Below are 126,013 nucleotides of genomic sequence, written 5' to 3'. Positions count from 1 at the left end.
GAAGCGGCCGAGGAATGAGCCAGAAGGTGCTCCATTCGCTGAATTAAGGCCACCTCCTGAAACCACTCATCCAACAGTGGAGGAGCTGCCGTTTTCCTCCTGCGGGGCATAACCGATATGGCAGCCTGCAGGAGGTGCCTAATTAGGGAGCGTTTGTAAATGGGTAGTGGCATAGGGTACATGAATAAAAGGGCTGCCTCTGGAGCATTAGGGACTGAGACCCCAGTAACTTCCAATATAATTTTTTGAATCGCCTCCCAAACACTCTGCAAGGAGGGGCAACTCCACCAAATATGAGACATGGATCCCCCGTCGCCCCACAGCACCAACACGTGTCAGGCACCGACGAGTACCATTTATGCAGGGCAGTGGGGACCCGATACCACCTAGAGATAATTTTGTAGCTAGTTTCTTGAGCTCGTATGGCTATCGAGGCTTTCTGGGAAAGGGAGAAACATCGTCTCCATGTGCATCAGAGAATGTTGTGTTCAAGTCTGTCTCCCAAGCCTTACAGAAGGACAGGAGAGGAGTAGTTTATAGAGTGCGGAGATTGCGTGCGTGGGGGACAAGGCAGGAACACAAACGCTCAAATTCAGTAAGCGGCCGGTGAAGGTGAGCCTGGCGCTTAGGAACACTATAGAAATGTTTTAACTGGGAGTATTCAAATATGTGACGTGGTGAAGGCGTATCAGCTGGGCAGATAGTAGCTAATGGGAGTAGAGCGGAATCAGATAGGACCTGAGTGAAGTACATGGGGTTGGCGGAAGACCTACCCAGGAAAGAGAGACGCGCATCCCCGGCAGGAAAGACAGGGTTGTCAGTAATAGGGGTCAGTGGACCCAGTGGCTCAACGAGTGAGCCCCCTATCCCAGAGGACATCAGTGCCAGAACGGTATGGAGGAGGCGGGAGTCCGTCTAATCCCAGGCAGGGTCCATGGTAGAGTAGATAGGGTACGAGTACAGAGATGTTGGGCTAGACGAAGCCAGAGTTTAGAATCATGATTATGAAAGAAGTCGAGGACACGAGCATGAGTCGACATCAGATAATAAAGACAGTCCGGCAGACCCACCCCACCTGCGTCCCTGGAGCGAGTAAGGATTGTCCTACTTAGGCATCGACGACCCGTTGGCCATATGAAGGATCCAAAACATTGCTAGATACGTAGCCAATAAGAGGATGGGATGGAGATAGGGATCGTCTGCAGGAGGTATAGCAATCTGGGGTGGAGTGATATTTTAATAATAATAATACGGCCAAACCAAGAGAATTCCCTTTTATGCCAAGAGGCGAGATCTGTGCGAAATTTACCTAATAAAGGGGCAAAATTATTAGTAAACAATTGTGAGAGATCAAAAGTTATACGTTATACTCCCAAATATGTTAAACCCCTATCAGGCCAGGAGAAGGGGTAATTACTTTTGAGGAGTAATAGTGTCGAGGGTGGAAGGGATACATTCAAAGCCTCAGGCTTGGAGAAGTTGATCTTAAAATTGGACCATGTACCAAAACGGGACAGCTAGGACATCAATGAGGGAAGAGATATATGCGGGTTCGTGAGATAAACCAATAGGTCATTAGCAAATGCAGAGCACTTAAATTCTGTCTCGCCTATGAGAATACCCTTAATATCCGTGTTGTTCCAAAGCTGAGGATCTTTGCCCGATTTAGGGATTACCGTAACATGAGCCAAGGTGGAGCCAGTGGGGAACAAGACTTCAGGGGAGATAGCGGCACTAAACAGTCAGTCAATGTTTTATAAAATTTGGCAGAGTACCCATCCAGTCCGGGACTCTTCCCCCCTCCCTGGCAGGTCCTTTATAACTGCAAGGATCTCCGGCGAGGTAAAATCAGCATCCATCTCCTCCGCCATCTCACTAAACAAAGGCATGAAAGGAGAGGGGAGAAAGGCCCGATTCGGGGAGGAAGGGCCGGTGAAGGGCCTAAGATTATAGAGGTCGGAATAAAATTTGTGAAAGCAATCCGCAATCATGGGGGTCATATGGGCCACATGACCAGAGGAAGATTTAATATTTAGTATATGGGATTGGGCCAACTGAGCCTTTAACACTCTGGCTAACATGCGTCCGCTTTTGTTACCAAATTCATAAAACTTGCTCCGACAAACTTGGAGGGTACGCTTTTGAGCCGAGTCTAACAGACGTCGGGCATCTTGTAGGGCACTCTGTAATTCCCGTAAGAGCGGAAGAGAAAGCGCACGCTTGTGAGCCAGTTCAAGGGAGCTAGTTTTTTGGAGAGCAAGCTTCAGGGAATGGGCCCTTTCTCTTTTAAGGTGCGATGTTTTATGAGGACACCTTGTAGCACACATTTAAAGAGGCTCTGTCACCAGATTATCAAATCTCTATCGCCTATTGCAGGTGATTGGCGCTGCAATGTAGATAACAGTAACGTTTTTTGTAAAAACGATCATTTTTGGCCAAGTTATGAGCAATTTTATATTTATGCAAATGAGCCTTTCTAATGGACAACTGGGCGTGTATTGTGTTTGTAACATCTGGGCGTGTTTACTTGTTTTACTAGCTGGGCGTTGTGAATAGAAGTGTATGATGCTGACGAATCAGCATCATACACTTCTCATCGTTATCACCCAGCTTCTGGCAGTGCACAGACACACAGCGTGTCCTCCCTCGTCCGACTCGATGAAGGACCTGTGGGAGGAAGTGACGTCACAGCGTGATCTCGCGAGAACACGCTGTGTGTCTGTGCACTGCCAGAAGCTGGGTAGTAACGATGAGAAGTGTATGATGCTGATTCGTCAGCATCATACACTTCTATTCACAACGCCCAGCTGGTAAAACAAGTAAACACGCCTAGATGTTACAAACACAATACACGCCCAGTTGGAAATAAGAGAAAACACGCCCAGTTGTCCATTAGAAAGGCTCATTTGCATAAATATAAAATTGCTCATAACTTGGCCAAAAACGATAGTCTTTCAAAAAAAACAAAAACGTTACTGTTATCTACATTGCAGCGCCAATCACATGCAATAGGAGATAGGGATTTGATAATCTGGTGACAGAGCCTCTTTAAGGGCCTCCCACTGCATCATAGGGGATGTGGTATCATGGGCGTGATCGGATGTCAAGTACTCAACCGTTTGCAGCAATTCAGCACTGCAAACCCCATCTAGGAGTAGAGACTCATTAAGTCTCCAGGACAAGGGACTTTTGGTGAGAAAAGGTGTAAGGTGCAATACACTGGGGCATGATCAGACCATAATATGTTGCCAATGGACATGGAAGCAGCCCAGGGAAGGGCATGATGCTATAGGAGGATGTAGTCCAAGCGACTGTAGGTGCCATGCGGATGAGAGTAAAAGCTATAATCTTTGTCAGAAGGGTGTTGAAGGCGCCAAACATCACATAATTGAAGCGGTTAAAGAGCGCGTTTCACCCGTTTGATAGCATTATATGCAATACTGGAGCGACCAGTCAAATTATCCAAAGTCGGATCTAAAGTAAGGTTAAAGTCGCCGCATAGCACCACAGTTCCCCGCACAACCGGAAGGGCAATATCTGTGAGATGAAGAAGGAAAGGGACCTGGCCGGTATTAGGGGCGTAGGCATTGATCACAGTGAACTCACGCCCACCAATGTTTAGAACTAGGATTATATATCTAGCTTCAGAGTCACTGACAACATTGACGACCTGATGAGTGAGGGATTTATGAAGAGCTATGGCAATTCCACAAGATCTGGAAAGCGAATAGGTACATAAATGCCAGTGTGTGTAAAATGTATGTCTAATAGCAGGGGAGTGACCCTCCTTAAAGTGTGTTTCCTGGAAACAAGCAATATTATGCTTAGGCCTTATTTACACAAGCGTGTTCAACATCCGCGGGACGGGCGTTGAAACAGCGGCCGTTCCACGGACCTATGTAATTCAATGTGGCCGTTCACACAGCCGGTGTTTCAATGGACCTTGTGAGGGGTCCGTGGGAATATAGGACATGTCCTATCTTTTCACGCATCCCTCCATAGACTCTCATCTATGGGGGATGCGAGATATCGCATCCCACAGCGCCGAGCACGGATGCACCTCGGCCATGAAAAACTAGTTTTTCATGTCCGAGGTGCACAACGCTCGTGTGAATTAGGCCTAATGAAGGTGGTGCAGGATTTGCGCTCTTTTCAGGCATATTCAACCCCTTCGCATTGAAGGAGGCTATATTGAGGTCAGCCATGAATGTATTCAGAACCGCTCACTGTAATGTTCCGGAAAAAGCCGGAAAGGCAGGAGTTCAGATCACCACAAGGAAGAGAAAGGGGGGGAGGGGGACAGCCTAGGGATAGAAATCACAGCATTAAAGAAAAACAAAAACAGCAACAGAATAGGCAGCAAAAAAGAGGCTGCCGCATAGGCTAAAACACAAAAATGTGAAAGACCAATAAGCGTCCACCGCGCTCCGGGTTGGTCCAGTACCTACAGGGGGAAGGTAACAGCGACGCATAAGAGCAACCCGCACTCCCCAGCATATAATAACAGAAATATAAATACAAACAGCTATTATTATAGACATATTGAAAATAGAGGGGAAGGCATGTTAGCACAACAGGAAGAGCAATACCTAAGGCAAAAAGCAAACTAGGCATCCCACATTAAGCCAAAACAAAAGAGGACTTCCAGGAGCTAAAAAATCAATGGCATGTAACGAAATAAGTCCTGGAGTAGACAAACAGGGCATTGTACTCCACAGACCCTCATGCTGAATGGGCAGTCTCCATAGGCGGTGTAGGGTCGCATTCCTGCCTGCGTCTAGACCGTCTTCTGGGGCCTCGTGGGAGGCGACCCCCATTAGGAGGCAGATGCACAGAGCCTCCCGTTTGAGATCCTACGACAGCAGAAGATCATAGCGAGGGCCACTCCGGTAGTGAAATGTGAGGGAGGCCTAAGTCTTGTAAGAAACCAAGTAGGTCGGTCGGGGATCGTATAGTATAGGTTCGACTATCTTGTCTGGCCATCAAGGCAAAAGGGAAGCCCTATCTATAGAGGATGCCTCGGTTCCATAGTACCTCCAAAAGGGGTTTGAGAGCAGATCTTTGTGCCAGGGTATGTCTAGACAAATCCGGTAAAATACGTAGCTGTGTACCTTGATGAAAAATGGTGGACTGATGTCAGGTTTTTTGTAGAATAGCGTCCTTAATGGCATAAAATTGGATTTGTCAAATAACATCTCTGGGCCGCTGATCATCCATACTCAATGGACGGAGGGCCTGATGCGCTCGGTCAATTTCTATATGGGTATTTGGCGGGCAACCCAATAAGGTATTGAAGATGGTAGACAGTGTAGAGAAAAGATCGGACGCAGGAATGGATTCGGGCAATCCCCGAACACATAGGTTGTTCCTCCGGTTACGATTCTCAATATCATCAAGATGTTGTTGCAGAACGAACAATTGAGCAGAGTGCTGTCGTATAGTGGATTGCATAGTTGCAATTGTTGTAGTATCAGCAACACGGTCTTGAGTAAGGGCATCCACCCTCGTAGAAAGTGAGGAAAGTTCAGCTCGAAACTGTGAAGACTCCAGCCTACATTCGTCCACAATCTGTTTGGCAAATTAAGTCATATCAGCCCTAGTGGGTAACATTTGAGCTAGCTGACGGATATCTGAAAGAGTGGCTGGTCTGTTTTCACAGGCAGACATAGATCAGGGGTCTGAATAACTTAATCTGAGAACAGCCGGAATAACATCCGGGATTAAAGCAAAGTCCGGGTCAGGATTACTAGAAGACGAGAGCATAGATCTTTGGCTGAGGGTAGTCAGTAAGGGTAAAGTCCACTGGTGTGGGGGAGACCCCTAAGGCAAAGACGGTGTAATGGTTGGCTGCGTATGAGAGGGACTGCCTCATGAGGAGTCAGAGGACCAGGATGGGGGAGACTCCCACCAGTGCAGGGCTCTGGGGAGGGCAGAGGAGTTCTGGGGCTTGCGGCCCAGAGGGTGCAACAGCAGACAAGGTGACATGAGGGCCAGGTCCTCTGTACTCATTGTGCAGCCGGGATGGAGCTTCCAGGAGTTCAACGGCCGGCACATGATGTAAGTCCGATGGACCAGAGACAGCTGGCCCAGTAGCCAACAATGCAGGCAGTCCCAGATCGGGCATGAGCAGCTGGCACGTAGAGGCCGGTGGAAGAGGGACCGCAGGCCGTAGATGTAATGCAGAAGGAGAGCAGAGTTCCGGCGTCCGCTTCCCTGCAGATGAGTGCCGGTGACCATTTTGGAAAGCCACGTGCGCGTCAGCAAGAAGAGCGCCGTCTTTAGAAGCAGCACCAGAGGCTTCCGGAGCAGGTAGGAGAACCGGCACCTCTGCGATCAAGGTTATCCCAACAGGGGAGGCTGCCCGCAGGCCATCAATCTCCGGAGTAGGCCCGAGATCAAGCACGGGGAAGATCCCAGGAGCCATCTTGGATGGCGGCAGGCTGTGGCGCTCGGGACTCGGCACCACGAGGGTAAGGCAGGGATTCAGGGGGCTTCCATCAGCGGTACCTGAGTAGGGACGGCGATATCCTCCGCGAGCATGATGTAAGTCCGATGGACCAGAGACAGCTGGCCCAGTAGCCAAAAATGCAGGCAGTCCCAGATCGGGCATGAGCAGCTGGCACGTAGAGGCCGGTGGAAGAGGGACCGCAGGCCGTAGATGGAATGCAGAAGGAGAGCAGAGTTCCGGCGTCCACTTCCCTGCAGATGAGTGCCGGTGACCATTTTGGAAAGCTACGTGCGCGTCAGCAAGAAGAGTGCCGTCTTTAGAAGCAGCACCAGAGGCTTCTGGAGCAGGTAGGAGAACCGGCACCTCTGCGATCAAGGTTACCCCAACAGGGGAGGCCGCCCGCAGGCCATCAATCTCCGGAGTAGGCCCGAGATCAAACACGGGAAGATCGCAGGAGCCATCTTGGATGGCGGCAGGCTGTGGCGCTCGGGACTCGGCACCACGAGGGTAAGGCAGGGATTCAGGGGGCTTCCATCAGCGTTACCTGAGTAGGGACGGCGATATCCTCCGCGAGCATCTCAGGGCCACCGGAGCAGTGGGATAATAAAGGTGGAGAGGCCGGGCGGCTATCTTGTCCTCGGTCTGGTGCAGGGCCCGCAGCTGCATCGCGGTCTGTCTCCCAAAATATGCCCCGATATCACTATGGGGGGGCGGGTAGAGGATGCAGCCTTAAGATTTTTAGATACCTTCCCCATTGTAGGAACGAGATGTTAGCTGATTGTACAAAAGCTGGTGGAGGAGCTGGAGAAAGCACGTCTTCACTCTCCCATAGCTGGCCATGCCCCCCCACCCCACAGGTTTTTTGCTGCATTTCGTGGAATTAGGTTGTGCAATTGAAAATCACATATTTTTCATATAAAAAGGTACACATTTTTAATTTTTACAAGGAATAAAGGAGAAAAAGCACCCCCACATTTGAAAAGCAATTTCTCCCGATTACGGCAATACCCCATATGTGGTCATAAACTGCTGGTTGGACAAACGGCAGAGCTCAGAAAGGCAGGAGCGCTATTTGGCATGTAGATTTTGCTGAATTGGTTTCTGGACGCCATGTCGCATTTGCAAAGCTTCTGAGGTACTAGTACAGGGGAAACCCCTTAAAAGTGACCCCATTTTGGAAACTAGACCCCTTGATGAATTCATTGTAATTTTCATGGGGTGCATGCAACTTTTTGATCAGTTTTTTTTATTTTTTTAGAAGCGTGGTGGCTAAAAAAAACAGCAATTCTACTATTGTTTTTTATTTCCTTTTTTTACAGCGTTCACAATAAATTACACATTCACTTTATTCTGAGGGGCGATACGATTACGGTGATACCATATGTATATAGTTTTTTGGCGTTCACACTATAAAATACTTTTTATAAAAAATTATTTACTGTGGTGCCATAATCTAAGAGCCATAGTTTTTCCATCAAGAAAGCGGTGTGAGGGCTTGTTTTTTTTTTTTTTGCGTAACAAACTGTAGTTCCAATCAGTACCACTTTTGGGTGCATGTAACTTTTTGATCTCTTTTTATTCAATTTTTTGGGAGGTGAAGTGACCAAAAAAAATGTGATTCTGGTATGGTTTATTATTATTTTCTTTTACGGTGTTCACCGCATGGGATCAATAACTAAATACTTTTGTAGTTCAGGCCGTTACGGACACGGTAATACCAATTATGTATAGTTTATTTATTTACATTTTTTTTAATAATAAAAGGACTGATAAGGGAAAAAGGGGGATTTTTACTTTTATTTCACTCTTATTTTTTTTTTTTTGCCACTAAGCTTCCATAGATAGCATAGCTGGAGGTCATTGTTAGGCCTTGGGGTTGCCATTGCAGCCATCAATGCCCGCCATCATGTTGCGAGACGTCGATGGTGTTTTAACCCCTAAGAAGCCGCGGTCGCTATTGTACGCAGCTCCTAAGGGGTTAATCGGAGGGGATGACCTTGATTGGTCCCTGCACACTGAGCTGTGATAGCATGCTGTCGGAAACCGCAGGTATCACAGCTCAAATACGCGCCGGGTAATAATGGAGCTGTGTGAAATCAGGCCAGTAGTAATACCGAGCCTAGCACGAACGATGCTCTCAGCCCGACGTAATAGTACTACACTATTATCGAACTTGGGGGTCCGGATGCGGAGACCCCCCCACAGTTGTTGAAACGATGGTGAGGAAGCGCTCAGCTGAGCGCTTTGCACCTTTGGATGAGATCAGCGCTTCTCGTCAGCCTGAAAATGGCTCTCATAGACGTTCTATATGAGCCGTCTTCAGCCTGACAGGGAGCGCCGATCACAGCTGAATGTACAAAGCACTCAGCTGAGCGCTTCTGCACCTTAGTCTCAGCACCCGGACCCCCACCAATTCAAACTTTTGTTATGTCTCTAATGACAAATAATACATTGATTAATAGAGTAACTGCACTTTCATCAAACTTTTGATATGTAACCAAAAATGAAACCATTAAAAAATACAACTCTTTCTGCAAAAAAACAAGCCCTCATGGAGCAATGTCAACGGCAAAATAAAAAAGTTATGGCTCATGGAATGCGTCGACGAAAAAACCCAAAAAAGAATGCCTGGTTATTAAGGTCAAAGTAGGCCTAGTGATTCATTGATCTTTCTCCCCTTGAGCAAAGAAGACAAATTTTTACATTCTAGTAGATCTCAGAAGTATAGGATTAGGTTACAGGTACATATGCAAGAAAATATAGGTGACTAAAAAACAAACGGATCAAATAGGAAAACCATTCTGACCAGAGATCACTGGCAGGATAATGGAGCTAAACTAATTATTTAATGCAGTTGTGCAACAGACGACATGATCAGTGTGATTATTTATGTAAAATCCTTATGTGGCAATGCATCGTGGTAAGCGCCCTTTTACACGGGGCAATTATCGGACAAACGAGCGTTCATAGAAAGCTGGTTTCCGATCATTGCCCTGTGTAAACAGGGCAACTGTCAGCCGATGCACGAGCAAATCGGCTGATAATATTTTACGCTGCCGAAACAATATGATCGTTATCGGCAGCACATCTCCCTGTGTAAACAGGGAGACGTGCTGCCGACATGATAGAAATGTATTGGGACGAGTGATGGTAGCAATGAGCGCTCGTCCCCATACATACAGTGAAGGAAATAAGTATTTGATCCCTTGCTGATTTTGTAAGTTTGCCCACTGTCAAATACATGAACAGTCTAGAATTTTTAGGCTAGGTTACTTTTACCAGTGAGAGATAGATTATCTAAAAAAAAACAGACAATCACAGTCAAAATTATATATATTTATTTGCATTGTGCACAGAGAAATAAGTATTTGATCCCCTACCAACCATTAAGAGTTCAGCCTCCTCCAGACCAGTTACACGCTCCAAATCAACTTGGTGCCTGCATTAAAGACAGCTGTCTTAAATGGTCACCTGTATAAAAGACTCCTGTCCAGACTCAATTAATCAGTCTGACTCTAACCTCTACAACATGGGCAAGACCAAAGAGCTTTCTAAGGATGTCAGGGACAAGATTATAGACCTGCACAAGGCTGGAATGGGCTACAAAACCGTAAGTAAGACGCTGGGTGAGAAGGAGACAACTGTTGGTGCAATAGTAAGAAAATGGAAGACATACAAAATGACTGTCAATCGACATCGATCTGGGGCTCCATGCAAAATCTCACCTCGTGGGGTATCCTTGATCCTGAGCAAGGTGACAGCTCAGCCGAAAACTACACGGGGGAACTTGTTAATGATCTCAAGGCAGCTGGGACCACAGTCACCAAGAAAACCATTGGTAACACATTACGCCGTAATGGATTAAAATCCTGCAGTGCCCGCAAGGTCCCCCTGCTCAAGAAGGCACATGTACAGGCCCGTCTGAAGTTTGCAAATTAACATCTGGATGATTCTGAGAGTGATTGGGCGAAGGTGCTGTGGTCAGATGAGACTAAAATTGAGCTCTTTGGCATTAACTCAACTCGCCGTGTTTGGAGGAAGAGAAATGCTGCCTATGACTCAAAGAACACCGTCCCCACTGTCAAGCATGGAGGTGGAAACATTATGTTTTGTGGGTGTTTCTCTGCTAAGGGCACAGGACTACTTCACCGCATCAATGGGAGAATGGATGGAGCCATGTACCGTCAAATCCTGAGTGACAACCTCCTTCCCTCCACCAGGACATTAAAAATAGCTCGTGGCTGGGTCTTCCAGCACGACAATGACCCGAAACATACAGCCAAGGCAACAAAGGAGTGGCTCAAAAAGAAGCACATTAAGGTCATGGAGTGGCCTAGCCAGTCTCCAGACCTTAATCCCATCGAAAACTTATGGAGGCAGCTGAAGATCCGAGTTGCCAAGCGACAGCCTCGAAATCTTAATGATTTACAGATGATCTGCAAAGAGGAGTGGGCAAAAATTCCATCTAACATGTGTGCAAACCTCATCATCAACTACAAAAAAGTCTGACTGCTGTGCTTGCCAACAAGGGTTTTGCCACCAAGTATTAAGTCTTGTTTGCCAAAGGGATCAAATACTTATTTCTCTGTGCACAATGCAAATAAATATAATTTAGACAGTGATTTTCTGTTTTTTTGCTTTTTTTTATATAATCTATCTCACACTAGTAAAATTAACCTAGCCTAAAAATTCTAGACTGTTCATGTCTTTGACAGTGGGCAAACTTACAAAATCAGCAAGGGATCAAATACTTATTTCCTTCACTGTAGCTCCTTGTGAAAGGAGCAAACGAGCACCGATCAACGAGCTGTCTGATTGATCGGCGCTTGTTGTTACTGCCAAAATGGGCCAGTGTAAAAGGACCTTAACTTTACCTCCTATATTATGAATCTATACTCTAAATTCAGTGCTACATAATATAAAAGCCAATAAACTTTTTTTTTTTTTTTAATCTTTAGTTCAGGTTACTAAGCAGTTATTCTAGTATCTGGAAGACCACCATTTGACTACAAATTGTCAAAGATATTTTAATTATCTTTATATGTGTGAACATAAAGTGCTTTAAATGGACAGTTGAGTTGTCACTAAAGCTCAAAGATCTGCTAACAACAGCCTACAGGGGGGATGAGTATTCTATTCTAAGGCTTCGGCCACATGACCTAATGACCTTGTAATCAGCTGATACAAGGGCTGACATGACAAAACCCAAAAACACTTGCAATCCATTTAAACTAAATATATATGTTAAGATAAGCTTGGAACTCTATGTTTTACCATATGTGGTATGTATATGTGTAAGCATGAGGGTAACACCTTCTCTCTCTTCATTATAAATAAAGATGCATCTGCCCCCCCATGGCAGAGACTGTTTGAACACTGACGCTGCGTGTCATGGTCTCTCTCCAGCCGGCCGGCCTCTCTCAGATCCACCATTGAGAGAGCATTCATTAATTTGGAGCTCATAGACAAATGCAGATAATGTCCAACGTTAATGGACAATGTAAATTCTGCAGCGACATTACTTGGGGGCTCGTCCGGGATTCTCAACACAGATCGAAGGCGACAATCGAAGGTGGATGACGGCTAAGATAATGGAGAACTGCACACAAAACCGGTGAGTAAGAAATGTTATTCTTACTGTGCACTTCTCTCTTGTTTTAGCTGCCGTCCAGGTATTGTCTCTTTTGACTATTTGGGAACATGAACACCATTTGTCTATGAGTTGTATGTATGAATTATAGGAATAGGTGTGTGAGTAGAAACGAATCTGTGAGTGTATCTGTGAGAGGCTGAGATAAGGGAGCGTTTGTTTTCTGATCCCAAAACATACAGAAACAACCAAATACCGAGATAACACTAAACGGCCTGTCCGAAGTGTTCCCTCCGGCCCCTGGGTTTAGTATGTATTAAGATCAGGTTGCAAATTGATCCTTGCAGAAGTGACGGGTAACCATCCCCGCCCAAGTGATTGTTAGGACTTTCGCGTATCCAGACTGTGACCCATAGGAGGCGCACCTGGCCGGAAGTAAGAGTATGTATGTGGGCTAATCCTTGGACGCCCAATCTGAATGAGTTGCTGATTATTAAGTAACATCTCTGTGACTAGAAAGTTTATAGAATATCCATGGGCGCCTGAGACAGTAAGATAGTTTGGCTGCTGTTTAGGAAACCGATCAGATATACGCGGTTGCCCTACTGATCAGCAGAAGTGCATAGGGAACCCCCATGACAGACTAAATGTAGGCTGAAGGGTTAAGTAGGCTAGGAAAATAGACTGAAGAGTTAGTACGGATGTGGCCAGGTTTGTCTGGACTCTGATAACTTGCTGCAGTGTGACATCACACAGCAAAAGAAAAAGTCGTCAAGATAAGGTTGGCTACATTAGTAAGTCTGGGATTTAGCAGAGGGCATGGGGAAATCTGGATCGAAGTATGCCCGAGGTAAAGTGCTGGCCAGCCGGGAATTGGGGCATAACACCCAAGGTACAGGGTGTGGTAAAACAGCAGCAGATATTGTTAAACGGTTTAGTAAATGAACCTGGAGAAAATAAAAAAAAATAAAAACGGAAATGCCCAAGTAGTGGAGTCCTCAGTTATACTAGATGGGATGATTTCTTGAGAGATGATGGGGCCTGGATTAATAAACAGAGTTGCAGAGAACAGATAGAAGTGATTGAATGCACCAGAAATAGAAAAAAAAACAAAAAAAAAAAACACAAGGAAACACAGTTGTCAGTTATCAGTAAGGACTAACCAGCGTCTAATTCTATAGATAGAGACATTCCAGTAGAAAAGAATGTGCCAACTATAATTCTTCTATGTACAGTTTTATAAACCAAAGGTTTCCAGAAACAAGATGTTTCCAGGGGTGACAGGCGATCAGTTATTAGCCAAACATAGCGAGAAAGGCGTCATCTCAATTCATAAAGGAATCAATTAATTCTTCACTTCCTAAAAAGGAAACATTGGGTGAAATGTTCAGGGATTGTTGATAGAGAGATAGATAGACGTGGATTAGGATTTGGCTAATAATATAAATAAAGCCAATAGGATAATTATAAGTGTAATGACCCCGGATTGTAGAAGTGAGATTGATAAAGTGAAGATTCTTATGTATTTCTATCCAGATCTGCTTGTTGGAATATTCTGTATATCATCTGTCCTAAATTGTCACTAATGAAATTTCCTCTCGTTATAGGAGTTTTTCCAAGACTTTTTAAACTTTACTGTAAATCTTTTTCCTTTTTGGTTTATTTAACAGTCATTTTAATAATTGCATGGAATGTCTAACAAGATTTATTGTTAATCTATAGTAACCGTGTTAGACTAATAGAACTAATGATAAGAGAATGTGTGTTACTTACAAGAGCATGCCTCAGATATCCATTGTGGGAAAAAAGAAAAAAACATGTGAAGAGGTTTTGTCATTGATTGACAGGAGCACATGGTGACATTTTTGACGTTGTAGCTCATAAGTTTTGGCTAGTAAGGGGTTAATGCTACATTCTCTGTTATCTGTAGTTTAACTGTGTCTACAGAAAGTGCACACGTAGTGCAAGATAAGATCTGTGACTTAAAGATTAAAGAAAGACAAAAAAAGCCTAATAAGAATACAGGATTGAGTATTATATGTTTTATGTTTATATGTTATATGTGTTTTATGTGTCGACCACAATGAAAAACTTCATTCATATTTAAATTTAATATGATGCGCATTACTAAATGATTATAGTTCATTGGATGAAGAATCCAAGATTAGGAGTTTATACACAGTCATTCTAGTTATATACTTGTTTTACATAAGGTCACACACAAAAGGTTTACACGTGTGAGATTGGATTCTCAGCACTGAGAGTGTCTGGGAACAGCCGGTATTGTGAGTGACTGGTGTGTGCGATTAACTATTTTTAAAGGGAAATGGTTTCTTTGAAATCACCACATGAGAAGTGAGTCAACAAGAAAGATTTTTATGTCATTGTTACATTTTAGTTTATGATTATTTGATATTAACAAGTTTCTATTGGCATATGATGACACATATAGTGCACGATATGTTTCATCATTTGTGTTAATGGATTGGTTTATTTAATATTGACATATACTAATTAAGGAAACAAGTATTTTGCTATTTTGCAAAGCTCTATTATTTAATTATAAGAGTATCCTTTCTGTTGAATGATGGTATATACATTACATATGCACATGACACACACACACACACACACACACACACACAGTAACATATTGGGAATATATTTTATGAAATGAAAATGCAAATAAGATGACAGCATTCACAGGAGCTGTTGTCACGGTTATGGTGTCAGATTCCTGTCCAGTCAATCTTATAGTTTCTGACATCCTTGCAGCAATTCAGGTTGTCATCCAATATAAGGCTGATGGACAGATTGAAGTTACTGATGATATGCAACATTTTATGTGTGCTGCACTCTATGGGGATTGCACTAAGAGGAGGACCTCACATCTCAGGCATTGAGGGCGGTCCTGTCCCTCTTCTGGGCACAGGGTAAACAGATGTAGGACGTATGTCTGTGGCCCCTGTGACTTAAAATTGTTTGCAAACATCCCCAAACCTCAGTTGAAGCCGTGCCCTCCGAGCCTCCCACAGTTGAAAAGTATTGATAACCAAATAAGACAAGTCTTTGGAGGCAGGGGTACTGAAGAAATGTGTATGTTCTTATAAGCCCCTCTCCCTAAGAATGCCAAAAACAACAACATTGTACCTTCCGTCTTGTATCTGTGTAGTAGCAGCAGCTGCTCTTCTCAAAGACAAGACAACAGACATAGTGCCAAGATTAGCTCCTAGTTCTCAGGGTGCGCCATGCTGTTAGTGAGATTCTTCATCAAGCACACACTAAGCACATGTCTACTAAGTATAAGACCAGTCTCATCACCCCATCTAAAACTAACCATACATTGATGTACAGTGTTAAACCCTACTACATTGCTTCCGCAGGGTTCAACAAAGGAGGAAGAGAAGGACATATGGTCAATGGGAGACTTGAGAGGGAATGGGATAAGTCGCAGGAAATAGTAGACAGTGAATTTCCAGCCTGGTGGGAAGTTGATTTCTCAGCACATTTGATTCCCCAGTACACAGATCACCAACATAATTGTCTTGAATGCCAATAGAGATAAAAACATTAAAAAAATGTAACAAAGGATCCAATATCTAATCTAGCTTTTGAGTTTCTTTTGTAGATGGTTCCAGGTACCACCATGAAGGATGCTACAAGACTGGGTATATACTGTCACCACCGAAACAGAGGTAATAAAGTAACAACCACTCCCATCCTCCGTGTCAGCACAGGAGGTGGAGGTGAAGGTACTCGCTAAGGTGTGTAGACTGGCTGAAGGTAAAACCGCAAATATATATACTGACTCTAGATATGCTTTTGGTATTGCACATGATTATGGCCTAATCTGGAGGAGCAGAGATTTTGCTGGATCCACGGGTAAACTCATAATGTTGAGAGAGTGAGAGAAATGTTTGAGGCTCTGACACTGCCAAAGCAGGTAAATATATGTAAAGTGCAAGCTCTTACTAAAATGCAAACTACCCCCGAAGCAAGGGGAAATAGACTAGTAGACAAGGCTGCGAAAGCTGCGGCTCTCATGTCCCTCATAGAGGAGGACGTAGTATTCTTGACCAGCATAGTATCTGGTCCCATAGACATGATAATATTAAGTAGACTACAAAGTCAAGCCATATGAGGAAAAAGGACATTGGCAGACAAAAGGTGCCAGTGAAGGGGAGGATGGAATATGGAAGGTGGGTAACAGGATGTGCCTACCCAGAGTCCTCTTCCCCATGATAACCCAACTAATGCACGGACCAACGCAGGTGTCAAGAGAATGAATGAGTGCAATGGTGACCAAATGGTGGGTACCCCCGGGGTTTCAGCAAGTGCTGTTGCCAGATTTGTTCAGAGGTGCATGATAGGTGTCTGCCATAACATAGGCAAAACTGTGCAGGTTGCAAAAAGGCATATGGTAAAGGCGGCCCACCCATATCAGCGATTGCAGATTGACTCAGTTACCAAAAGTGGGACAGTATGAACATGTACCGGTCTGTGTAGATCTGTTCTCTGGTGGCCTGAGGCGTGGCCAGTAACGAGGGCCACAGCAAAAGTAAAAGATGGCTCTCAGAAGTGGTATGTAGATATGGGGTCCCTGAGACAATAGAAAGTGATAGAGGAATTCCCTTTACTGGAGAGGAACTCCGAGACATCCTGGGTATAGAGCAGCTTTTCACACCCTGTATCCCAAGAGCAATGGGAAGGTAGAAAGGTGGAATGGGACTTTTAAGTTAAAAATCCAGAAGGTCATGGCTGAAACCCATAAACCCTGGACTGAGTGCCTGCCCATTGCCCTCTGACCTCACCCGTTATGTGGGAGCTCTGAAGAAACAGATCACGCAGATGTATAAATATGTTTATGATTCCATTCCAGAACCTAAGCGAAAGGAGGACATTGTATACAGCCGGGGACTGGGCGTGTGTAAAGAGACACCGTAAAGCACCACAGCCGCACTGTGACGTCCGCACCAAGTCCAGCTCACAACTTCCACATCCGTTAAATTGGAAGGAAAGAACTTGGACACGCCGGTCACTGCTGACAGGTCCTCAATCACGAGGCTGAACTGTGATTCTCGTCAAGCTCCGGCTGACCACCATCTTCTCTGTCATCTCTACTTTACCTATTGTCTAAATGATGAGCTAGAAGAAGAGTTTAATGACACGTTTATCAAACATCAAGCGATATCAGTATTGACTACATTGCTGGACTGTTGTATATGTCTCCATTCAAAAACGATGCCATATCTGAAGATAGATGAGGTTATTGCTTGGCCTTGCGGTCCCATCTCTTTTCCCTAGTGCTTAACCCTTACTCTCCTGGAGTTGTCCTCTTGTAATAGCAGCGGGGGTATTGGTCCCCTGTCTGTTTACACCGTGTAAGGTATTGAAAGAGGGAAGCGCTGCGGAAAACAGATCTCAGGCCAGGAATACGGCCGTCCATGATTAGATGTTACCCCAATGACAGTGTGTGATGTGTAAACATGGGTCAGGTTAATAAAAATGACATGTTGTTTGATGCTGTAAACCTCACCGGCTGTGAGGGAAGAGACACAGAATATGTATAGTCTGGGGATAAGAGCAACTGGCAGCTCCCAGTGCTCAGAGACAGCTAGAAAATGGATGACGCAGGGTCTAGAGGGTGTAACACGAGGTAATCTAACTAATAAAGGGGATGGCATCGATGAATGCCACCGGACGGGACATGATCTTGTTCTCCTGGATTGCAGGAGTGTTAAATCACTCCAGGGATGTGCTTCAACCCAACATGTATGTCATATATGTGGGTACGAGGCATATAAGTGGTTGCCACCCAGGAGACCAGGAGTATGTACCTTAGCTAGACTACAACCAGCTACTTAGATAGAGATATATTATGTAACATGTTTGATCGCAAAAGTATCAGCAGTTAAGAAAACAACACAGGATATTAAAATTCATGTGGTCCAGACCACCCACCACCCTAAGAACCGAGGTGGGAGGAAACATTCAGAGCCACCTGTTTATGTGACACTAAATGCTTCTACACCTGATAAAGTGATCTGTCAAGTCGTAGAAAACCACCAAGATAGATGGGTTTGCCCGAATTGTGAAACCTGTAATTCCCTAAATCTTCAGGTGTGTACAGTATGTAACGCTGTGCACTCACCTATTGCTAGACACGTATCCTGAGTATTCGTCTCGCGGTGAATGGCATTAAAAAAATGCCCTGGTCTAGGGGATCTAGCCAGAACGTAATCTCGGACGAATATTCGAATACATGGCTAAGCAATTTTATGTTCAAAAGAAGGGAATTGTCAAAGATATTTTAATTATCTTTATATGTGTGAACATAAAGTGCTTTAAATGGACAGTTGAGTTGTCACTAAAGCTCAAAGATCTGCTAACAACAGCCTACAGGGGGGATGAGTATTCTATTCTAAGGCTTCGGCCACATGACCTAATGACCTTGTAATCAGCTGATACAAGGGCTGACATGACAAAACCCAAAAACACTTGCAATCCATTTAAACTAAATATATATGTTAAGATAAGCTTGGAACTCTATGTTTTACCATATGTGGTATGTATATGTGTAAGCATGAGGGTAACACCTTCTCTCTCTTCATTATAAATAAAGATGCATCTGCCCCCCCATGGCAGAGACTGTTTGAACACTGACGCTGCGTGTCATGGTCTCTCTCCAGCCGGCCGGCCTCTCTCAGATCCACCAGTGAGAGAGCATTCATTAATTTGGAGCTCATAGACAAATGCAGATAATGTCCAACGTTAATGGACAATGTAAATTCTGCAGCGACAATGTCTAGAAAAGGTAATCTGAAGTTCTCTCCGCTATACACTACCTGGTCATGCTACACAGGCCTGTTTAGCGCGCACTATTTTCAGACTGAAATGACACAGCACATAACTTGCAATTTTTGTTCCTATTTGTATAATGACAGAATGGAAGTCAATGTATATAAAATAGCTTTAAAGCCAAACTCCACTGAAAGCCTAAAATAAAGGTTTCACTTGCTACTTGTCACACACACAAGGGTCCAGGCAGCTGAGATACGAGGGGTTGTTTGTTGGGATCCCCATAATGTAGAGCAGTTTCTAGCTGTAACGGAGGAAACAATGTAGTCAGTTTTTTTTTGTTTTTTTTAACGGGGTAACAAAATAGTGGCTCGGAGGGTAGAAAAACGCTAAAAAAAAAATAACCAACCACAAACCATTATTCCCTTTGGAAAAGAAAATCACCTGCCTCCATGTAACAGGCAAGTATGGGGACCCCAAACTTCTCTTCATATCTCAGCTTCCTAAGAGGCTAAGGCTTTGGTCACACTACTGTTTGGGGGTTCTGTCAAGCTGTTTTGTATTTTTTTGGCAATATTCTTACCTTCAAAATATACCAGAACCCTGCTGGACCCTATAAAAGTCAATGGAGTCCATCAGTGTGCATTTGGATCTGTTGGAAAATGGATCCATCACAGCAGTCATGGCTCCGTTATGAATGTTAGCCATGACACAAGTGTGAACAGAGCCTACATAACAGCATTTGCCATTAGCCAATGGGGCCATTAATGAAAGCTTGACTATTATTTTCTGTAACAATATAAAATAAATGAAAGGGGTTTTCTAGTTTAGAAAACCCGTGTCTATACACCCTTTTTAAGTGTTCATCTCTTGGCCAGAGTGGAGAGCGGTTACAAAGAGCAGGAGAGGCCCTCCAGTACAGGGGGTCTGCACTGGAGGACCTCTCCTGTATTACAGACAAACCATTTAGATGAATGAGCAATGCCTTATTTCCCCAGTGGTGGCGCTGCAGGAAAATGGAACTCTCAGGCCAGGTTTTCCCACAGATTACAGCTGATCGCTGAGGGAGACACTGATCAGCTTATTGTCAAGTAGAGATTGTCCATGGTAGAGAGCCTCTTTAAGAAGGATCTAAAGGCCCTTCTACACGGGCCAATGATTGGATAAACAATTGTCTATACAAACGCTCGTCCCGATCATTGTCCTGTATAAAAACGCTCGTTCATCGGCTAATCGCATCTATTATGCCGCAAAAAAAATGGTCGCCAGTCGGTAGCACACCTCTATGTGTAAACAGGGAGAACGTGCGGTCGACATGATGTAAATGCATGGGGATGAATGATCATAGTAAAGTCATTTGTTGCCATACTGAACGATAATTCCTCCATTTGATGGGAGCAACGAGCACCGATCAAAAGCTGTATTGTCAATCAGCGCTTGTTTTAAAGGTGGTAAACACGGGCAATATCTGCCCATGTAAAATCACCTTAAGTCATGGTCAGCTGTCTAACCACTTTGACTGCGCTTACCCAATGTTTCACTTGGCATACAAGTTTATTGTTAGTTTCTATGTGGTATGAAGGTGATGTAATTCTTTACAATGTACAATTTTTAGGGTCATTTAAACAAATAAAGAATTTCAGCCATGAAAACAAAAATAGGTTTACTGAGAGATAAACATTTAGTATGTTACACAATTTCTTGGAAAGATAAATGAGCATTTACAGCATTAAATACAATTAACAAACAGGTCACCTATAGGACATTGGCAACTCCTTGCGTATGCCTGGCAGAAAAGGCATAATGGCATCATTCTGTCACACACTGGCCATATAAAAACTAGCGAAAACATCACACTGGCGCCGAGATAAATATATCAAACAAGCAGAACTTTGTATGATCCATATTATAGCTTGCATGGTCCAGCACAGATCTAACGTTACGTTCACCGGGGAGGGATAAAATATGGCATCCTGGCAGCTGGAGGATACAGGAGTAGAAGACCTGCAACACTCCGATATAGTATACGGGCAGCCTTAAAGGGGTTGTCCAGGATTAGAAAAAAGGATTTGCTATTTTTCCAGAAACAGCGCCACTTCTTTCCCTCCTTTCAGCCCTATTTACTTAAATTGGAACGAGCTGCAATCCCAGACAGTGCCCATGAGCAAGAGTGGCGATGATTGCGCCAATAGCACAGAGTGACATTTCAGCTCAAACATCCTCGCTCATCAGCTGGTGGGCATATTACAAGTGGAGACATTTCTATTGCTTCCTGTGGTTGTGTTGGTTCGAGGAAACTATTATTTACATTACTTAAACTAACACTGTACAAATGGCTAAACTTTTTGGGTTGGCGTTATCGCTCCAGCGCCATAGCACAGCAGAGAGCCCTCCAAATTGTGCTTACTTTTAGATTTGGATATTACATTTTAGATTATCTTGTCGAACCCAGGACAACCCACTGAAAGAGATCTTACAGCAGCTTAGTAAACTGTCCTGTCTCATATAACCGGTTGTGAATTTCGAAAGGATAGTTTGAACAATTAAAATGTTTTTTTTTACCATCAATACATATAGCTCAAAGGGGTATTTCAGTTTTTAGCAAATAAAATGTAATCCTTTGTAGAATGAAAACTTACACAATTTTTTAATATACTTTTTGTATAAATTCCTCACAGTTTTCAAGATCTCTGTTTGCAGTCATTTAATAGGAACCTACAAAAAAAATGCTGATTGCTAAACCAGATCAGCTGTTCAACGGCGACTGTTTTTAGAGAAGAGGTTGTCTTCATGAGAGAATCCCTTTAAATGTAAAAAAGGTAGCACGCTATGATTTATGGAATTATATTATTGGGGGGAAAAAACAAGTATGCAATTCTTGAGACAAAAGTGTGGCACCATGTCAGCAATACACAGTGCTATAGGCAGCCATTTTTACTGACAATTTTTCTAACACGTTAGGCAAATCATGTGGATCACATCAGTTAGGGACCAGGAGCTAAGACTGTCACCTATGTCAAGAGTATAAGGGCCCTATAGGTGAATTTAGAGGACTGTGCGGATTCAGGTTTATTCTCAATGACAGTGGGGGATTGGGGGTCCCTGTTTCCAAACTCCCACCAATGTAATGGAGATGTTAGAAAAGTATCACTCCTTTTAGTACTTATGATGGGGACATTCGTATTGTAGGAAAACATACAACAGAGATGGCAAGAAAATGTTTTAAAGTGGATTTGTCATCATACTATACTGTTCTGTTTAAGGGCAGTATAGTATGGGCACAGGTTCGCTCTACTATTAGCCCAAATGGCACAACATTTTTTTTTATATATATATATATATATATATATATATATATATATATTGTGCCCTTTAGCGAATAGCGGCTAGCGAAGAATGAGGGGGACTCAAAGTTAGGAGTCCGCTGTATTCTTCCCCCATTAATTGACGAACTGCCATGAATCTGGCTGTATACACGGCAGCCAACACAGAAGAGAGGGGTGCAGGGAGCGCTCCGCAGAGGAATACAAGCAGACTCCTTACTAGGAGTACCCCTCATTCTTTGCTTGCTGCTATTAACCAAAGAGCACAATATATATATTTATTTTTGTGCCATTTTGGCTAATAGTAGAGCGGACCGGTCTCCATTCTATGGTGCCCTTAAAGGCAGCATCGTATGGTGACATAACTCCTTTAAAATCGATTACCTTTCTATACCTCAAAGCGGAACAGCAGATTTTCTTTGTACTGTAAAATCGAATAAAAACTTGCAAAAATTTCTGTGACATTTATTGACATGATCCTATTGGGTTACCACGGAATACTCTTATCTATATGACAAAGCCGAGAATTGCCATCACTACCTCCATTTTGGTGCAAAATGCAGTATAAACAGTGGGTTTCCATGCACAATCAAGACAAGTTAGTAGTAAAGACCTCAACAGGACTCTGCTTTTACAGTAGATTTTCATGTGTTCTTTTAACTCTGCATTTGTCTTTACTTTTCTTTTCTTTTTTTAATGTTAAACATACTGAGAAAAAGGGCATCAACATTCCGCCCACCATCTGTACAAGGAGATGGAGCCATTATGCCAGCTGAATAATAGTTTATAGTAATCACCTGACTAGAGGCCAGCCACATTATTGCAGCATAATGACATCACAGAGGCATGATGACATCATAGAGGCACGAGGCAAGTAATAACAGCAAAAAATGCTGAGAAATGACAGTAGCTAACAGTAATGGGCAACTCCTATATTTTTTTTGCTGCCTAATCTTCAAAAATCTTCCTCATTGTATCTATGATGGCAGATAATTGAACGATACATTGTAGAAGCACCACACATGACTTTATGACCAGGCATCCACTTGGGCTCTCAACACTAAAGTCTACAGACAGATTCTCTATCAGTTCGTCTTAACTTTGGCCATATATGAAAATACAAAATACGTGAAAGAAATGACATGGAATAATGAATGAAGGAGAGTTAGGCTGGGTTCACGCTAGCATTTCATTCCTTTTTCTATTTGTCCAACTGATCCATAAAATGTCAATTTGTATTATAGACATTACATGCTGTGATCATTGGATCCTTTTATTAAAAATGGTGAAGAATAAAACATGCATTTTAGCATTATCCTTCCCATAGAAATAAATGGGATCCATCACCATTTCCGACAGAATACATGTTAAGATAACATTAACAAGAGCGCTAATGTGAACCCAGCCTTAATAGCAGCATTCCATTTTCCTTTACAAAAAAAAAAATCCTCATGAAAAAAAATAAATACAAATGTATGCATGTTTGGTTATCTGCAGACAAGTCACTGTGACATCTCAGAGATGAGCATGGATGGGGGTCCGAGAGCTGAAGCGAGGGACCAAAGTGGTTTGTAGTGCATCCAAATGGTCAGAGACTTCAGTAAAGGTGGTCATACACCTTCAATAGCTATCGGCCGAATGCTTGTTTGGCTGACAACTATTACTCCCGACCTCCCCATACACATGAATGCTCGTCTCGGCTGAGAATGCATGTTTTCTCATTGGGGAAAGGGGACTAAACCGCTGCCAGACAGCTCTGATGGCAGCTTATCTCCCTTGAGAACAAAGGAACGGCCATATTGAAATTCAACATACCCAATCCTTAATTTTCCCATCATCTGCCGAACAAACATCGGCCAAACATCTAATGCACATTAGATGGTCCCGGTGGGTTCGGCCGACGCAAATCTAAGGTGCATTGCCATCTAAGCTTGGAACCTCCAACAAAGCACGTTTTTGGAAGAGCCAGAGTCATTCCAATCTTATTAGGCATCTGTGTTAAGACACCAATGCAAATAATGACACTTCCAAAGAAGAGCGGTGTTGCAATGACATGACAGAAGATCAACTGGGCAACCAGAATGGACACTTAAGAGGGTAGTAGAGGATATTTTAGGAATAAATATATATGCTATAAAGCGGCTATTTTCATTAAGAATTCAGCTCCGATCCTTGAGGATGCTTCATTCGAGATGATTGACAAAAATCTCACAGGCACTGGAGTTCATGAAAAAGATAAGCAGCAGTCATGGGTGAAAAATTGTACACCATATAACAAACGTAACTAGAATCCAGTGCCATCTTAAGCATACAGCCTCCGGAAATACAACAATGTATTGGGAAATACAACAATGTATTTTTTTCCCAAAAAATTATACTACCACTTTAACAGTCTTTTATAGGGTGAGACCATTTTCGGTTATGAGTACGAATTTAAATTGGTAGAGAAGACTGAACATTGTGGGTTACATTTTAACTCTTGAGATGTGTATTATTTGGTAATAGGTCAGAATCTGAAGTCCACGCAGGATTCTAGTCCTTTCCCACATACAGTGGAGGTGGCCACATTTGTGGACTTAACCAACATTAACTAGTCCAATTCACCATTGACCTGGGAAACCCACAAAAAAAGCCCCTGTTACTATGTACAGGAACAAGAATTTCTGTGCATTTCACAAAAAAAGCGAAGGGCACCCAGGATGCGGCATTAGATCATACGTTGCATTTGTTATAAAAAGAAAGATTTGTTGTCTTGTTCTGATTTTATGCGTTAAAAAAAAAAAAAAATAAATGGCCATGACGTGTAATAGAAAAAAAAAATTCTGACAGAATTCTTCATCAGTGTTCCCTTTTTCTCTACGGATGGCGCTAAAAAATTCTCTGTGTACAAGACAGGCTCTGTTATAGAAAGAAATATCCTCTGATTTTCTCAATAACTGCAGCAATCAGAACATAGCAGCATCTTTCCCACAGATTGTTGGCAGGCATCGCTTCTAGCTTAGCTGGGTGTTCTGTGTTACTGAAGTGGCTTCAAGCTTAAGATAGGAATTTACAAAAGATGCATTATTATCCAAAGGCAGTGAAGTGACTACTCCGACAGTCTGCAGGTAAAGGAGCGTTCACTCTTCTAGGTCCTCTATCATACCCTGTGCATAATCCTTGCAAACACAGTGTCTAAAAGCCCAACAATCCAAACCAAACAGCATTATTGGAGCAAATCTAGTCACCTCTCAGCTGGCAAGACGCCATCTTGAAATAGGACAGTGTCCACAGCGAGTTCTCATTTTGAAAAAAGGGGAAAAAAAAATCTTTGTTGATCCCGATGTGATCTCCCGTCGAAACTGCGTTGGAAGACTAAACTATGCTCTTTCCACAAACATTCTGACGTGTCCACTGCCGTTTTATTCCAGAGAGGAGGAATCGTCTTCATCATCTTCGTCATCATCGAATGAACATGGGGTTTCTCCTCGAGATTCTGTGTAGTGGGATGTTCCAGAGCTGGAGTGGTGACTGCTGTTAGTCAAAGACACGTCAGTGTCAAAAAACAATCCTGGGTTCACACTGCGGGGACAATAACAAAAAATAAAAGTTACAGACTGTAGTAATATCAGAGTCTAAGTTCAGTAACTCAAAGAATAAATCCATTTGGATTACATCCAAGCAGTCCAAATCATCTTGACCTAGTCGTACCTGGATTGGGAGTAAGTAGTGCCCACAGAGTGCGCTGCAGAGGCGGTCTGAGATGTATTAAAATGAAGTCCTTGGTCTGTCCAAGAAGTCCCCGAGGCCATGTCTAGCAGATAGAAAATACCAATATTTCAGCCTTATTCAGTTTGTGATCCCACAAAAATAATGGAATATTAGGTGCACATCTATTTATTGCTTATTCATCCCTGGTTCAACTAAACCCAACCCAATAACTTAATAGCAGTACTTTGTAATACACAGTCATATCGAATATACACTCCCCTGATATTATGTAGTGCCTGGTATGTCTGGGTAAGCCATTGGCACCATATCACACAAGTACTTTTGCTGTTCTCGCTCATGTCATTGATACAAAGCGCATGAGGACAGATCATTTATTCCCTCCTGACACCAATGATTTAAGATCTGATTAGCAAATCCTTCAGAATAAGGGAGTGAAGAACACTATGTCATGACCCTCGGGAATGAGCTGCTTACAATGGCAGCTACACATCCCGGTAGGTGGCAACTGGTAGTTCTCATGTAGTTAAACTGTTGTGAGAAGTGCCCGGCCGTGGCCTTGTTTGTGCCATGTGCATGCTGAACATCTGCTGATAACATCCACTTGGCTCCAGTTGCTTTCAATGCTGCTACAATATCTCTAGCTCACCCTCTGACTTGGAAGCCTTTATACTACACAGCACAAGTGTTCAGCCAGTATTTTTAGATTGACCTCTTTAGCTGCTTAACTTGTCCAATTTGAGACATTTATGGCATATTCATATGTCTGAGGTGGGGTCCACCGTTGGGACCCCTCTCATTCAGCAAACCAAGGCGGCCGCATATAGAAGGCCTTATAGTCACTGCTGTTTTCACTTAAGACTATAGGACTTCAAAGAAACCGCTAAATGCGCTAGGAGACCCCCATTCTCCCGACAGGTGTGGATATGCCATAAAATGTCTGAAGTGGGAATACCCCTTTAAAAAAAAAACGCTTATTTCAATTTAAATAAAACTTTTCTTTGGGCCAGGCAGTGGCGCTATTTCTGATCTTACACAACTCTATTAACACGAACAGCTAGCAATTGAGAAAAAGTTTGAAGCATATATAATAAGCTTTCTTATTGACGTAACATATTTCTGTTGGTCTCTTATAATCCCTTGTCCCATCAAGATAACCCTGTCCATATGCCCTATTCGGGTATATGGATGACATACAGATGCCGCCGCTTGGGTTCCCCTCACTCAGCGGCGCTCTGTACTGGCTTATTATAGACTCCTGTTCAAGATAGACTTGACCTGTTCATGTATTACAATGATGGCCATTCCAACGAATGGCTGCCATGTAATACATCACTGTGGCCGCTAAAGTGGAAATGTATGGCTGGCGGCAACTTCCCCCAGTGACAGCTCATCGCCAGAGGTTTTAACCATTAACTCATCACCCGAGGTGGCCAGCTTCATTTTCAGAAGGGGTTGTCATGGTAAGTCAATTATGAATACAGGTGCTAAATATTGTTCAGTCCAAATTTTTGTTCAATAGTTAACCCCTTCAAGCCTCTAATATGTAAAATTCATGTCCTAGCCACATATGCCTCGTGCAGCCAGGGCGTGAATCTACACTCCAGTGTATGTGCCTGCATAGCTCTGAGGAGACTGCTTTGACACCGGCACTTTCATTGTTCCCGGCACCCCAGCAACCTGCTCACTGAACCAATTGGTTCGGCTTCTGATTAACCAATTATGGTGATCTCTGAAAAGTTTGTTTGTAAACTCCTCCACTCGGTCACAGTGTTTCAGACTGACAAACTGTGTGTGTGTGTGTCTGTGTGTGTGTGTGTGTCTGTGTGTGTATGTATGTATGTATGTATGTATGTATGTATGTATGTATGTGTGTATGTGTGTGTGTGTATGTGTGTATGTGTGTATGTGTGTATGTGTGTGTGTGGTGTGTGTGTGTGTGTGTATGTATGTACAGTGAAGGAAATAAGTATTTGATCCCTTGCTGATTTTGTAAGTTTGTCCACTGTCAAAGACATGAACAGTCTAGAATTTTTAGGCTAGGTTAATTTTACCAGTGAGAGATAGATTATATAAAAAAAATTAAAAAAAATAACATTGTCACAATTATATATATTTATTTGCATTGTGCACAGAGAAATAAGTATTTGATCCCTTTGGCAAACAAGACTTAATACTTGGTGGCAAAACCCTTGTTGGCAAGCACAGCAGTCAGACGTTTTTTGTAGTTGGTGATGAGGTTTGCACACGTTAGATGGAATTTTGGCCCACTCCTCTTTGCAGATCATCTGTAAATGATTAAGATTTCGAGGCTGTCGCTTGGCAACTCGGATCTTCAGCTCCCTCCATAAGTTTTCAATGGGCTTAAGGTCTAGAGACTGGCTAGGCCACTCCATGACCTTAATGTGCTTCTTATTGAGCCACTCCTTTGTTGCCTTGGCTGTATGTTTCGGGTCATTGTCGTGCTGGAAGACCCAGCCACGAGCCATTTTTAATGTCCTGGTGGAGGGAAGGAGGTTGTCACTCAGGATTTGACGGTACATGGCTCCATCCATTCTCCCATTGATGCGGTGAAGTAGTCCTGTGCCCTTAGCAGAGAAACACCCCCAAAACATAATGTTTCCACCTCCATGCTTGACAGTGGGGACGGTGTTCTTTGGGTCATAGGCAGCATTTCTCTTCCTCCAAACACGGCGAGTTGAGTTAATGCCAAAGAGCTCAATTTTAGTCTCATCTGACCACAGCACCTTCTCCCAATCACTCTCAGAATCATCCAGATGTTCATTTGCAAACTTCAGACGGGCCTGTACATGTGCCTTCTTGAGCAGGGGGACCTTGCGGGCACTGCAGGATTTTAATCCATTACGGCATAATGTGTTACCAATGGTTTTCTTGGTGACTGTGGTCCCAGCTGCCTTGAGATCATTAACAAGTTCCCCCCTGTGAAGTTTTCGGCTGAGCTCTCACCTTCCTCAGGATCAAGGATACCCCACGAGGTGAGATTTTGCATGGAGCCCCAGATCTATGTCGATTGACAGTCATTTTGTATGTCTTCCATTTTCTTACTATTGCACCAACAGTTGTCTCCTCACCCAGCGTCTTACTTATGGTTTTGTAGCCCATTCCAGCCTTGTGCAGGTCTATGATCTTGTCCCTGACATCCTTAGAAAGCTCTTTGGTCTTGCCCATGTTGTAGAGGTTAGAGTCAGACTGATTCATTGAGTCTGTGGACAGGAGTCTTTTATACAGGTGACCATGTAAGACAGCTGTCTTTAATGCAGGCACCAAGTTGATTTGGAGCGTGTAACTGGTCTGGAGGAGGCTGAACTCTTAATGGTTGGTAGGGGATCAAATACTTATTTCTCTGTGCACAATGCAAATAAATATATAGAATTTTGACAATGTGATTTTCTTTTTTTTTTTTTTTATATAATCTATCTGTCACTGGTCAAATTAACCTAGCCTAAAAATTCTAGACTGTTCATGTCTTTGACAGTGGGCAAACTTACAAAATCAGCAAGGGATCAAATACTTATTTCCGTCACTGTATGTATGTATATATATATATATATATATAGGCAGGAATGGTAGGTTAGTTAGCTAAAAAAAAAAAACTAAGAAAAATGGTTAAAGTTATCTAAAGTAGTTCAAAAGTTACGACTGTGTAAAAGAATGTATGCCAAAATTTGAAATTTAGGCCTGCTCATTGAGGCATCGATGACCCTTGGTCCTGAAAGGGTTTATCTAGTATTTTGTTCCAAAGTTCCCACAGCCCCACTATGAGAACATTCAGAGCTGGATTGGTAGACATCATGACCAAGACATTACAACATAGATGAATTTCTCTTTCACGGGAGGTGCATAGCGGGACATAATGTATAAGGAGAACTAAACTGACTGTAGGATTACACTGATTTTATAGGAGTTTTGACGGCATGCATATTAATAATATCGGTGTATCAGGCATTGCGTGGCAGCGCTGTACATTTAGCAGTTAATACATTAGTACTCTGTCCAGTAAATGTGAATGGGATTTCCCCGCAGTGAACAGACTGTTCCTAGTGATCAACAGGAAAAGCCCTTTCATTAAGCAGAGATGGCACCAAGGAGGAAATGAATAGCCCAGGCCCTGTTAATATGCACAGCAAGTCTGCAGCTTGCTCTGCCCCATTCTACAGACAATGCCTTAGACTAAGGAACCCCCACCATTTAGTGGCTTTGTATTCTGCACCCGTGCACCTAAATCCTGCCCAAGTCCATTTAACTCTTTCTACATTTGCAAAGCGATGGACCAGCTCGACTGAGACCATCACAAACCTGATGCCTGAAAAAAGTATTAAATGATGTTTAGCGACCACTAATCCTGGAGCCAGAAGTTTGAACAAGCGTATCTGGAGGTTCTCAATAGTGGAGATACTATCTGGGCCGATAACAGGAAACAATAGCATATATTCAACTGCAAGCAAATAGAGACAGACTAAAGCTGGCCCAACCCGTCGATTTCAGTGGGACCAGTCGACTATCTAAAATGTATGGCACCGTCCCAACTCTCCCCAAAAAGCAGATGTCGGGTGAGTGAGGGATCGAACATGATGAATTTCAACATGCCCGTTTTGTTTATTAGATAAGCAGCTGAAAGAGAAGTCTGGCAGCGGCTTTCTCCCTGAGAACCATGCACCATCGGCTGAGCCGAGCGTGACTGTGTATGGGGGTGTAGGGAGGAATCGCTGTCGGCCAAACGAGCGTTCGGCCAACAGCTATCTAAAATGTATGACCAGCCTAAGTTTAGTGTCCCTTTAAATGAGATTGGGCTTCTATGATTACCTTTACACTTGGAGAATTACAAACAAAAATACAGAGCTTTGTTTTTTACGTTTTTCTTGTTTGTACTTACAATATGATTTTATGGATTAAAGAAGTTTAATTGTACCTACCCTTCCCCCCCTCCCCCCACCTGTCACAACAGCAGGGGTCCACTATCTGAGACAGACCCTACTTTGAAATACTCGTATCCCACCCCATTCAGTATAAGTACAGTCACTGCTTTTACTTGCAGGTTGCAATATAATGTATAAATTCCTGCTTCACTTAACTGCAAACGTATTCACACGAACAAGAATAAAATCAAATCAAAAGACCCTGATTTTTATATATGTACTCTGCCCCCTGCTGTTAGCAAGTGTGTAATGACATAACAAAAAGTGTGATAATAAACGTCAGAATTTGAGTACCAATATAAATAGTTTTATAACCATATCACTTACCTGTCACATATCCTTCCAGAGCTCTGGGTACAAAGGATTTGGCAAGTTTTAGGTTTTCGGATGTGCATTTTCCAGATTCCAGCCCAAATGACATCCCCATCCTCTTCAGAACCTCAATGTCATCGTGTATCTCAAAAGCATTGTCAAAATTGAAGAGATATTCAAACCTGTAAAAAAACACCACACGTAAATGGATAAAATCACAAAAAAAGATGCACAATGAAAGGAGTATGACTTAGTGTGATAGTTATTAAAATGGAGTAAAGGCCTCTGTAAATTGTGGGGCACAGATAGTATATTCATGGAATACTTTGATATTAGAATAAGATAAAAACACACATTTGTCTAAAAGTCATACAGCACTAAACGGAACAGTGGGGGGGGGGGGGGGGGGGGGCTGGCACTGAACGGTTTCCTCTGCTTGCCATGACACAATCATAGTGGCTGTCTACGGCCTTCACTACAGGGAGCGCACAACATACAGATTTATAAGTCTCTCATTGCGTTTAATACTGGTTGTATAATTAGTTATACAGTTAGCGCCCGCTAGTGGTGACTGCATTTGACTACAATTATATAAATTCATCAAGTCAGAAAAAAAAGAGCTTTTAAATCAGCACAAATTTTTGCACCTGGATTTTAGATTTAAAGGGAACCTGTCACCAGCATTTCACCTATTAAATCAGTAATACCTGGTGGAAGTGGGTGAAAAATTATTTTTATGTAACCCACAATTCTCTTCTAAATAGGCTCTGGACCTTTAGTATTCCATTTTTTAGTGTTCCCGTGCCGTGTGCTAATGACCATTAAAGAGTCATATCTTCATTCCTCAAGCTTTTCCAAATTAACCCTGCCTCCTTAATTTGGATGGACAGCTCCTCGCCTCCCCCCAGCACACACTAAATCCCGCGCATCGATGTCCTGGTGCGTGCGCACAACGGGACACTATATCGGCGCATGCGCAGTAACTAGATTTGAGGCCCGGACAAAGCAGGGAAGGGCGTCGGACCATACACGACGGGCGCGCCATCTCAGACGAGATTTCAGCATTCAAGGAGGGCCAGTTTTTGGTGGTGCGGGGGCATAAGAGGAACGAACGAACGAACGAACGAACGAACGAACGAACGAGATTGCCGGATTATTACCATAAAAAGGCGCAAAATGTTTGCAGACCGTTATTTATGGCTGGAGGAATAGGTGAAATGCGAGCGACAGGTTCTCTTTGATAAAGGCCTAGTACTGTACATTTGGCAAAGTACTCATTGGGGAGTGGGATCCATTCTGAGTTTTCCTAGGAGGCCCTTGTTTTCTGAATACACTATACACATATACTCACTTGTCGCTAGAAATACTGCAGTCTATGACGGTTTTCTTGCTTGTGTTTACAATGATAAATGGCAGCTTGATGGTGGAGTTTACAGCAGGAGCGGTTTCAGTCAGTTGTTCGCTTTGCCGGTTTCTCTGAACAAGGTGCTTGAAAGCAATTTGCTGTATTAGGAGGGTAAAAAGAAAAAAAAAAGTCAACAGATAACACCTATGTGGTGAATCTTCTTATAAGCTGAGAGGGAAGCGGCGGGCATATGAATAGTCTGGATTTCCTACTCTTTTATTGGGATATTCCCACTGGTAAAAGAAGTAGGTCCGTCATTGGGAATAACCATAAATGCAGTTTCCTATTAAATACTAATATAGGTTCATCAATGTGACTCCTTGTAACATTTCATTACAATTACAGATGAACAAACACTAATTATTCAGAGAACCACCATACATGTTCATGTCAAGACCTGATAAAAGGAGTTCCTTTGATTTGCAATGCGTTTACACAGCAGATATAAACTTGTCTCAACCGGCTAGAGTCGCTAAATGGAGGACAAACCATTAATGAGGAAATCTGGTATCTGATGAGACTTAAATACTCCTATTGTCACAGGCCTCATTGTTTCTTTGCAGCAAAAATTGTACGGGTGGCCCTGTGACCAGCGGCTCACATGATGCACGCTTAAATTAACAAACACACACAGGACCCTCAGTGTAAAAATATGGCAGCTAGGGAGAGGAATCTTTTTGTTTTTAATGCAAAATAGGAACAAAACTAGCAGATGAAAAGCATACGATAGACGCATACTTCAAGAAAGTGAGTGCAAGAAAAAAAAACAAAATAAACAAAGTCATTCTCTGTAGCTAGAAGGCTCCTTGCCCAGGGAATAAGGAGGATCATTCTTGTATGGGTTACAAACAGGCTATTATGAAGTCATTGGACGGCAGTATGGCACACATTCATTAAGAAATGTGATATTGCTATAGCATAGCATTAGTAGAACTGATATTGGTAGAACAATGAACTCACTTTATTGCATTTGATCTATTTTAGACTAAAAAACATTTTAGCAATTGTAGTTTTTTTTTTATATATAAAAAAAAATTGGTCAGCGCTTCTTTTCTGCAGCTTGCAGGTGTTCCAATACATAGCAAGCTGCTCAGTGCCGTTCAGTGACGGTTTAGTCAGACGGGATCGGTCAGCTCACTCTTTAGCCTCTCCTGAACGATCAATCATCTAAGGTCAATTCTGATCAAATCAAAGTTGATCAACTCTGATCAGAAGTGAACTTAGATGAGCTTTCAGAAGACAGGAGAGGCTTTCAGAAGACATTGAGCCGACAGAGCCCATCTGACAGAAGCGACACTAAACGGCACTGAGCAGCTTGCTATGTATATGTATTTGCACTTTGACTACCAGGGGCCAAATTTAAAGGGGAAAAAGCACAAGTTACTTTAGTTATAGCAGCTGGATAAGAGGTTATGGTAAGGGACACGGCTTCTTTAATATGATAGGGCGGACCGTGATATCACCCTTGTGTACTACCATCATACAGTATGGTATATATAGATCGTATACAGGCAGTATACCTGCAACAGCAGTTCCTGAAGCTGAGCACTCTTCCGTTTGATGCTCTCTATCCTCGTCTGCTTCTCCTTCTACAATGCCAAAAACAAACATCACAGTAAATGACCTCATCATTTATTACGTATTAATTGATGTACATTGTTTTAAAAGCTGAAATCACCACATCATTTACCATTCATGCTGTAGACTGGCAGAGTATTCACATAACATTCAAGGTGAATAACCAGTAATACAGCGATCTCCGGGGCACATGCTGAACATCCCCAAACGTTTCCATTCAGAGTGCTGGAAGAGCGCGCCCCCTATGTTACAGAGCGCGCCCCCTATGTTTCAGAGCGTGCCCCCTATGTTTCAGAGCGTACCCCCTATGTTACAGAGCGCGCCCCCTATGTTTCAGAGCGCGCCCCCTATGTTTCAGAGCGCGCCAATTTTGACTTTTTGGCTGGAAGGCTCATGTCATCACATTCACAGCACCAGCTGCAGCTCTGCCATGTCTATTTAGATATTACAGAGGAGGCCTGACAATTTACTTATAGAGAGGTATGCATCAGGTGCAGGCTTGTTGTAACTTCTTACATGCTGAAGGGATCGACAAATGCTTCTTCCTTTAGTCCCCAAATAACAATGTGATGAGACCCCATAAGTGAAGACTGGAGCAATATTTTAGATGGTGATTTCTTGGTGAGAGATAATAGCTCTGCAGCAGAAAACTATAATTATTCCTGCATAATGCACACTGTGGCCATGTAGATTCTCCTCGGCACATACATCTCCACCCCCGTTCATGCGGGCAGCCATGGTCTGATGAACTGCACTAGTAATGAGCTGCCGAGTCAGCTGCTCCCCACAGCTGGGTACAGGGGCCTTAGATTTGTACATCTCCTGCCTGCAATACATTATATTCTACCGAGCCTAAAATTTCCTGCTGCTGCATGGATACAATGTGCATTTATTTGCATAGTAACCAGGCTAATACACATTCAGTGAGATTGTCTGCTAACATGTAAAATAACCCACTTCAGCCTATAATAATGATATTCTGATCTAAAAGCTACAGAAAAGTACATATTATGTACCTAAATATAGATATACCATAATCTGCTCACAAATAACACAGCACATAGAAGAGAGCTACAGAAGAAAGCCTTTTACACAGTGAGAGGCGCATGACATGTACTATAGTAGCAGTCTGATAAGGGGCCATGACTTTATATATTATGCAAAGGTTTGAATGGGATTGACCATAAAACACCACAACCATTTTAGGGCACATGGACAACAAAGAGGGGGTCCCGTTGTTGGGACACCCCTCTATAAGCCCCTGTTAGGCCCCATAGCCCATGCTATGGCTGCCTGCCTGGTAGTTCCGCCCTCATCGCAATCTGCAATCAGGCGGGATAGAGCAGCATGGGAATTTTCAAAGCCTTCAGCAATGATGCATTACATCTTTGGTCATAGCAGTGTATTAGAGAATTCCCGTATAAGCACTTTCCTATACACTGGTAAAAATCATAGTCCCAAGATGGATCTCTGGTTTAACAACATCCAAATCTAACATCTCAATAAAGTCGTCTTATTTCGAAACCGATAGAGATAGAGATAAATTATTTAGTAAATAGAATAAAATTAAACTTAGAGAGAAGGTACAATAATACTGGCGTACCTCTAAAGTCTCACATTCCTGCACAGAGTTGGATGGCAAACCAATCCATTTTATTTCTTTCTTCTCCTTTGAAATAATATTCATGGCCATTAGTACATTGAGGGCATCATAAACCCGCCGCCTGATGTTCTTCTGGTCATAGGCCTGAGTATAAAACAAAGCAGCATTAACTATCGCTCCAAGAACATTGGCTGCATTATTGATGACGGAGTAAAAAAACAAAACAGGGTTAAAAAACAAAGTATTGAATGCAGTATTATCAGACAGCCAGTGTCCGAATGCCCTCTATTAGCCCATGCCAACTCTCTGCACAAGGGCATTGTAAGGTTGCTCATAGGAAACAAATAGGCAACATGGCATTACCAGCATAAACACCTGTGCCCCTATAGGACTTGGGGATTTCCAGGAGCAAAAGTCCTTCTCCATGTGGTCCCAATGACAAACTTAGGGTCAGTTCACACAGCGGATTTTGCTTGGCGGTCTGGAGGAAGATTCCACCGGCCATCACTTCAATGGGTGGTTCAGGCAGAAAAAAAAATCAGCTAGCGGGAAACAGAGGCGTCCAGTTCCCATTGAAATGATTGGGAGGCGGAATTTTGCAGCAGAATCTGTAAAAATTCCGCCGTGTGAACATACTCTTAGAAGTAGTATTCTATTTTGAGCAAGTAAATGTTATTCTTTGTATAATAAAGATTTATAAAATTTTCTAGTATGCTTTTTGTATCAATTCCTCGCAGTTTTCAAAATTTCTAGACCTATGTGTCCATCACATAACCAGAATAGATTTCTATCCCCTGGTACAATTCAAGCTCCTATTGAATGAAAGCAAACAGAGATCCTAAAACCATGAGGAAATAATACACTAAAAAAATCCTATAACTTTTCATTATACAAGAAAAATTACATTCATTTGTTGAAAATTGAATACCCCTTTAAATGCATCTAAGATTATATATCCACACACATATACACACACTGTATGGACAAAAGTATTGGGACAGCTACACATTACACCTACAGGAGCAATTCTGACATCACATTCTAAATCCATTGGCATTAATTTAAAGTTGGTTGTCCCTTTGCAGATAAAACAGCTTACACTCTTCTGGGAAGACTTTCTTCAAGATTTAGAGTGTGTCTGTGGGAATTTTTGTGTGTCTGTGGGCATCTGTGAGGATAGACACTGTTGTTGGACGAGAAGGCCTGGCCCGCAATGTCTGTTCTAGTTCATCCTAAAACTGTTCGTTCGATGGGGTTGAGGTCAGGTCTCTGTGCGGGCCAGTCAAGTTCTTCCAAACCAAACTTACCCAACCATGTCTTTGTGGACCTTGTCATGCTGGAACAGAAAAGGGCTGAACCCAAAACTATTCCCACAAAGTTGGAAGCTACAATTGTCCAAAATGTCTTGGTATGCTGAATCACTGATATTTCCCTCCAGTGGAACTAAGGAGCCTAGTCCAACCCCTGAAAAACAATCCCATAGCATTATCCCTCTCCCACCAAACTTTACAGTTGGCACAATGCAGTCAGGCGGGTAAAGGTCTCCTGGCATTCACCAAACCCAAACTCGTCTATCAGACTGCCAGATAGAGAAGTGTTATTCCTCACTCCACAGAACATGTTTCCACTGCTCCAAAGTCCAGGGGCCTCGTGTTTTACACCACTCCATCCAGCGCTTGGCATTGTGATGGAAGACTTGTATGCAGCTGCTCAGCCATGGAAATCCACACCATGAAGCTCTCGGCACACCATTTTTGTGCTGGTGTTAATGACAGAGGAGGTTTGCCGCCCTGCATTTGATTCAGCAGAGAGTTTGTGACTTTTTATGCACTATGCGCCTCTGGACTTGATGACCCTTCTGTAACTTTATGTTGTCTGCCACTTCGCGGCAGAGTTGCTGTGGTTCCTAAATAATACCACGTCTAGTGAAATATCTAGGAGGGAAGAAATTTCACAAACTAACTTGTTACAACAGTGGCCTCCTATTATAGTACCAGGCTGGAATTCAGTGATCTCTTTAGAACGAGCCATTCTTTCACAAGTGTTTGTAAAGGCGACTGCATGGCTAGTGCTGGATTTTATACACCAGTGGCAATGGGACTGAATGAAACACCAAAATACAATGACTAAGAGGTGTGTCCCAATACTCTCGTCCAAGTAGTGTGTGTGTGTGTGTGTGTGTGTGTGTGTGTGTGTGTGTGTGTGTGTGTGTTATGTTTTCTCAAAGATTTCCTTGCCTTCCTAGGATGGTTTGCATCACTTTCTTGGTACTTAATGTACAGCTCTCACACAGATCTAAGGTTACTATCCTTTTTACCCTATTCTTAGGGACTCTGTGGAAGGGAAGACTTTAGTATTGCAGCAAGAGGATGTCTACCACCACAGACCATAGGTTAGACGTTATGTCTTTACACAATTTTTCAACACCTAACTCTGCCATCAAAAAATTCTTATAAAGTTCCACACCAGAAGATTTCAGGTTCAGATTCAGTACATGTGAGTTATCGGACACCCACCCAGAAAAGACGATAAAACACAAAGTGCTATAAATGCATAAGAGGTACGCTTCACTTACAGAATCTGAGGCCAGTTGTCCAGCAGAGCTGGTAAACTCCGCCACCAGTTCATCTGCCACTTCATTGTAGGATGTGGTCCCTTTGGTCTGAACCTTCTCACAAACCTTCATAGAGAAATGCCGCAGACCCTTGCCACTCTTCTCCCCTCTCTTGCTTCTCTTACTGTGGATGGAAAAGCATAAATGTTACAATATATAAAGCGTATGGATGGAGGATTCGTTTTCCAAAACGTTGCAGTGATGTTATTTGCTTTGCCTAATTTTATAAATGTGCGGTATAATACAGATTTGTCCCAAATGACCATACCTTATAATGGCTTTGTACACAAGCAGTAAAAGGGTATTCTGATTTCAGCAAATAAATGTTATTCTTTGTATAATCTAAAGTTATAACTTTTTCCAAAATACCTTTTGTATGAATTCCTCACATTTTTCAAGATCTATGCTTGCAGTCATTCAATAGGAATCTTTGTTTACCTGCAGTGAATACAAATCTGTCCTGGTCAGGTGAACAACTGGTTACCGGAGTTGTCTGTCTAAGGAGCCAAACACCTGTGTGACCATTACATAACTAGGACAGATTTTAATCCCCTGTTCGTAAACAATAAAGGTCCCTATTGGCTGACAGCAAGCAGAGATCTCGAAAAGGAATCAACGTAGAAACTATATTGGGAAAAAACGTTTAACTTTCCATTATACAACAAAAAAAACTTTATTTGCCAAAACTGGAATAGTACTAAAAATACCTGAATAATGGAAAGATTGTTTTATTCCATATGAAAACCTTTAGAGATGTAGGGATTTCAGACACATGATGCTGGAGTAGTGTTTTTGAGAAGTGTAAGGGCGGATGTTACTTCATCTGATAATAAGCAAGTGAACGGTAATGCCGTTGCTTAATAACATTATAGTGCATCTATGACTGGGCGATTATGACCTAAATCAAAATCACAAATAATTGAATATGTTACCTCAATTATGATGAATGAACGTTTAGGCCACACCCCTGTTTGCTTGCCACGCCCCTATCTGCATGCTACGCCATATTTATCCCCTGAGCCTGGTATAATATACCCCCTGACACAGCCCCCACAGTTTATTGCCCCCATAACTGCCCCCCCACAGTATAATTCCCCCACAAAGTATAATGCCCCCATAACTGCCCTCCATAGAGTATAAAGTCCCCCATAGCTGCCCCCTCACAGTATAATGCCCTATAATGCCCCAGTTCTACCATTGGATTCAACTGTATCTGCATCCTAAAGATGCGGATACAGTTGAAAACAGGATTTTTTTATTTATTTTTTTAAACTAAAAAAGGTGCAAGATGACGTTGATTAATTGTACTGAATTTCGGTTTCTGCTCTTTTGATTAATTGCCCAGGTCTAAGTTCGTCCCAATACCCTAGAGAAGAGAGCATGCCTTATCTCATATTCATGAATAACATTCATTGCATATTATGCGATTATAAAAAATATATTAGCATAAAGGTCTAATAAAAGTGAATATAATATTTTATAAAACTTGATAAATTTATACCCATTTCTCAAAAAAAACAAACTTCAATTTCAATAGAAATCTTCTTTATAAATTGACAGATTGTAGGGGGTCACCAGATGATAAAATCTTCTTTATAGATTGTAGAGGTCATCAGACGATAAACTACAATAAAACCTTTCAGACAGAAATGTTTCCATTTCTAGACACACAAGACTGTTCACAATAGCATCAAGGCTTCCGTTCATTCTGGAACCATGACAACTATGGCAGAACGGTTTTTAAATGGATTCCTAAGAGTCCTGAAAGATCCCTTTCAATTACAATGGGGTCCACAGGTTTTCATTTGTGGTACTGGTATCTTTGGTACTGCGCTTTTCCTGCTGTCAAAAATACCAGAACCTCTGACGGAAAGAGTGTAACACAAGTGTGAAAAGTCTCTAAAAAAGGTCTGTATGCTAGAATTCCCCACAAAAAATATGTTTTTTAAAAGTTACCCTATTTCTCATATGTAGTAACCTATATACACAGCGTATAGAAATATGTAACAATCTGCTATATTCTTAAAATATACAACGGTCAATGCAAAAACAGTATCAAACAACCAGATACAGTAAAATACTCCTTACAATCATAGCGGTATAGAATGTGAGCAGAACGCATTCAAAACAACACACAGGGCCGCCTAGCATTTATTTTAATTTTACAAAAAAATAACTATTAGAAGAAATCTCAGCAACCGTGTTCTTGTTCTTAGGAAAAGTTCAATTGCATTGAATTTTATGTACTTCCTTAGTGTCACTACACCCTGCAACTAATGGATTAGAGACCCAAGGAGAAATATGGCAGATGATAGAGATGCTTCCCGACAAGTGGTTGCCATAGTGGCCAGCCACTCGCTGAAAATATCCACAGGGATTAGTTCCAGATTCCTTGTAAGGAATAGGAGGAGGAAGTGAAGAGAAGTGGAGGAGTCAGGAACACTGCCAAAAAGCAACTGGCCTGAATTGCTCAACATTTACTTTCCTTTAAATAGGGTTTTTTTGTTTTTTTTTTAGCATCTATTCACTTCTGTTCTAGTGTAATGACTTGTATAGCAGACTATGCCATATGTGTATGATCTGCCGTAAACTTATAATAATGGAAGGAAACCAACGCCATGCCAGGAATTCTGTAACATAAAAGATATCTCCCACCAGGCTGAACAGTAAGGGTCACCAAAAATGACATACTCCTGACATACTCCCCTACTCCAATCGATCATCTCTTAAAGTAGAACTCCCTTCTTTCTATACCGAGACGTACACATGAATTAACCGTTCAGCCAACATCCATTTCTTCTGACCCCACCATAAACATTTATGTCAATGGGGAAAGGGGAATAGGACGCTGGCAGGCTCCTTTTTCCCCTAACATCTGCTGTTGGGAAGAGTCGAGAGGCCCCCAGTCATGTAAGACCATGGGTCGATCTTGTCGAAAGCCGTTGGTCGGCCATTCCTCTTTTGTGTATAGCTAGCTTAAAAGAACTTTTCTTTTTTACTTTTAGAAAACTTAAAAGGGTCACTTTTTTGCCCTTACCTCTCGGAGAAGTCAGACTCTATAAACTCACGAGTGCGTTTCCGATCCCTATAGGAAAAGAAAAAGAATGTATTTGTTAGTATTAAAAAGTCACCAAGGGATTTCCAATTTCCACATAACACCTACATATTTGAAGGCCAAATTTTATAACTTACTACTCCTACTCTATCACTACTCTATCCTACTATCAGATACAAACTTCATGCAGGTCTTGACCTGCACTCATGGCCCCAGTGTAAAGACACAATATTTTTTATGATTATTCAGTGTAACATTTCATAAATTAAATTGTGAATGACAAAAACAGTCATTTTTAATCGAAAATGTATCTGCCCAAAAAGAGACAATAGGTTAAAAGGGAAGTTTAAAAAGAGGAGAGCAAAAAGACAATGGATTGGTTATTGTAGCACGTACAGGGTTGAACTGGCCCACCAGAGTACCAGATGATTATCTAATGGGCACAGGCTCTGACAAAATGATGGGCCCCAAAAGGACCAGAGGACAAACCCATTTAGAGCAGACTGGATTCAATCGCTTGCCACCAGTCTTTTTCTTACGGGTTGATAAGCCATTGGACCTGATTGATATGTCCTATGTGTGCAATGATAAAGGCCTGTTCACATCAGCGTTGGCTTTCCATTGAGGGGTTCCATTGGAGGTTTCCGTTGCAGAACCCCTCAAAGGAAAGGCAAACGGAAACCTTAGCTTCCGTTTGCATCACCATTGATATCAATGGTGACGGAAACATTGCTAATGATTTCCGTTTGTCACCATTCCGGCAGGTTTCCGTTTTTTCGACGGAATCAATAGCGCAGTCGACTGTGTTTCCGTCACCATTGATATCAATGGTGATGCAAATGGAAGCGAAGGTTTCTGTTTGACTTTCCGTTGAGGGGTTCACCCGACGGAAACCTACGATGGAACCCCTCAACGGAAAGCCAACGATGATGTGAACAGGCCCTAACAAAGTTTCCGATGCACGTAAAAGTGGACATGTTCTGTATAGATGGAGGATGGACCCTCAGAAACATTTCCTCTGGTGGGCCCAACGAACCACAGTCTGGGACATTATGGAAACAAACTTCTGGTTTTGCATTTTTTTATTTTCCTTATTTAGCTTGCTTTTCATCATGTATTTTCTACCTTTTAAATCCTTTACTCATCATATTTAAAAAACAGGACCCGCTACAATAAGTGCATTGCCTTACGACATATGATACCGCCTCATATCTACGCCCTCTGACGTCACATAGTAGTGGAATAGTGGAAGCCTATATCCCTATTCCATCTGGCTTAAAAGATTTATGACTTTTCCCCATAAATAGATATTACAATTGTACAGAAGAAAATAAGATTTAACAAGAAACAAAAAAGGACGAACTAAAGGTGGGAGAGTAAACTCTGAAAATAAGATCACCATGAACAAAAGAAGAGAAAGGAATGAAGCTGGATGTCCATACCAGACATGAGAAATCAAAGATTTTCAATTCCATTAAATTACATTACAAACACAAAAGGTCAAGTCCAAAAATTACCCAGGAATCCAGCTGGTGGCATCTGTGATGTGACTCTGAGTGACCATGGCTGAGGTGGCCGCCGCGGTGAACTGTCTCCCTATGAGAAGATCTGCTCCCGCGCTCAGTCTCTGGGGAGTGCTTATAATCTAGAACAACAAAAGGGACACCAATAGTGAATCCAGCATAGAAGTACAAGCACGGTCATCCTGTTTATTTCGTCTCATACAAACTAACTAGCAATTCCTCAAGATTGGTTCTCAGTCTTTCCACCGTCTTATAAATCACTTTATAGTACATAAGGCCAACACATAGGAAGTGTGCGACTGTGAAATTAGTAGTGAACTACTATTCTCAGCAAGAGGATGCCGAGTTTGGAGAATATTGATCCATAAGCGTTATTTTAGGGCATACAGACCATAGTATTTTTTTATGTCTATATTATGTTACGTGTTAAACATAGTACTCTCTTAGTGGAATTCAAACTAACACCTTCCCGGCATGAACTGATCCACATGATTGGTTGGCCCATGACCCAGGAGACAGCAAATACTCACAAAACACATTAGGAAAAACATACAGATTCTTAAACAGCATAAAATTCAGGATAAAAGAAGTGCAAAATAGACAGCTGTATTGGGTTAAGCCTAGTGCGGATAAATATAGTCACGGCAAACATCTCACATACAATGAAATGGAGGTATTAGGGCTACTCAGCTTGCTACCTCACTTTGTAAAATCTATTGCTAAAAAAGGGTTAATTGTTGTAAGCCAGAAGCCCTCAGCAGGTGTATAGAATAAAGGGTAATGATGGTCACATGGGAGATCCAAAAACGGTCCCAATCCCTGGCAGTGCAGTCAGAGGCCCCCCAGAACACACGTCACTGCTGCTCTTGGCTGACCCCAGGTCCACCTCTCCGCTTTGATCTCCACCGGAAGCGAAGCTGGGACCCCAGGCTGCGACCCTGCACTGGATGCTTTACTGCAGGTCTCAGAGACCCACTGAGAAAAACAGCCGCACTGTGAAAATCATTCACACATCTTCTCCGGCTGCAAAAACATTTAAAGCTGTAGCCTGCATTGCTCAAACCTTTTTATTCTGGCTCTGGGTATTTTGCTGTGCTCATTCATGGGTTGTAGGAGGGATTTGTACCAATGATTCAAGGTCGGTTTTCCGGCTAGAACGCTTTTTATTTTTTTGATTTCTGTACAGGATTATGGGGCAACCATTTTGCTTGTGGTGCAGCTTCTTTCACTGCACAATCAGGCTGGGTTCACACAACCTATTTTCAGACGTAAACGAGGCGTATTATGCCTAGTTTTATGTCTGAAAATAGGGCTCCAATACGTCGGCAAACATCTGTCCATTCATTTGAATGGGTTTGCTGACGTACTGTGCAGACGACCTGTAATTTACGCGTCGTCGTTTGACAGCTGTCAAAAGACGACGCGTAAAATTACAGCCTCGTCAAAAGAAGTGCAGGACACTTCTTTGGACGTTTTTGGAGCCGTTTTCTCATAGACTCCAATGAAAACAGCTCCAAAAACGGACGTAAAAAACGCAGCGAAAACGGCGCGAAAAACGCGAGTTGCTCAAAAAACTTCTGAAAATCAGGGGCTGTTTTCCCTTGAAAACAGCTCCGTATTTTCAGACGTTTTTGGTCACTACGTGTGCACATACCCTCACACTGTGCTGTGGATCATGCTGGGCTGGAACAATGAGAAGTGTAGGGCACTGATTAGTCACTGATTGGTCAGCCTCATACACTCCTCTGTACAGTACCCAGTTGGTAAAAAGTAAAAAAACGCCCAGTTGTCCATTGAGAAACTCATTAGCATAAATCTAAACTAGCTCATAACTTGCTCAAAAATGATTGTTTTTCAAAATAAAAACCACTGCTGTTATCTACATTACAGCGCTGATCAGATTATGTAGGAGACAGGGCACTTATAATCTGGTGACAGAGCCTCTTTAAAGCAAACACATGGACAGAAAATGACCTACTGACTTGATGGGAAACCTGATGGGAAAGTGTTGTGGGCATGCTCTGTGATGTGTGCAGAGGAACTATTTCCTGAAAAATTAACAGTGATAATGTGAAATTAGTCATAAATAATACATCTTGATTTTCACTTGTGCAGTTGAAAGGATTTGTTTTATATCATTATTAATGTACACTTCACCTTCTAATTCATTTTTTAGAACTATGGGAACAAGCGCTCAGCGCAGATAGACCATTGCATACACCAAAAAGATTAAAACCGGGGTGGTAGTGCTTGAGTCCACTAGAGCAAGAGATGCGGCATTATAGTGACTCTCCGCTTCGGCTCATAAAGCGGAGTGGTGGTCACGAGCAGGTGAAATGGGGCATATGGACAGAGGTTGTCCTGATGGGACAAACGCTTTAAGTGTGCTCAAGGGTTGTTGAGGATATTCTACTTTGTGGCACATTGAATGTACTGTTCTTTTAATCGGATTCAAAACTCTAGTATGTAGAAAATCACCAAGAAGTCAATGCAAACACTGGATGATTTATGTATTTTTAGCAAATGATTATATTAATAGCCAGATTTACTAATACATTTCTAATGGTTTAGTCCCCAAGTTTGTGGGGACTTTGAGGCAATCTATATCGGAGACATTTTTGGTTCCATGCAGACTGCTGTTTTAACTGTACTCTGAAGAGTTGTGCGTGTTAAGACATGGGAACAAATCCTTCCCAATCAGGTCCCTAATACTGTTAAAGAAAATACGACCCCAGCCGTCTGGTCCTGTGAAAACCAATTAAGCTGTTTTCTTATCATGCAATAGTTGCCAGAATACCGCGGGTAATGTTACCTTGTGTCTCTCCTGCTCAGCAGGTTTGTTAGAAGAATTATTTTTACATGTGCAGTCAGACATTCCGAGCGCTTTCTTACAAACAGAAAATTCACTTTAGTTTTCCAAAACTTGACATCACCCGGCTTAACCCGTTCTGTTCCTGTGGTGCCCAGGCGGACAACAAGAAATGGGCAAGTGTCAATATTGTCATGCAGAATAGTTCTTGGTTGGTACAAAATCAATAAATGTACCACTGTCTGTTGGAAAGGTCATTGTTTTATTGTAGTTATCAAAGTCAAATGAAATAGTCATTGTGAGCACAACGTACAATGCTGGCAATATAATAGGAAGTGAATGGAAAATATTTGGTTTTATCAACCGCATTAATAATGTAATCCTCCCAATAAAAATAGCCTATGCATTCATGGTGGTAGGTTGTTCTATATCAGCAGCATCACACTCAGCATTGGTTAGCCTAAAGGCCTATCTACACATATATGTATATATCTAGTGATCGTTATTTATAGCGACATATTCTACAGCACTGTATGCAGCCAGCGTCCGCTTCGGATACAGAATTTAAGCTCCATTGGAGACATACAGACGCTGGTTTGGTAGAATGAGAACCCTAGGACCCCACTGGTGTAAGGCAGCAATAGAAACCTCTGAACTACACAAAATAATGTTGCAGAATTGTTAGGACCATAATACTTCTGTCATTTGTCATTCCTATGTTTGAGATCTTGTGAAAGCCCACAATATATTGCAGTTCTGCATCATAACCAAGCGCTGGATTATCAGATAGGATTGCCAGATTAAAGACATTTTGATTTACTAAAATGACTTAAGTGCTTCTATTCAGTAATTTCATCATTAAATCATGATCATCCAACTAGCCATTTCCTAGTTCCCAATTACGTTCTCTTAAACAATCCCTCCATACCTTACAATTAGTAGATGTATGGAGAATACTCCATCTTCAGGATGAGGACTACACCTTTTTTACACCAGCACACCAGTCAGGTTATAACATAGCATCCTTACTCCTAAGGCTACATGCACACGACCGTTGTTTTCGCCAGTATGCGATCCATTTTTTTTTAACGGAAAGCACGCTGACCCATTAATTTCTATGGCCTCATGCATACTACAGTGTTTTTCACTGATCCGTGTGGGACCGGGCCACAAAATTCAGAGCAGGTCCCATCCCTGCCTGTGTTTGTGGGCTCAGTCTCGCTCATTGAAGTCTACCGCAACGTGAAAACCAATGACAGCTCATGGATGCCATACGTGTGTTGTCCGTATGCCGTTCCATGTTTGCGGATGAGCTGCTAGATGACCTCAGGGGGTTGGGACAAGCTATTGACAATTTCCTGCCTTCCGTTTATTTTTGCGGATCCGTGATTACGAATGACATAAGGTCCGTGTTTGCGGACATACGAAATGCGCAAAAATGGACAACGGATCCGTTGTTTACTGGCCGCAAAATACAAACGGTCTTGTACATGTAGCCTTAGGCCCCATGCACACGACCATAGTTTTCATCCGTAATTACGGAATCCATAATTATGGATGAAATTGCGGCCCCATTCATTTCTATAGGCCACGGACACATTTCCCTTTATTTATGGGCTGTATAAATGATCGGCAAAATATAGAACATGTCCTATTCTTGTCCGCAATTGCGGCACAAACTCGCCAATTGAAGTTTATGGGCACTTCTGCAATTGCGGACGGCTATGGATGTGTATCCGTCGGATCCATATTTGCAAACCGTAAAAACCCCTAGACCTCATGCACATAACCGTGTACAGTCCGTGATATACGGACTGTCATCCGAGAAGTCCTTATCAAGCATGGTTCACATTTGAAGAAGGAGCACGCGCTCCCCATCGTATCTGAGGAGGTTAAATCCTCACTTGAGGAGGAACTATGGGATGGCGCAGAATTGGTCATCCATTCCGCTCCAGCAAGTAGAAGTCAGTTTCACCCCACATTTTGACAGTATCTTCAAAAAAATCTTTATCTCCCTTCCTTACCAAAGTATTTGATTGCAACCTTCAATCACCAGTCCCTTATTACAGTTATTTCCAAGCCTGGTAAAAACTCCCTTCACCTATTTCACTCGAACATAAATATAAAGCTATATTTCAAATCTTGGCGAATAGGCTTGGACTGATTTTACCCATCTCCCTTACAGTTGACGCGGAGAAGGCATTTGACCCTATAAACTGAGGGTTTCTCAAAGCTTACTTGGAACAATTTCACCTAGGATCTGGTTTTATTTAAAAAAATTCTCCACTCTACAGCGACAGGACAGCTCAGGTACAGACAAATGGACTCCTAAGTCATTCCCCATTAGAAACAGAACGAGAAAGGGGTGCTTCTTGTATCCATTACTGTATGTTCTCGTTATGGAGCATTTAGAAGTAACCCTCAGAAATAATCTCAGTGAACAGTCTCTGTGACAGCTCCTACCAACATACATGACTATTTATAATATGTGTCATAGCCCAGCTCCCCTCAATTCTGCACGAATGTCAAACATTCAGACGTTTGAGTAACTTTTTGGCTAATCTAACCAAAATAGAGGCCTTTAATAATTCCCTCCCTGGAGATGAAGTGGCACACCTAACTGGATAGTTTCCTTTCATGTAGCAGAGCTATTCCATCAAATACCTTGCTATCCAAATTCCCTTTAGACTTACCTCTCCTGTGCTTTTGAAACTCTCACCCTCTGTTGGAGAAAACTGTGGGGGACTCCAGATCTGGGACTCCAGCTCTGGGGAAGCCCCTGACATCACGGTCCATATATGGACAGTGATGTCAGGGGATTCAATAGAGTCCCGGAGCAGAGCCCATACTAGCGCTCTGCCCGGGACTCCAGCTCTGGGGAAGCCGTTGACATCACTGTCCATATATGGACAGTGATATCAGGGGATTCCACAGAGTCGGAGAAGGGCCTATACTAGCGCTCTGCCCGGGACTCCGGCTCTGGGGTTAAATTAAGTTGTTTTTTTACCATTATGTAAGAGACTCTCTGTTTGGTACAGCACGGATATGTTGCACGTTTATCATTAGCCCTCACTGATCCAATGAGAGCAGTAAAATGGCAACAGAGATTAGAAAATGTTTATAGCGGAGTGTAGCAGGCATGATGAGTCCCTGCTGCCAGCCCATTGCATGCTGGGACACAAGTGGTGCATGCCGGGAACTGTATGACCGGAAAAGCAAGACCACAAACACACACAGGTAAACAAACCTCTCAAAGTAAACAATAAAGAATAATGGTAAATTAACCCCTTCCCTCTTTAGCCACTTTTGACCTTCCTGACAAAGCCTCATTTTTCAAATCTGACATGTTTCACTTTATGTGGTAATAACTTCGGAATGCTTTTACCTATTCAAGCGATTCGGAGACTGTTCTCTCGTAGCACATTAGACTTTATGTTACTGGCAAAATTTGCTCGATACATTCAGTATTTAATTGTGAAAAGTACCAAAATTTTGCGAAGAATGTAAAAAATTAGCATTTTTCTCAATTTAAATGTATCTGCTTATAAGACAGGCAGTTATACCACACAAAATTGTTGCTAATTAACATTTTTCAGAAGCCAGTTCAGTTGTGAAGTGGCTTTGAGGGCCTTATATACTAGAAACCCCAATAAGTCACCCCATTTTAAAAACTTCATCCCTCAAAGTATTCAAAACAGCATTTAGAAAGTTTCTTAACCACTTAGACGTTTCACAGGAATTAAAGCAGAGTAGAGGTGAAATTTACAAATTGAATTTATTTTTTTGCAGAAATTCATTTTTAATCCATTTTTTTTTTTACACAGAAAGTTTTATCAGAGAAAGGCAACTTAATATTTATTTGCCCAGATTCTGCAGTTTTAGGAAACATCCCACTGGCCCTAGCGTGCTAATGGACTGAAACATAGGCCTCAGAAACTTTTTGGAATATATTTATTTATTAGAATATATTTTAGGCACCATGTCAGGTTTAAAGGGCTCTTGCGGTGCCAACACAGTGGAAATCCCCCAAAAGTGACCCCATTTGGGAAACGACACCCATCAAGGAAAGCATCTAGGGGTATAGTGAGCATTTTGACCCCACAGGTTTATTGCAGAAAATATTGGAATTAGGCCGTGAAAATGAAAATCTACATTTTTTTCAAAGACAATGTAGGTTTAGCTAATTTTTTTCTCATTTCCACAAGGACTAAAGGAGAAAAAGCACCACAACATTTGTAAAGCAATTTCTACCGAGTAAAACAATAATCCACATGTGGTCATAAACATTACTTTGGACACACAGCAGGGCTTAGAAGGAAAAGAGCGCCATTTTGCTTTTGGAGCTCAAATCTAGCAGGAATGGTTTGCGGCGGCCATGTCGCATTTGCAAAGCCCCTGAGGGACCAAAACCGTGAAAACGCCCAAAAAGTAACTCCATTTAGTAAACTACACCCCTTGATGAATTCATCTAGGGGTTTAGTGAGCATTTTGACCCCACAGGTGTTTTGTAGAATTTATTTGATTTGGGCAGTGAAAATAAAAACAATCCCTTTTCTTCAATAAGACGCAGCTTTAGCACAAAATTTTTCATTTTCTCAACAAATAAAAAAGGAAAATAAAAAGAACCCCAACATTTGTGAAGCAATTTCTCCCGAGTACGGTAATACCCCATATGTAGTCATAAACTGATGTTTGGGAACACAGTGGGGCTCAGAAGGGAAGGAGCGCCATTTGGCTTTTGGAGTGCAGATATTGCAGGATTGGTTTCTGGTTGCTATGTCGCATTTGCAAAGCCCCTGTGGGACAAAAATAGTGGAAACCTCCCAGGAGTGACCACATTTTGGAAACTACACCCCTCAAGGTATTCACCTAGGGGTGTAATGAGCATGTTAACCCCACAGGTGTTTTGCATAAATTAGTCTGCACTCGATGTTGCAGAGTGAAAATGGGATTTTTTTCCATAGATATGCCAATATGTGGTGCCCAGCTTGTGCCACCATAACAAGACAGCTCTCTAATTTTTATGCTGTGTTTCCCGGTTTTAGAAATACCCTACATGTGGCCCTAATCTTTTGCCTGGGACATTCGACTAGGCTCAGGAGTGAAAGAGTACCATGCGAAATTGAGGCCTAATTTGGCGATTTACAAAGTATTGGTTCACAATTGCAGAGGCTCTGATGTGAAAGAAGAAGAAACCCCTCAGAAGTGACCCCATTTTGGAAACTACAACCCTAAAGGCATTTATTAAAGGGGTGTAGTGAGCATTTTCACCCCACAGGTCTTTTCCATAAATTATTGCGCTGCGGATGGTGTAAAGTAAAAATTTGCATTTTTCCCCAGATATGACATTTCAGTGGCAAATAGGTCATGCCCAGCTTATGCCACTAGAGAGACACCCCCAAAAAAATTGTTAAAAGGGTTCTCCTGGGCATGGCGATGTCATATATGTGGAAGGAAACTGCGGTTTGGGCACACTGTAGGGTTCAGAGGGGAGGGAGCGCCATTTGGCTTTTGGAGTGTGGATTTTGCTTGGTAGTAGTTTTGTTTGGAGTATTACTGGTATTTCAGTTTATAATGTGGGGGTACATGTAAGCTGGGTAGAGAAGATCAGGGGCATAGTCAGGTGGTATAATAATAGGGTAAAAAAAAAACAATAAAACAATAACACAATTCTTTCTGCACAGGCCGGTGTCGCACTGATAAATGGACTTTCTTATCCCCCTTTTGGTCCACACTCTGCACCTCTGCAGTTTGGGGAATTTTGCAGGGAGAGTGTTGTCCTGCTATAATACGGGCGCCCTCGCTTCCAACAGATATATTTGGGCCCTCCCCTTCCTGGTTCCGTAATTTTAAGGCCTTGATAATTCGCCTCTTGAAACAGAAGAAATGTTCTCCTCGGGCCTGCACAACTGCATATTTTTTTATTTCCTGGCTTATTGGAGCCTTAACGGATATTATTTTTTGATAGACGTAGTGGTATGAAGACTGTTGTTTTACGGGACGAGTTGTAGTGTTTTATTAGTACCATTTTGGGGTACATGTGAATTTTTTATCACTTTTTAACCTGTTTTTTTGCGAGGCAAGGTGATCAAAAAAACTGCAATTCTGGCATCGTTTTTTAATACAGCGGTCATGATGCATTATAAAATTACATGTTAACTTTATTCTGCGGGTCAGTCCGATTCCGGCGATACCTAATTTATAGCACTTTTTTTTTATATTTTACAACTTTTTGCACAATAAAATTACTTATGTAAAAATAATGTATTTTTTCTGTCGCCAAGTTGTGAGAACCATAACGTTTTAATTTTTTAGTTGACGGAGCTGTATGAGGGCTGTTTTTTTGCGAGACGAGCTATCGTTTTTATAGGTACCATTTTTGGATACGTGCGACTTTTTGATCACTTTTTATTCCAATATTTGGAGGGCAAAGTGACCAAAAAAACAGAAATTCTGGTATCGTTTTTTTTTTTTACACGCCTTTTACCACGTGGAATAAATGATATAATATTTTTTATAGTTCAGGCCGTTACAGTCGCGGCGATACCAAATATGTATGGTTTATTTTTTTCAATAATAAAGGACTTGATAAGGGAAAAGGGCGATTGTGTTTTATTTAATTACTTGAAACTTTTATTTTATGTTTTAAAACTTTTGTTTTCACTTTTTTATACACTAGGGGACTTGAAGGTCCAAAGGTCTGATTTTTTTTTCTTCTAATACATTGCACTACCTATGTAGTGCAATGTATTAGATCTGTCAGTCATTCACGAACAGCAAGCTGATTAGGCTTCGCCTCCCGGCGGGGCCTAATCGGCTTCCGTAATGGCAGAGCAGGAGGCCATTGTTAGACCATAGCAACAGTCGGCAGCGCTGATTGCATGGCAGGGCTGCCTATCTGTTAGAAACCTCCAATATGCAGCTATCGCTTTCGATTGATGCATCTAAGGGGTTAATGGCAGAGATCGGAGCTAGCTACGGTTCCTGCCGTTACAGGTGGATGACAGCTGAAACATACAGCAGACATCCACCGATGAGGACGCTGGCTCAGCTCCTGAGCCGGCGCCATCTTGCCGTCGGCTACGGAAGCCTTTCAGGCCCTGCCCGCCGGGCGCTGGAAGTTTTCCGTACTAGGCAGACAGGGAGGCCACTGTTAAGCCTCCGGTTGAAATTGCAGCCACCAGAATCCCAGCAATTGCTGGGGTGTCGATGAGCTGCAAACACCTTAAATGCAGCGATCAAAGCTAATTTCTGTCCCCGCCATTACAGCCGGATGTCAGCTGTAATACACCACTGACATCCAGCGATGATGGCACCGACTCAGATTCTGAGCTGGTGCCATCCATTTGTCATATGGATACGGCAAAATGCGGGAAGCACTAGCTTTCCATGATGTATCCATAAGACAAATGTCGGGAAGGGGTTAAAAAAAAATAAAAAAAATAGATAATGATATTAAGGGGGCTTTAATAGATAAATTGAGAAGCGTTGCAGTGATTAAAAAAAAAAAAAAAAAGTATTGGAAAACCCCTTTAAACATAAATCATTATCATACATACACCAAGCAAAATATTCTGCCACATAGAATAATTATTTGCCTTGTCCTGAAGATAGGCTATTACATGACACAATTAAAACTACATGGTCATTTTTCAGCAGGCGCAAATTATTTTCCAAATGACAAACATTTCTCCCTGTCGTGGATGAGGTCTCTGAAGACTTAGGCCTCGTTCACCTCTGCGTTGGAGTCCCGTTCTGACGTTCCGTCGGAGCTTTCCGTCAGAACGGGACCCTGAACAGACACAAACGGAAACCAGAGGTTTCCGTTTCCATCACCATTGATTTCAATGGTGACGGATCCGGTGCCTGTGGTTTCCGTTTGTCTCTGTTGTGCACCGGACCCGTCGTTTTGCCGGAAGCAATAGCGAAGCATTAGCGTAGTAGACTACGCTATTGCTTCCGGCAGAACGACCGGTCCAGTGCACAACAGAGACAAACGGAAACCACAGGCACCGGATCCGTCACCATTGAAATCAGTGGTGATGGAAAAGGAACCTCTGGTTTCCGTTGGTGTCAATTTGTGTCTGTTGAGGGTCCCGTTCTGACGGAAAACGCCAACGGAACGTCAGAACGGGACTCCAATGCAGATGTGAACGGGGCCTTACATAGGCAAAATCATCAACAGGACAGTTATTGGTTGTATGGAGTGAAAAATATCTTTATATTAAAAGTAGAAAGGATATAGGAATAAACAAAAAAAATGTACTTTATGAGGTAATTAAAGCAGTGCATCAGCCGGTGTAAAGGATTAGACAATTGTAATAGTGCCAACATTTGGATAACTTTCTATAGACTTCTGTTAATTAATATCTGGGCGTATTTGCTCCCTGGCTCCTGGGATTTGTCCAGTCTTCGATAAATGGCAGTAAGAACCGCAGAATCAGCAACTCATCTCCGGCATATTGCACACAGACAGCAAAATATGAGGTAGATAAGTGCATTCCCAAGGTGCGCACCGGCTTCTATGAAAAGAAAGTATCTGACTGGAGAGCAGTATGAGAGGATAATTACGGAGGAACGAGAGGCTTTGTTGTTTCACTGAGCACAGGATGGGGTCTTACTAAAAAAAGATGGTGCTTATCAGAGTCGTTTGTGTTATTCCTTGTCCTCCCCCTCTGCGGCCTCCTTATTGATCTCTTCTTCTCAAAGTTTGTATGCTGTTGTTTTTTTCACTTCTTCATTCATTTTTTTTTTTTCAACAGTATGCAAAGAAAAGCTGTTTTATGGACTCATGCACACGGCCTTGCCCGTAATCACGGCCCGCGATTGCGTGCACGGCCGGCCAACTGGCACCCTCATTTTCGTGCCATGCTCCCAAACAAAGTATGGGAGCACGGCCCACAAAAAAACGAAAAGTAGGACATGCTCCATATTTCCCAGGATGGTTCTACAACACTGACACCCTTCCGAAGCGACATGGAAAGGTGTCGCGGCTAATAGAACCGGGCGGGTCCGTAATTGCGGACCGTATAGTTTTTTTTACGGTCGTGTGCATGGGGCCTAAAAGTGTAATCCTACAAACAAATTTGGAAAAAAAGTGCATGCTCAAATATTTGAGAGTGGTCTCTGCTTGGGATCCCCCCCCCCATCATGATTGGGCAAGGGCCACAATCAGGATTGTATTCTTAACATACTAGGGGCCAATACAAAAATTAAGCTGGCTAAAAATATTTTTACTGTTTACAGTCTTTTGCGATTTCATATAATAAATCAAAATGTTTGGCTTTTGCCTGGGACAAGGCCAATATGGAAGTTAAATGTTTATTTCAGTTACAATGGCCATAAAACGCTTAACCTCATAAAAAGGTTTCCTTCTCCCCATTGTTTCAATGACTTATATCAGAACAAAGGATCGAGTATGTTAAAATCAAACATGCCGATCCTCATTTCCTTGAACATCATTTGGTCGGGGGAAAAAAAAACAACAAAAAAAACGGGAGCCCATATCCACATTAAAGTCGACAAGATCCGCCAACTATCTAATTTAATCTTTATGGGCAGCTTCAGGTGTGTAGATCGCCAATTCTCCTTCATTCCTGCATGATCTGCACCATAAATAGCAGCAGAATATGCAGAATTATGGTAACCAACCCTTCACCCTCATTTTGGTTTGGAACCAGCACTAAAACTGTTTAAAAGCCATTTTAAAGGGCTTTTTGTATCTAGGGCTTTGTGGAATGAAATCACAGTCCTGGGTCAGGACCAATCTAGGACTATGGAAAGGGCATTAAGGGAAGATAATTATTTTAAGAGTAGCTATCAATTCAGGTTAAAAAAATAAAAAAATAAAATCGAAACTGGCGGAAATGTCATGCAATGCCACAATAAACTTTCTGATTAAGTTAGTTATTTTATCTTCATTGTTTTTACTTGCTCTACTGGAGCTGGCTTCCTTACTACCCAGAGTTCAGTGCAACTCCAGCGGGAGCGCGCACGGAGGTTGCACTATTGTGACTCGGTTTCTGATTGCATCTACGTCAAGAAGTTCAAAACGCCGAGTCTCCGCAGATAACGTCAGCTAACACACGAATATAGCCGGAAAAAGCCAAAGTACTGTCTATGCAGGCAGACAGTACTTCGTAAAGAACATGGAGCGTGCACGCAAAGGATGCCTTTTGGGTCACAGGAAGAAATGTGTCTCCACAGGAATGGGGCAATGTATGATTACTACTGTAATGCCACTTTGCAATGGGGATATAGATGGGAATTAAATAGGTGAGGATGCCAAAATTGTAATTATAGTATATTACTCTAGGAACGAAGATTTTAATGGTGATGTCAAAAGTTAAATGATAGTGACCCTTTAATCACTCTAATGCTGCATGAATAAATGTTTACTAGTCAAATGCAATATTAATTATTGCATGTAAATATTCTCTAGGTCAACAGGATTTGAATTGAGCCTTCTTGGCAACTACAGTACTGTGCGAAAGTTTTAGGCATTTGTGGAAAGATGCTGCAAGGTAAGAATGCTTTCAAAAATACAAATGTTAGTAGTTTTTGTTTGATCAATTAATAAAATACAAAGTGAATGTACAGAAGAGAAACCTAAATCATATCAAAATTTGGTGTGACCACCCCTTTGTCTTCAAAACAGGATCAATTCTTTTAGGTACACGTGCACAAAGTTATGGATTTTGTAGGATTATAGTCCGGTGTATGATAAACCAATTATACCAGACCGGTGATAATGATCATCATTTTCATAAGTAGGTTGAAAAACAGTCATTAAAGAGGCTCTGTCACCACATTATAAGTGCCCTGTCTCCTACATAAGGAGATCGGCGCTATAATGTAGGTGACAGCAGTGCTTTTTATATAAAAAACTATCTATTTTCACCACGTTAGGAGCGATTTTAGCTTTATGATAATGAGTTGCTCAATGGACAACTGGGCGTGTTTTACTATTGACCAAGTGGGCGTTGTACAGAGGAGTGTATGACGCTGACCAATCAGTGACCAATCAGCGTCCTGCACTCCTCTCCATTCATTTAGTCAGCGCATAGGGATCCTTTTCGATCAGTATGTGCTGTCTTATACTAACACATTAACGATACTGAAGTGTTTAGACAGTGAATAGACATTCCACGGGATGTCTATTCACAATCCCGGCACTTCGTTAATGTTTCTGTGGTAGTTACAGCAGAGCAAGCGTAATCCCACGATTACGCTGTAAATGACAGGTTACAGCGAGATTACGCTTGCTCTGCTGTAACTACCACAGAAACATTAACTACTTTTTTAATAGCAGCAAAGGACAATTCACATTGCTGTTATAGGATTTCATTCTGATAGGTGATTTAGCTTCTTTTTTTGCGCTTATGCTTAAGTTATGATAAAGAAAGAAGTGAATGAGCTGCACGGAGGAGAGGGACAAATGTAAGGGATGACAATCTATGTATAGCAGTGTGGAATACGCTGACCGCATGTAAACCACAGGAAATAAGTAAAGTGGAAGGGATGGGTGTTTCATATATTGCTAAATATTACAATTAGAAACAAAAAATATAATTGAACTACATTTTATTATTGTTTAAACCACGACACGCCTGGCTACAAATAATTTAGGATGCAGTGAATGGACCAAATAAATGTAATGTGAATTATAAAAGGTACAAGCACTTCACAGCTGGGTCCAGATAAAAGAACTGGAACAATAGTGACACCTACTGGGTAGCGTAAGCAGTGCATACATGTATGCAAATAAAATATCCAAGATGCTGTCTGGTGACTGTCTCAGGGTGTACAACAAGCCAGGTTCAAAAGTGTCGGATTTGCAGTGGATTTACAGTACTATAGATTTTCAAAACCCAATCCACACATAGCGGAACAATTGTGGATGGAAATATGAGCATGCTGTGGATTATGAAATCTGCAGCATGCTCATTATGTTGCAAGAAAATCTGCAGATTTTCTTTGCGTATTTCACACTTTCAATTTTAAAGTTGAAATCTCTAGTAAATCTGCTGCAAAATCTGCATATAATGCCGATCCTGGCCGTTTACCCCTTAGATGCTGCGGTCAATAGGACAGAAGGAGGGGCTTGGATGGTTTGCCATAGCAGCCAAAGGTCTAACAAAGGCCCCCTAGGCCTGCCATGGCTGTATGCCTTTGCCTGTCAGACTAGTACGGAGTATAACAAAGCATTATATAAACGATCAAAGGATCGCATTGTGGGACTAAAGAAGCAAATTAAGTTTAACCCCTTAGTGACCAGAAATACGCTCTTTTTACGACGGTCACTAAGGGGCTTTAATCTGCTACATATGCCAATTAAAAGCAGTGCAGCAGAAGCCGGCATGGATGTCCTGTGTCAGGTATAGGGTGTGCTCGGCTGTCTAGTGACAGCCGGGCTCCTGCTGTAATGGTGCTGCTCTGATTCCAGCTGTTTAACCCCTTCGGTGCTGCTACAATCGCGATTGTCGATTCCCTCTGTCACCCTCCATCCGTCATCACCCAACCTATAAAATAATATTGTTATTTATTCTGCATAATGAACACGTAGTAAAAAATAAAAAAAAATACTGGTCCCAATAAAAACTACAACTCATCCTGCAAAAAACAGGCCCACATACAGCTCCATCAACGGAAAACTATAAATTGTATGGGTCTTGGGATGTGTTTTCATAGTGCAATAGTAAAACATAAATAAAACTATATACATTTGATAGCACTGTAATCCCATCAACCCAGAGAATAAATGTATCATGGTACTTTTGCCGCATGGTTTACACCATAAAAACAAAAAAAAAAATTCAAAATTGCTGTTTTTTTTCCAACCCCCAAAAATCTTCTTTATTAAAATCCTACAATACATTATATGTATCCCAAAACGGATTTCTTAAAAGAACAAAATACTTGTTCTACAAAAAAACCCTAAGGGTCAGTTCACACTGAGTTTTTTGATGCAGAAACCGCGTCGGAAAACAGCCGAAAATGCCTCCTATTGATTTCAATGGGAGGAGTTTTTTTTTTCCTGCGAGCAAAGGAACAGCTCGCGGGAAAAAGAAGGGACATGGCCTATCTTCGGGCGTTTACATCTCTGACCTCCCATTGACATCAATGGGAGGCAGAGAAAGCGTATTTCACAGCGTTTTTTGCCCACGGCGCCCAATGGTCGCGGGCGAAAAAGCCACGAAAATCAGCGCGCAGGCAGATTTTCTGCCTGCAGAAAACTCTGTGTGAACCCAGCCTAACACGGCTATGTCGACGTAAAAATAAAAAATAAAAAGTTATGGCTCATGAAATGCAACGATAGAAAAAAATAAAATAACCATGGTCGTTAAGGTCCAAAATAGGCTGGCCACGAAGGGGTTAATAAAGTTCAAAAAAAAAATATTTTTACATTAAAAAAAATAATCAAAATTACACAAATATAATATTGCCGTAATCGTACCGACATGTATAATTACGTTAAAACATTGTTAATAATGCAAAAAACGGAAGAGCTGCATTTTCGTCACAAGCTGAGCTAGATCCCGCATCGTGACGGAAGTCATATAATGGCCGGAAACCATGTTATTCCTGATGTACACACATATGAAAAGGGTTTTTATTGTGCAAACAGAAAACATACAAAAGCTATACATATTTGGCATCGCCGTAATCGTACCGACCAAAATAAAAGGAAACAGGTTATTTACGCCGCATAAATTTAAAACATGAAAAACAATGCTGGAATAGCTGCTTTTATTCTATTCCCTCCCCCAAAAAAGTTAATAAACATTAATCAATAAAATGGTGATTAAGATATACAAATCATCCCGCAAACACAAGCCCTCATACTGCTATGTCAACGGAAAAAAATAAAAAAAGTTATGACTCGTGGAATGCCACGGTGAAAATTAAAGAATGATTGGTCATTAAGACCAAAAGGGTAATTAAGGGGTGAAGGTCTTAAAGGGTTAAGTTAAACATCAAGTCTTGTAGGCATGCAATTATAATACAACATCTACTGGCCCCATGCACACGACCGTAAAAACTCCCGTAATTACGGGCCCAGAGACTTCTATTGGCCACGGGTATGCTTACGGGAAGGTGCCCGTGCCGTTGAAAAAGATAGAACATGTCCTATTTCAGGCCGTAATTACGGCACGGGCAGCCCATAGAAGTCTATGGGGCTCCCGTAATTACGGGTGACTACGTGTGTGCACCCGTAATTACGGGAGCGTTGCTAGGCAACGTCAGTAAATAGTCACTGTCCAGGGTGCTGAAAGAGTTAAACGATCGGCAGTAACTCTTTCAGCACCCTGGACAGTGACTACCGATCACAATATAGATAAAGCTGTAATAAAAAATAAAAAAAGACGTTCATACTTACCCAGAACTCCCTGCTTCTTCCTCCAGTCCGGCCTCCTGGGATGACGTTACAGCCCATGTGACCGCTGCAGCCAATCACAGGCAAATCACTGGCTGCAGCGGTCTCATGGACTGCCGCGTCATCCAGGGAGTAATCGGCAGCCCCTTCTCTCTATCGGTGCAGGATAAAGAGAAGCTTTATCCTGCACTGATAGAGAGAAGGGGCTGTCGATTACTGCAGTGCAATTTTGCAGCCAAAAAGGTGCCCGTAAATACTGGTGCAATATGGGTCAAATACGTGTGACCAAGGACCCGTATTTACGCCAGTATTTACGGGTGGACAAAAATACGGTCGTGTGCATGAGGCCTAAAATTGGTTTGTGAAAAATTAAGTAATTTAGACTCGGATTGTTAGCTTTTTCTTAAACTCAATTAAAACTAAACACGACAAACTACCCCCACAGCTTAAAACAGTGAAAATATTTTTAATGAATACATACAAAAATGTGCCAAATAAATTAAACGGTCATACTGCACGTACCTTTACCAACATGTTGCAATGCGTATGAACAAAAATGTCCACTAGAGGGAGATATTTAATACCATTTTTGAAACCACTTGGGAGTGTGAATTACATGCAATTCTTTTTAGTCCACTAGAGGGAGGTATAAAACCAAAAACTTTCAATAAAGTTTGCGCATACAATGACCAGGTCCTGCAATTGTAGTTGGAAAACATTACATTTTCTGTAATATATAATGGCAGGTATTATGGACATAATAATGTGGAGATCTATTTTGATCAAGGGGCACTTGTCACTATAAATTAGGGCATTTACAAGATGCCATCTGAAATGAAAGCACATATCGTTTACATTAGAATTTTCAGTCTATATGGGTGACAGATGGCAATCCTTGTAGATTGTAATCTTGCGAGTCATCCATGCATTTGAAAGCCTTATTTAAACAATGCCACTGAGAAAAGGCAATCCGGGGAGAGTTGGCCAAAACAACAAAAAAACAAGGGGGGAGAATAACCCCTTTAAAAAATTTTCCTACTCCTTCTGAATATTCATGCAATGCTGTACAGTGAACGTATTCATTCACATCAGTCTTTTCCACTGTGGTGGACACAATCCATTTTGCATAACTTAGTGTTAATAATGCAGGAATGTATAGGCGATTATTGCTAGAAATGTCAGCATTATTTCTTATGTGTTATACACTGCACATTGCCCTCTGCACCATCTAGATTTCCCAAAACATACTGGGAGTTTTCTTCATTCATCACCCATATGCCCGGCTCTCCCTGAGACATAAATACCAAATCATTAGAAGTTTGTCGCTCCATTGACACCACACAACAGAAAATACAGAGAGACGTTACAAGTTCCTGTTATATAAACACACCTGCCATGAACAGCTGTCATAAACCGACATCCTCTGTATCGCTAACTGGCAAGCCGGCACTAAACTCCCATGCGAATATAGGACTATACTTTGCCCTGCAACCCAGATAAACAAACTCGTACAACTTCAGAACACACAAATCATTGTTGTAGCATAGACGGAGTATATGAGCGAGTACATACATAAGAATCCATGTCCAAACTAGGAAAACAGACATTTCTATACGAACTGGTAATCCAGAGGGCGTTTAGTCAGGCCTTATACACATGACCGTATTACAGCTCAGTACAATTTCCAAGCTGCATGGAGCCAGAATACATTGCCCACAGAAGTTTATTGGGCCAGAAGCAAAGCTTCCGGGGGAGAACACCTCTGTACATACGGGGTCTGATGGAACATGCCACTATTTTTTATTTCATCATTCGTACGAAATCCAACAGAAAAAAAAACCCCTCTCTGTATGCCTTTGTATGAAACCTGAGGTATATGGAGGTACAGTAGAGGGATGGAAGCTTTAATACGGCTCCATATAAAACAGAGCCACAATCCGGCTGTGTACATGAGGCCTTACGATATATACTGAAACAGACCAAGATATCGTGATCATTACTACATGCATAACGATTCTGACAAACCATATGATGTATAGCACATTGTAACAAAACCTTTGTCATAGTGACATGTCAGTGGGGGACCCAAGGCTGAGACCCCCACCAATTGCTAAAACGCAGCGGCAGAACCGCGCAGGTAAGCGCTGTGCCTATTTGTTTCTGGTCGCTTCTGCACGGCTTTCTGAGGAAAGCTAAAGCAAGTGGTGTACATTCTTTCTATGGAGCCTGTACACCGCTCGCTTGGCTTCCTGAGGAGAGCCGAACAAAACCAGACAGAAACGAAGGGGCACAGCGCTCGTTATAGTGGTCGGTGGGGGTCTCAGCTCTCAGCCCCCACTATTGAAAACTTCTGACATGTTACTATGACAGATCAAAAGGTTTTATGAAATTGCAAACCTCAACTACTTTTCTCCCTAGGTTTGGTCTGAATAGATAGGAGCTGACTTCATGTGAACTTGAGCTTATCTCTTGGTCTTACGCCGCAGGGTGACACATCAAGTAACCAGTAGCTGCTATAAGGATGCCGGGTACAGCTGTTCGCACAATATTTGTACACACAACTCTAATGTCACTAGGATGAGTGACAATTGTTTAACCTACATTACAGAAATTCTAGGTTACATGTTATTTCAGGTGTGACTTTACTCATATACCAGCGTGCGACACACACACACACCTTGGATCAGGCTTACCTGCCGGGCACCCATATCCATTTTGGAATTTATCTTTGAGTGCTGCTTTTTTTTCTATTACTATATATATATATATATATATGCGCGCACACACACGCACACGCACACACACACACACACACTTGTGACCAACCTCTTAGGTCAGCCTTGTGAAGGGTTACATTTCCCTAGCGTACCCGGCTTTAAAGCTTATCCTCAGGTTCACTGGAGTAAAGGAACGCCAATTTACAAGACCGCAGTAAGAGGTCAGTGATTTGCAGGTTCACTGACCATATACAATACTTTATATCAGAAATTGTAAGTGAAGCAACTGTACGATCTTAGAATACAACACCTGCCATACACGAATACGGCTACTGCATTTATAAGATAGGGTAGACTGTTGCGTGTATCTGCCCCAACTAAATGCCACCACACGATCCTCCAATTACAGAGAAAACAAACGTTTTAACGAGCTGGAAACCACTAGGCCAATCGGATGCTCCCAAAGGGCTCACATGCTGGATGCGGATGACCAAAAACCAGTAAGCATGGGCGATGACCCGCTATCAGGCATAGACATCAATAACACTACTTATTTTTTTTGGAAAACAATAGATTCAGGCATGAAAAAATTCAACCTATTGGAATAATCCCCCGATTTCGGCTGTCGAGATAGGGTCTGCAAGTATACGGTGATATAGAATTGCAGCAATGAAATAGCAGAAGACATTTATTTTGGTTAATAAATGCGATTCACATTGCAAAAAAAGACGTACGACATACAGAGATAATAACTAGCATTGATATCAACACAGAACAGAAGACAGCAGGGAGGATGACCAGACTACCAATACCAGCTCTGGATATCAGTCAGGAAACCGGCCACTGGTGTGTATCACGGTCTGTGGAAATAACATCCTTATTGACAACGACCACTAGTTACAGTATCCGCAAAGCAAGGATCTAATGTCCGCTAAAATCTTTATATCTCTCATCACTACAGATCAATGTGATATTATATTCTTATAGGACGATTCAATTGAATGATATCACTATTGTCTTTCTGCACCTAACTTTATTTAGGTGTGAACGTGTCTGTGGGGTGGAGGCGGTAGACTTTTAGGGTATATTCACACGCAGTGTTTGCAGGCGTAATTCGGGTGTTTTACGCCTCTAATTACGCCTTAAAAAACGCCCCTAATACGCCTACAAACATCTGCCCATTGCTTTCAATGGGAATTACGATGTTCTGATCCCACGAGCCTTTATTTTACGCATCGCTGTCAAAATACGGCACGTAAAATGACGGCTCGTCAAAAGAAGTGCAGGACACTTCTTGGGACGTTTTTCATTGATTCCATTGAAAAACAGCTCCAAAAACGGCCGTAAAAAACGCAGCGAAAAACACGTGTTGCTACAAAAACTTCTGAAAATCAGGAGCTGTTTTCGCCTGAAAACAGCTCCATATTTTCAGACGTTTTTGGTAACTGCGTGTGAACATACCCTTATGGTTAGGCTAAGGGCCCTTTTAGACCGGCCAATTATCAGGCAACGATCAGCAAACGCTCGTTCATAAACTGATTCTATCGATTTAAATGCCCAAAATATTATCGTTGTCGGCAGCAAGTCTCCCTGTGTAAACAGGAAGACGTGCTGCCGACATGATAGAAATGTATGCAGATGAATGTTCGTTGTAACGAGCGCTCGTCCCCCTACTAGCTCCTTCTGAAAGGAGCGGTCTCGTTGATCCGTGCTCGTTTACACAGCCCACACAGGGCTGTCTAAGGGTACGTTCACACGCAGTGACCAAAAACGTCTGAAAATACTGAGGTTTTTTTTAAGGCGGAAACCGCTCCTGATTTTCAGAAGTTTTTGTAGCAACTCCTCTTTTTCGCTGCTTATTTTACGGCCGTTATTGGAGCTGTTTTTCAATGGAGTCAATGAAAAACTGCTCCAAAAACGTCTCAAGAAGTGACATGCACGTCTTTTTACGCGCAGCAACGCTTAAAATTACACCTCGTGGGAACAGAACATCGTAAAACCCATTGAAAGCAAAGGGCAGATGTTTGTAGGCGTATTGGAGCAGTTTTTTCAGGTGTACTTTGAGGCGTAAAACGCACCGAATTACGTCTGAAAACACTGCGTGTGAACATCCCCTAAAAGTACCGAATTCAGGCCGAATTCACACGAGCGTGTTCGGTCCGTGACATACGGTGCGTATGTCGGGCGCATTTCCCAGACCAAACACACTGCAGGGAGCCGGGCTCCTAGCATCATAGATATCTATGACGCAAGGTGTCCCATATTGAAAACATGATTACAGTATGGGACAGTTTTCCCACAGCGAGGGCGTAGATAACTATGATGCGAGGAGCCCGGCTCCCTGAAGTGTGTTCGGTCCGGGAAAAGCGGCCAACATACGGACCGTATATCACGGACCGAACACGCACGTGTGGAATCCGGCCTTATTTCACACACTGCATACTTTTCCACCGTTACATGCAGATTTTGGTGCCGATTTGACCCTATGCAATCAATGCAGAATTTACCCTAGTGAAATCCACTATAAAATCCACAACAGAATTTACATGCTGTGGATTAAAAAGCGGTAGAATGCCCTCAAATCTGCACCGATTTTTTTAACCTACATGAAGATGGGGTTTTTAAAGCCCAATCCACATGTATTGTAATGTAAACCGCTGCAGTTTTTCAATGTGGATTACACACTGAAAATCCGCAGCAATTCTGCAGTGTGAGTCACCCTCAGAGTATGTTCACACGCTTACTAAAAAAGTGTGAAAATAGGGAGCTGTTATCAAGGGCGTTTCGCTGCGTTTTTTACGTCAGTTTCTGGAGCTTTTTCAATAGAGTCTATGAAAACCGGCTCCAAAAACTTTTTTTTTTTTTTTTACGCAGCCGTTTTTCAAAAGGGCCGCATAAAAAAAACTGGCCCATCGGAAAAGAATGCAGTTTTTCCCATTGATATCAATGGGCAGATGTTTGGAGGCGTTCTGCTTCCGCTTTTTCGGCCGTTTACAGCGCCGAAAAACGGCCGAAAATAGGCCGTGTGAACATACCCTAAGGGCGGATTTACACGAACGTGATTTACGTCCGTGCAACCCGCATGATTTTCACGCGGGTCGCACAGACCTATGCAAGTCTATGGGGCTGTGCAGACTGTCCGTGATTTTTGCGCAGCGTGAGTCCGCTGCGGAAAAAATCACGACAGGTTCTATATTTCAGCATTTTTCGCGCATCACGCACCCATTGAAGTCAATGGATGCGTGAAAATCATGCGCGCCTCACGGAAGCACTTCCGTGGGACGCGCGTTATTTGCGCAACAGTAGTAAAAATATGAATGTAAACAGAAAAGCATCACGTGCTTTTCTGTTTACAAACATCCAAACGGAGTGTCATTAATGATGGCGGCTGCGTGAAAATCACACAGCCGCGCACCATATGAACATGACACACGGAGCTGTTAAGTGCCTTTTGCGCACGCAAAACACACACGCTTGTGTAAATCCGCCATAAGGGATATAACAAATCAGGTTCACTATTGCTCAGTAGTGAATATGAAGTTACACGATGGGCCAATCAGCATGTAGAGGAAGTTGCAAAATGATATTTTGTAAGACAGATGGACTGGGGAAGAACCCCTAATAAATGTGCATGAATTTGGGTTAAGAATCAAATTTATGCAAAATGCATCAAATGTGCAAATAGTTTTCATCCAAACCAGGATGTATATAATCCTCCTCTAATTATTACCAAGTCCAATACAGTTATTGGCCTACATTAATAATGGCATCGTTTGCAAGAATTGCGCCTAATTTATTAGAAGGCACGTGCATTTGAATGTGTCTGAATTTCGTTTACGCCTGCTATGAGCAGCGGTACATTTGTAGCACTAACATTTGCTTTTTTAACCCTTCCTTTGATAAACGAGGCTAAAAGTACATTTACAGATTAATCACGCCCACAGTTATTTATTTTTGAGTGAGAAGACAAATATCGCAAGTTTCGTCACAAAAAGTTTGTGCAATTTTAGAAGCACTTTTTAAGCAATTCTGGATTTGACTAAAAAAAATGAATGCAAAACCTTCAACCATATGGCATGAAGGATCACTCTGAGAAAACAGTGTGTTATGCAGGGTCTGCTGGGGCGGTACACGACACAGGGATGCTCAGTACACTGAGGAGAAGATTCCGGTGTTATGCACGACCCCCTAAAACAGCGTATATCAGATCCATTAAACCAGTGGTCTCCAACTCATGGTTCTCCAGTGGTTAAAAACTATAACTCCCAGCAAATTCAGCCTGCAGCATGATGGGATTTGTAGTTTTGCAACCTTTGAAAACCAAAGGTTGGTGACCACAACTTCAATCTATAGACCAGGCCTGCATGGTGACAAGCCACATAATGGCCTGTAGCAGCGAATCCCGTGCCGATAACTGCCCACAATTGTACATGTAACTCCCTAGTGGTTTAAGTCACACATTTTAGTCCTTTATTTTGCGCTATTTCCTTCGGTCAAAAATAAGTGACCATTTTCATTTGCTCAAAAGCATATCACATTTTTAGCATTTACATTCTTAACTTGCATATTACCGGGGCTAAAAAAAAGTTTTGCAACTTTTATAAATCAGAAAATAAAAATAAATCCCCCTCTATCTTTGGCAATACATTTTTTTGTCTCGCATGTACATCACGGGTGTGACTTAATGCGCTCCTCTGAAACAGGACAGCTCTGAAACCAGAAGTTGTGAAACAAAAATTGTCATGTAGCCCAAGCTATAGCTGAAGAAAGAAGAAAAGGGATTAAAGATACAGTATATTTATCCACTCACAAAGCAAAAGTTGTGTGAATGATCTCTACCTGCAAGTCAATGCTGCCGGACGGACGACAAGGCACCTCCACCTACAGAAACGGAAGTAAGGAGGGCAAAAATAGCTTCCTCTGCAGCAAAGTCAGACACCAAGCGTTTGTGGTTTCATATGTATACAGTGCTTTGGTGCATTTCACCAGGTAAACAATCTTATTTTTTTCTTCAATTTATCCCAATAAAGTTTCAGCCAAGTTTAGAGCATTGTCTCAAAAGGAAGAGGCCTTAGGTGTTCCCATATATGCAGGGTAGACGAGGCACTGAGAGGCATTGTAACGCAAAACCCCTCTATAGCTTTCATGTTTACTGTAAATAGAGGTGGTTCTCAGAGGCATGCCAGTGTCTGTAGGCCTCAGCGAAGGGGGACTGTTGTGTGTGCGAGGAAGGGGGTAGCGCCTAATTATCTAAATAAAAAAAAACATGATGTAGATGTATTCGTTATGTTAAATGCACATATCCGTATGTTGAAGAGCTGCTCACTAGATGCATTTAGTGAAAACGACTTCTCTTCCTAGTGTGGTTTTCACCTCAGGGGTTTATGGCCAAACCACCTGCACCCCTCTCCGCCCAGAAGTCACTGAATTTCGATTTAATGGGGGTTGTTCAGGTTCAGGGCGGTTTTTTTATATTGATGACCCACAGAATAGGTAATCAAAGTTTAAAGACATATGCAAAAAAATCAGTGTTAAATGACCCAAACATTTTCAAATTAAGACATGATAAAAATACAAAATACAGTTAATAGCATAAAAAAATGGATTAAAATATAAGTCCTCACAGTAAAGAAAATATGGATTGGGCTACTGGCCATAACAGCTATACCATACAGAAGTACATTGTAAATAAACAGCCATGGTGAGTCACATAACAAAAATAAACAACTGTGAAATAGACCATCAGAATCGACAGACAGAACTGGCAAGGTAGCCAAAAAAAGAATAAAAAGAGAAGTTGACAGACCATGCAGATATACAATGGGGTAAAGAGTAGCGATGTGCCAGGAGCCCACTTACACCCAACGCGTTTCGCCACCAGGCTTCGTTAGGGGGAAAAGGATGAAGGATGGCAAGAATAGGTAATCCGTATACGATCGTGGGGGTCCGAAACCCAGATCCGTTTAGCTGTTACGGCTGCCTCCGGAAGTTATGAAGGGTCGGTGCTAGAAGGCGGCGGCTCCGTACACTGTATAGCGGCCGTGCTGCAGAACTGCAGCTCTGCTCCTATTCAAGTGAATACTAGCAGAGCTTCAGCACCCTAGAACAGCCGCTATACAGTAGTCAGACCTCTGCTTCCGGCACGGACCCTGCATAGCTTCCGGCGCCCGGAGGCAGCCGTAACAGATAAACAGTGCGGGATCCCCCACCGATCATATACGGATGATCTATCCTGTGGATAGGTCATCAGTTTAAAAAAAAATCAGCCTCAGCCAGAACAACCCCTTTGAGTTGTCTGTCTTACACAACCCCTATTCCTATGCCCAATTATTAAAGCCAATTGGGGATGAGGGATAATAGATAGCCAAAGCTGAAAGCCATATACTGTGCAGTTCTCCATTCAAGAGTACACAATGCTTGTTTTCCCAGAACCAGCGCCTCTCTTGTCCACATTTGTGCCTGGAATGGCGCAGCACCATTTACTTTAATGGGGTAAAGCTGTAAAACTAGACACAGCGCAAATTCACACCACGTTTGGCCATGACGTCAGGTGCATACGACTGGAACTAAAAAGAGTATCAAGATGTATGACGTACGGTACCAACACTGTATGGGGTGGACATATGTCCACAAGTTTACATCTGGATAACACAGTCTATATTTTTCGGAGCCCCATAAAAAAAAATTAACTCAATAATGGAAGTCAATGGCAGACGTAGGGTGGAGTCAACTTAGCCTAACCCAGCAGTTCCTCTGTGGCTATAAGAGGACTGAGAAGAGACTAAGCAGCAGCCCTGACATCCCCCACCCCCATCTTACTTGGGATCAGCTTAACTCAGCCTTGTGACAGATCAGCAATGTGAGCGGGGGTCGTCCAAACTCTAACAGGCTTGCGCCATTGATGATATGCACTGGATGACAAACCCCATGAAATCATTGTGATGCTCCACTACAGACAGAAGCCTGTCCATGAACCATAGATAAGTCATGGTAAAGACAAGTACTAGACACACGGATTGAAAGGGTTTGGGTTTTTTTACATTTTGCTATAACATGCACAATTACTAGTAAGTCACTCATGACATAGTTTATATTAGTTGTCATGTGTAAACAGATTACATCATGCAAGGAAGCTCTTCACCAAAATTTTTCAACTGCACAATGGTCATCGTCATTTCTGCTTTTTTTTTTTTTTTTTACAAAGAATCCACTTTCACTTCCGCAATTTCCATTGATATAATAAGTTGAATCTATACAAAATACAAGACTCTTAACTTGCAATCACCGTTCAGGGTTGAAAATACATTTAGGTGATCCTCCTAAATACAGAGATTCATTAACCAAAAAAATGGATGTTTGGTTATACGCATTCAATTGCAGCTTCAGTTTTATAACACTGTAGCAGTGAAACAGAACATTGGAGCTACACAGCTACTTTGGCCGCGACACAGGTCTATACAAAATACAAGACTCTTAACTTGCAATCACCGTTCAGGGTTGAAAATACATTTAGGTGATCCTCCTAAATACAGAGATTCATTAACCAAAAAAATGGATGTTTGGTTATACGCATTCAATTGCAGCTTCAGTTTTATAACACTGTAGCAGTGAAACAGAACATTGGAGCTACACAGCTACTTTGGCCGCGACACAGGTCGCACGACCAAAGATCGATGTGTCACCCTACATGCATCGACGGTAATGAACGTCAATGTGGCTGTGTTGTGACCGGCAAGTTGCCGCGACACACCAGTTGTAAGAAAGTCTCGGCAAACTGTGGGTCGCAACATGGGGACACAGCAATCTTTGGTCGCGCGATCTGTGTTGCGGCCAAAGTCGCCGTGTAGCCCTAGCCTGAGGCCACAACCTTCTATGAAGCTGCAGTATGAAACAATGGTCTGGCCTGGTGGCAGAGAAAGATCAAGATTCTGGGGAGTGATTTCTCCACTAAAGGTCACAATTAATATTCATCCCCTATTCAGGTCAATGGGTGAGATGAGTGACTATTGATAGCAGAGGATCTGCCCCCTTTATGGTATTTGCATGCATTGCAAGAACACAGCTTTACAAAAAAAAACAAGAAAAAAAAAACAAAAAACAAAAAAAACAGTACTTAAAGAGGCTCTGTCACCAGATTTTGCAACCCCTATCTGCTATTGCAGCAGATCGGCGCTGCAATGTAGATTACAGTAACGTTTTTATTTTTTAAAAACGAGCATTTTTGGCCAAGTTATGACCATTTTCGTATTTATGCAAATGAGGCTTGCAAAAGTACAACTGGGCGTGTTGAAAAGTAAAAGTACAACTGGGCGTGTATTATGTGCGTACATCGGGGCGTGTTTACTACTTTTACTAGCTGGGCGTTCTGATGAGAAGTATCATCCACTTCTCTTCAGAACGCCCAGCTTCTGGCAGTGCAGACACAGCCGTGTTCTCGAGAGATCACGCTGTGACGTCACTCACAGGTCCTGCATCGTGTCAGACGAGCCGGCACCAGAGGCTACAGATGATTCTGCAGCAGCATCGGCGTTTGCAGGTAAGATCGATGTAGCTACTTACCTGCAAACGCTGATGCTGCTGCAGAATCAACTGTAGCCTCTGGTGCCGACACGATGCAGGACCTGTGAGTGACGTCACAGATCTGCACTGTCAGAAGCTGGGCGTTCTGAAGAGAAGTGGATGATACTTCTCATCAGAACGCCCAGCTAGTAAAAGTAGTAAACACGCCCCGATGTACGCACATAATACACGCCCAGTTGTACTTTTACTTTTCAACACGCCCAGTTGTACTTTTGCAAACCTCATTTGCATAAATACGAAAATGGTCATAACTTGGCCAAAAATGCTCGTTTTTTAAAAATAAAAACGTTACTGTAATCTACATTGCAGCGCCGATCTGCTGCAATAGCAGATAGGGGTTGCAAAATCTGGTGACAGAGCCTCTTTAAAGAGGCTCTGTCACCAGATTCTCAAATCCCTATCTCCTATTGCATGTGATCGGCGCTGCAATGTAGATAACAGTAACGTGTTGTTTTGGTTTTTTTTAAAACGATCATTTTTGGCCAAGTTATGAGCAATTTTATATTTATGGAAATGAGCCTTTCTAATGGACAACTGGGCGTGTTTACTTGTTTTACTAGCTGGGCGTTGTGAATAGAAGTGGATGATGCTGACAATCGCTTCTATTCACAACGCCCAGCTAGTAAAACAAGTAAACACACCCAGATGTTACACACACAATACACGCCCAACTGGAAATAAGAGAAAACACGCCCAGTTGTCCATTAGAAAGGCTCATTTCCATAAATATAAAATTGCTCATAACTTGGCCAAAAATGATAGTTTAAAAAAAACAAAAAACTTTACTGTTATCTACATTGCAGCGCCGATCACATGCAATAGGAGATAGGGATTTGATAATCTGGTGACAGAGCCTCTTTAAAACATATCAAGAATAAACCTTTGAAGAGGCTCTGTCACCAGATTATAAGTGCCCTATCGCCTACATAATGTGATCGGCGCTGTAATGTAGATAACAGCAGTGGTTTTTATTTTGAAAAACGATAATTTTTTAGCAAGTTATTAGCAATTTTAGATTTATGCTAATTAGTTTCTTAAAGGGAATGTGTCGCCAGAAAAACATGTTTTTTTTTAAAAAATTAAACATTTAGTGTGTGGGTGATTAAACATTGTTCAAATTTTTTTTATTTTTTTCGCGAGTCAGGAAATATTATAAATTTTTTCTAATTTATAATACTACCCATTTTTGGTCACTAGATGGAGCTAGTTCCCAAAATTGCAGCATTGCAACATTGGGTTAAAAGCCCTCGCTCTAGTGAGCTCTCAGCATCCCCCCCCTCCTTTATCCTGGCTAGTGCCGGGATAAACGAGGGGTTTGAAAGGTTTAACCTCCTACACTGTGTGTCGCCATTTTTTGAGGTAACCCACAGTGTAGTAGGTTTACATACAGTAGTAAACACACACAAACACTAACATACATTGAAATCTATTACCTGCTCCTGCCGCCGCGGCTCCCTCCGGCCCGTCCGCTCCCTTTGCTGCCACTGTTCCATGTGCACTTGTCCGGAAGCCGCGACCGGAAGTAGTAATATTACTGTCCGGCCGCGACTTCCGGTCCACAGGAAAATGGCGCCGGACGGCGCCAATTTCGAATAGGACTGTGTGGGAGCGGCGCATGCGCAGTTCCCACACAGACGCCGTACACGGCAGTCAATGGGACAGGAGCCGTTCGTCGTCCCTATGGGACTGTGGCTGCCGTATTCCATGTCTGTGTGTGTCGTTAATCGACACACACAGAAATGGAACAAAAAATGGCAGCCCCCATAGGGAAGAAAAAGTGTAAAAATAAGAAAAAGTAAAACACAAACACACAAATGAATATAAACGTTTTTAATAAAGCACTAACATCTTTAACATATAAAAAAATAATTTGTGATGACACTGTTCCTTTAAAGACCAACTGGGCGTGTTTTTACTTTTGACCAACTGGGTGTTGTACAGAGGAGTGTATGAGGCTGACCAATCAGTGACTAATCAGCATCATACACTTCGGATTGTTCCAGCCCAGCATGATCCACAAGACAGTGTGATTGTGCAGTGAAAGAAGCTGGGCTGGAACAATGAGAAGTGTAGGACACTGATTGGTCAGTGTCATACACTTCTCTGTACAACGCCCACTTGGTCAAAAGTAAAAACACACCCAGTTGGTCTTTAAGAAACTAATTAGCATAAATCTAAAATTGCTCATAACTTGCTCAAAAATGATTGTTTTTCAAAATAAAAACCACTGCTGTTATCTACATTACAGCGCCGATCACATTATATAGGAGATAGGGCACTTATAATCTGGTGACAGAGCCTCTTTAAGACTCACGAGACTTTACGATCATTATTTCTCCCATCCCTAAACATTCCTGGCTGTTTCTGTATCTCCCATAGACGATAATGGAGTGCGGTCTCTTTCAGATCTGTTTACAGAAGAGCGAGGGTCCCTGACTCGACCTCATGGATATGCCATAAATGCTAATGAGAAAACCCTTTAGGCCTGCATTCCATAGTGATTTAATGTGCCATGATTATCATACTTTACTATCACGGTAGATCACAACGCAGTATCACGCAATATTGTCTCTAACGTTAAAGAGGATCTGTAACGCGTCTAGTAATGGCCAATCTCCTAAATAATCTAATAGGTGCTGTCACGCTGATAATTCCAGTGAAAATTGGATCCTGAAAGATTTATTATTTTAAAAGCTATGATCTTATTTCTAAATATGCAAACGAGGCTATACTAGTGAAAGGGGCGGTAACGCTACTCTCTGTGGGCGGTGTTTGTTTTGTCTGTATGACGCTGTCCAATCCGCTTCATACAGCTTCTCACATATGGAATGTAGCACAGCGTGATCTCAGCTTCAATCGCAAGATCACGCTGTGTTTACTCTTCTGGCTGCAGCTCCTTCAACACTTTGCCTCAGCGCTCATCCCGGGAGACGGCCCCTGCATCGTCTTCCTGGACCGTCTTCCTGGATGAGCGCTGAGGCGATGAGTTGAAGGTCCTGCAGCCAGAAGAGTAAACACAGCGTGATCTCACGATTGAAGCGGAGATCACGATGTGCTGGGAAGACGAGAAGCTGTATGATGCGGATTGTGTTGTCTGTATGACGCTGTCCAATCACCACCAACAGAGAAAGAGCCTTCGTAGGTCCATATACTGACTGGAGGTCTATATACTGATAATGTGCTACTTACCATTTGGAGCTCAGCATTCACGTTTAATGGATCTGAAGAAACGTCTCTTTGGTGATTCTTACAAACAATTGAAAAACGCCGTTAAATGGTCATCAAGCCCTGAAAGAGAATAGATGTCAGACGCTCAATAATCCAAGTGAAAATTAAAAAAAAAAAAAAAGAAAAGTTCCTTTGTAGAAAACAGTGCACATGTGATTATAAAAATATGGCCTCTGTGCTCAGGATACTACTCATAATCATCTACCGTTCAGGGAGAGCGATATGCGTGGGTTACACAGGGGTTCAAACTTCATGGTTTCAGAATGATCAGCTTTGATGCGGATAGACTTTCATTTTCACTATGTTGTCTACAGCAATGGACGACACTAGTCACTAGAATTACATTACTAAATGCAACAGCTTAAATGGCAATAGATTCTCTGCATGTAGAGCCCAAACGTGATGTGAACAGAGGGAGTTTAGAGGCTGTGTACACCTTTGAAATCTTTTTTTTGTTTTGTTTTTTTATAAAAATGTATTAGTGTGTTTTGTGCAACTTTCTAAATACTTTTTATGGAAAAAAATAACTTTTTGAGATACAGCTGCTTTGTATTCTATATACAGGGCAGCTGTATCGTGAGCTGAAACCTGAATCCATCAGGTCAGCAGGACTGACGGGCTCCGTGTCAGCGGGTCCTGCGTGTCTCTGACACGCAGGATCGAGCGGTTATCGATCACATCTAAGTTTATAACTGGTTTAATTGCATTATCTAAGATCTATAGCCATTGAGCAACGGAGATGGATAGCTATACTTAAAGAGGCTCTGTCACCAGATTTTGCAACCCCTATCTGCTATTGCAGCAGATAGGCGCTGCAATGTAGATTACAGTAACGTTTTTATTTTTAAAAAACGAGCATTTTTGGCCAAGTTATGACCATTTTTGTAGTTATGCAAATGAGGCTTGCAAAAGTCCAAGTGGGTGTGTTTAAAAGTAAAAGTCCAAGTGGGTGTGTATTATGTGCGTACATCGGGGCGTTTTTAATACTTTCACTAGCTGGGCGCTCTGATGAGAAGTAACATCCTCTTCTCTTCAGAACGCCCAGCTTGTGACAGTGCAGATCTGTGACGTCACTCACAGGTCCTGCATCGTGTCGGCCACATCGGCACCAGAGGCTACAGTTGATTCTGCAGCAGCATCAGCGTTTGCAGGTAAGTCGATCTTACACGACACGATGCAGGACCTGTGAGTGACGTCACAGATCTGCACTGTCAGAAGCTGGGCGTTCTGAAGAGAAGTGGATGATGCTTCTCTTCAGAGCGCCCAGCTAGTAAAAGTATTAAAAACGCCCCGATGTACGCACATAATACACGCCCACTTGGACTTTTACTTTTAAACACACCCACTTGGACTTTTGCAAGCCTCATTTGCATAACTACAAAAATGGTCATAACTTGGCCAAAAATGCTCGTTTTTAAAAATAAAAACGTTACTGTAATCTACATTGCAGCGCCTATCTGCTGCAATAGCAGATAGGGGTTGCAAAATCTGGTGACAGAGCCTCTTTAAAGAGGCTCTGTCACCACATTATAAGTGCCCTATCTCCTACATAAGGAGATCGGCGCTGTAATGTAGGTGACAGCAGTGCTTTTTATTTAGAAAAACGGTCTATTTTTACCAGGTTAGGAGCGATTTTAGCTTTATGCTAATGTTTCTTAATGCCCAAGTGGGCGTGTTTTTACTTTAGACCAAGTGGGCGTTGTACAGGGGAGTGTATGACGCTGACCAATCAGCGTCATGCACTTCTCTCCATTCGTTTACTCTGCACATAGCGATATAGCTATATGCACCCACATACACAAAGACTAACATTACTGCAGTGTCCTGACAATGAATATACATTACCTCCAGCCAGGACGTGATGTGTATTCAGAATCCTGACACTTCTGAATCTTTTCTGTGAGGAAAACTACAAAAGCACTAGTATACGCACATGAAATGCACCAGAAAAATGTCAAAACGCAAGAGGAAAAAGGAGCAAGTGACGTGAACCGTATGAAAACTAGCACTAGTTTTAATCTAATTCTGAAACAGATTTGGAGAAAAAAATAAATAATTATTGACACAATACTGTCATACACTGGCAGCCACGAGGTGGGTTAAGGGCCTACTCAAACTCTTCACACATGCTCCGAATGTGTCCGTAGGCCCAACTGACAGATGCTGCAAAAAATTTTTTTGCATCTGACGGGCTGGTACACGTGTCTACCTTCTATTTCAATATACAGAATAACGTAGCTTACACCATTATTTCATACAGAGATATCCATCATTATTTTTTTACAATGGAAGAATATGCCTATAAAAGTAGCATAGGTACAGCGCTGATGGAAACACGGTCCTGTGAACGGGCTTTAAGTGTATCGAGTAAAATACTTCTCCGTTTTGGCTTAAAGCAAATATGTCACCACCATTATGCTGCCCTCTCTGAAAAAATGGGCGCTTTATTAGTTGCAGTGCTAGCATCGCGCTGTGAGGAAAGAGTCCAGCGTATTCAGGAGATTATTACAACTACATGTCCGTACTCATTTATTTAAAATGGCACTGTTATTCGTTTGAGTAATAGAAGCGATGAAAGACTACAGTGGACCCATAGCTATGAGTCCGCTTTATTCATGAGGGGAGCGCTCCCCTCGCCCCTCTCCACAGTGATCGACAGGCTGTGCATGCACATATACACAGCAGCCTGTCAGTCACCACAGAGAGGCGATGGATCAAGCCACAAATTTGTGGGTTCTTTTTCCAAGAAAAAATCCTGCGTGAAAATGAGAGGCATATGCAGTTGCAACCGGGGCCAATAGGTCATCGTAAAACCTGCGAATTCTACACTATAGATTACAGCTGGGTTCTGAGTGGAAATGAGATGCATAGAACTGATGTCAGACGACCCCCAGCCCAGTCTAGTGCGTGTGAACCACACGTGTTTATGTCATACCATTTGACATATTGTGTATATCCTGTATACCCCTTTGTCACCTGGTCATTAGAAGGAACCTGTCACTTCTCTGACAAGTCCTCTTTTGTCCCGTTTTGGCTAGTTTAAGCCTGTACTCACGCAGTATACAGCCTTCCTGACCCCGATTTATCCAGAAAGAGCCATATTTGAGGAAAAGTTTAGCTCTCCTTAACCTTCACTGATGTACTGACAAATTCACTCCAAGGTTCCAAAGGGCATGTTCACACGTAGCAGATTTCTTTCCAAAAATTTCTGCGACTGTTCCATTCATCTGAATGAGGTTTGCTGAAATACATGCACATGCAGCAGAAACAACCCCATTCACATGTATGAAATGGACTTTTATTTCCGGCCAGTGTGCACATACCCATAAACTGGGTTTACACTATGCGGTATTAACTTTTTTTTTTGTTTTGTTTCGTTTGAAGAACTCCCATTGAGAAACATGGGAGTTTATCTACCAAAACAAAAAATGCATTTCATAAAATCACAACAAAAAGGCACAGTGTGAACCCAGCCTAAGGGTATGCGCACACTGGCTGGATTAGCTGCGAATTTTCCATAACCGATTTCATTGCTGCTACTGCAATATGCAGCAGATTTTTCACAAAGTGCATGAGATTTGAATAAATCTGATCCACACACGGTGGGAAAAATCTTCGGAGAAAAAGTGCATAAAATTACCTGTACTGCAGTTTTTAAATCCGCAGCATGTCAATTTGTGCTGGGCAATCGTTGCACTTTTGCTGCGTTTTTTCCCCACGTTGAGTTCATTGGGGAGGTAAAAACCGAAACAAATAGCAAAATGTTGCGATTTTTGCGGTAGAAAAGCTGCGATTCCGCCCCAATAATTGCATATCTAAAAAAAAATTTTTTTATGTTTACATTTAATAAAAGAAAAAAAAAGTCTATACTTACTTCCCTGGTGTTGTCATAGCGACGGCTCCTTGTGTCCCCCCGTCCCCCCCCCCCCTGGCTGTTCTCCCGTGCAGCTCTGCCTCCTGGAATGTAAGGCAATGGGGCCTTAAGCGTTGGGGCCACATGGGATCACGGCGCACTTATTATTATTTGAGTGGTATGCTCGTGTTTACCTTTTCTCTGAGTTTATTGGCCTAGGTTGTTACCAGGAAGAACACTGGATTCTTCAGGAATCTGCGCGAGGCAAGCTGTGGATCTCCTTGATTGGCCATTAGCAGTTTCTGGCGGGAAAGTTTCTTCTATAAAAAACTGAGCTTCTGCTGAAGAGGTGTCAGTCTGACTGGAAGAGGATCCAGAGCAGCGCCCCACCCTCCTAACAAGTCGCAGTATTTTTTAGTGGGTCGTCGCCCATTTAAATGTGGGTGGACTGGGTCTATAAATAGTAAAAATACATCTGAATTGCACTATTTGGCTTGAGTCTTCTGACTAAGGCTTCGTTCCCATCTGTGCTAGGGCTCCGTTACGACTTTCCGTCGGAGCTTTCCATCGGAACTGATCCCTGAGAGACAAAAACGGAAACCATAGGTTTCAATGGTGATGGATCCGGTGCCAATGGTTTCCGCTTGTCTCCGTTGTGCAAGGGTTTTCGTTGTTTTGACGGAATCAATAGCGCAGATGTGAATGAAACCTAAGCCCTTTGGTTTATGAGTTTAATTATTTGCTATTTATGTTTGTTTGGTAACCCTTAATAAATACAGCAGCCTTATTTATTCCAAATGATCTTGTGTCTTTATTTATGTTTATTATTATATGAGTGGCGCCTGTGATCCCATGACGTTTCATCCCATGTGACTGTGGCAGCCAATCACAGGCCGTAGCGGTCACATGAGCTGTAGCTTCATCATAGGAGGTCGGGCTGCACAGGGACCAGAGGGATGCAAAGGTAAGGTAAATATTGGCTTTTTTTTTCTTCTTTTTCCTGCCCTTATTTCCGCAGCGGTGATTCTGGCCAAAAATCTGCACCACAATTTGGTGCGGTCTTCCAACTGGAATTCACTGCAAGTTCTAGGTCGGATATGATATGTAATTTTACGCAGCGTATTCGACCTGTCTAAACATACCCTTACTGGTCAAGAGTGATGACAGGGTGCAGTAGAGCAGCACGAGGGGCACTTACTATGCCAAAACACCTGATCAGAATCTCAAATCGCCTGAATAACTAAGGGCCAATTCGTGAATTTTGTTGCAAAAATTTCTGCGACTGAAAGTCAATGCCATTCAACAGTTTGTGGATGGATTTCTGCACAATCGATTCAGATGAATGGAACTTTCAGCCGCAGAAATTTTTGCAACAAAATCTTCCACGTGTGAATCCGCCCTCACAGCTCCTTCAGGGGTTCTCATGCAGCTTCCCACACTGCTGAAAGGCCAATCTGCATAGTTAGGGCTTGTCCACACGTAACGGAATTGCTGAAGAAAATTTCTGCCGCAATTCCGTTGAATGTAGCAGACATTCCGCTACGGCAAAAGCGCACCATTTACAGCGTTTTTGAAGAAGAAACCATTTAGAAAATGGTGCGGAATTTGCTACGTTTTTCTCAATGCTGGGAGATAGTGACATCTCCTCTGAAAACCGCAGCAATTCAGTCCACGTTCTGCAGCAGGAATTGACACGCTGCGGTCCGAAAAATACGCACCGCAGGTCAATTTTTGCTCTGTATTTTTACGCAGCGCGAGGATGAGATTTGTAAAATCTCAACCACTTTGCCGCTACTGTATTCTGCTGCGTATTTTATGTCCGCAATTACAGACGTAAAACACGCAGCAATTCCGCTACGTGTGGACAAGCCCTTACACAGCAATACATCTTCTGCGCTGTACGGTCACCGCCATTAAGTTGTACAAAAACCGTGGATGCAGACATATTAGCTTAATTCATACTTTGCAGAGACAGAACTAATAAATCACTGAACAGTTTCTTACTTTTGCAAGTTTTTATCAATTTGAAGGAAGAAAACAACTACAAGACTGGTAATATTTATTCATGAAGGTATATGCACGTATTTTCCAATGCTGCAGGGGAAAAAGTAGTATTACAAGGTGCCCATGAGGTTGGCGCTAAGGTCTCCATTTCATGTTTGAGAAGCACCTGGCCAGGAAAGGTTTGAAGTCCCTGGTTGCAAACATGAATGTTTCCATCCACTGACAACAAACAGTGATCTTGGAAACACAAAAACATTAGTGAGTAGCATAGCTTTTCATCATATAAATGTTCACATAATATCGTAAAAAAAAAACTTTAGGCACAGTTGCATAATGGCTGCATAGAGAATAGTTATTGCTGTACCCGACAGCCGGACACCCACGGGAAAAGGCAGACACGATATGTTACAGGTTTTTGCCTTCTCAATCTTTTCATACGGAGAGCACAAATGAGCGCGGTGGATACAATGGAGGCAGCGGTGGGGCTACATTTCTTGCTAGGCAGGCTGGTCAAGTAACAAAGCTGTTGGGTCCAACTAAACCCAGCACAACACCCACATTTTGAGCGCCAGTTTTGGCTGTAATTGGCTACTCCAGTTATACCTGCTGCTTTTTATGTGTTTGTCATAAATGATAGTAAAATATTTTACTGTAAAGGTTTACAAACAATGCAGAAAAAAATTGCAGCTAAACAGCACGTGAGAACCTTCTGAACAGATCTATTGACTGTTAGGCCTCATGCACACGGCATACTATGCGCAATTGTGGATAGCATAGAACGCATTCTATCCTATGGGTCAATGCACACGACCATGGTTTCCACGGTTTGTGCATTGCCCAGAGCCGGGAACACACAAAAATAAAGAACATGTCATTTTTCGGACCGCAATTGCAGTCCGGGCTCATTGAAATCAATGCACATCTTTTACGTGCATGGACCGTGATTGGCCGACAATCCGCGACCCATCCGTGCCGTAATTCCGGACCGTGCACATGGCTATGGTCACGTGCACGAAGCCTTACAGTTACTCGAGTGCTTGCATTAGGGGGTAGATGTATTCACACAGTGCGTTTTTACCACTATTTGCAGTGGCTTTGCAGTTTGTACGGAAACCGTGGCAAATCGTGGTAAAAACGCACCATGTCAATACATCCTAAGGCCCCACGCACACGACCGTAAAAAATCTCCGTAAGTGCGAACCGTAATATGGTCCGCAATTACGGCCACGGACACCTTTCCGTATCGCTACGGATAGGTGTCTGTGCCGTACAACTGAACCGCAAAAGATAGAACGGGTCCTGTGCTTGTATGGGAGCACAGGCCGAAAATGCGGCCGTGCCTGCAATCGCGGGCCGTGATTATGGGCACGGCCGTGTCCATGAGGGCTTAGGGTAGGGACAAATCTCATCCACACACAGCTTGAGAATCCTCTGTGAATTCAATGCGGAGGTAAAACCCGCAACACATAGGTGAATGTTGCAATTTTTGCGACAGAAAAGCTGCGATTTTGCGGCAAAAAATCCCACAATAGATCACAGTAAAAAAAAACAAAAAAACGCATGCCGTTTTCAGATGCATTTTTTCAATGCAGTTTTAACCATACCACAACGTCTGAATGGACCCGTTGGTGCATATTCTGTCACAGCTGCTCCATATCGCTAAAAATAAGGCTATGTTCACATGGCCTATTTCGCCCATATTTGTTCCGACGGAGCGTTTTTCGCTGCGTGTTTTTTTTACGCGTAAAAAAACGGCCGCGAAAAAGAAGTGCAGGACACTTCTTGGGACGTAAAAAACGCAGCAAAAAATTGCGAGTGGCACAAAAAACGTCTGAAAATCAGGAGCGGTTTTCTCTTGAAAACAGCTCCGTATTTTGAGACGTTTTTGACTCTGCGTGTGAACACACCCTTACACTTGGCTAAATTCTACAGAAAACTTCCAGCAGAGACTCCTACAACCTCCAGTTTCTTATATTCTCTCTACTATGTAATGTGCAGTACTAAAAAGAATACGAATCATGTAGTTATGTCACAATTGTCATTTTACGCAGACCTATATGGCTTTTATATATATATAACATCATGTTAAATGAAAACAATATTACAGTAATTGAAGGTGGGTGATCGGCCTCCCTAGAGTCACACCTAAAACCCATTTCCTGACATGCTGCAAGTTCCTGTACAACGTGCAAACCTAGGTGCAGGGTGCGGTGTAACATAGTGGCTCTTTTTATGCAAACCCTATACTAGAGAGTTCATGATTAAAGATTTCCTAATATATGCACTATATGGACAAAAGTATTGGGACACCTACACATTACACCTACAAGAGCTTTTATGACATCTCATAAATCCACAGGCATTATTATGGAGTTGGTCCCCACATTGCAGCCAAAACAGCTTTCAGGATACGAACACACACACACAGTGTTCAAGGTGGATACGCTACGTCAAGCTGCGCAGCGTTTCCACCGCAGCGTATCCACCCTGAACACCGCAGGGAATGCCGTTTCGAAAAATTGAACCACATTGTGCGCCGGAAAATTAAAAATTATTTTTTTTAAATTCATACTTACCCCCCCCCCCTCCCTCTTCTCTGCGGCCTCTTTGGTTGATGTTGCAGGCCATGTGACCACTGCAGCCTGTGATTGGCTGCAGCGGTCAAATGGGTTGAAACGTCATCCCAGGAGGCCGGACTGGAGAGCGGTGATTCCGCCGCAAAATGACGTAACACACCACTTTGTTGCGGGTTTGAGCACCCCATTGAATTCAATGTGGAAAACCCGCAACAGAAGAGCTGCGATTCTGCGGTTGAGGAAACCGCACGACAATTTGTGGGTTTTTTTCGGCTTCTTTTTTCCGCTGTGTGGGGACGAGATTTGTTAAAGTCTCACCCACACTGCTGCTACTGTAATGCTCTGCGGATTTTCCGCACTTCATTAGTTGCAGAAAATCCGCAGTGTTTACGCTGTGTGTTCGTACCCTCACTGTTGTGGGAAGGCTTTCTACAAGATATTGGAGTGTCTGTGGGAATCTTTGCCCATTCATCAAGAAGGGAATTTGTGAGGTCAGACACTGATGTTGGATGAGAAGTTTTGGCCCACAATCGCACACAATCTCTGCTCTCACTCATCCCAAAGGTGTTCGTTGGGGTTGAGGTCAGGGCTCAACTGGCTGTGCTGCCAGTCAAGTTCTTCCACACCAAACTCACCCAACCAGGTCTTTATGGCCCTCGCTTTCTGCACTGGGGCACAGTTATGCTGGAACAGAAAAGGGCCAAACCCCAAACTGTTCCCACAAAGTTGGAAGCTACAATTATCCATAATGTCTTGGAATGATTAATGAAGCATTAAGATTTCTCTTCACTGGAACGAAGGGATCTAGACCAACCCCTGAAGGGTAACCTTCTCCTGGCATTCACCAAACCCAGACTCCTCCGTCAGAATGTCAGATAAGCGTGATAGATCACTCCACAGAACACATTTCCACATCTCCAGAGTCCAGTGCCCGCGTGCTTTACACCACTCCATCCAGCGCTTGGCATTGGGCTCGGTGATGTAAGGCTTGCATGCAGGTGCTCGGCCATGGAAACTCATGCTATGACGCTCCCGGAGCACAGTGTTTGTGCGGATGTTAACGCCAGAGGAGGTTTGTGGCTCAGCAGTTATTGAGTCAGCAGAGCGTTGGCGACTTTTATGCACAATGCGTCTCAGCACTCGGCGACCCCGCTCTGCAACTTTACGTGGCCTGCCATTTTGTGGCGGAGTTGCTGTGGTTCCTAAATGCTTCCAATTTTCAAGAATATCACTCATAGCTTGATACGTTCTTTCCCTCCTGGATATTCCACGATCAGCTAGCTTGTTGCAATGGTGGCCTCCTATTAGGGTATGCTCCCACAGGCTGGATAACGCTGCAGATTTTCTGCAAAAGAAAATCTGCAGTGGAATCTCAAAAAAACCGCAGGTAGATCAGTCACAAAAATGTGCTGCAAATAGTGCGTTTCTGCTGCGCATTTTACTGTGGAAACGCAATATAGCTGCGGAAACCATTGTGGATTTTCCGCAATGGTTTCACCGGTGGATTGAGTGTGAAGAATTGATTGTAGAAAACGTTATAAGCACCTACGCTCTTCGTGGCTTTTCAGCTGCAGAAATGTGGTGCAAACCACAACAAAACTAAACTTGCATATTTTAGTGCTGAATTTATAAAAACCACTGCTGTTATCTACATTACAGCGCCGATCAGATTATGTAGCAGATAGGGCACTTATAATCTGGTGACAGAGCCTCTTTAAGATTATGACCCAAACATGCAGCATCTACGCACAGAACCCACTGCATAAATTGACATGCTGCGGATTTGAAAGCCGCAACGCAGAAGACTTTCCAAACAACTTTTCTGCGTTTTATTTTCTGCAGCGTGTGGCAGACATTCGCAGAAATCTCATCCACTTTGCTGCTACTGTAAATGCTGTGAAATTTCCCCACAGAATTCTATTACGGAAATTCTGCAGTGTTTACGCTATGTGTGAACCCAGCCTCATGCTCAAATTCAGTGAGCTCTTTAGAACGACCCATTCTTTCACAAGTGTTTGTAATGGCGACTGCATGGCTAGTGCTGGATTTTATATACCTGTGGCAATGGGACTAAAACACCTAAATTCAATGATTAAGGCTGGGTTCATACTATGCGTTTTTAACATGCATTTTTTGTTTTAATAAACCATGTCCCTCAATGGGGATTCATCAGCCAAAACAAAAAAAACCTATGAGGTGTCCCAATACATTTGTCCATATAGGGATACCAATATTTTTAGGAGCAGAAATTAAATCAGATAAAAAGAGAATGTGTGGTTTACAGCAGCCTGTATTGGAATGGCGCAAGCAGAGACGCTGTTGTGATAAGAACCAAAACAGCCACGGTGCTCTCTGCATTCACAGGACAGACACAGGCTGCCATAAATAGCGCCGTATACTGCAACAGCGCCCTCATTAAACAGCCAGGGAGTTTGATTTTCTGCCTGTTGCATACATCAGAGGTATTCTCCCCTCGAAGCAATGCGGCTCGGGGAAAATACCTCTGTAATACAGCATGTCATGGAGCATGCCACCATTTTTATTTTGTCAGAATCATATGGACAACGACAGAAAGGGAAATGTCTTTATGTGCAGATTTTGCTACGGATTTCACCCCTTCTATGTTGAAAAGGCTGCAATCCGCAGTGAACATTCAGAAAAGAATGAGCATGCTGCGGTTTTGAAAAATCTCTGCATGCCCTGATCTCTGTCCGGAAAATGATCAGCAGAATGTGGGTAAGATTTGTTTAAGGGTATGTTCACACACACACTATTTACGGACGTAATTCGGGCGTTTTTGCCCCAAATTACGTCCGAAATAGCGGCTCCAAAGCGTCGGCAAACATCTGCCCATTCATTTGAATGGGTCTTACGATGTTCTGTGCAGACGGTCATTTTTTTTACGCCCCGTTGTCAAAAGGCAGCGCGTAAAAAAGACGCCCGCGTCAAAGAAGTGCATGTCACTTCTTCAGACGTAAATGGAGCAGTTTTCCCATTGACTCCATGGAAAAACAGCTCCATTTACGTCCGTAATGGACGCAGCGAAATAGCACCTCAACATGCCATTACGGCTGAAATTACGGTGCCGTTTTCTCCTGAAAACAGCCCCGTAATTTCAGCTGTTACGGACGCTGCCGTGTGAACATACCCTAAATCTTATCCACACGGCTGAGACTGTATTTCGCTGCAGATTTTCCAGTACGGATAATCGGCATGGAAAACCTGCATCGTGTTTGGCCCATAGAATTCCACAGCAGATTCAGGTTGCAGTTTCTACAGCGGAAACGCAGAGGAAACGCAATAAAAACCGCTGGAAATCCGCAGGTGCACATATAATTTGCTATAGCAAATGTTTAACACTATATCCGCAGGTAAAACCGCGACAGAAAAACGCACTAAGGCCGGGATACAAAAAATACATGCAAAATCTGCAGAAAATCTGCACCGTGGGAACCCAGCCTAAGGCCACAGTGCAGATTTCATGTCGTTTTTGCGTGTATTTTTTAAGCCAAGAAAACCCACAACGGAACCTAAACAGAACAAATCTTTAACCCTTAATGACCGCTGATACGCCTTTTCACGGCGGTCATTATGGGGCTTTTTTCACGGCCCCATAATCAACCTCCTGCACGGGTCTCTCGTGTAGGCTGGAGCCGGGTCTCGGCTGTCTGATGACAGCCGGGCTCCTGCTCCAACGGTAGCAATCGAAGTTTACTTCGATCGCGACCGTTTAACCCCTGAAATGCCGCGGTCGTTAGCGACCGCTGTATTTGAGTTGTTTACAGAGGGAGTGAGCTCCCTCTGTCACCCATCGGCGGCCCGCAATTGCGGCCCTCCGATGAGGTGCCATGGCAGTCAGGGGGCCTAACAAAGGACCCCAGGTTTGCCCTGGCTATATACCTATTAGAGACGTGTCAGAGGCACGTCCTAATAGATGCATGTTAGTTTTAGGCTGGATTCACACGAGCATGTTACGTCCGTAATGGACGGAACGTACTTCGGCCGGAAGTCCCGGACTGAACACACTGCAGGGAGTCGGGCTCCTAGCATCATAGTTATGTACGACGCTAGGAGTCCCTGCCTCGCTGCGGGACAACTGTCCCGTACTGTAATCATGTTTTCAGTAAGGGAGAGTAGTTTCATGGAGGCAGGGACTCCTAGCGTCGTACATAACTATGATGCTAGGAGCCCGGCTCCCTGCACGGTGTTCGGTCCGGGACCTCCGGCCAAAATACGTTCCGTCACGTTACGTCCGTAATGGGTCGTGTGAATCCAGCCTTATACTGACAGGCAATAATGCTCTGGTATACGAAGAATACGATCGCAAAGTGAAGTCTCCATAGAAACTGAAAAAATAAGTAATGTGAAATAAAAATTAATAAGGTACACATTAAAAAAAATAAAGCAATTTTTTTGCCCCAAAAAAATGGTTTTATTTAGTAAAAAAAGTGTAAAAATAAAATAAAAACTACACATATATGGTATCCCCGCAATCGTAATGACCCAAAAAATAAAGTTATCATATTATTTAAACTGCACAAGTAGTAAAACGTAACAAAAACTATGCATATTTGGTATCGCCGTAATCGTACCGACCCATAGAATAAAGGTAGCATGTTATTTACGCTGCACAGTAAATAGGTGTAAATGTAAAATGCATAGAACAACGGCTAAATTGCTGGTTTTTTTATAGCCCCCCCCACCCCAAAAAAAAAAGTTAATAAAAAAAAATTCTAAATACTCCAAGACGGTGGCATTGAAAAATACAACTAATCCCACAAAAAAACAAGTCCTCATACAGACATGTCAACGTGAAAATAAAAAAGTTCGAGCTCTTCGAATATGACAATGGAAAAACGAAACAAATTGCTTGGTCATTAGGGCCCAGAATGCAAGTAGAGGGAAGAAAGGCCTTAGGGTATGTTCACACAGCCTATTTTAAACGCCCTGAAAAACGGCTAAAAATGCAGGGGCTGAACGCCTCCAAACATCCGCCCATTGATTCCAAAGGGAAAAACGGTGTTCCGTTCCCACGGGGAGTTTTTTTTACAAAAAAATGCTTCATAAAAACAAGTGCATGTCACTTCTTGAGGCATTTTTTGAGCCGTTTTTCATTGACTCAATAGAAAACCAGCTCCAAAAACGGCCGTAAAAAACGCCGCAAAAAACGCTAGTTGCTTAAAAAGCGGCTGAAAATCAGGGTCTGTTTTCCCTTGAAAACAGCTTCGTAATTTCAGACGTTTTTTTATTAAGCGTGTGAACATAGCCTTAGCAGTCTCCTCTCCTGGATCCAATTCTGCTTTTGGCTTAAAAAAATTATTGCAAAATCTGCACTGTGTAAGTAAGGCCTTAGGCCCATGCACACGACCGAATTTTCACCGATCCGTATCTCATCTGTATATACGGTACATATTGCATTCGTATTTGATCTATATATATATATATATATACACACACACATACACACACACGCAGTGAAGGAAATAAGTATTTGATCCCTTGCTGATTTTGTAAGTTTGCCCACTGTCAAAGACATGAACAGTCTAGAATTTTTAGGCTAGGTTAATTTGACCAGTGAGAGATAGAATATATATTTTTTAAAAAAACAGAAAATCACATAGTCAAAATTATGTATATTTATTTGCATTGTGCACAGAGAAATAAGTATTTGATCCCCTACCAACCATTAAGAGTTCAGCCTCCTCCAGACCAGTTACACGCTCCAAATCAACTTGGTGCCTGCATTAAAGACAGCTGTCTTACATGGTCACCTGTATAAAAGACTCCTGTCCACAGACTCAATTAATCAGTCTGACTCTAACCTCTACAACATGGGCAAGACCAAAGAGCTTTCTAAGGATGTCAGGGACAAGATCATAGACCTGCACAAGGCTGGAATGGGCTACAAAACCATAAGTAAGACGCTGGGTGAGAAGGAGACAACTGTTGGTGCAATAGTAAGAAAATGGAAGACATACAAAATGACTGTCAATCGACATCGATCTGGGGCTCCATGCAAAATCTCACCTCGTGGGGTATCCTTGATCCTGAGGAAGGTGAGAGCGCAGCCAAAAACTACACGGGGAAACTTGTTAATGATCTCAAGGCAGCTGGGACCACAGTCACCAAGAAAACCATTGGTAACACATTACGCCGTAATGGATTAAAATCCTGCAGTGCCCGCAAGGTCCCCCTGCTCAAGAAGGCACATGTACAGGCCCGTCTGAAGTTTGCAAATGAACATCTGGATGATTCTGAGAGTGATTGGGAGAAGGTGCTGTGGTCAGAGGAGACTAAAATTGAGCTCTTTGGCATTAACTCAACTCGCCGTGTTTGGAGGAAGAGAAATGCTGCCTATGACCCAAAGAACACCGTCCCCACTGTCAAGCATGGAGGTGGAAACATTATGTTTTGGGGGTGTTTCTCTGCTAAGGGCACAGGACTACTTCACCGCATCAATGGGAGAATGGATGGAGCCATGTACCGTCAAATCCTGAGTGACAACCTCCTTCCCTCCACCAGGACATTAAAAATGGCTCGTGGCTGGGTCTTCCAGCACGACAATGACCCGAAACATACAGCCAAGGCAACAAAGGAGTGGCTCAAAAAGAAGAACATTAAGGTCATGGAGTGGCCTAGCCAGTCTCTAGACCTTAATCCCATCGAAAACTTATGGAGGGAGCTGAAGATCCGAGTTGCCAAGCGACAGCCTCGAAATCTTAATGACTTACAGATGATCTGCAAAGAGGAGTGGGCCAAAATTCCATCGAACATGTGTGCAAACCTCATCATCAACTACAAAAAACGTCTGACTGCTGTGCTTGCCAACAAGGGTTTTGCCACCAAGTATTAAGTTTTGCCAAAGGGATCAAATACTTATTTCTCTGTGCACAATGCAAATAAAAATATATAATTTTGACAATGTGATTTTCTGGATTTTTTTTATATAATCTATCTCTCACTGGTAAAATTAACCTAGCCTAAAAATTCTAGACTGTTCATGTCTTTGACAGTGGGCAAACTTATAAAATCAGCAAGGGATCAAATACTTATTTCCTTCACTGTATATATAGATCTGTAAAAAAAAAAGAAAAAAAGAGGGAGGCTGCAAAGATGTCACCAACATGTTGCATAGCAAGTTGTCTGTAAATGCGGACAGTATACGGATGCACATCCGTAGCCATCCGTATTTACAGAAGCGTCCATAGGCTTCTATGGGAGAGTCTGTGCCGTAATTACGGACAAGAATAGGACAAGTTGTATAATTTTTTCAGCACGGATACCCATCAGTAAAAATACTGAAAGGCATCCGTGGCCAATAGAAATGAATGGGTCCGTAATCACGGATGAAACATGGTCGTGTGCATGGGGCCTTTAAGGCTGGATTTACACGACCGTGTGCGTTTTGCGCGCGCAAAAGGCACTTAACAGCTCCGTGTGTCATTACCATATGATGCATGGCTGCTTGATTTTCGTGCAGCTGCTATCATTATGACACTCTGTTTGTATGTTTGTAAACAGAAAAGCACGTGGTGCTTTTCTGTTTTCATCCATACTTTTTACGACTGTTGCGCGAATCACGCGCATCACACGGAAGTGCTTTCGTGTGCTGCGCGTGATTTTCACGCACCCATTGACTTCAATGGGTGCGTGATGCGCGAACAACGCACAAATATAGGACATCGTGAGTTTTACGCAGTGGACTCACGCTGCATGAAACTCACGGACAGTCTGCACGGCCCCATAGACTAACAAAGGTCAGTGCGAGGCGCGTGAAAATCATGCGCGTTGCACAGACGTATATCACGTTAGTCTAAATAAGCCCTAAGACTGTCACAATTGTTCTTTAGTTCTCCATCTTCTGTTCAACGAAGTTCCAGCATAGAAACATCAAGTTTTCTAGAGACATGAAGATCATCTACCTGTTCCACACCCTTTCTTAGCACAAATTACCCATCCCTCTGAATATTCAAAATAATTATTACCTTTCCTTTAAAGAGGCTCTGTCACCAGATTTTGCAACCCCGATCTGCTATTGCAGCAGATCGGCGCTGCAATGTAGATTACAGTAACGTTTTTATTTTTTTTTAAAACGAGCATTTTTGGCCAAGTTATGACCATTTTTGTATTTATGCAAATGAGGCTTGCAAAAGTCCAAGTGGGCGTGTTTAAAGTAAAAGTCCAAGTGGGCGTGTATTATGTGCGTACATCGGGGCGTTTTTACTACTTTTACTAGCTGGGCGTTCTGACGAGAAGTATCATCCACTTCTCTTCAGAACGCCCAGCTTCTGGCAGTGCAGACACAGCGTGTTCTCGAGAGATCACACTGTGACGTCACTCACTTCCTGCCCCATGTCCTGCATCGTGTCGGCCACATCGGCACCAGAGGCTACAGTTGATTCTGCAGCAGCATCAGCGTTTGCAGGTAAGTAGCTACATCGACTTACCTGCAAACGCCGATGCTGCTGCAGAATCATCTGTAGCCTCTGGTGCCGATGTGTCCTCGCTCGTCTGACACGATGCAGGACCTGTGAGTGACGTCACAGCGTGATCTCTCGAGAACACGGCTGTGTCTGCACTGCCAGAAGCTGGGCGTTCTGAAGAGAAGTGGATGATACTTCTCGTCAGAACGCCCAGCTAGTAAAAGTAGTAAAATCGCCCCGATGTACGCACATAATACACGCCCACTTGGACTTTTACTTTAAACACGCCCACTTGGACTTTTGCAAGCCTCATTTGCATAAATACAAAAATGGTCATAACTTGGCCAAAAATGCTCGTTTTTTAAAAATAAAAACGTTACTGTAATCTACATTGCAGCGCCTATCTGCTGCAATAGCAGATAGGGGTTGCAAAATATGGTGACAGAGCCTCTTTAAGCTCCGCTTCATGTATAATATTAACAAGTAAAAACAGGTTCAGTTGTGATTTCATAGTCACCCCCAGGTGGAGTTGCCACAAGTGGGCAGTGTCACCACACAAGTTGCCATGCGGCTCCGTTATGAGACTATGCAGGAAATTGTCCCAGGTCCTGACAGGACAGAACATTATTGGAATAAGTAGCGAGAGAGGGTGCTGCTATAAAACGTCCTTCTTCTGCCCCAAAATGGGGTCCATCTGATGCTCCGACTTCAGAAACAGGAACTTGATGCGACTACATTGCTGGGATTTATCCAGATTGACACCATTATACACCTGTAGCAAAAGATGGTTTCAAATATCTCAGTTCTATTCAGAAATAGGTCACATGACCCCGCGCCAGTTTATATTTCAGCATGTCAGGAGCCGGCATGATGTAAACCAGTCTTGTTCTCATTTATCAAAGAGGCCTCTGACAAAAAAAAACAACCCTTTGTATTACTATAGATACAAACAATCTGACTTCAGGCACTTACAATCTTATCTGCTACGAAGCCCCAGATTGGAGCCATTTTCCAAATTATATTAGGGAATTGCACCATGAGCAATTTCCTAATATATGATGTTACTACAAGAATTTCTCCCATACAAGCGGGAACGATGACGATAAAACAGGGCAGCCGTTATCATTGGTCGTTGGCAATGTGCCAACTTGCACTGTGCCAGCCCCTGTGAGAATGTCATTCACAGAATACAGACTACCATAAACAGCAGCTGTCAATTGCATCTGCAGTAAAGCGCCAAATCTGCGCTTCGCTATAGTCAAAATCCCTCCCACTACTAAAAGGAGAGATTGCGATATTAGAATAGGAGAATCGCACATAAAACAGCTCCCTAGTAGAACAGGTTTAGCGGCGCAAAACTTGCATCTGTGGTGACCACCTAATCCCTTCTTAAAATTCATTAAAACAAAAATGACCAGTGATTTCATGTGTGGGCCAGTGCAAAATATATTATCCGTTACATTCTTTACTTTGCATATAAATTATAGTATGGAATGACGAGGAGTTTATTTCTCTGATCAGAGGATAAATCTTCATGTCTATACCTAGCTGATATGTAGGATATATAATGGACAATATCTGTATACGACGTTATACTATATAGACCCGTGACGTCATTAAACATTCTCACTGCAGCCAATTACACAGCACATCACACCCACACTCATGTTCCAACCATCATTACAGCCTTCCCCAATCAGTGGCGGCCAGCGTAGTGTGTGGCAGGGATAGAAGTGGGTCTGATCCTGAAGACCGGTGGAATGTCCCCTCCTCCCCAGCAGCGGACAATACTGTCCTCCCTATTAGCATACAGCTGACACTTGCCTCTTTTCACAGTGACTGTCCCACTGAGCTGCATGTGGTCCCAAGAGACAGTCTGACCCAGGAAGCATGGAACAAATGGGGACCTTACACCCCCTCCCCACACTTGTGTAACCCTTTCACTGCCAGAGTGCTGCTCTGTAGCAGTGAATGGGTTAACCTTATGGGGAAAAAAAAAAGTGCAAGATATACATATGTGTCTGTCTGAGGGCATGGCATACGTCTAGGAATATATGTGTGGGTGTGTTATTTTACATATCTACGTATGCACGTCATAAGTGCGAAACGAATATATATATATACATACATACATACATACACACACACACACACACACACACTATATATATTTATATTATTTTTTTTACAAAAATTCTATATTTTTTTGGGGTGAATATAGAACTATACAGATATATTTCTAAAAGTTTGTGCGCACACTCTAAAAACCCGCTTAGGCTTTATTCCCATCTGCGTTGGAGGCTCCGTCGCAGATCCGTCCGAAAAATACCAAAAAGAATAGCGCAGCATTGCGGCTCTAGTGTTTCCAGTAAAACCACGGACATCTCATCGGAACCACTTAAAGTCAATGGGTTCCGTCGGCCGTCACTGGTGTCCATCGCGCAACAAAATCGGGGCTTCTGGTATTTCCGTTGTTCCATTGCTCCGACGGAGCAGAACTTAAAAACGGACGCAGATCTGAACCCAGCCATAGGTAAATTGGCTTCCAATTGAATCAGCCCTAGTGTTTGTATATTAGATAGTGTGCTCAGTAGGATACAATACTGATGTGATATACATCGCTACAGAATAGGTTGCCGCTATATAAAGAATAAAACGTAAATAGTGAGTTTAGGTATTTATACATTAGTTTTCCAATTATGTGATCTCCTTAGGACTTATCACATAGATGATATCATTACTATGCCCTGCACATTGGGAACGTTGTAATCTCACAGGACACCAGGCTAGATATAGAGCCCAATTCAGAAGGGAAAAGTGAAAGTTACCAAGGCATTCAAAAGATATACATAGGCCATTTTCCATGATCACATGACTAAGCCCTGGCTGCACACATGTAATATACTATATATTGGCCAGGCCATGCTGTCATTGCAGAAAGTGAAGAAAGGGCTTCCCTTGCACACAGCAGCCATACATGCTGCAGACTCCCCACCACTCTGATGCTTACAGAAGTTTTATCAACTATGGTGCATGGGGGGGCATCGCCCCAGGGTGAGACCCCTGCAGACCTGCCTCATACACTGCACAGCCTGGACAACTTCTACACAGTAAACCCCACATTACTGCAAGCAACCATGAGTAATGTCACCAGCACCCCAACATGACCAGAAGTAATGGCTTCATGCACAATCATGTTTCCATAGAAGCTACTACCCCCTATAGAGAACAGTGCAAATACAAGAAGACTGCAATGAGTGAATTACTGAAATATTTAGGATATAAAAGCAGAGGATCACCCTCCCCCCTTCTCCAGAGCATGCTGCAGGAAATTAGTGCATTGTGCTGCCTCATAGGCTGAGAAGGAGCACAGACTGGGGGGCTGGGGAGCATGTGGGGTGCAGGGGGCCCTTCCTCTAAGCACTTACCTGCACACAGGACACGACTGGCTCACTATTCTCAGCTCACTACTACAGTCACTCTTTGTTACCATACCCTGAAAACTTGAAAATGAGGCAGGCGTGAGTAGTCGAGCGCCGAGCTCATCCAACGCAGCAGTCACAGAGCTGGGCTGGCAGCTGCAATACATTCCAGTCAGTACACAGTGAGACGCGGTGGAGGAGGTTTCTCTTCATGCGTGAGGTTCTCGGCTTGTCTGGTCCCTCTGCTGTTGCAGCTTGGGATAAGCTTCATTTATGTATCACATGTTGAGATTTATAGAAATGGTGATCTGGATCCAGCAGCTCTTATTCTACAGAGTTACAACTTACATGAACTCCTTCCTGCTGCAGCAATTTTTTTGGTTTTTAATTTAGTTTTTTTCCGCCTCACTTTCCAAAAGCCGTAACTTTATTTTTCCGTCGATATCGCCATATGAGCGCTTGTTTTTTGCGGGAGGAGTTGTCGTTTTTCACGGCACTATTTATTGTACCATATAATGCACTGGAAAAAAAAATCTTTGTGGGGTGGAATGGGAAAAAAACTGATTCCTCCATTGTTTTTTGCGTTTGGTGTTCACCAACACAACATGTTAAGTTTACTCTGTGGGTCGATGGAATGAATTTTTTTTTTTTTATGTTTTACTACTTTCACAAGGGAAAAACTAATTGTTAAAAAAAAGAAATAGTTTGGTGTCACCCCATTCTGAGAGCCATTACGTTTTTCTTTTTCCATCGATTGAGCGGTGTGAGGGCTAATGTTTTGCAGGGCGAGCTGTAGCTTTTGTTAGTGCCATTTTGGGGTATAAGACTTTTTGTTCACATTTGTTCACATTGTGGGAAACGAGGTGGCAAAAAAAATCGGCGGTTTAAATATTTTTTTTTACACTGTAAAATAATGTAATACTGTTAGGGTATGTGCACACACACTAATTATGTCCGTAATTGACGGACGTATTTCGGCCGCAAGTACCGGACCGAACACTAGGAGTCCCTGCCTCGCTGCAGGACAACTGTCCCGTACTGAAAACATGATTACAGTACGGGACAGTTGTCCTGCAGCGAGGCAGGGACTCCTAGCATCGTACATAAGTATGATGCTAGGAGCCCGGCTCCCTGCACTGTGTTCGGTCCGGGACTTGTGGCCGAAATACGTCCGTCAACTACAGACGTAATTAGTGTGTGTGCACATACCCTAACAGTTCAGACTTTTACAGATGCAGCGATAACAGTTTTGTTTTTTGTTTGGTTTTTTTTCTTTGTTTTTGTGGGAAAGGGGAATTATTTTACTTAACCCCTTCCCCCTGCTTGCATTCTGGGCCCTAATGTCCAAGCCATTTTTTACATTTTTCCATTGTCACATTCGAAGAGCTGTAACTTTTTTATTTTTGCGTTGGCATAGCTGTATAAGGTCTTGTTTTTTGCGGGACGACTTGCAGTTTTTATTGGTACCATTTGAGAGTAGATGCGACTTTTTGATCACTTTTTATCACATTTTTTTAAAGTCAGGATTAACAGAAAACAGCAATTTTTCCATTGTTTTTAATTTTATTTTTTACGGCGTTCACAGTGCGGGTTAAATAATGTAACAGCTTTATAGTCGGGGTCGTTACGGACGCGGCTATACCAAATATGTGTAACTTTTTTGCTTTATTGTAGGTTTTTTTAATCGTAAAGCATTTTGTAAGGGGAAAAAGTGCGTTTTTCATTTTTTTTGTTTCACTTTTTTTTTTTTTATTAACTTTATTAAACTTTTTTACTTTTTTACTAGTCCCACTAGGGGACTTCACTATCCTCCGATCGCTATTATAATACACTGCAATACTTTTGTATTGCAGTGTATTACTGCCTGTCCGTTTAAAACGGACAGGCATCTGCTAGGTCATGCCTGTGGCATGATCTAGCAGGCTTTCGCTCCAGGCAGACCTGGGGGTCTTTATTAGACCCCCGGCTGCCATAGAAGACACAGACACTCGGCGATTTTATCGCCGGGTGTCAGTGAGATGAGAGGGAGCTCCCTCCCTCTCTCCAAAACCATTCAGATGCGGTGCACGCTATTGTGCACCGCATCTGAAGGGTTAAACGGGTGAGATCGATACTAATATCGATCTCACCCGGCAGAGCAGGGACGCCCTCAGCTGCCTCTGGCAGCCGAGAGCAGGGAGATTTCACGGCTCCCTGCTCTGTTTACTTTATTCTACAGCAGCGACGTAGAATAGCGGCGCTCTAGAATAAAGCCCACTAATGACCGCCGTAAAAAGACGTATCGGCGGTCATTAAGGGGTTAAAGAGACTCTGTCACCACATTATAAGTGCCCTGTCTCCTACATAAGGAGATGGGCGCTATAATGTAGGTGACAGCAGTGCTTTTTATTAAAAAAAACGATCTATTTTTACCACTTTATTAGCGATTTTAGATTTATGCTAATGAGTTGCTTAATGCCCAAGTGGGCGTATTTTTACTTTAGACCAAGTGGGCGTTGTACAGGGGAGTGTATGACGCTGACCAATCAGCGTCCTGCACTCCTCTCCATTCATTTAAATGACAGGTTACAACGAGATTACGCGTCCTCTGCTGTAACTACCACAGACAGAGTAACGAAGTGCAGAGATTGTGAATAGACATCCCGTGGAATGTCTATTCACTGTCTAAACACTTCAGTAACGTTAATGTGTTAGTATAAGACAGCACATAGTGATCTAAAAGGATCCCTATGCGCTGTGTAAATGAATGGAGAGGAGTGCATGATGCTGATTGGTCAGAGTCATACACTCCTCTGTACAACGCCCACTTGGTCTAAAGTAAAAATACGCCCACTTGGGCATTAAGCAACTCATTAGCATAAATCTAAAATCGCTAATAAAGGGGTGAAAATAGATTGTTTTTTTAAATAAAAAGCATTACTGTCACCTACATTACAGCGCCGATCAGATTATGTAGGAGACAGGGCACTTATAATGTGGTGACAGAGCCTCTTTAATGTTTTTTATACAGAAAAAAAATAACTGATTTTTATTTTTATTTTTTATTAGTCTCGCTAGGAGATCTATAATTGGTCAATATATAATTAGAATTGGACCCGTGCACGATACTGTTTGGGCGACACACGGTTTCCACACCAACAGTACCACCCAGAATGCAGGAGCGGCTCTCCACGCTCGATGTTACTTCGGCGGGAGAGTATAACTGGAGGGACTCTTTAAGCTCTGCCTCTGGCAAGGTTTAATAGGAGCAGGAAGATAGCAGACCTGAGGGCCTTCAATAGGCCCCCAGGCTGCCATGACAGCCATTGGAACCCCATGGTCACGGGTGGGGGTGGGGGGGTCGGCGATGGGCTGTCAGAGGAACTGCCCCCCTATTTTTCTAATGGCTTAGATGCCATAGTCGCTATTGAACGTGGCATCTATGGGCTTAGACCAGCTGGATCACAGTTATCCTCTATCCGGCTCATTGCAGTGAGGTGTTGACCTTAACATACAGCTGACAACCACATCTTATGGAGCGGGCACTGCCCGTGAGCCCGCTCCATACTTCCCAGCCATGTACTGTATATACGGCGGATGTCGGGAAGGGTTTAAATGGAATTATTTAAAAGTCGACTGCTTTATTTTTTTTGTATTAACAAAATGATTGCTAATGCCTCAGATAAATATATGCTGTCTCAGTACACTGGGGAAAATGAGTGCAAGAAAAACTGGAGCATTTGCACAAAGTAACCAATCAGATTCCAGCTCTCACTTTTCAGAGGGCCTTTGAATGTAAATGCAGCAAACTTGGTTGCAATCTGCAACTTTTACCTTCCACTCATTGTGATAAACTTGCCAGTAGGTGTTCATAGGCTGTATGGCTTGAAGATGAGTGTTGGGTATATTCACGCGGCCTATTTTCAGCCCTGAAAAACGGCTGAAGATACAGGGGCTGAATGGCTCCAAACATCTGCCCATTGATTTCAATGGGAAAAACAGCGTTTCGTTCTGACGGGTTGTTTTTTTACGCGGCCGTTTGAAAAAACGGTGCGTAAAAAGAAGTGCATGTCACTTCTTGAGCTGTGTTTGGAGCCGGTTTTCATTGAGTCAATAGAAAAACGTCCGGAAAAAACGCTTGATGCTTTAAAAACAACTGAAAGTCAGAGGCTGTTTTCCCTTGAAAACAGCTCCGTATTTTACAGTCGTTTTTAGTTTGCCGTGTGAACATACCCTTAAGGTCTCTTTCACATGGCAGTATTTTTGTCAGCATTTTGCTTCAGTATTTGGAAGCCAAAACCAGGAGTGGGACCAAATCATGGAAGAGGTGCAAATCTTTCCATTATACTCTTTTCTGTTTGTTTCACTCCTGGTTTTAGCTTCCAAATACAGATACAACACACTGATCTAAATTCGCTCATGTGAAGGTGGCCTTAAAGAGACTCTGTCACCACATTATAAGTGCCCTGTCTCCTATATAAGGAGATGGGCGCTGTAATGTAGGTGACAGTAATGCTTTTTATTTAAAAAAAACAATCTTTTTTCACAAAGTTAGGAGCGATTTTGGTTTATGCTAATGAGCTTTCTTAATGACCAAGTGGGCGTACTTTTACTTTCGACCAAGTGGGCGTTGTACAGAGGAGTGCATGACGCTGACCAATCGGCATCATGCACTCCTCTCCATTCATTTACACTGCACTAGCGATATAGATATATCGCTATGTGCAGCCTCATACACAAACCCTAACATTACTACAGTGTCCTGATAATGAATACACATGAAATCCAGCCTGGACGTCATGTGTACTCAGAATCCTGACACTTCTGACTCTTTTTTTGTGAGATTCCGGCAAGTGAAACCAAATCTCGCGAGATCACGGAGCTAAACGAGATTTGGTTTCACTTGCCGGAATCTCACAAAAAAAGATTCAGAAGTGTCAGGATTCTGAGTACACATGACGTCCAGGCTGGATTTCATGTGTATTCATTATCAGGACACTGTAGTAATGTTAGGGTTTGTGTATGAGGCTGTACATAGCGATATATCTATATCACTAGTGCAGTGTAAATGAATGGAGAGGAGTGCATGATGCCGATTGGTCAGCGTCATGCACTCCTCTGTACAACGCTCACTTGGTCGAAAGTAAAAGTACGCCCACTTGGGCATTAAGAAAGCTCATTAGCATAAACTTAAATCGCTCCTAACGTTGTGAAAAAAGATCGTTTTTTTAAATAAAAAGCATTACTGTCACCTACATTACAGCGCCCATCTCCTTATATAGGAGACAGGGCACTTATAATGTGGTGACAGAGTCTCTTTAAGGTGTACTAGCATGTGTTAACGGTGATGCAGCTGTTAGAGGTTATCCCACCTTAGGCATTTATGACAAATCCACAAGATATGCCATAAATGTCTGATAGATGCCGGTCCTAGCTCTGGGACCCGCACCTATATCAAGAACAGGGGTCAGACGCCCACCGTTTTGTCAGGTTCGGTATCCGCAAAATTCAGGCGGGGGCTAGTAGAGAGAGGGTCGTGCGTGTGCGGCTCTCTCCATTCTATTCAAAGGGACTTAAAGCGGCTCTGTCACCAGATTATAAATGCCCCATCTCCTACATAATCTGATCGGCGCTGTAATGTAGATAACAGTGGTTTTTATTTTTAAAAACTATAGGTTTTTTTTAGCAAGTTATGAGCAATTTTAGATTTTTCTAATTCGTTTCTCCATGCCCAACTGGGCGTTTTTTAACTTTTGACCAAGTGGGCGTTTTAAAGAGAAGTGTATGACGCTGACCAATCGGCATAATACACTTCTCTCCATTCATGTCCATTTGTACTCGGCACAGCGTAATCTCGCGAGATCACGCTGTGCTGTCACACCCACATTAACTTTACTGAAGTGTCTTGAGAGTGAATAGACATCACCTCCAGCCAGGATGCGATGTCTATTCACAATCCCGATACTTCGGTAAAGTTTGTGTGGACTTAATCACAGCACAGCGTGAATGACAGCTCAGCGTGATCTCGCGAGATCACACTGTGCTGTGTGAGTAAGTCCCACAAAAACTTGACCGAAGTGTCGGGAGTGTGAATAGACATTGCGTCCTGGCTGGAGGTAGTGTCTATTCACTCTCAAGACACTTCAGTAAAGTTAATGTGGGTGTATGTGACAGCACAGCGTGATCTCGTGAGATCACGCTGTGCTGAGTACAAATGGACATGAATGGAGAGAAGTGTATGACGCTGATTGGTCAGCGTCATACACTCCTCTCTACAACCAATATATAAGCTCCAATAGCAGTTATGTTAAAGGCTGAGTGATCTTTTTGAAACCAACATTCCCCCATAATTTACCCTGCAGGCAGCTCCATAACTATATAAACCATACCATACTCCTCTACAACGCCCACTTGGTCAAAAGTTAAAAAACTCCCAGTTGGGCATTAAGAAACTAATTAGCATAAATCTAACATTACTCATTACTTTAACTTGCTAAAAAATAATAATTTTTCACAATACAAAAAAAAAAACACTTAGCAACTTTACAGCGCAGATCAGATTATGTAAGAGATAGGGCACTTATAATGTGGTGACATAGCCTCTTTAAGGAAACAGCCGAGCAAGCGCTGCTCCGCTGTTTCCAACCATACAACAGAATGGAGAGAGCCGTGCGCACGTATGACCCTCTCTCTCCGCTAGTTTCCGCCTGAATTCTGCGGCCGCTGCACTAGGTGAAGCGGAGTTCAGGAGACCGCTGTTCTCAATATAGGTGTGTCCCAGAGCTGGGACACTAATCTATCAGACATTTATGGCATATCCTGTGGATTTGCCATAAATGTCTAATATGGGAAACCTCTTTGAGTATAGATGGGTTTAACGTGGTTTGCCACTTTTTCTAGCGTTTATAGGAAATTCTTAGAACTGTTTGTATGGAAAACCACACAGCAGTAGCAGATGTAACATGGTTTTTACGTGCGGTTTGTATGATGCTGTTTGTTTTTTTTAGTTGTGGATAATGAGGAAAAAACATGAGTAAACGATAAAAATAACACTTGGGATAGGGAATACTGCAAGTTTTTTTTATTAAATCCTGTTCATTACAATGTAAAGCTGGCCTTAAAGGAACAGTGTCATCACAAATTATTTTTTTATATGTTAAAGATGTTAGTGCTTTATTAAAAACGTTTATATTCATTTGTGTGTTTGTGTTTTACTTTTTCTTATTTTTACACTTTTTCTTCCCTATGGGGGCTGCCATTTTTTTTCCATTTCTGTCTGTGTCGATTAACGACACATACAGACATGGAATACGGCAGCCACAGTCCCATAGGGACTGCGAACGGCTCCCGTCCCATTGACTTCCGTGTACGGCGTCTGTGTGGGAACTGCGCATGCGCCGCTCCCACACAGTCCAATTCGAAATTGGCGCCGTCCGGCGCCATTTTCCTGTGGACCGGAAGTCGCGGCCGGACAGTAATATTACTACTTCCGGTCGCGGCTTCCGGATTTGTGCACTTGGACCAGCGGCAGCAAACGGAGCGGACGGGCCGGAGGGAGCCGCGGCGGCAGGAGCAGGTAAGAGATTTCAATGTATGTTCGTGTTTGTGTGTGTTTACTACTGTATGTAAACCTACTACACTGTGTGTTAGCTCAAAAAATGGCGACACACAGTGTAGGAGGTTACACCGTTCAAACCCCTCGTTTATCCCGGCACTAGCCAGGATAAAGGAGGGGGGGATGCTGAGAGCTCACTAGAGCGAGGGCTTTTAACCCAATGTTGCAATGCTGCAATTTTGGGAATAGCTCCATCTAGTGACCAAAAATGGGTAGTATTATAAATTTAGAATTAATTTATAATATTTCCTGACTCGTGAAAAAAATAAAAAAAATTTGAACAATGTTTAATCACCCACACACTAAATGTTTAATTTTTAAAAAAAAAACATGTTTTTCTGGCAACACATTCCCTTTAAAGGGGTTTTCCGATCAGAGACATTTGGGTGTCATAAATGTCCGATAGATGCGGGTCCCACCTCTTGGACACGCACCTATCTCTAGAACGGGGCCCCATAAACCCAGTTCTACCGCTCTGTTGTGGCTGAAGGATGTGATTCCTGGCCATGAATTATGGAATCGGCTAAGCTGTTTGCATAACTCCCATAGTAGTGAATGGTAGTTACAGAAGCAGCGTAGCTGTTTCTGTAACTACCATTCAGTTCTATGGGACTTACGTAAACAGAGTAGCGAGCTACGCTGTTTCCGTAATTGATGATTGGAAATCACATGATTCAGCCACAACACAGAGCAGTTGAACAGGGTTTAGGGGGCCCCGTTCTAGATCTAGGACTAGATCCTGTGGATATGTCATAAATGTCTCTGATGGGAAACCCCTTTAAACATAAGATAGCAGGTGATAAATAAGGTGAGAGCACGATAAGTGGCCACGCCTGGCACCACTGATCTCGGAGAAACAATAGGATCAGATTGGCTGAAATTCAATCCGTCTGATCTTTGTTTACCCCCATGGCAGATGGTGCACGGATTTCTAGTCATTATAGAGGTGATTATCGACAGGATCTATTAACAAAAATATTATGTTATGGCCAGCTTAAAGCATCACTATTGATTCAGGTAAAAGCTTTAGAATAAGATGTCATATGTGTGTATGTGAGGAATAACTATTTCTGTCCATTATTTTTTACCAGTTTAGGCCCCATGCACACGAACGTAAAAACGCCCGTAATTACGGCCAGTAATTACAGGCCCATAGACGTCTATTGGCCACGGGTACCTCCCCGTATGCTTACGGGAAGGTGCCCGTGCCGTTCAAAAATATAGAACATGTCCTATTTCAGGCTGTAATAACGGCACGGGCAGGCCCATAGAAGTCTATGGGGCTCCCGTAATTACGGGTGACTACGTGTGTGCACCCGTAATTACAGGAGTGTTGCTAGGCGACGTCAGGGGATAGTCACTGTCCAGGGTGCTGAAAGAGTTAAACGATCAGCAGTAACTCTTTCAGAACCCTGAACAGTGACTACCGATCACAATATAGATCAACCTGTAAAAAAAATAGAAGTTCATACTTACCCAGAACTCCCTGCTTCTTCCTCCAGTCCGGCCGACCCAGGATGACGTTTCAGCCCATGTGACCGCTGCAGCCAAGCCAATCACAGGCTGCAGCGGTCACATGGACTGCCGCGTCATCCAGGGAGGTCGGACTGGATGTCAAGAGAGGGACGCGTAACCAAGACAACGGCCGGGTAAGTATGAATTTATTTTACTTTTTCTGCGGAAAGGGCTGCCCCTTCTCTTTATCCTGCACTGATAGAGAGAAGGGCTTCCGATTACTGAAGTGCAATTTTGCAGCGAAAACGTGCCTGTAAATACGGGTGGAATACTGGTGACACCGGACCCGTATTTACGGGCACGGGTCCCTAAATACTGGTGCAATACGGGTCGAATACGTGTGACCAAGGACCCGTATTTACACCAGTATTTACGGGAGGACAAAAATACGTTAGTGTGCATGAGGCATTCCCCGTTTGCGGGCTACGTCATTAATGCTCAGTTTTTCCTGAGCTTAGCTCCAGAAGGGGCAGACTCTATATGCTATGTCTCCCATACACAGTACACAGAGAGAAGAAGAGATCCTGCTTCCCTATCTCTCCCACACTCTCTGAAACTGCAGCATGGGGGACATTTACATCAGTAATGTGCAGTGTTCAAATCATTCTTCACGGGAAAAATAGAACTGCATGCAGCAATTTTTTTCTCACTAAAACGATGGACGCCTCAGTGGAACTCGATGGACCCTAATATAAGTCAATCGGGTCTGTCGGACACCACTGGTGTTAGTTGTGTGATGCAGCTGTCACATCGTAGTGGCTACCATTAGAAACAGAAGGCAGATGTGAACAGATCTTTACTCTCCTTCACACTAGCCGCTATAGTAAAATAAGGCCTTATTCACACGAACGTGTGCATTTTGCGCGTGCAAAAAATGCAGCGTTTTGCGCGCATTGCACTTCCGTGTGTCATCAGTGACTGGTGCGTGGCTGCGTGATTTTCATGCATATGCCATCCTTCTAACATGCGGTTTTGATGTTTAGAAAAAGAAATGTGTGCCGTGCTCGATTTTCACGTACCCATTGACCTCAATGGGTGTGTGATGCGCGAAAAATGGCCAAGTATGGGACATATACATGTATATATGGGACACTATACATGTATAGTTTTATGCAGCAGACATACGCGCGTGAAAATCACGGACAGTCTGAATGGCCCCATTGACTAACATAAGTCCATGCGAGGTGCGTGATTTTCACGCGCGTATCACGGATGTTAAACACGTTAGTACGTGTTAATATACCCAAAAAGTAGGAGTTCACATTTAAAAAGGCGTAATAGGGGTGCTCTATGCTAAGATATTTGAGAGCAAGGGTCTCATACACTGTTCTTGCACGGGGGCTCTCAGCTGTCTTTGTCCACTCCTGATAAAAGTAATAGGGGAAATAAGTTATGGGATAATCAGGGGACCAGAAGGTTCTCCAGTGGGCCCAGACTGACACAATAACGGACCCTGAAGATCCAGCAGAAGACCAACCCATTTGCTGCTAGGGACAATTTTTAGATTATGTTCACATCTGCATTGTGGCTTCAGCTTATAACGGAAGACACAGCGATGTGACGGATGCGTCGCACAACAGACACTAGAGGCGTTCAACTGACCCTGTTGTCTTATAATAGGATGTGTCCGTCAAAAAGAACAAACTCCTCGAAGTAGGCTCCCACACAGATGTGAACAGCGCATTACAGAATTGATTCACAAATAATCTATTAGAATTTATGTATAACATGACCTGTGTGTGCAGCGATAACAGCGTTGTTTAGGTAAGGAGACATGCACATGTTCTGTATAGATGGAAACCCTGGCACCACTGTTTCACAGTGTTATGTGAGTCACAGCGGATGACCGTGGCAGGTGCCTCCCCACGTGGATTGCTGTGTTGGGTGACAGTGTTAGGAGACTCCCTGTAAAGGACAGAGTGTGATTGGCATGTAAATGGGCAGGAGCCTCTCTACAAGCAAATTGGATAGGCTGCAAGCAGAAGGCCTAGGGTAGGCTGTAATTTGTCTAGGACATACCCTTGTATCAGGGAGGACTGTCCTTGACTCTGTCCTGCAAGTGTGAGCCAGCCATCTTTGTCTACCTGAACTGAACTTAAAGGGAACCTGTCACCAGCATTTTAGGTATCAAGCCAGCAATACCTTGTGAAAGTGGGTGAAAAATCATTGTTAGCTAACCTATAAATATGTTCAAAGTTGGCTCTGTACCTTTAGTATTCCGGTTTTCAGTGGTCCCGCGACGTATGCAAATGAGCACAAAAGAGTCAAACTTCACTCGAAAAGAGTCATTTTCATTCCTCCAGCGTTTCAGAGTTGACTCCGGCTCCTTGGTTTTGATTGACAGCTTCTCTCACTCCACTGCACATGAAATCCCGCGCTTATGCAGTATAACATACGACGATGACGACGAAAGGGGGTGTGTACCCGCGCGGCGCATGAGCAGTTAAATTTTTCAGTATGAATGAAGCAGGGAAGGGTGGTGAGGCACGCATGCGCGATATTTGAAACGAGATTTCGGCATTTAGGGCTGCACAGGCGGCGTACGTGGGCGGAGTTAAGATCCTGCGTCACAAAGTTTAAATTAATTACCATAAAAGGCGGTAAAAGTTTAAATGACAATATTTCGGGCAAGAGGAGGACGTGAGGAGAGAAGAACACATAAATTAACTATGGACAGCTGCGGCCACTAAGGGGTCAGGATGTTTTATAAGGTAAGATGGTGATGACAGGATCCCTTTAATTTGTTTGATGAGACTCTGCCTCTCAAATACTGCAAACTCTTATTTCTGTTAATGTGCCCAGGTGTGAAGTTACACCGGTCAGTAAAGAATTTGTTTTGTGACTACTTCTGGTCTCCATACCATCTTTTCTGCGAATACCAGGCCTTTGCTATACCACCTCAGACCTACACTTTACAGGCCCACCAGAGGAAATGATTCTGGGCCTTCCTCCATTTATACAGAACATGTGCACGTTCACTTTTAATTGACTTGGTAAACAACTAAACAGCTTATTTTTTAATCAACCCCAAGAAATAGACTCTAGTGGCAAGCGACTGGCTCCAACGTGCTCCAAATTGTCTTCAGCTGGACCTATGGGACCCTGTTGTATTAAGTGCCTATTGTGTCACAGCCTGGACCCACCAGAGGAGGCTCTGGCCAGTCCGACCTTGCATTCAGTGGCAACATTTCCTTTTCCCTGTATCCAAGCGCTCTTTGTAGACACTGAACCACTTAGGGAAAGTGTCAGGGACTGCGAGGGTTAAATATAGGACAGAACGTATTCAAATAATGCCCAGGACCAGGATTGGTGTACAAGGGGTAAGAGGGGCGTGGTTAAGGTTGTATAAGTGTGGGTCTTGGGGCAGAATGCCCTCTTACCTTCAAGCTGCAGCATGAGGAACACCTTTCAGTTGGAGCTGAAAGATCTTGAGCTTTCCTTTCATTGGATTCGGTGGACGTTCCTTTTACAGATGGCTGAGGATCTATTGCGGCAGGTTGCAAAGCGGGTGGCCTTGGTGGAGACTGCCTGGCTGGAATCCCTGTTGGCGAGTGGAAGAAGGCGAGAGTCGGATCCGGTCGTGGAACAGCCTGCAGCAGCTAGGCGAGGTAGGTCGCAGCACGTAATCCGCTCCCCCTTTCCGCTTAAGTCCCAGCCCCGTTCATGCCCATGGTTGTGCCGTGGGTGCTGCGCTGCCGCATGCTGGGATCAGCACAGGCCATAAGCCTGTTTCACTCGGCGCTTCGTCAGGAGAGATCGTGCCACCTCCCCCCCCCTTCCCTGCGTCGTGCTAGCATCCCTCCCCACAGTGCTAAGAGGGCTGCTGTTAAACCGGCGTATGCCCAGTACAACCCACCTCGAACGGGATGCGGCGCGCAGCTTACCTAACAGTATGGTGGGTCCGGGATACTGGTCCGCCATGGTTGCTTACCACGAGGCATGTTCGCGGGAGCTGGGACTTGCTTCCTGCTGGCGTGAGTAGCCGGAGATGACGTCATCGCTCCCTGCTCTGTCCTCTGTTCAACCGGAAGTGGTTGGAGAGAGGGTAGAGGCGGGACTTCCGGTTTGGCGCAGGTCAGCCAGGAAGCAAGATGGCGGCGCCCTTAGGAAGAAGATGGATGCTGACATAATGAAGCGAGCGGTGAGTGTTCAGCCCAGCCCTGTTGCAGGAGTTTCTGCTGCACCTGCTGCTTCTCCTACCCTGCAGGCTGGTCCTACGGGCTCCTTCCCACAGGGGTTGATGCTGAGTAGGGCTGCATCTAGGGATCGTAGGGTCAGGGAGAGTGTTTGCCCTTCTCCGGCCTTGTCTCGTTTTTCTTCCGCAGCTTCGGTGAGGGAGCGTTCCAGGCGGGGGAGGAAACGTTGTTCTGGAAAATATTGTCGCCATGGCCATTGCAGACGTCGCAGATCCGTTGGTGAGAGAGGCATGGTCGACGGTCTTCTTCTTCATCCATTGATGGGCTCTCCTCCTCGTCGTCATCCTCCTCATCAGAGTCGCAGCGTGGTTCTTCGCGACAATCGTCACGGCCGCAGAGACGCAGTCGACGTCGGGAGGTGCATCACTTGTCTGCAGAGCGCGATCAGCTGTCCCAGGTTGTTCCTCCTGCCGGTTCGGTCGGTGAGGTTCAGGCCGTGGTTCTGGTTCCTCTGCAAGTGGGCGAATTACCCTCTGGAGTCGGCGGGACCTTTGGGAACGGTGAGTCGGCATGCGCTGATGCATGTCTTAGAAAATCTGTGTTATCTGGTGATGATTTGATTTCTGTTCTAAAAGCCGTGCTGGCTGGTTTAAATGTGAATGAGGGAGCTGCGAAGCCCCCGTCTGAGAGAGAGGCTAACTTACCAAGTTTAACGTTAAGGGATTCTTTGTTCTGTGGGGTCACTCCTCTCGGGACTCACTTGTCAGCGGAGACCAAAGACAAAATTTGGAGAAATTAATTTGTGGATATTTGGTCTTTGGTTTCCATGGAGCAGGTGACTGTCGATAAGAATCATGTATTTGAGAGAGGTTCGGATGAGAAGGTTAGGGTTGCAAAGACTTTTGGCAACTGGGTGCAGGGTTATTCTACCCTGGCTCACGTTATTTGCCAGCGCTACCCTGAAAAGGGGGCGGAATTATTTGTATACTTTGGTGCAGCCTGGTGGCGCTACGATGCGGAATTTCGTCGTCGTTTGGCTTTGTCGCCTGATATTAGTTGGGCGTCAAAGGCAACTGATGTTTGGTTGCAGCTCATTTTGGCGCAAGGTAGTAGACAGCACCGCCCCTTTCCTAGTGTGGCCACAGTGCCGGGACCCACCCCCGGAGCTGCGGCCGCTAGACCCACGGGAGCCTGTTGGCTCTACAACGAGGGTCGGTTCTTTGCCAAGTGCAAATTCCGACATGAATGCTCAATCTGTGGGGGCGCTCAGGTGTTTCCGGAGAGGTAAGAAGCCTGCCAAGGCACCTCCTTCCGGCGCAACGGAGAACGCCGGTGAGCGTTCTCGAGATGGGCCCGTGGTTAGAGCGTTACCACAGGAGGCGGGAGGCAGAGGTGCTCACTAGTGGTTTTTCATATAGTTTTGTGATTCCGTTTGAGTATTCCGCAACCTTGTTATTGGCCGACAATTTGAAGTCGATCAATGAGAATGTTGATGTCGCATGTCTGAAATTAGCAAAGGAAGTTGAGTTAGGGAGAATGGCAGGTCCTTATCCTAATCTGAGGGTCTCTCCCCTAGGCCTAGTTCCTAAAAAGGATCGGGGGAAGTTTAGGCTTATTCATCACCTTTATTTTCCCCGTGGGGGTTCGGTCAACGAACGGGATCTCCAGAGAGGATGCGGCGGTTTCGTACACTTCTTTTGATGATGCGGTTAGGTTAGTGCAGGCAGCAGGCCAGGGCGCGCTTTTATCTAAGTCTGACATTGAGGCGGCGTTCCGTTTGTTGCCAGTACATCCGGAATGTTTTCACTTGCTAGGTTGCTGTTTAGACAGTGCCTTTTATGTTGACATGTGCCTTCCCATGGGATGTTCTATATCTTGCAGTTATTTCGAAATGTTTGGTTCGTTTTTGGAATGGGTAGTTCGCTTTGAGTCTGGGTTTTCCTCGGTCATTCATTATTTGAATGATTTCCTGTTTGCTGGCCCTAGAGGCTCCGGTTTGTGCAGTGCGTTGCTGTGGGTTTTTCGTCAGATGATGGCTCGTTTTGGGCTACCTACACTACCGTTCAAAAGTTTAGGGTCACTTAGAAACTTCCTTATTTTTGCAAGAAAAGCACAGTTTTTTTCAATGATGATAACATTAAATTAATCAGAAATACACTCTATACATTGTTAATGTGCTAAATGACTATTGTAGCTGCAAACGTCTGGTTTTTAATGCAATATCTACATGGGTGTATAGAGGCCCATTTCCAGCAACTATCACTCCAGTGTTCTAATGGTACATTGTGTTTGCTAACTGTGTTAGAAGGCTAATGGATGATTAGAAAACACTTGAAAACCTTTGTGCAATTATGTTAGCACCGCTGTAAACAGTTTTGCTGTTTAGAGGAGCTATAAAACTGACCTTGCTTTGAGCTAGTTGAGAATCTGGAGCATTACATTTGTGGGTTCGATTAAACTCTCAAAATGGCTATAAAAAGAGAGCTTTCATGTGAAACTCGACAGTCTATTCTTGTTCTTAGAAATTAAGGCTATTCCATGAGAGAAATTGCCAAGAAACTGAAGATTTCCTACAATGGTGTGTACTACTCCCTTCAGAGGACAGCACACACAGGCTCTAACCAGAGTAGAAAGAGAAGTGGGAGGCCCCGCTGCACAACTGAGCAACAAGACAAGTACATTAGAGTCTCTAGTTTGAGAAATAGACGCTTCACAGGTCCTCAACTGGCAGCTTCATTAAATAGTACCCGCAAAACACCAGTGTCAACGTCTACAGTGAAGAGGCGACTCCGAGATGCTGGCCTTCAGGGCAGAGTGGCAAAGAAAAAGCCATATCTGAGACTGGCTAATAAAAGGAAAAGATTAATATGGGCAAAAGCACACAGACATTGGACAGAGGAAGATTGGAAAAAGTGTTATGGACAGATGAATCGTAGTTTGAGGTGTTTGGATCACACAGAAGAACATTTGTGAGACACAGAACAACTGAAAAGATGCTGGAAGAGTGCCTGACGCCATCTGTCAAGCATGGTGGAGGTAATGTGATGGTCTGGGGTTGCTTTGGTGCTGGTAAAGTGGGAGATTTGTACAAGGTAAAAGGGATTTTGAATAAGGAAGGCTATCACTCCATTTTGCAATGCCATGCCATACCCTGTGGACAGCGCTTGATTGGAGCCAATTTTATCCTACAACAGGACAATGACCCAAAGCACACCTCCAAATTATGCAAGAACTATTTAGGGAAGAAGCAGGCAGCTGGTATTCTATCTGTAATGGAGTGGCCAGCGTAGTCACCAGATCTCAACCCCATAGAGCTGTTGTGGGAGCAGCTTGACCATATGGTACGCAAGAAGTGCCCATCAAGCCAATCCAACTTGTGGGAGGGGCTTCTGGAAGTATGGGGTGTAATTTCTCCCAATTACCTCAGCAAATTAACAGCTAGAATGCCAATGGTCTGCAATGCTGTAATTGCTGCAAATGGAGCATTCTTTGACGAAGGCAAAGTTAGGAGAAAATTATTATTTCAAATAAAAATCATTATTTCTAACCTTGTCAATGTCTTGACTATATTTTTTAGTCATTTGGAACTCATGTGATAAATATAAGTGTGAGTTTTCATGGAAAACACAAAATTGTCTGGGTGATCCCAAACTTTTGAACGGTAGTGTATTTCGGAGGAAAAGACTGAAGGCCCGGTGACTGTTTTGTCCTTTTTGGGTATTTGAAATAGATACCGTACAGATGATTTTTTGTTTGCCCGGTAAATTGGCGAGTTTGGTGTCCCAAATCGAGAAGGTCATGGGGTCCAAAAAAGTGACTTTGAGGCAATTAGTAATTGTTGGGCTTATTGGTTTTTGCCTGTGGAATCATTCCCATGGGTCGTGGTCTTTCAAGGAGTTTGTCTTTTAGCTACTAGTGGTATACAGAAACCAGATCATGTTATTCAGGTAACGTCTTGTATGAAGAAGGATTTGTTTGTATGGCATTCCTTTTTGAATTTGTTCAATGGGCGGTCGGTTTGTCAGGACGCTGAGATGTCAAGTGTTGATTTGCAACTATTCACTGATGAGGCTGGTTTCGGAGCAATTTTGGACCAGAGTTGGTGTAGATCCCCTTGGCCCTCTCATTGGGGTGATTTGGGGTTAGTACGTAATTTGATGTTGTTAGAGTTGTTAGTTGCGATAGATTTGTGGGGATGCAGGATGGTGAATAAGCGGATTATATTCTGGACGGACAATATGGTGGTTGTGCATGCCGTGAACGGTTTGTCGTCTAGTTCCTTACCTGTGCTAGCATTATTACGTTTCTTGGTTTTGAAACGTTTGCAACTGAACGTATGGTTTAGTGCGAAACATATTGTGATGTCCGATGCTTTGTCTCGTTCGCAGATGACCTTGTTGCGGGAATTGCACCCGACAGCTTTGGCAGAAGGGGAGTTCCCCCCCCCCTCTTCACTTATGGTCCCTGGTCGAGGAGAACTTATGAGTCTGTTGAGGGGTTCTGTGGTACCAGCGACTTGGAGTAGTCATTGCAGAGTGTGGAATCGGTGGCTGGAAACTGCGGGGGGTAATTTTCCTTCACAGGATCATTGTCACCTTGATTTTACTCTCAATAGTTTGGTCCGATTGCGTCAGGAAGGTTGTAGTGCGGCCACGGCAAGTAAACATTTAGCAGGGGTGGCCTCTATGTTAAAATTGTGGGGATGTAGGGATGTTACAAAAGATTTTGTAGTTAGGCAGACGCTGAAGAGTTGGAAGAAGGAGTTGGTTTCCTGCGACTCGAGGCAGCCAGTATCTTTTGCGCTCCTGGGCCGGATTTTATCTATTTTGTGTTACGTTTGCCGGGATGTGTATGAGTGTTCTCATTGGCTTTCTTTGCCGCATTACGAGTTAGTGAGCTGGTTCCACCTAGTGTGAACAAACGGGGTGGGCTTTCTGGGACTTATGTAGTGGTTTTGGGTGATTCCCTTCGGATTTGTGTGTGGCGATCTAAGACTGATCCAGCTGGGAAGGGTTCTTGGTTATCGGTAGGGAATGTTGGGAGCCTGTATTGTCCTGTGAAGTTGGTTAAGACATTTTTGTTGGTCCGGGCGGCAGGTGTACAATTTTTGACACACCGAAATGGGTCTTCTATGTCGCATTTTTAAGGCTAGTTTAAAATACCTGGGGCTGCCGCCTGGCGAGTTTGGTACTCCTTCCTTCCGGATTGGCGCTGCCACTGAAGTAGATGCCTTAGGTTTAGATTCTGAGGCTATTATGCGGCTAGGTAGATGGAGCTCCAATAGCTATAAGTCTTAAGTTAGGTCGGATTTGGTTTGTGATGGATAAAATTTCTGTATGGTTTTTATATTCCTACTCTAGCTTTCCCTCCATTCTTTAACACCCCCCCCCCCCCCCCGCTTTCTTTGTTTCAGCTTATTCCTATCTCCGACTGTGTCACTTTTCTTTTGATCATTTATTTAGTGCGATTTTTCTTTTTTATCTGGGTCTTGCCACCCCCAGATATGGATCTTGAGGCACTCCTAACTGCATTTGGTGGCGGGCCATGCGGTACGTAGGCCGCTTGGCCCGAATTTAGCCATCTCCCAGGCCGACATCCACTGGAAAGGTGTCCGGGGACTATATTGGATGCAGTTACTGCCAAAAGTAGTAGCGGTTACTAGGCACACTGATGGACCTGTTGTCCTGATTATACATGCTGGGTGAAATTATATCGGTCAGGTTAAGATGGCTGAATTATTGTCCTTGATTCGGACCAATTTGGCGCGTTTTCAGCAGCTGTTTCCTCATTGTGTGGTATGGTCCGAGATCGTTGCACGTACAGTTTGGCAGGCTGCCAGGAACTTGGCATTGGACAGAGTGCGCAGGCTGCTGAATGTGCGGGTGTCGCGTTTTGTTCGCTCCATAGGTGGAGTGGGACTGTGGCATCAGTCCTTGGAAGGGGATAACGCTGATTTGCTGGCGCCAGACGGGGTACATTTGAACGATATCGGGCTCGATATCTTCCTTTTGGACATATTGGATGGTGCCGAGGGAGGACTGGCGTTGCTTTGTGGGGGTGGTCGTGGGACTGAGTAGGTTTCTCAGTTCCCCTCCTTGGCGGAAATTACGGCTATGAAGGCGGATTTAGAACCCTACATACCTGATGGAGTACAGGGAGCATCGGCATTTTAGGTAAAGGAGGAGGGAGAACAAGATGTCTTCATGCCGATTTGCATATAATTAATAAAGTTGTGGCCACTTCCACATTTCCATAAAGAAGGTGTTGGTGTTTTTATTATAAATTAAGTGATAGTGTAAGGTCCTGGGCAGGTAAGGTTGGTAATGGGTCCTTGCAGTATTGTAGACACTGAACCGCTTAGGGAAAGTGTCAGGGGCTTCGAGGGTTAAATATAGGAGTGAACGTATTCAAATAATGCCCAGGACCAGGATTGGTGTACAAGGGGTAAGAGGGGCGTGGTAAAGGTGATATAAGTGTGGGTCTTGGGGCAGAACGCCCTCTTACCTACAAGCTGCAGCGTGAGGAAAACCCGCCCTCCCTCCCTTTGTGGTTGTGTTTTTCAGTTTTTAAAGAGGCTCTGTCACCAGATTTTGCAACCCCTATCTGCTATTGCAGCAGATAGGCGCTGCAATGTAGATTACAGTAACGTTTTTATTTTTAAAAAACGAGCATTTTTGGCCAAGTTATGACGATTTTTGTATTTATGCAAATGAGGCTTGCAAAAGTACAACTGGGCGTGTATTATGTGCGTACATCGGGGCGTGTTTACTACTTTTACTAGCTGGGCGTTGTGTATAGAAGTATCATCCACTTCTCTTCACAACGCCCAGCTTCTGGCAGTGCAGATCTGTGACGTCACTCACAGGTCCTGCATCGTGTCGGCACCAGAGGCTACAGTTGATTCTGCAGCAGCATCCACGTTTGCAGGTAAATCGATGTAGCTACTTACCTGCAAACGCTGATGCTGCTGCAGAATCAACTGTAGCCTCTGGTGCCGATGTGGCCGACACGATGCAGGACCTGTGAGTGACGTCACAGATCTGCACTGCCAGAAGCTGGGCGTTGTGAAGAGAAGTGGATGATACTTCTCATCAGAACGCCCAGCTAGTAAAAGTAGTAAACACGCCCCGATGTACGCACATAATACACGCCCAGTTGTACTTTTACTTTTCAACACGCCCAGTTGTACTTTTGCAAGCCTCATTTGCTGTATGGGAGACGAGTTATAGTTTTTATTGGTACCGTTTTTGTATACATGCGACTTTTTGATCACTTTTTATTTCAATCTTTGGAAGACAAAGTGACCAAAAAATGTCAATTATGGCTTCATGCACACGAACGTTAAAAACACCCCTAATTACGAGCCGTAATTACGGGCCCATAGACTTCTATTGGCCACGGGTACCTTCCCGTATGCTTACGGGAAGGTGCCCGTGCCATTGAAAAATATAGAACATGTCCTATTTCAGGCCGTAATAAAGCCACAGGCAGGCCCATAGAAGTCTATGGGGCTCCTGTAATTACGGGTGGCTACGTGTGTGCACCCGTAATTACGGGAGCGTTTCTAGGCGACGTCAGGGGATAGTTACTGTCCAGGGTGCTGAAAGAGTTAACTGATCGGCAGTAACTCTTTCAGCACCCGGGACAGTGACTACCGCTGGAGTTAATAGTATTAAAAGTTAACTCACCTGCTTCTTCCTCCAGTCCGGCCTCCCGGGATGACGTTTCATCCCATGTGACCGCTGCAGCCAATCACAGGCCAATCACAGGCTGCAGCGGTCACATGGACTGCCGCGTCATCCAGGGTGGTCGCACTGGATGTCAAAAGAGGGCCGCGTCACCAAGACAACAGTACGTATGAACTTCTTTTACTTTCAATCGCTGCAGAAACTCTGCCCGAAAGGGCTGCCCCTTCTCTCTTTCCACCACTGACAGAGAGAAGGGGCTGCCGATTAGTACAGAGAAAACGAGTCCGTAAATACGGGTGGAATACTGGTGACACCGGACCCGTATTTACGCCAGTATTTATGGGAGGAAAAAAATAAGTTCGTGTGCATGAGGCCTTAGGCAGTATTTTTTTTAGGTTTTTTTTTTTATGGTGTTCACTGTGCGGGATAAATAACATAATATTTTTCATACACAAGCCCTAACATTACTACAGTGTCCTGATAATGAATACACATGAAATCCAGCCTGGACGTCATGTGTACTCAGAATCCTGACACTTCTGAATCTTTTCTGTGAGATTCCGGCAAGTGAAACCAAATCTCGTTTAGCTCCGAGATCTCGCGAGATTTCGTATCCGTTGCTGGAATCCCACAAAAAAGAGTCAGAAGTGTCAGGATTCTGAGTACACATGACGTCCAGGCTGGATTTCATGTGTATTCATTATCAGGACACTGTAGTAATGTTAGGGCTTGTGTATGAGGCTGCACATAGCGATATATCTATATCGCTAGTGCAGTGTAAATGAATGGAGAGGAGTGCATGATGCCGATTGGTCAGCGTCATGCACTCCTCTGTACAACGCCCACTTGGTCGAAAGTAAAAGTACGCCCACTTGGGCATTAAGAAAGCTCATTAGCATAAACCAAAATCGCTCCTAACGTTGTGAAAAAAGATCGGTTTTTTTAATAAAAAGCATTACTGTCACCTACATTACAGCGCCCATCTCCTTATGTAGGAGATAGGACACTTATAATGTGGTGACAGAGTCTCTTTAACATTGTTTTGTTTACTTCCAATGATGACAATGAAATGCTTATAGCTCTGTCGTACAAAAGAATTCTGACCCATAAATCACTGTGGTTTTTGCTGCACATGCTTCGGTAACTGCAATTCCCTCTCTTTCATTGCAGTGAGATATGCACAAATGGATTAGTTATTCAGTGTTGTTTTACTGGGCACACACATTCCTTTTCACTGGTTACGCCAGCTCCCCTGGAAGTAAAATAGTTAAGGTGTTCTCACCCCTCCCTGACTGGTGTTATCTACTTACATGCAGAGACACATATGCAGAGTCATCTGCTATCTAGCCTCACTCAGATGCCTATAATTTAACAAACAAACCTGCAAGATTTGTGCAGGGGATTTTACATGGACCACACCTCTATTGCAAACTTTGAGTGGCAGATGTTTTACAATTACAAATGGAAATATGTATTTAAATATCCAAGGTCTTCTGTCTATGCAAATCCTGAGAGCCATGTATTGTTCCACACTCCATTGTAATTCATATTTCATTGTGAGTTACAGCAGGATCAGTGGCGTCCAAGAAAAACTGGGTTTAGACATTTTAGTCTGAATCAGGTGGATGTCTCCATCAGTGTCAGCTTCCGGTGTATGTGTCTGACAGTCACAGTGTGCCCCCTGTCTACCCCACCCTCGGCATGTTTACCTGGAGCATTGCAGGACCCAAAAGCCCAGTGGGCCCTAGCAACTGCCCGGGTTTTCCTGGTGTGATGCTGGACCCGTTAATTCAGTGTAGGGATATCATTCTGAGATGCCCATTTATTTCAGCCAGGATAGCCGCTAAAAACGTCTTTCTCTCTGCAATGGGGTTTCCCTTCAGGGCCCTAATGACCTATGGCCAATAGCAATAATGATGACTTGGGTGAAAAAGGTCAGATAATGCTCAGATCTGATAATGTGCATTTACATATATACATTATTGCAACGTTTAAACCTAGTAGCCGGCCAAATCTGATCTTAACCCCTTAATGACCAGCCTATTTTAGACCTTAATGACCAAGCCATTTTTTATGTTTTTCCATCGTCGCATTCCAAGAGCTATAACCTTTTTATTTTTGCGTTGACATAGCTGTATAAGGTCTTGTATTTTTGCGGGACAAGTTGTATTTTTTAATAGCACCATTTTGGGGGACATATTATTTATTGATTAACTTTTATTTGGGGGGAAATAGAAAAAAACAGGAAATTTCGCCACTCTTTTTCGCGTCTTAAATCTACGCCGTTTACCGTGTGATATAAATAACACAATAACTTTATTCAGCGGGTTGTTACGATTGCAACGATACACAATTTGTATAGTTTTCGTATGTTTTACTACTTTTACACAGTAAAAACGCTTTTTTTTCAAAATTATTTGTTTTTGTGTCTCCATATTTGAAGAGCCGTAACGTTTTTATTTTTTCGCCGATGCGGTTTTATGAGGGCTTTTTTTTTGCGGGAAGACTTGTAGTTTTTATTGGTACCATTTTGGAGTAGATGCGACTTTTTGATCACTTTTTATCGCATTTTTTTAAAGTCAGGATTCACAGAAAACAGCAATTTTTTCGTAGTTTTTTATTACATTTTTTACGGCGTTCACCGTGCGGGTTAAATAATGTAATAGATTTATAGTCGGGGTCGTTACGGACGCGGCGATACCAAATATGTGTAACTTTTTAACTTTATTTTGTTTTTTTTAATAGTAAAGCATTTTGTAAGGGGAAAAGCTGGGTTTCTCATTTTTTTTCAAATTTTTTTTTTTAATTAACTTTATTAAACTTTTTTTTCACTTTTAATCGGGAGAACCCGCAATGCAAAATCAGCTAAAATGCACATAAATTGACATGCTGCGGAATTAAATTTATTAACGTTTACGCTGTGGGGTTTTTCCGCAGAGTGGGCATGATATTTTCTAAATCTCATTAACTTTGCTGCTACTGTAAATGCTTCGGAATTTCCGCACAGAATTCCGTTGCGGAAATTCTGCAGCGTTTACGCTACGTGGGAACCCGGCTTATAGAGGCTCTGTCACCAGATTATAAGTGCCCTCATACACTTCTCATTGTTCCAGCCCAGCATGATCCACAGCACAGTGTGATTGTGCAGTGAAAAAAGCTGGGATGGAACAATGAGAAGTGTATGAGGCTGATTGGTCACTGATTGGTCAGCCTCATACACTCCTCTGTACAACACCCACTTGGTCAAAAGTAAAAACACGCCCAGTTGGTCTTAAAGAAACTAATCTAAAATTGCTCATAACTTGCTCAAAAATGATCGTTTTTCAAAATAAAAACCCCTGCTGTTATCTACATTACAGCGCTGATCAGATTATGTAGGAGATAGGGCACTTATAATCTGGTGACAGAGCCTCTTTAAAGGAACAGTGTCATCACAAATTATTTTTTTATATGTTAAAGATGTTAGTGCTTTATTAAAAACGTTTATATTCATTTGTGTGTTTGTGTTTTACTTTTTCTTATTTTTACACTTTTTCTTCCCTATGGGGGCTGCAATTTTTTGTTCCATTTCTGTGTGTGTCGATTAACGACACATACAGACATGGAATACGGCAGCCACAGTCCCATAGGGACTGAGAACGGCTCCCGTCCCATTGACTTCAGTGTACGGCGTCTGTGTGGGAACTGCGCATGCGCCGCTCCCACACAGTCCAATTCGAAATTGGCGCCGTCCGGCGCCATTTTCCTGTGGACCGGAAGTCGCGGCCGGACAGTAATATTACTACTTCCGGTCGCGGCTTCCGGATTTGTGCACTTGGACCAGCGGCAGCAAACGGAGCGGACGGGCCGGAGGGAGCCGCGGCGGCAGGAGCAGGTAAGAGATTTCAATGTATGTTCGTGTTTGTGTGTGTTTACTACTGTATGTAAACCTACTACACTGTGGGTTACCTCAAAAAATGGCGACACACAGTGTAGGAGGTTACACCGTTCAAACCCCTCGTTTATCCCGGCACTAGCCAGGATAAAGGAGGGGGGGATGCTGAGAGCTCACTAGAGCGAGGGCTTTTTACCCAATTTTGCAAAGCTGCAATTTTGGGAATAGCTCCATCTAGTGACCAAAAATGGGTAGTATTATAAATTAGAATTAATTTATAATATTTCCTGACTCGTGAAAAAAATAAAAAAAATTTGAACAATGTTTAATCACCCACACACTAAATGTTTAATTTTTTTTAAAAAAAACATGTTTTTCTGGCAACACATTCCCTTTAAGTTTATTGCCTAGGCTGGTTACATCTGTAACCACCTCTCAGCTAAAAGCAGGACTAGATTTGTAGGGATTTCCCAAAAGTAGATGTAACTATGATAATTGCAGAATAGAATTTTATAAATATTAACCCCTTCAGGACTGAGCCTGTTTTGGCCTTCAGGACCCAGATGATTTTTTCAAATCTGACGTGTTACTTTATGTGGTAATAACGTTGGAATGCTTTTACCTATCCAAGCGATTCTGAGATTGTTTTCTCGTCATATGTTGTACTTTATGTTAGTGAAAAAATGTTGTCGGTAATTTTGGTATTTATTTCTGAAAAACACCAATTTAGAAAAAATGTGCAAAAATTAGCATTTTTCTCAATTTAAACGTATCTGCTTGTAAAACAGATAGTAATACCACACAAAATAGTTACTAGTTAACATCCCCCATATGTCTACTTTATGTTTGCATCGTTTTTTGAACGTCCTTTTATTTTTCTAGGACGTTACAAGGCTTAGAACTTTAGCAGCAATTTCTCATATTTTCAAGAAAATTTCAAAAGGTCATTTTTTCAGGGACCAGTTCAGTTCTGAGGTGGCTTTGAGGGCCTTATATATTAGAAAATCCCCAGAAGTCAACCCATTTTGAAAACTGCACCCCTCAAGGTATTCGAATCAGCATTCACAAAGTGTTTTAACCCTTTAGGCGTTTCACAGGAATTAAAGCAAAGTAGAGGTGAAATTTAAAAATTTTATTTTTTTTGCCGAAATTCATTTCTAATACATTTTTTTTTGTAACACAGAAGGTTTTACCAGAGAAATGCTACTCAATAATTATTCCCCGGATTCTGCAGTTTTTAGAAATATCCCACATGTGGCCCTAGTGCGATAATGGACTAAAGCACCGGCCTCAGAAGCAAAGGAACACCCAGTGGATTTTGGGCCTCCTTTTTTTTAGAATATATTTTAGGCACTTCGTCAGGTTTGAAGAGGTCATGTAGTGCCAAAACAGTGGAAACACCCCAAAAGTGACCCCATTTTGGAAACTACACCCCTCAAGGAATTTATCTAGGGGTACACAGTTAGCATTTTGACCACACAGGATTTCCGCTAAATTTATTAGAATTAGTTTGTAAATATGAAAATCTACTTTTTTTCTGAAAAAACATAGACATTTTTAATATTTACAAGGAATAATGAAGAAAATCACCCTAACATTTGTAAAGCAATGTCTCCTGAATAGAGCAATACCCCATATGTGGTAATAAACTGCTGATTGGACCCACAGCAGGGCTCAGAAGGGAAGGAGGCCATTTGGATTTTGGAGCACGGATTTTGCTGGATTGGTTTTCGGTGCCGTGTCGCGTTTGCAACGCCCTGGAGAGACCAAAACAGGGGAAACCCCCCAAAAGTGTCACCATTTTGGAAACTACACCTCTCAAGGAATTTATCTAGGAGTATAGTTAGCATTTTGACCACACAGGTTTTTTGCAGAATTTAGTGGAATTAGGCAGTGAAAATGAAAATCTACATTTTTTCTGAAAAAGCATAGACATTTTTACGAGGAATAAAGAAAAAAAAGAACCACAACATTTGTAAAGCATTTTCTCCTGATTACGGCAATACCCCATATGTGGTAATAAACTGCTGATTGGACCCATGGCAGCGCTCAGAACGGAAGTAGCGCCATTTGGATTTTGGAGCTCCGATTTTGCTGGATTGTTTTTCGGTGCCATGCTACCTTTGCAACGCCCTGGAGGGACCAAAACAGTGGAAACCCCCCAAGTTACCCCATTTTGGAAACACCCCTCAAGGAATTTTTCTAGGGGTATAGTGAGCATTTAGACTCCACGGGTCTTTTGCAGAATTTATTAGAATTAGGCGGAGAAAATTAATATCACAATTTTTTCCACTAAAATGTTGAATTTTCTCATTTTCACAAGGGATAAAGGAGAAATAAACAGCCAATTTTTGTAAAGCTATTTCTCCCGAGTACGGAAATACCCCACATGTGGTCATACATTTTTTTCATTAGAAATGAATTAACCCTTTCAGGACTGATCCATTTTTTGCTTTCTTATATTCGTTTTTCACTCCCCGCCTTCCAAGAGCCATAACTTTTTTTTTCTTTTTCCGTCAGTAGAGCGGTGTGGCGGCTTATTTCTTGCGGGAGGAATTGTAGTTTCTATTGACACCATTTAAAGTGCCATAAAAAGTACTGGGAAACTGAAAAAAAATTGAAAATATAGTAATATAGGAAAAAAATCTGATTCCATTTTTTGGGGTTTTCGTTTTTACAGCTTTCGCCGTGCAGTAAAAATGAAAACTACAGCGATTTTGGCGGTTTAAATTATTTACGTTTTTTACGGTGTTCACCGTGCGAGTTAAATAATGGTATATTGTAATAGTTCGGCCTTTTACGGACGTAGCGATAACAATTCTGTTTATTTTTTTACATTACTTTAGAAGAAAAATGGGAAAAGGTTTTTTATTTAACTTTAAACTTTTTTCTTTCTCACTACTAATAACTTTAATTCTTCTACACATTTTATTAGTCCCCTTAGGGGACTTGTACCAGCGATCATTGGATCGCGGGTACAATATGCTGCGATACTAATGTATTACAGTATATTGTTATTTTTACAGACTCCTGTAACAGCGCGATCGCTGTACGTTAGTCCCGGGTGTCAGCTGTAATACACAGCCGACACCCGCAGCATATGGAGCGGGCTCAGCACGTGAGCCTGCTCCATACATCAACCCCCGCACCATGACGTGCTATTAAGTCATAGTGCGCAAAGGGGTTAATGCACAGCGGATGGTGTGAATATTGCAATTTTCCACTGATATTCCATTTTAGTGCATAATATGTCGTGCCCAGTTTGTGCCCCTGAAGACAAATACCTCCTAAAACGTTAAGCGTGTTCTCCCGGGTATGGCGATGCCATATATGTGGGCGCAAACTGCGGTTTGGGCACGCTGCAGGGCTCAGAAGGGAGGGACGCCATTTTGCTTTTGGAGCGCAGATTTTGCTTGGTAGTTTTTCTGTTTTGGGTTTCGCTGGTATTTCAGTTTATAATGTGGGGGGCATATGCAATCTGTGCGGAGAACATCAGGGCATAATAAGAGGGTATAATAATGCGGTAAATAAATAATAATTCATAGATGTGTGGCCGGTGTCGCACTGATAAATGGTGTCGGATGTTACCCGCTTTTAGAAAACACTGCACATTTTGCATCGCCATATTCCTGAGAGCCAGAACTTCTTTATTTTTTCACCACCGGAGCTGCGGGAGGGCTTATTTGTTGCGGGGCAATCTGTACTTTTCATTGGTACCATTTTGGGGTACATGCGATTTTTTTTGATCACTTTTTATAAAAAAAATTTGCAAGCCGGGTGACCAAAAACAAGCAATTCTGACAATGTTTTTTCGTTTATTTTTTGCGGCGTGCACTATAAATTATGATTTTACTTTATTCTGCGGGTCGGTACGATTATGGCGATACCATATGTATATAGGTTTTTTTATGTTTTGCAGCGTTTGCGCAATAAAATCACTTTTTTATAAAATAATTTATTTTCTGTGTCACCATATTCTGAGAGCCGTAACTTTTTTATTTTTCAGTCAAAAAAGCTGTGTATGGGCTTGTTTTTTGCGGGACGGGTTGTAGTTTTCATCGGAACTATTTTCGGGTACATGCGACTTTTTGATCACTTTTTATTCTCTATTTTGGGAGGGGTGGTGACCAAAAAATTGCGATTCTGGTGTCGTTTTTTATTGATTTTTTGGGGGTGTTCATCGTGCGGGAAAAATAACATTACAGTTTTATAGTTGGGGTCGTTACGAACGCGGTGATACCAGATATGTGTACTTTTTTTAACGTGTTAATTTTTTTCCTATAATGAAAAACTTATTACAGGAAAAAAATGCTGTGTTTGTTTATATAATTTCTAACTTTTATTTTTACACTTTTTTAAAACATTTTTATTACTTTTTTTTACTTTTTTCACTTGTCCCACTAGGGGACACTTAGACTTGCAGCTCTGATCGCTGCTGGAATACATTACACTACACACGTAGTGTAATGTGTTCTAACTGTCATTGTGACGTGACAGTCACACTGACAGGAAGCCTCGGAGGACCGGCGGAGGCTGCTCCTCTGAGGCTTCCGTACATGGCAACCCGGAGGTCATTGTCTGACCTCCGATTGCCGTGACAAGCATCGGTAGCCCCCACGATCACTTCGTGGGGGCTGCCGATGTGCTTCAAACCCCTTAAATGCGGCGACGACGACAATCTGTCGCCGCATTTATGGGGTTAATTGCCGAAATCAGCGGCGATGGTCCGCTGACCGGCAAGGCTGGACTGTCGGCTGTCGGGGACAGTTGACCTCCCTGTTCCCGGACACTGTCCGTTAGGACAGTGTGCGCCGGGAACAACTACGCAACTGTACGTCCTGATGCGGGAACTAACCCATCTGCAGGACGTACTATTGCGGAGCAGGGCGGGAAGAGGTTAATGGAAAGGGGACAGTTCAAGGACCTTTCCTAATTGTTTGTTTTAGGGAGACATTTTGGGGACTTTATTTGAAAATGTAAATCTACCCAGCCATACCCAAGATGTTTCGTTATTCCAGCTACCGTTCCATGATGTCCTTAAATCTTCATATGTCACCCTTTAGATCACCATAACTATAACAAGACATTGAAGTAAGACTGAAGATAGACGGAGGCGGTTTATGCCTCCCTGTAACATCTGCAGAAGACAAGCGGTTAATTCTCCATCCCAGGAGGCAATGTAACAGGTGGCATGTGGCTTTTCACAGCCTTATGTCACGTGTGCCATCTAAAATGTATGCACCACTGAGTTTATATGGTTTAACTCATTGTTTCTCTGAAATAAAAAATAGGACCGTTATAGATTTGAAACAGTTTTTTTGTTGTTTTTTTTTAAGAGAACTTGGTTGAGATCTTTACGTTTGTTCACAGAATAAGCCGCCTTTAACAAATTAAACTTGAACTTCATCATAATGTAAGTTTTATTCAGGACGTAGACTTAATTACATAGTAAATCTGGGTGGCATGCAAGAATTTTGTCATGTGCCACAGGAATGTCATAAAACGTGATTACAGGGGGTGTAAAATGTTTTGGAAGTATTTAATGGCTGATGTTAATTGTGTTGGCTGTAGGAGGAGGATCTTGGCTGCAGAGGAGATGCCACGGCGTGTTTTGTGAAAAGGGGAGAGCTCAGACGAAAAAGAACAGCAGGGGGGCTTGTCTGAATCTGGTCCGAGAGGTAAAATGGGGTTACATGAACAGCCAGTTCATAGGGGCGCATCTTTCAACACATGCGTGTGCAGGGACTGTGCAGTATTAAAAAGTTGGAAAAGAAAATTATTTTGTGCAAAAAGTTTAGATCGATTTTTTTTTCCTATTTTCATTTTCTTAGTAATGGATCCAAGCAAACTAGACAACAGTTTTTCAATCCATTTTTTAAAGTGTGACCCTTAGGCTCTGTGCATGCCATGGTTTATGCCCTCGTTTGATGTGTATGACGGGAAAAGCGCCAAATGTATATGTTAAACGTAGAGTAGGCTGTGACAGATGCCCTAACAGGGGTATCCATCACCATAGTCTATAATAGGTTACATTTAAGGGATATATCATGAACTCTCATGACCCTTTTTAATGACGTATCCGTCACTATAGACTATATTGGAATCCATTTAACGTATACGTCGGGAGCTTTTCCGACACACGTTCAACATAGGGCCAAAAAGAGCCAAATAACAAGTTTTTTGTCTCTTTTTCCTGTTAGGCCTTGTATACACATAATTAGGCTTGGGTACAGCAAAGACTCGTGTTTGACATACGACATTGTATTGCTAGGTTTTTTTTGTGGCTAAAAAAACCGAAGTAAACTAAGCCAACCAAGATGTGG

The 126,013-nt window shown here is 42.9% G+C and overlaps 1 protein-coding gene across 1 annotated transcript; it reads right to left on the bottom strand.

The window, feature by feature from the left end:
- Positions 1-22,841: 22,841 nt before the first annotated feature.
- Positions 22,842-95,047, bottom strand: TFDP2 (transcription factor Dp-2). The gene is made up of 11 exons (XM_075861235.1): positions 94,890-95,047; positions 74,567-74,665; positions 42,889-43,016; positions 41,354-41,401; positions 38,278-38,440; positions 35,703-35,846; positions 34,042-34,110; positions 32,468-32,619; positions 31,132-31,298; positions 25,850-25,952; positions 22,842-25,720 (listed from the first exon to the last, which is right to left on the bottom strand). The coding sequence occupies exons 2-11, from the start codon at positions 74,567-74,569 to the stop codon at positions 25,561-25,563; spliced, it is 1,137 nt and encodes a 378-aa protein (XP_075717350.1). The 5' UTR covers positions 74,570-74,665; positions 94,890-95,047; the 3' UTR covers positions 22,842-25,560.
- Positions 95,048-126,013: the final 30,966 nt, after the last annotated feature.

Source organism: Rhinoderma darwinii, chromosome 4, assembly GCF_050947455.1.
Source record: "Rhinoderma darwinii isolate aRhiDar2 chromosome 4, aRhiDar2.hap1, whole genome shotgun sequence".
Taxonomy (NCBI): Eukaryota; Metazoa; Chordata; class Amphibia; order Anura; family Rhinodermatidae; genus Rhinoderma; species Rhinoderma darwinii.
The sequence above is the reverse complement of the archived record's forward strand: the minus strand, read 5'-3'. Positions and strand labels throughout refer to the sequence as shown.

Coding starts and splice junctions, on each gene's coding strand:
- TFDP2 (XM_075861235.1), bottom strand. Junction 35,847..38,277: donor GACAACTGGCCTCAGATTCT/GTAAGTGAAGCG, acceptor TTTTATACTCAG/GCCTATGACCAGAAGAACAT. Junction 32,620..34,041: donor TTCAGGAACTGCTGTTGCAG/GTATACTGCCTG, acceptor CTCCTAATACAG/CAAATTGCTTTCAAGCACCT.